Here is a 108,957-nt window from a genome sequence, read left to right as displayed (position 1 = left end):
TCCAACAGTAAGCAGGAAATAAGGCAATTAGGAGCAATAGGGGAAAATAGCATAAGAAACTACAAATTTGAAGCAAACTCAATGTGATATGATCTTGATCTTGATTTTAAAACAATAGTGGAAGTTGCCAGGTGCAGTGGCCCTTGCCTGTAATCCTGGTGACTGGAGGCTGAGGCAGGAGGATCGCAATTTCAAATCCAGCCAGCCATGTAAGGAGGCCCTAAGCAACTTAGTGAGATCCTGTCTCAAAATTAAAAAACAAACAAACAAACAAAAAAACGAACTGGGGGTGTGGATCCGTGGTTAAGCACCTTGCGTTCAATCCCACCCTGTACCAAACCAAACCAAACAAAAACCCGGAAACACAGGGAAGTCAACTGTGTCTATAGAAGTGAATGCAAATTTTGTCATCCTTGACACTGTCCAAGTTCAACTGGCAAAAGATGAAGGTGGGAATGCAGAGACGTGGAACAGAGGGCTGGGGATCAGCATCTTCAACAGGGAGAAGCCACAGGTAACAAGGTGATAGAAGAGAAAACACAGTGTCAAATGAATGATTTTAAAATACAAATAGAAGCACTGAAAATATGAACTATGGGAATAGAGGCACGGGGAGGGACGTCTAATCACCTAACTCCTCATCTGTCATAATGGGGAATAAACAGTCTTCAATTGGTTAAATTACAAAGAAATAACAGTGTACATATATTATTTGTTAAAATATCAAGTATCTGGTTATATATATATGTGTGTATGTTATATAAATATATAAGTATATATATATGTATGTGTGCATATATATATATATGTATGTATATATATAAATTTTGGAATACCGTTTGCCAAACTGACTGAGAGAGAGAACTCAGGAATATCTCCATTTTGTCATTGCAAGGATTTAGTAATGAAAAAAAAAAAAAGTTACAACCTCAAATACACTAGAATTGTGCAATGCCATGTAACAGGCATTTGGTTCTGAACCCACACTCCTGAAGCGTAACCACATCCAAAGTCTGACAAAGGACTGGGGAGGTCCCTGTGCAGTCTATTCGTGTGTGAGTTATTCTCCTCCAAAGGAAGTACTCTTTTGCTCACGTTGGGTGAATTATAAATTGAAAGATATTCCATATCCCTGAGGTACTTGGCTTTGAGGAATGTGATATTTAAAAAAAACATTTAAGATGTTTTGGGGTTTTGTTTTTGTTTTCTCTGGGGCCAGATCACAACATCATTTATTTTAAATTATGGGAAAGTTTTATTATTATTTTTTTTTTATTTTTTTTTATTTTTATTTTTTTCACATAAGGCAGTTTATTAAGCAAACAGAGTGTCTCCCTGCAGGGTAAGAGAGAAAATGAGAGGAAAAGAAAGAGAATGAGAAAGGATGTGCACTAGAAAGAGTGTGAAAGCCAGGAGGATAGAGAAAGTGAGGAGGAGAGACAGAAGGATGAGAAAAGATGGCAGGGTAGCTACAGTAAAGCAATTGAATTCCATCGGGCTAACGGGACCAATATCGGAGAAGGATACTTGCAAGCTGACTGATGAACCAATAGCTAGCTAGGATGTTCACAGACTGACAGTAGTTGGGAGGCGGGGAAAATGGCTGCAACAGAAAGGGCAGGGGAACAGCTTTATACATTATATTCCCCTGTTTCTGTTTTTATAAGAAAATCTTTTGCTCTCCAGTTCTTTCCGAAGCCTTCTCTCTCCTTCCTGCCTAAGTGACTGGGGCCAGTTTTGCAGGTGAGATGTAAAAAGTCCATTCTCCTTCCAGACTTCCAAAGGCAGATGGTTTTCATGGACTTCATTTCCTCGATTTGGCAGATCCCCTATTTCCACACTAACTGCCTGCCCCAATTCTGACTTCATTCACCCCTCTAATTTTAGGAACTCCTTCACTGCTGTAGGGAAAGGGGGTGATAACCGATCTGGCTTCTTCGAGCTGGAAGGGGGCAGCATGGGGCAAGCAGTTTGGAGTTCCCTTTTTAGAAATCGGGTCAATTGAGGGGTCCAAGGTAGAAGTCCGGTTGGGGAAGAGCAGGTTGTAAAAGCATCTGGGGATGGGTGCTTCAACCTGAAGTCCGGTGATGAATGCAGAGCAGAGTGTCCGGCAGAATGGAAGGTGGGGCTGTGTCCAGGGGGCACTGGGGCTTAGATGGGGGTCCACTGGCTTAAGAGACAGTGGAAGATCCCATCCCAAGTCACGGCACCAATGTAAGGAATCCCACAGAAACCATGCCGGACACAGGAAATCACATAAGGGAGTTTATTAAGCAAACAGAGCGTCTCCCTGCAGGGTAAGAGAGAAAATGAGAGGAAAAGAAAGGGAATGAGAAAGGGCGTGCGCGCTAGAGAGTATGAAAGCCAGGAGGATAGCCAGAAGGATGAGAAAAGATCTATTATTATTTTTTGTAATGATGATCTGGTCAGAAGCTGTGCATTCTGTTGAGTCAACACATGAAGAAAACCAGATTTTCTTTCTTTGGAAACTTGCAGGTGTCCATACAAATACTCTGGGGTCAGGAAATGCTTAAATGACTCCTTTGCAAAGTTCTTTTACACACTGTCTTCTGTACCAATAATGCTTATAAGAACAGAATGACATTGGTGTCGCCTCTAGTTTATAGGTGAGGAATCAGAGGTTTAAGGGAATCACCCAATATCCCATAACAAAGTTGGAAGGACAGCACCAAAGTCTATTCTGCTGATGCCCACCCGTCCCAAGTAATATCTCTGTCATGAAAATCGCCAGGAAATTCATTGCTCTGGGGTCTCTCCTGGTCTTACATGCCTTGGGTTTTTAGCCCTCCATGTATTTTCTGGGAAGAAGATTCTGGTGTGTGTTGACTTTTTACAAAATAGTTCCTGGTTTGAGGGAACATGGGGAAAGTAACGTATGAGTTACCAAGAAATCAGAATCCAGAAGAGGAGCCAAAGCCAGATGTTTATGCGACACCTCGTGAAGGATTTCCAAGGGATCTACTCACCCCAATAACCCTGATATATGGTTGACAAATGCTTCTCTTTGTGCACAGTCGTAAGTCCAGTTTTCTGACTTACAGACACTGCCAAAACCCCAGGAATCTTTTAATGTGAGTGACTGAGGGTCAAGGTGGCAACTTTTCCTTTTGAACTTCCAGGACAATTCTTTTTGACCAAACAACCTAGTGCTACCCAATACCATATTCTAGGTGACTGGTTGGTTCATAATTCTCCTAAGTTGTTCATAGTTGGCACAAGTCCCAGGCGGAAAGTCCTTCAGGGGAAGAATGAATTAGTCCAACGGGTTTCATGAAACTGTCCCTAGTGAAACAGCCCCACCCTCTTTCCGAGACAAGCCTCCTTGACCAACCCATTATTATCAAATATTCCATTCAGATGTACTCTGGCTTGCGACAGTTAACATTCAAGCCTTCTCTTCGTTTTTTTGTCTATGAGTTGAGAGCCCAGTCACATCCATACATTCAACTGTCGCCAGTCCAGTCTTACCTCTGAGCAGCTAGTACTTTCCTTAGTGAAAATAAAGCCATTTTCCCATTTCATGCCAAGGACTCCCCCTTATTAAACAGAGGCATAGCAGCCCTGCTCTGGTGCTGAGTTAAGACATCCCAGATTGCTCTCCGAGCAGATTGCAATGTCTAAAATGATTAGATCTTTAAGTGACAACCTAAGATGAAAACTCACAGCAGAAATAGAAGTGAAATATAAATACAGAGCTGCTTAAGGCCTTTCAGAAAGCAAAGGTTGGGGTTTGCCTCACAAGAAATAAAGTTACCAAAGCTACATCCCGAGAATGTGGCATTGGAGAGGCTGATGCTTCTGAATTAATCACTACTAATTTCTGTACATCTTAAGAAACTAAGATATGTGGCAAAACCAAGACATGGAAGTGTCCACAAAGAAAGGGGAGGCTTCTTTCTGACCTTCTATCACATTTGTACATAGTTTTAATGATTAGCTTAGAGTGCTGGTCTCCACTACTAGATGTGAACCAAACCCATAGGGATCAGAGACCTCATGGACCCCTTAATATTCCTTGCATGGTAGCATATTGCTTGGTCCTCAGGAGGTTCATAGTAAATGTTTGCTTAATAACCTACAGAACAAGAAAGAAAAAAATGAAATACTATTTCTAATAGTTCATATAAATGGCAACATGATGTTTTCTAAAATATGACTCCTGAGATTAAAAAAAAAAAAAAATTGAAGTCTTAAAGCCATTTCACAGACTAAGTTCCATTCCTCCAGAAAGGTCCGAGGCAGGTAGCATGCTAATGCAGGTTCGGGGGGAGAAGAGATGGACACAGTGTTCGCTTTTAGCATACTACAGTATATGACAGGCATCGAAAAAAGGGGACGAGACTAGATTGGAAATATCTATCCTTGAAAATCTTTATTGTGTTCCCTAGGCAGAGAGAGTAGCTGGTAATTATACAGCATCCCTCCCTCACACAAACCAGATGTTATTAAACCCCAAATTAACTTAATTTGTTTAGATGAATGCCTTAAAGGAATGAGGTACAGCTCCCACCCCTTTTTCGGTACTAGGGGAATTTTTGTCACATTTATGCGTACTTGTTTCTAATTTTGCACAAACAGGGTGAGATTAGAGCTTTGCTGGATCTCAGCAGAAAGATGAGTTTGATTTTGATACGGTGGGCAAAGCAGCCATCAATCCAGGATTCTGTTACCAGTTCAGCCCATCGGTAGGATGCCAGCAGAAATTACGACTGGTTTTTCACCACAACTGGCACTTCCTATAGCTCCTTTTAATAATCTATATAAGAAGGCCTGGTTCATGAATTTTCCAGTTTGCTTAAAATCATAGACTTCCTTCAGCCTCTTCTCCATCTTCATATTAGAGCCAGTGTGTCCTTGAGGAATCAAAAACGAACTCTAATTGAAATGCTGGTGTTTAATCCAACCCCAGGAAATGTAAATCTGCTGCTCTCTTTCCTGCATCATGTAACTGAGACAACCACCAAGCATTAGAGGGCTGTTCAGTCCCCTTCCTACTGTGGGGGGAAAATCCCTACTGTGTGTATTTACGGCAGAAGGTCGTATCCAGTTTTCTCTACTAAATTAAAGGGGCTTCATGTTTCCTCCTGGAAGTTCCCAGGCAGCCTTGGCTGTTGAGATGTATTGATCTCTGCATTCTGGCATAAGATCTACAAGGATCCTAAGACTCCTCTGAAGTTCTAATGCCACCCATTTTTGCTTTGGTTACCTATAGTTGTTAACATCTGAGCTCCAATACCTTTGCCTTGGATTTTGTATGTTGCTGCTCTCTGTCTTTTAAGTTAAAACAACAGAAAAGTAACTGTATACTTCTGATTGTGGTTCTCAAATGCAAGCTTGCAGCAGAATCACCTGAAGGACTTGTTAAAGCACAGGTGGCTGGGCTCCATCCCCTGGGTTCATTCCCCAGCTTCTTTCTTTCTTTCTTTTTTTTTTAATTTTGAGACAGGGTCCTGCTAAGTTGCTGAGGCTGGCTTTGAAATTGTGATCCTCCTGTCTCAGTCTCCCCAGTTGCTGGGATTATAGGTGTGTGCCACTGCATGAGGCCAAAATTACATTTTTAAATGAACAACAACAATTCAATAATCATCTAATTTTCATTCATGACCTTAGCTGTGTCTGAACATAAATTGTGGGGTACAGCTAGGGTCTTTAAAATACTTTGAATTCCTTTATTCATTTATTCATTTTTAGAATTGTCCCTGATTACCTGGCTACATATGTTGGAAGAAAATTGTATCTCACATAATTCCATCGCCATATAACCCAACAATGAAACACTTATTAGAATGGCTAAAATAAAAAATAGTGATAACACCAAATGCAGGCAAAGATGCCGAGAAACGTTGCTGGTAGAAAAATAAAAGGCTACAGCCACTTTGGAAAACAGGTTGGCAGTTTCTTATAAAATGAAGCATGCAATTTCCATATGACTCAGCAATTGTACTCTTGGGCACGTATCCCAGAGAAATAAAAACGTATGCTCACATAAAAACCTGTACAGAAATGTTCATAGCAGTTTACATGTAAGAGCTCCAAACGGGAGTGTCAGCCAGGTGTTCTTCAAAGGATGAATGGTTAACACACTGCCAGTGCTTCCCTACCTCGGAATGGGAGGAACCTGCTGTTGATCCATGTAACAACTCAGACGAATTTTCATGCAATTACACTGTGCGTGTATGTCGGGGCAGGGGGACCAGTTTTTAAAGAATACATCCTGTATGATTTCATTCCTATAGTATTTTTGAAATGAGAATATTTTAGAAATAAAGAGCAGAATCATGACTGGCAGGTGTTGCAGGGTGAGGTTATAAAAGGGCAACATGAGGGATTTGTGTGGTTTTGGAAGAGTTCAGTATGTTGACTGTGGTAAACACAGGAACCTACACACACACCCCGGTGCAAGTAAACTGGGGGGATTTGAATAAGATCATTAGCTTGTACCCATGTCAGTATCCTGGTTGTGATGTACTACAGTTTTGCACAATATTACCATTAATTGAAACTGAGTAAAAGGTACAAGGGATCTCTTTGTATTATTTCTTACAATTATTATTATTGCATTATTTCAATTATTATTTACAATTATTATTTGTATTATTTCTTACAATTATTATTTCTTATTGTGAATCTGCAATGATCTCAATAAAAATTTCAGTTGCAAAATAACTTGGATCACTCCTTTTATTAGGGGGAAAGGACTTACATCATGACCTTCATAATGCTTAGTTCCTATTTTGTTTTGTTTTTGAGAAGGGTCTCACTCAGTTGCGTAGGGCCTCACCAAGTTGCTGAGGCTGGCCTTGAACTAGCCATCCTCCTGCCATAGCCTCCCAAGTTGCTGGGATTACAGGTTAGTTCCTATTTTGGTCAGTTGTATATGAATACACACTCTTGTTGCTTTTGCTGTTCCAGTTAAAATAATATACATTCCATAAAGTACTTCTCCCATTAAGTTTGATTATGTATACTTTGCTTAGTTCTGTTTCAAAAACAAAATTTGTTAATGTCTATTTTATGTAAAATATGAAAATTTAAAAACAAGTAATAAACCTGATCAATAATAATATTGCAAAGCTTATATATCGGTGACATTTAGTTTAGGTTGTAACGAGAAAGAGCCCAAAGACCTCTGGGAATGAATAAATAAAAGGCTGGGAATGCAGCTCACTGGTAGAGTACTAGCCTCGCATGTCTGAAGCTCTGGGTGTTTTTTGTAGTTTGACCCAAACTACAGCACCAAAATGAATAAACAAAAAGAAAAGAATACAGGTGTTAATGAATTCCAATTTTCTACATCCAATTGTTAAAAAATTTGATGTAGGGGCGGGGGTAGGAAGGACAGTGGCATGAGACAGACATCATTACTCTCTGTACATGTATGATTATATGAATGGTGTGAATTCACATTGTGCACAACCATAGAAACCAAAAGTATCCCATTTGTGTAGAATCAATCAAAATGCAGTCTATAAAAATAAAAATAAAATTTGATGTATTAAGCAAAAGGCAAAAGAAACCTAGATCTATTTGTAGCTGTGAACTTGAAGGCTGATATGACTGTGGGCACTGAGGCTCCATCTCAGGTACAGAAACATGTTCTCAAGGGGCATTTGCTATAGCTGTTCAGTCCCACGAGGGATTCTCTGTGCCATATCAAAACAGATTTCCTCAGGGTAATAGCACTAGTAGGTTTTGGAGTCAAGTCTGCTCCACACATTTTACATGTGTTAATAAGAACTACCATCTACTGAGGGCCTGCTGTATTAGATTGCTAAATCTACATCCATGATTTAATTTAAGCCTCACCAATAGCTTTTAAGGAGAGTATTATCCCCATTTTACAGATGAGCAAAGTAAGGCTTGGAGAATTTCATTAACTTGCTTCAGCATTAGCTGTGGTGACAGAGTAGGGGGAGAGTGTGGCTCCATGTGGGTCACAACTGTTCAGTTTTTAGCACACCCGATACCTTTAGGAGGGTCTACTCCTGATTTGGCTCCTTCAACATGTACGTCTGGGATACTCCCAGTATTATTTGCTTGATCATTTCCTTTAGGATAGGAGTTCTTTGTCGAAGGTTTATGGTCCCTTACTAGATCCTCAAATTGGTTTCAGATCATAAACCCACTGAAATCAGATTAAAATCGATGTGTATTTGAACATCTGAATTTTTCTGGGGGAAAGGGTCTAGAGTTTGTATCAGATCCTCAAAGACATTTGGGATTCAAAAATGAAGGTTAAGAACGATTGCAGTCAGGTCCAAAGAGTTTTTTTTTAAACTGGAAAATGTTTCAAATGTCCAGTAACACTGACACAGGAAAAGTGATACATTTTAGGAAATAAAATCAGTTACCAAGTCCTACATAGAAGCCAGGGTCAAAACTGCTGTTTGTAAAGCCATTGCAAAGAGGACACTTGAAGAAACTCACTGAGTGCGACTTCTGTCTCAATAGAATTGTTTGACGTTTCATAATTATTTATGCCAGATAGTTCTAGGAAAGAGTATGTTTGATAGATTTGATACCCGATGAAAGTATACACCTTAAATTTAATGAGGGCCAGGCTCATAGCCTTGTAACAAAATAGCAGCTCATGATTTTTAAGTGGGCAAGTACCTTTTATTATCTTTATCCACTTTTAATGGAGTGAAGGGTGTGGACAGAAGATATAGTGAACACAACTGCACTTTCGTTGAAAACTGAGCTGGAAAATGCCTTTATTCTCATGGCTTAGGCTGTTCCTCCGGACTATAATGTCCTTTCCCCCAGCTCTTTGGCCAGCAAACTTGAACACTGCTTTTAAGTCCTCAGACCAAGGTCTTCTGTGACTCCTTTGAGACATTCCCATTTCTCAGGCAGAATTATTCTGTAATCTATGTTCTAGCCCTCTGCACACATCCCTATCATGGAATCACTGACAGCTGTTTCAGAGAATGGAGTCTTCAACATGCTGAAGCTGTGACTGATTTGTGTTCCTTGTCCCTAGACACATAGTAGGTGGTTGATGTTTGTGGAATGAATAAAACATTAGCTTTCATCTAGGAAAGTCATCCTTGATCAGGATGTTGTGAAATACACTGTTAGGTGTATATCTAGTTAAGTGACGACATGAACTACGTGTTAATGAGTAAGGCAAATGACTTTCAGTAACCTCCAGATGCAAACTTGTGACTCAAAGGTTGAGAAAACAACCAAGCAAAGAAAGGCCCAGACATCTAGGCAGGTAAGAAAATAATGAGGTGGAGCAAGAAAAAGTTTCATAGTCAGGAACAGTTGGGGACAGGAACAGGGACTGGACTCCTGTAAGGGGGAAGTGGGAAAGAGGGAGAGGGAAGATGTTTAGTTTGGCATACAAAGACTTCTTGAACATGAAATACTGACTGGATTGAGAGAATGAGAATTACCTGGAGGCATTAGAGACCCTGGTCAGATTTATGCAGTTACTAAGGGCTTATTCTTAGTGAAGACTGCCCACAAATGGAAGCAGAGCTGGATTTGGGTCTACTGCCGTTGCTCATTTTCTTCCCTGTCTCACTAGGATCACTGAAAGTCTGAACTGCAAAGGGTCACAGAAATGGTCTGGAGTCATCCTTTTATTTGATGGACTGAAGCTTTAAGATATGATCCCTTGAAACCAGCCCACCAGAGACTGCTTTCACTGGGCACAGCCTGAGACAGGCAGAAATGTCAAAGTGCTCTAGGTAGTCGACTCTAATTGACGACTGTGACCTCAGGAAAGGCTCAAGGCTTCAGAAAATGCAGCAAGAGCCCAGAACCTTGTTTCCTTGGGACACAACCAAATAAAGGCTCTCCAAGAATTTGTAAGTTAAATGAATTAGGAAGCAGATCAAGAATAAGTTTGATAAACAAACCCAGTTTTTCCTAATAACATTTTCTTTACTTCCTCTCTATAACATGTTACCATAGAGATGAATTTGTTTGCAGGAGAAAGCATTGCTTTTAGTTTTTATCTGCAACTCTGGGAGGAGGAGAAATTTAGCAAAAAGCAGGTGAACACAAGTCCTATTGCGGCTTGTTGGTTTATGTGCAGATTGCATAACAACAAACATCTACCTCTCAACTTTATTCTTTTCATCTTGTTTACCTTGTCCATATTTGGTACTTCCTGCGATTCTGGCAACTTTGTTACTGGTCAATAGAGCACACTGGTTGCACAGAGTACACCTGAGAATCTGTCTCTTTGAGAAGTCCCTCTCTTGAAACTGCAGGATCTAAAAGCTCTTTACTCAAACATGGTATCGCATGCCCGTATGCAAGGTGCTTAGTGTAGGTACAGGCCGCCGTCTCCGGCAGTCCTTCCTTTCATAGCTCTTTAGGAGCCTGGAGACCTGGAAAGCAAATCCGTTCCCTGAACCTCAGGGTCCGCATCTGCAAATCGGTTCGCTCAGAAATGTGGTCACGACTAAAGGCGACGGTGCGCGAGCAGCGCCTTCCTACCCGCGTCCGGGAGCAGGTGCGCTTTCCGCCCAGTTCCCGCTCTCCCGGCTCCCGGGTACACACACGCGCGGGAGTCGCGCAGCCCCAGGCCCCGGGTCCAAGACCCGCGCGCGCCAGGCAGAAGGGCGGGAGGGCGACGTCGCGGCGCGCCCCGCCCCTCCTCGGCGTGGCCCGCGGGCGCGCGCACGCACGCAGTCGCGGGGGCGCACGGCGCGGGGGCGCGCAGGGCCGGGCCGGCACGGCGGCGGGCACGCGCGCGGCTCCGGGAGGCGGCGGCGGCGGAAGCGGCGAGGGCGGCGGGCGTCCGGCTCTGAGGAGGTGGAAGCAGCGGCGGCGGCTCGGGACTGGGTTCGGCTGGCAGGAGCGAGGATCGGGGCGCCGGGCCGAGCGCCGATCCCCTGGCTGGACCACCCGCCCGCCGCCCAGACGCCTGGGCCGCGGAGTTTGTGTCCCGGCTCGGACCCCGGCGCCCAGCCCGGAGCCGTAACCTTGAGGCGGCGGCGGCGGCGGCGGGGCCGGGCCGGGCCGGGCCGGGGGGCGGCGGCGCTGGATCCGCGGCTGCCCGATCGTTGGCGGGAGATGTCGAACCCCGGGACGCGCAGGAACGGCTCCAGCATCAAGATCCGTCTGACAGGTACGGCTGGCGGGAGGCCCACCCGCCCCTCGGGCGCCCCCTCGACCCCCGCACGGCCCCGGAATTCCCCGCAGGGCGCCCTTGGAAGTGGCCCTCCCCCACGCCGGCCGTTGTCCCAGGACCTCGTCACCCCCCTCGGCGTGTGCCCCTCGCTTCTCCCTCCCGGCCCCGCCCCCTCGCCTCTCCCCGGCCCCGCCCCCTCGCCGGTCGCCCCCTCCGCTCCCCTCGCTCTCCCACACCTGCCCCCGGCCGCTCCGGCCCCGCCCCCTCGCGCTCCCCTTCTGCTGCCCACCGCCGTCGTCGCCCCCTCATCCTTCCCCTTGCTTCCCTTTCTCTCCCCCAGCAGCCTGCCCGCTTCCCCCTGCTCCCCCTACCTGCCCCTCTCTTCTCCCCTCTAGTCCCGACCCTCGCTTCCCACTACCTTTCCATCCTCTCCTTTGCTTCCCTACCTCTTCCCCAACCTTCCCTTCCACTTGGCCCCGCTGGTGCCCCTCACCGCTTCTCTTCCCCTTCCAGCCTGTCTTGCGCTCCCCCCCGCCCCCTCGCTTCCCCCCACCTCCTCCTCGCCCCCTCCTCTGCTCCATCCTTCGCTTCCCTTTCCCCCAGCCTCCTTCCTTCTGCCTCCCTGGCCCCGCCCCCTCACTTTCCCTAGGCCACGCCCCTCGTGCCTACCTAGCCCCGCCCCCGCTTATCTCCCAGCCCCGCCCCCTCGCCGTCTCGCGGCCTCCACCCTTTTCCTTCAGACCCGAATTCCTCGAGCCTGTGTAGTAGCGAGCGTCACCCAGTCGTTTTCTCCTCGCTTCTCCGTCGGTCCAGCTCTCTTCAGTCTAGCCCACTTCCGTCTTCCCCGGGCCGGGCCACTAGCTGCTGTCCACTATGCTTCTTCAGTTCTTGGTTTTCTGTCTCGCACTTCGCGGTCACCCCGACTCCACAACCTTGAGCCCCTGTTGGGCGCGATCCCCCTCCCACACACTGGAGGCTGTGGCAGCTGCACCGGCGCAGGCTCCTTGATTCACTCCCATTTAGTCTTCAATGAAATCCGTGTTTCCTAGGTGGCTCTGTAGTGCCACCTTCAAGGGTGAGCGCCAATCTCTGCTGTGGGCCTGCGACGTGGTGGTTTGGGTGCGTGGAGATTCCAGCTTTCTGCTACCGCAGATTCTGGACCAACCTGCAGCCTCATCTTCCCTCCTCGCTCCCCTCTGTACTAGCTGCTGCCTGGTGTCCAGTTCAACCCCCAGGACTTGCCGGTTGAAATTCATCCCTAAGGCTGTATTGTAGTGTTGCAGATAAGGTTCTGCTTTGGGACTTTCCAAACTCGAATTTTTTCAACTTGAGAAGGAAATAAGTTCATGCTAATGCCTGTCAGGGATTTTTTCCCTGGATTTTTCTGTTCAGTAGCCAGTCTGTTGAGGACTTCAAAGTCGGGGTCTGGTCAGGTACTTTCAAAGACAAGGATGTGAGGATTTTGAAATTTTATCGCACATGCAGAGCCATAAAGTCATTGGTTAAAAAAAATCTGTGAAAACCGGTATTTTTTTTCAAACTGAAATTTACTTTGAAAGTCTGTAGCTGTTGAGTGATCTGTTTTCTTTTAAGAAAAGTGTTATTTTTGTATAAAGAGATCAGATAATGATTTGAACCCAATCCCAGACCCTGGTTTTGTAAAGTGACAGGTATATCCTCCCTATCTCTGCTTCTGGAGAAACCTACACCTTTTACACCAGAGCAGACGCTTCCCACAGGTAGATACTGTGTATACATTGTTACTTTTGTGTTTACATTAAATCACATTTTTTTGACATTGTAACACTGACAACATTGGTTCTGATTTATAATGTAACCTGCAATTGACCTCGGATTGTTTTCAGTTTTCTTGTTAAAAGCGGAAGTATCTGATTTGGGGAGTTTAGTAGAAATGAGCTGAATGTTTTAGAAGGAATAGGTTTTAATTAAGGTATTTGTGTCAGGTGGATATGTATATTAACCAATCTTAGTTGACTGATCTGGGTCTTTTCCGTGTGAAAGGGAGAATTTAGTTAGTTTAAATGGTATGGATGAAGAAATGCTTTAGAGTTTGGGTAGCCTTTGATATGGAAGGATCAGGTGATAGTGTTCTTTCAGAAACACTTTTTCCCTTTCCCCCACTTGAGAGAATCTGAGTGTGATCATTCTTACAAGAGTATAGTGGTAATTGTATTCACGTGTGATGCCAGTAGTTGCTTAAATGTGTTGAAGATAAGGCAGGTTTGGCCTTATCTTTAAGGGAAATTTAAAACATTGGGTTTTAAACATCTTTCAAAAGTTGAATACTTTTGTTGTAGGTTTTTAGAATTCATTTTCAAATTTAATATTTGAAAAAATCATTTAAAGTGAGCAATATTGTAGTTAGTTAATGACTAACTAATTAATTAACTAATGTAATACAAAGAGAATAAAATCAGCCAGATGCCGGGTGCACTCCTGGAATCCCAATGGCTTGGGAGACTGAGGCAGGAGGATCGTGAGTTCAAAGCCAGCCTCAGCAAAAGTGAGACGCTAAGCAACTCAGTGAGACCCTGTCTCTAAATAAAATACAAAGTAGGGCTGGGGATGTGGCTCAGTGGTTGAGTGCTCCTGAGTTCATCCCTGATACAAAAACCAAAACCAACAAACAAAATTATGGGAGTTATTAAAGAACATTTATTTAGTGTATGCAGTTCACAATTGTGTTTGGTGAACAGAGCATTAGATTTAGATTAGGAGACTTGGACTGGTTAGATCTATCATTAACTGCATGATATGGAACAAATTATTTAACCTGTCTTCGTCTCAGTTTCCTCATTTATCAAATGAGACTTCAACTCCATTATTACATTCTTTGATCCTCTTTCTTGCAGGATGTATCAGTTTGGCTACTCACTTATTTTTAAGCTGTTGGATATGTGTGCTTTCTGTTGTCCTTAGTCCTGATATTTAGGAGTTTGTGTTGAAGCGCGACACTTTCTGTTTGATTTATGCCTCACATTAATTTTATGTATTGATTACATTTATGCTTTTTTCCCTTTCTTCCCATGGGACCCTTTTTGTTTTGAAGACTGTTGGGCAATATGGCAAACTGCCTTGGAAATCTGGTCTGAACAGTAGAAGAATGAGTTTTTATATTTAAAATAATTTAATGAATGTGGTATTTTAGTAGGAAAATAGTTTTTAAATAATTTCATTATGTTTGGGGGCATAATATGTGCAAAAGCAAGTGATCGCTGTTAAAAAGTATTACCTTGCAGACATCTTGCCAGTTCACTGGCAAATCAAACACTTTTGGAAACATTTTCATCTGAAAATGAAGCAGGATTTGCAAAAACTTTGTTCTTATGTGGTATACAAATGAATCCCAGATACATTATTTGCACCACTTTGGGTAAAAGAATGCAATTTTGAGCTCTAAGGTTCCATAGTACTTTTCAAAAAAATTAAATTTTATTCTGATGTTAACCAGTTGGTTGAAATACCAAATATCTAAACTTTTTTTTTTTTTTTTTGCACTTTTATGCCTTGAAATACTGTCAGAATTCCTTGTGTATTTATGTCTTTTGGAGTGTGACTATATATTGTGAAAAGAAAAATTCTAATTCCGAGTAGAGGGAGGGGAACAAGTATTCATTGGTAGTATATGGAAATACAAGAATATTTTAAAGTTGGAACATATGTGATACAAGGCGACTTGTGTTTGGCATTTGGATTTTGCATCTTGGAGTGAAACAGTTGTTAGTAATAGCTGTTAAACTTTGAATTGATCGATAACAGTTGGCCTAATTGATTCAAAATAGTTAAGTTTCTCTTAAGAAAGATTTAAAAAAAAAAACTTTTAAGAGTATTAATTGCACCAGCAAAGAACCTCACTTAATAAAGCACACAGAACTTTATTTCAGTAACTGTGATAAGATGGACTGAGTGGTCTGGTTAGGTTTTAGCTGAGCTCTCCACCACAGTTTACTTGACATTTCCCTGAGTCTGCCTCAAAGTTAGTAGCGTATAGGCAAGGCATTTCTTTGTGCTGAATTATCTAAACTTATAGGATAGGTTAGATCAAATGTTCCTGCAGAGTTTACTTTTATATTTTAAAAGGAATCACCTGTGCCAAATACAGGTTCTGTCATTGATTTTGTGAGTTAACAACCTTTGTGAATTTGTGGGTGGTTTTTTTGTGTGGTTGGGTGTTTTTTTTTTTTTTTTTTTTTTTTCCTTTTGGTACCAGGGATTGAACCCAGAGGCACTTAACCACTAAACTATATCCCCAGCCCTTTTTATTTTTTGAGAGAGGATTCACAAAGTTGCCCATTCTGGCCTTGAACTTGGGATTTTCCTGACTCATCCTCCTGAGTTTCTGGGATTGCAGGCATGAGCCACCAATGCTGGGGTAAAACCTTTCGTATACTTTATTTCTACCTTCATTTAAGAAGTAGGTCTGATCCATCAAATTACTCCAGGTTTGTTTGTCAAAGTCCAAAACTTGTATTTTTGCAACCATTAAAAGTTGTTTCTTGAATATTTAGATTTCTCCTTCTCTTCCATGAATTTTCATTTTCTTGGTTCAGTGGAGGAGAGGTTCTGGGGGCTGGGTTACTTATGAAGTAGTTTCTTATGGATTGGGGTGGGGGGGGATGATATCCGTATTTCAACATTAGCTCAGTGATCCAGTTAACTAGACTGGTTTGTAACACATTTGTGGGCACCACTTAAATGCTAAAAACAGCCAAATCGTGCATTTTATTAAGTAGTTGCCAAAACTCAGATGGATGAAATATTACCATATCTTCCCAGTGCTCTCATGTTCTGGTGGGGAACCTTAAGTTTGGGATTCTTACTTGGATCAAATTTTTGTAATTCAAAACCATTTTAGAGCCTAAATATTTTTAAACAAAGAATTTTTTAAAATCTGTTTTTGTTACGGAGCAACTTAAACCACTGCTTAGCTTATTGTTTGGTAAGTGAATTTTATCAAGAGAAACCCCTCAATTTAAATTTGTTTGCTGTCCACAGCACACTCTCTCTTTCCCGAGCTGACTAGTTCCTAAGGTCATTGTAGTTAAAGGAGAGCGGTGGAGCTGTGTTGTAAAAACAAAAGCACACAGCCGTGTGGATCGGCATATCTTTTAAAAATGTTAGAATGACTGTTGTGTCTACAGATGCAATTTAACCCATTTGGATATTTAAGTTAAATGGAATGTTGTTTCCACATTTCTAGATTAACGGGAAGAAAACCTTTTATTGTTTTAAAACAAGGCTTAAGTAATGTATAATCAATGCGTCTGGTGCTGCGCCCCGCTCTGCAATTCCAGCTGTGTGCACCTCCATTGCAGCTGAAAGGAATTCTAATTGGCTGAGGAATGTCGGCAACATCATGTATCACTGAGCATGAACCTATTCTGCTGGCTGCCGGCTGATGCATTTCAGATGTTTTAAGCTCCTGAATCCAAGTTGGAGGTTGCCTTCAGGAGCCCGGAGGAGCATGTTGCGAAGCTTCAGTTGTAGATGGCAGCCCACTTTCTTTGTATGTTGAGCATCCCTGATTGTTCTGAAGGCCATGGTGCTTTCTGGTGGCCAAACACAGGCTGGGGAATCAGAGCCTAACTCACAGAGTACCTCAGTGAAGAAAGGGGGTGTGTAGAATTACAATCTTTTCATGACTCAGTTTTCCTCTCTGTAATTTGAGGTATCTGCCTTTTTTTATAACACGTAAGACCCGATAAAGATGGATTTAACATTTTAATGAGCACTTATGAATTATTTATGAAATAGCACAATGTGAACACCAGTCATAGATTGGTGTTTTATATACACACACACACACATATATATATATATATATATTTTTTTTTTTTTTTCTGGTACTGGGATTAAACCCAGGGATGCTTAACTACTGAGCCACATTCCAGCCCTTTTTAACGCTTTTTACTTAGAGACAGGGTCTTGCTGAGTTACTTAGGGCCTCACTAAGTTGCTGAGGCTGACTTTGAACTCTCAGTCCTCCTGCTTCAGCCTCCCCAGCTGCTGGGATTACAGGCCTGTGCCACCACGCCTGGCAGATTGTTGTTATTTCTTATGTCTAAACAACCATGTAAATGATGGGGCTAAAGCTGTGCTTTGATACTAAAGAAAACTGATGGAACTGATTGATCGATAAGCATGGGAAGATAAGACTTGGAAATGAATTGTTAAATCTAACATTTTCAGAAACTTCTATAGAGAAATAGTTACCAGCTAAAGCTAGCATCATCTTTAATGGTGAAACCTTGAAAGCATTCCTGTTAATCTAACAATCAGAGGTAATCTAACAATCAGAATTATTATTAACTAGAGAAAGACTTCAGAAAGCAGGAAACTGAACTGTTATGATTTGCAGATGATATGGTTATATATCTTTGAAAAAACCCAAAAGATCAGCTGAAAACTGTTATAAACAATAAATAATTTTTAATCAAGTAGCTGGATAGAAAATTTCTTATGCTAAAAATAGAATGAAATATGTATGCAAAGGTAAACTAGGAAAAACAAATTGTAACCTGTATGAAAATGAAAGTCTGGTATTCTTAATATATAAAAAGCTTTTAAAAATCAATTTGAAAAAGGGCAAGTGACCTGATAAAGAATATAGACACTTCACAGAAAAGAAAAAGTGGATTTCAAACTTGCGAAAAGACATTTTCTTTTATTAAGAATTATAATTTTTAATAATGTCTCTAGTCATATTAAATGAAATATACATTTTTAAATTAAGAGTGAATCTGTTTTTCATGTAGCAGATGGGCAGACCCGAGAGTTTGAAATATTTTCTATGATAAGGGTGTGGAAAAGTAGCCTTTTTACATTGTTGGTTTAGAATGCAAACTTACCCAGTAAGTGCTATCAGATAAGAAACCGATGTATCCTTTGATCTAGTAATTCTGCCCCAAGGCTTTTTTCTTGCAAGTATATTTGTACATTTATTTAATATCATATGGTAAAATGTTTGCAGCATTGTTTGAAATTACAAAAGACTGAAATCAATCATTAATCAATAAGAACTAGTTACATCAATACAGAACTAGTTACATAAATTATCATGTATCCCCAAGGACTCATAGCTGTTCAAAAGTATAAGATAGTGCTTTAATTGTGATGTGGATTCTCTAAGATATATTACTGAGTGGAAAATAAGCAAGATTCATGAGTGGATTGTATACTTACTATATGAGATATACTTTATATATATGTACTATATATATAAAATACATCTCAAATAGTATTTTCAGTATAGTTAGTATACTCAAATAGTATATTATAGATATGTTACATATACATAAATTTATAAACGTTTGTATAGGACATCACTGGAAGGATACTGTTGAAAATATTGACCATGGTTGGGTGTGGCAGTGCACACCCGTAATCTAGCTACTCTGGTGGCTGAGGCAGGAGGATTGAGAATCAAAAGTTCTAAGGCCAGCCTGGGCAACTGTAAGACCCTATCTTGAAAAATAAAAAGGAGCCAGACACAGTGGTACATGCCTGTCATTCCAAATACTCTAGAGACTGAAGCAGGAAGATCAAGGATCACAAGTTTGAGGCCAGCCTCAATAACTTAGCCAGACTCTGTCTCAAACTTAAAAAAGGATGCAGCTCAGTGATAAAGTGCCCCTGGGTTCAATCCCTATCACCAAAAAATAAAAAGGACTGGGGATGAGATTCAGTATTTAGTCCCCAGTGCCACAAAGCAAAACAAAAACAAAACTCAAAATCATTAAAAATAAAAAAGAATCTACTCTTAAGAAGAGTTTTTTTTTTTTTTTTTTTTTGCACCCGCCCATCTTAAGAAGAGTTTTACATTTGACCCAGCTATCCCACTCCTTGGCCTATACCCAAAGGACTTAAAATCAGCATACTACAGAGATACAGCCACATCAATGTTCATAGCTGCTCAATTCACCATAGCCAGATTGTGGAACCAACCTAGATGCCCTTCAGTTGATGAATGGATAAAGAAACTGTGGCACATATATACAATGGAATATCTCTGCCATGAAGAATGATAAAATTATGGCATTTGCAGGCAAATGGATGAAATTGGAGAATATCATGCTAAGTGAGATGAGCCAATCTCAAAAAACTAAAGGACAAATGATCTGGCTGATAAGCGGATGAGGACATATAATGGGGGGTAGGAGGGGTTAGCGTTAGGGTTAGGGTTAGGGATAAGGAGGTTGGTAAGAATGGAGGGAGGAAGGACTGTATAGAGGGAAAAGAGGGGTGGGGGGGAAGGGAAAAAATAACAGAATGAATCAAACAACATTGCCCTATGTAAATTTATGATTACACAAATGGTATGCCTTGACTCCATGTACAAATAGAGAAACAACATGTATCCCATTTGTTTAAATAATAAAAAAAAAGGTTTTATAGAGCAACTAGCACATTAATTGCCAGTAGTAATCCTTGTAGAATGTGGGTGTTCTAAAAATTCAAAATAATTGTGTCAAATGTATTTTAAAGCCAAAGTATGGTACTAGTGTATTCATGTTTCCAGGTGTGACCTCATCAGGAAGGCTTTTGGGTTTTGCAGAGTAAAATACTTTGTATACTTGTCTTATAGCTCTAGAATGTTTCCATAGAATGTATTTATTCTGATACTCTGAACAACCCTGTCCCACCAAAGAAGCTGTTCTAGAGTATTGGAATAAGCCTAAATTATTCTTTCCAGATCCAGAAGTTTAGAACTCCTTAGAGCTAGTTCACATAGTGAGTTTTTTGAGAAACTGGGGTCTTCATTCTGAATACTCATGCTATTTTATGTAACTTATTTAAAATGTCATTTGGGGTTACCTCTGACTAAAGTTTTGTAAAATAACCTCATCTCTAAAGTGGACATAAAAATGCAAACTTACACAGCTGGTAGTAATAATTTAGTATTTTCCCAAGTATTTATAAACAGTATGTTTGCTCTGAACTTCTTTAAGGACTTGTTTTTAATTTTAGCAGTGCCTGAAAAGGAAATTTTGATATCTGATTCTAGAAAAGTAGAAAAAGTGGTAGTGGTAATTCCATGTAATATATTGCATAACCACCCCCCTTAGATCTGTGGGATGAAAAAATCCAAAGTGTCACCCAATTGTATTTCTGAGTGTATTACCTCCCAATTATATATTTGAGAATTATTTGGTGCTTGTTGGTACATGCCAGTGATACTAATGTCTTAGATCTGTTTCATAGTTTCCAAAGGGTTCTCACAGACAATTCCTCTTTTGAGCCGAGACATCACGCCAAGCTCAAAAAAAGCCTTTTTTTTTTTTTGTATGCATTTTATTTCTAGGTTAAAAAATAGCACACAATTTGTTTTATTCTCTAAAAACAGATTGTACAGGATAGAAAAGGATGTTCTCTTGTCCTAAATGGAAAACCATCTCTTGTGCAGGTACAAAATACTCAGAGGCACCCTTAAATTCATATGCTATGTCTACTCATGGGACATTGATTTAACTCGTCTTAGGCTGTAGTGAAGATAATTCGCACTTACAAAATTGGCAAGTTTTTTTTTTCTGTTTTGTTTTGCTTTAGGTCAGGTAGCCTTTTCTCTCCCCTGTAATTATGCAAGATTGGAAGCTTGACATTCTCCTCCCTAGTAGATGTTCTAAGCTTAACACTCTTAGTAGTCAACTTAAGCTAACATGTCCAAACAGCCTTCCTGACCTCCCCCTCCCAAGTCTTCCTCCCCTCTTTATTTAATCTACCCAGTTGCTCAAATAAAAAAATCAGGACCCTCATCATCCATTATATCTCTTTTGCCCTAAGTCGTCTTGTTCCTGTCTCCAGTGCCTATCTGGACTTTGTCTCTCTTCATGCCTGTTTTGCCATTCCAGTTCAAGCATCCTCAACTCTTGCTCAGACAACCACATCTTGCCCTGTTTTATTTAGTTATCACTTGTAACCTAAACCATCCTGCTGGGGTGTTATTTTCCATTTCAAAGATGTTAAAAGATTGGTTGTGAAAGTCCTTGAAGATGGAGGGATTTGCTGCTAACCTTGCTTTTTCTCTGGGCTGGTGGAACCCCCTTCACTTACCTCCAGCTACAGCTCTGGGGAGGTTGACCTGTCATCTCTGTCAGGTTAAAGCGGTGCTCTGATGACTTAGAGATGGCCAAAGACAGGTTGAACGGTGTCCAAGACTGCTTTGTGGAGTGGTGAGAGAGACCAGGAAACCAGGCTGAAGACTTCTGCTGGAAAGAGTTGAAAAGCACGTCTAGAACACATCGTGCTCAGACACAGCAGCACATGGTTTCCTGGGCTTGGCTCATGATTTTATCCCTCACCCGAGTCTCAAGGGTCTTTGACCCTCCTCTGCTTCATCTTAAGTGTCGCCACATGTCACTTAGACCACAAACTTTGCTGCTCTTCTTGATTCCCTTATTCCCTAGAAGTTGTCCCCTGTCCCTCTTAAACCCTGCCTGGATCTTTCTGCTTTTCCCCATCTTCATTATCACTCCTGGTCCTAGGCATTGTCCCACTCACTTGGATGCCTATAATAGTTTCCTAATGGTCTTTGTGCTTCTGTGTGTTGAAATGTCACTTATCTACACAAAAGGGCAGTGAACAGAGGTTGAAATTTTATAAACTGAACTTACCTGTGTAACTAGCATCTAGATCAGCAGTTCTTAGGTGGGGGTTTCGCATCCCCCCCAGGACATTTAGCAATGTCTGGAACACATTTTTGTTTGTCATGACTTCGTGGGTGCTTCTGTAGAGACCAGAGATGCTGCCCAAATGTTCTCCAGTGCAGACCCCCAAAGAATTATCCAGTTCAGAATGTCAGTAGTGATGAAGAAAACTGGATGTAGATCAAGAATGATTAAATGATTACTAGTACCAGGAATGTTTTCATAATACTGGTAATATCTCCTTCCCGGTTTCTGTGCCCTCAGTCCCTAAAGATAATCACTATCCTGACTTGTAACAACCTGATTTTGAACTTCATATTAATGGAATCATATTATATGCAGTCTTTTTATTCAACATTGTGAGATTCGCATGTATTGGTGGGTGTGGTTATAGATATTTATTCACTTTGATGTTCAGTTTTCTGATGTGTGAATATACCATATAGTTTATAACTTTACCTGCTGACGGGTTACTGGGTACTTTCTAGTTTTGACTTTTATGAGTACTGTTGTTAGGAATGTCTATATATATATATATTTAAAAATTCTTTTTAGTTGTCAGTGAACCTTTATTTATTTATCCATGGTGCTGAGAATTGAACCCATGGCTCACACATGCTAGGCAAGTGCTCTACCACTGAGCCACAACCCCAGCTCCCGTGTGTATATCTTTTGGATAGTATTTGTATATATTTCTGTTGGGTATATACTTAGAATTGCTGAGTAGGAATAGAGTGAGCGAGCATATGTTCAACTTTAGCAAAACTTGGCCAAACACTTTCCCAAAGTGCTGGTACCAAGTTACCAGCAGCATAGGAGAGTTCTGGTTACCCCAGGTCTGTTTCATTCTTGTGCTGTTTTTTTTTTTTTTTTGATCTTTTTCAGTTTAACCCTTTCAGTGGTTGTCACTTGGTATCACACTGTAGTTCTGCTTCCACTTTATTGCATTTTATTCTGCAATCTATACTTTAAATGGAAGCCTTAGGAATCTTTTCTTCTCCTCTGCCTCCTTTTTAAATAAACACCTTATATTTAGCTGCGGATGATGGTGCAAACTGGTAATCCCAGTGACTTGGGAGGCTGAGGCAGGAGGATCTCAAGTTCAAGACTATCCTCGGCCACTTAGGAAGACCGTCTCAAAAAATAAATAAAGCCAAAGATCTGGGGATATAACTCGGTGGTAAAGCATCCCTGGGTTCATCCTCAGTACCTTACACCGCAAAACAAACAAACAAACAAACAAACAAAAAACCCCAAAAACCCACAACATATTTTGAAGTAATTATAGCCTCACAGGAGATTTGGAATGAAATGTACAGGAAGGGTCTGTGCGTCCTCCTCTCAGCCTCTCTTAATTTATTTTTGCTCCTGTTTTGAACATCTTGTATACCTATGGTATCATATCAAAACCAGGAGATTGACAATCATTATCAGTACAGTCCACAGAGGTTCTTCAGATTCTACCAGTTGTATGTGCAGTGTGTGTAGCTTTCTGTGCTGTATTTAAAAAAAAATTGTTTTTAGATGTTGATGAACCTCTATTTTATTCACTTATTTATATGCGGTGCTGAGGATGGAACCCAGTGCTTCACACGTGCTAGGCAAGCGCTCTACCACTGAGCCACAGCCCCAGCCCTGTGCAGTTTTATCACATACGCAGATTCATGTAGCCACAACCACAATGAAGACTCAGAACTGTACCGCCACCACCACTGCAAGGGTCCTTGTCACTCTCCCTTTACAGCCACACCCCCTTTCCTGGCTGCAACCAGTAATCTATTCGCCTGCTCAGAATCTTTTCAGAGCATAAGTCAGATCATGCTATATTCCCTTTCTTAAAGCCTCCCGTGGGAGCCCCTCAGAATAGAATCAGACTCCCTGTGCGATCCTGCGGGCTGTCCCCTCTGTGCCTCTCTGCTTTACTCTCCAGGCACAGCCACCCTGCTCCTAAAGCAAGGCAAGCTTATTCCTGCTTTAGGGTTGTGCATGAATTATTCCTTTTTATCCCCTTTGGTAAAATGCTCCAATGTTCCTCCTCTTAACCTTTTTGTTTTTTTTTTAGCTTCTTGTCACTCATATGCCAACCTAAGTCCTCACCCTTCACAAAGTCATTTGTACATTCTTATGTAGCCTGTGTGCACAGCATTTATCACTTCATGGTATTTTTCTGGTTGTTCATCCATCTGGCTGTCCAGTCAGTTTTATTTTCTGTCTCTGCTCCTATTGTGTAAATTCTATGGAGCTGGGACCTCCTTGTCTTCTTTATTCCTGTGTCCCTGCTAAATACTGCTTGGTACCTGGTGGAGTTCACAAACACTAGTTGACTTAAAGAATTGACGGCCTTCTTAATGAATGGATTCCTTGGCCACCACTAACAGTTATCTGTCAGGAAGTCACTTTTTTTTGTTATTTAAAAAAACTTTTTAATGTGTTCTTTTTAGTTATACATGACAGTATAGTGTTTTTTTGCTATATCATACATACATGGAGTATAACTTCCCATTCTTGTGGATGTACATGATGGGGCATTACACTGGTTGTGTATTTATACATTAACATAGGAAGGGATGTCTGATTCATTCTACTGTCTCCCCGATTCCCATTCCCCTTCCCTTCCCTCACTCCCCTTTGTCTAACCCAGTGAACCCCCCCACCCCACTTCCCACCATTGTGAATCAGTATCCCTGCACATTGGAGAGAACATTTGGCCTTTGGTTTTTTTGGGATTGGCTTATTTCACTTAGTATGCTAGTGTCCAGGTCTATCCAATTACTGGCAGATGACATAATTTCATTCTTCTTTATGGCTGAGTAATATTCCATTGTGTATATGTCCCGCATTTTCTTTATCTATGCATGAGTTGAAGGGCAAGTAGGTCACTTCTTGATGTGCTTTAGGGGTTTAGGGGCTGGGCAATCAAAGTTGTCCTCAGCCAGGCTTGGGGTTTCTTTGGCTTTGTGATGCCTAAAATCCTAGTCTACGTTCTTGTAGGCAGCTGGGCAGTCCCAGGGCTTGAGCTGAAGCCTGATATTTTCTTAAGTTTGGCTTTGACCCGACTTCATTGCCTTTGGTTTCCTGACCTCTTCCTCAGGGCTGTGGGAACTCACATGGATGCTGGGACATCACTCATTTTCCCCCTTGCCTGATCTTTCTTCTCTTGTCTCCTTCTGGGTTCTTCTAAGTGCTGAGAAGTAGGCACATCTCCAAAGGGGCATTTCATCATCTTGAATCTCTCCTATGAAGTTCCTTAATGTGCCTTGTCATCTCCGTTCACATTAGGCACCAATCTGGTTGTCTGTTTCTCAGATTAAAAACAGAAAGTTCTTCTGCCGGGTTAGAGGAATTCATTGACTTTGAAAATGCCTCCTCTCTGCAGCTGATTGCTCATTTTTAGTTCTCCTTTCATTTACAGTGTTGGCTTTTTATTATTTTTAAAAAGCAAGATACTTTCAGATTTAAGCAGCAAACAACCTAAATTGGCTCAATAGAGAGAATTTTTTTCCAATTAATTAACTTAAAAATCATAAAGTGGATCCAGTGGCATGGTGAGGGCCTGGCTCCTCTCCATTTCCTGGTGTTGTGACCTCAGAACCATTGTTGACCATCTCTTGCCCCTGTGCTCAGGAGGTGGTGGCCAGTGGCTCCCATGACTATTTGCTTCTTACTTTAGAGCCAGCAAAAAAAGTAGGAGAGTTTCAAGATGATGAAATGCCCTGTTGGAGATATGCCTACCGCTCAGCCCAGTCTTGAGTCGAAGCCCTGGAATTGTATCCTCTTGTCTGATTGGCCTAATTCAGGTCAAGTTGTGTCTCTAAATGAACTGCTGTGGCTACCGACAGGATGTGCTGGCTGGACAGTTGGGGTCCATCTTGGGATCCCAGTAATGGGGTTAGTCCCACCCAAAATGCAGGATGGGAACACTTGGGGAGACTGGACGGTGGATGCTGGGTAGGCAAGTAACAGAAAACTAGATAACATCAATTGTTTTCTTTTGGAAGTTATTACATTAGCTTTGGGTATGCTAGTGTAAGGATGTAAAACTACCATTTATTTTGAAAAAGAAGCCCGTCATATTCTTAGTAGTACGAAGTAAAACATGTATTTTTGTAAAAATGCCAAGTACTTTTGCCAGGGGTTAGGAGTGGTACTTCTATTTGTGAACCTACCCCAGTAAATTTAACTGTTGCTTGGTGTTGTAGAATGTTCCTGGATTATTGTAGTGTTGTTTTACTTGGGACTATTTTAATACTAATTCTTCAACAAAATTCAGGTACAGATTGTAGGAATATATTCTACTTTATTTTCCTAGAGATCATAGGGCATTTAAAAAAAAAGAACAATATATATATATTTATTGTTTGTAAATTGAATTCAGAATGTATAGAAAGAGAAAAGTAATTTGGTTTTTATGCAAGAATATAATTTTTTATAAGGCAAATGATTACCAACCCTTTGCTATAATAAATGCTTAGAATTAATGTCTGTTCTTGATATTTGGAGCCCTGTATTCTCACTTTTATATTAAAAAAAAAGAAAAAGGTGCTTATAAGACTCTTGGCAGAGGTTTGAATCTTGGCCCTGGGCAGTGATCGGCTGTCTCAGACCCCAAACTCTTTCCTCTGTGGAGTCAGCGAGGTGGGTGGCCCATGGCTGGGTTGGAGCCAGCCTGAGTCTTGAGACAAGTGACTGCCTTTCTTAGTTTCCTTGGCTATAAAAAGGGGGGAAATGATTGGAACCACTTCAGAGTGTTTCTGTGGGTATAAATGAGATAATCTACACTCACTGTCTGGGACATTGTAAGTCAGCTAATATTAACATCGTCTTACTTCAGTGACTCTCAGATGACTTTGCCTGAAAGTCGCATCATTGTTTAGTGTACCACTAAAAGAGAAACACCAGTAACTACAATATGGGATTCACTCAACGATTTCAGAGATGTTAGAACATGAAAAAGATGTGTCTTAGAATCCACGAGATATGAGGTGACGGCTGCCTCTAACTTGAAAGGCCTGGAAATTGTTTGCATACTCACAAATTAATGCCATGTGTCTTTGTTTTAAACATCACACAGTGTGATCTAAAGTTTCTTCATTTTTTTTGTTTTGTCAGAAACTTACATTGGATTCGGCCATGTGTTTTGCAATTTTGGAAATTTAATCATCACTAATTCACTCTGTAGGTTTAAATGATGGATTACAAGATCCAAGATGGACTGGGCAACTTTGCTTATTTGCTTTTCTTCAGTGAGTTTGGAAAAATATGAGCAATGTTTTTGGAAGTCATTACTATGGGTTGGACAGATCTGTTTGAAAGCTAAAGGCGGGGGTTAAATGTCGGTGCCCATAACCTTTAGAATAGCAGTTATTGGCAGAGACCCTGCCCAGGAAAATACCCTAGATACACCCAGTTTAGAAAGCATTATATTGATATTTGAAAGAAATGTGGGGTAGTTGATTTTCCACTAAAATTTAAATGTGGACAGTATATTGTAGCGCTTGAGTGATAGTCACAGGCTGTTTAAGTGCCAAATTGGTGTAGTAGAGAGTTGCTATGTAATATGCTTAGCATAACTGTAGAAGTAAAACCCTGAAGATATTATATAACCAAGATAGAGCACGGCTTCTCTTAGGGACCTGTTTAGAATGTCGTAAATGGGTGGTATACACCTATCTTTTTTGTAAGGTCTGCTTTTCTGTATTAATATTGCAGTGAATTATAGAAGTCTTTTTGGGAACTTGACCTGTTTGCTTATTGCATTATTTATGGTTCGCCTCATCCATTGAATGTTGGTGGGATTCTACTTTTGTATAAGACAGCCATGCAAAAGGAACAGATGTACCGTTGGGTTACCTTGTCGTGAGCTCCAGGAGCTGCTCCCTGGCACATCTGGCTCATGAAATACTTGAATATTATTTGAGAATGTTGATTTTAATTTTGTAAAAGACTGTATTCCAGTGCATTACATGTTTTTTATATTCTGAAATAGCAGTGTTTTCTTTTTGGAAACCCAAGAGGGTCTATTTACCGTATTCTGTACAGGGTTGAGCTTAACAGTACCAAAAATACCTTTTATGTTTTAGAAAAAGAGTTTTGTTTTGGAAAACGGTACCTAAATTGAAATAAAAGAAACATTATTCTGCAATGGAGACAGTAAATCAACTGAAGTGTTTCTTGCGTCACCTGCATAGTGGTCCTGTTGATGTTTAGAGTAAACAGAGGCCAGTCTGTGACCTCGCAGCAAGACTTTACAGAAGGACGTGGTCATGCCAGTGCGACCCTGTCTGTTCAGTTTCAAGCAGGATGAGTCAAGGATTCAGTCTTTCTTCTACTAGAATAGATTGGACTTTTTTCAGAAAAGAAAAACTCATTAATTTGAAGTGCACACCTCATAGCTTAACATTTATTTTAGCTACTGTTTTAAAATAGATAATGCATGCATGTGATATAAAAGGATATCCATTAAAAGTAAGTCTCCCTTCCTCCCTGAGCCTCGTCAGCCAGCCAGCCAGCCTTCAGAGAAGCAGCTGTTCTCACATGGCTTTACTCCTTTCCTCTGTGTTCTTCCAGAGATTTTCTGTGCTCCCTCCCTCCCTAACACATTTGATAGCGCACCTGTGCACTGGTGTGTACCTTGCTTTCCCTGTAGTATAGATCAGGGATCTCTCCATTTTCCAACCACCTGGGCTGCCCCTGTGGCAGGGACATTCATGATGTCTCCACACTCTTCACCTCTTCCCAGGTGACTTGTCCCACTTCAGGCTGGGGGCATTAAGGGCCTCCACTCTGCCATGGGAACCCCCAGAAGCTGTGTGCCCTGTGATGGAACCTCCATCAGCCTGGGTCCCTGACTGGTTATATGTTGCTGAGGATGTCCTTCCTCCCTGTCCCTCTCAGACCCACCCTGTACAGGTAGTTACAGCAAGAAATAAGTCCCTTTTAATTTATTTCCATATCATCTCAGCCTTTCCTAATTGATACAGTCTGTGTTTTTTTAACTACTGTGAAATGCATAACATTTTGAATGAAGCCCAGATTATCTGATAGTTTATTAAAGAACAAAAAACTAATTAAAGAACAATAATTTTAATAAACAAATACCAGATATAATGCATTTTACCCCAAAATGTTATTACACAAATAGATATATATAGTTTTTAAAGAGATTTCTTATTGAAAAAATGCAAAGGAGAAATAAGTATTATTTTAATGAGACTGATTCTTTTAACATTGCCCATAATTTTTGTATTAAAATTTGGTAATAATTATCGAGTCAAGTTATTTATAAAGGATGATAAACACCAAAGCTGTATACACTATCTGTACTCATTACTGTGATATAGAATATAATATTTAGCATCACAGGATGCAAAGAGTTTTTTTAAAAAAAGTCTCTACCAGGAATCTCACAGGGCATAAGAAGACAGTCACTACAAACAGTTAAGTGACATTAAAAGTGCCAGATTGAAAGGTGAATTTCTTGTGGGTCTATGAAGTCTGATTACGTGGGAGGCCTAATTCAAAAGGCTCTGGAAAGATCTGGATGGGCAGAAGGATTGTGCAGTAACCTATGGCAAAGACCAAGCAGAGCAAGAGGGTGATAGAATTCTATAAAAGTGACAGCAGGTAGAGTGAACAGAGGGCACATGGCTTCTGGGATGGGCTCAGGGTTCTGGGCTGGAGTGTGGTAGCAGAGGGGAGCATGGGAGATGGGAGCAGGAGGTGAGGAAATCAGTTCTGACCTGTACAGTAAAGGGTCATTTTTTCAAGCCCAGAGGGCAGCACAGGATCCAGTGAGCGAGTAGCAAGTAGGGAGAGGGTGGGGGCTGGAGGCAAATGGCTGGAGGTTCAGTCCTGGTCTTGCCACCTTCTAACTGTAGAAAGTTCCAGGAAGGGTACAGAGGGACAGTGCTTAGAGGGTACTAGTGGTGGGGACTGCTGTGACTGCCACTGCTGCTACTTCCAAAGGACTATGGAGACAGCGCTCTAATGAGGGAATAAATTAGTTCCTCTCACGAAGTGGTGAGTGTAGTGTTACAGTGCTTGTGCAGTGGACTTTCTTTCCACGGTGTTTTACAAGGACTCCTTTATTAGGGCTAAGTTAGACTAAATGGCTTATGAAGCTTCTTAAAAACAAAAAACAAAAACAAAAACAAAAAAACCCAAAACACCATCATTTATCAAATAAAGCTGCCTGGCAAGTGGTATCCTGGCTGTAATGAAAGGCACAGAGACTGGATGAAGGAAATAGTTACAAAGATCCCTTTTGTAAATAGTTAGCATCAGATCCCTTTTGGCCCTTGAAAAACCATTCCATCTAGAGATGATGAGAAGCGTCTGCAAGCAAGTTCCATGTTAAGGACTCATGATGCTGCGTATCCAGATACAGTGCAGTGGACACTCCCGGGAAGTGCAGTTATTGGCTTATTCTAACTTGCTTTCTTAAAACATTCTGAGAAGTACTAATTGGAGCCCAGCTAGTTGATGGGAAGTTGGTATTTGTGTGGTGATTTCCCTGCATCTTTTGACACTGATCCTCTTTCCATTTACTGTGGGCAAGGGAGGTCAAAGCTGAAGTGTGCAGGAGGGAAGTGGTCAGCGAGGAGACAAGTCCTGTGGCAGCCCCAGCCTGCTTCCCTGGATCACTGAAGCTGGAGCTATGCAGCCTTCACACTCAAAGCTTGGAGTTTCTCCCCAAAGATTCCAGAATCAGATGCTGTCAAGGGCTAGCTTTAACCCTTTGGGATTGGGACATAAATCTTTTGAATGCCCCTTCTGTCCTTTGGCCCTTTCTATGGAAATGAGGTCAGGTTGGCAAACTACACCATAGCTGGCTAGAGAACTGGTTTTCCATTGCAACTAACTTCGGTTCCATTCCAGCTTTGCTGCCGGTAGCTGGGTGACTTTGGACAATTGTAATAAAGGTTTTTTGCCAATCTTAAAGCCTTTAGTATTTGCCAGGCAGGAAGTATGCTAAGCACTTTCCACGATTTGTCTTTCCTCTTCTCAGTAAACTCATGTGGTAGGCACTGTCCGCGTTCCCATTTTGGAGACGTGCAGTGCACTGGAGTTAGCAACCCAGTTGCACCAGATTCTAGTGGCATTGGGCAGATCGAAGCCTCAGACAATCGCCACCTCATTGGCCTGGATGAAGTAACTCAGCACCCAGCTGATGCCCAGGGCCGGGTAGTGGCTAGCTTGCCAAGTCTTCACGGACAGTATTTTGTAAGTAGACTTAAGTTGAACTGCTTTGTGAAGTCACTTGGCTTCCTAGCTTATAAGTTAAAATAAAAAGTGCTTCTGAATCTTTTGTCTTTTTCATCTCCAAATTAAACTCTCATCATCACAAATTTGGAGTTCCTATGACCTTCCCAGGAAGCACATCAATCCAAGGGTTGTGCATAGAGGAAATGATTTTGGCTTAATGGGGACAGAGAAGAGTAAGAATATAAAAGGAAAATAGAATATTTGTTCTCCCCAAACTTCCACCCTCTTTTCCAACCTTTGTTTTCTTATTGCCACTTATAATTTGACCTACACCCTTATTGATTTCTTATTAAAAAATCAGAATAAACTTTCCTTTATTATTACTCATTGCATCTGTTTTTGAAATGTTATTTTGTAATTATAGTTCACTAAAAAAATAAAGTTTCAGTGACTTCCCAGAGTTTGAAAATTCTTGGTTCAGCCCTGCTCTGGGTTACTGTTTGACCCGTTCCTTAGGCCTTTCCCTGTGAAAGAACTTTGCTTTATATTTGATTGAGTCTGGTGGTCATGGTTGTGACTTTGAGAAGGAGCAGTTTGTAGTTCTGCTTCATCAGCCTGTGAACCCATGAACCAAGTTTAGGAGAGAATTTGTGAGTATAGATCATTGCTGGACCTTGGAGACATTTTGAATGGTATCCAAATACAACACTAGTAGTTGTCTAGGAGACACCAGAGAAATGATGTGAAATTGTGATTATGTAAAAAAATGCTTGGCGGTATAGTTGATGTCAGTTGAATTGAGTCAGCCTTCAAGGACACTTAACCTTTCAAAAACATCTAAAATCAGATTCTTCTGGTATTTTTTCTCCTGTCCAACATCATTTGTTGCTATTGGCTTCAAGCAGCTCCTGAGGTGGTGCAGTGAAGGTAACCCACACATTGGCAGAGGATGGACTCCTGGTGTCCCCCTGCACCTCTGATTTCTGGGTGGAGTCCTTTGGGCACTTTCTGACCAATGACTTTCCACAGCATTTGAGGATCTTGTCTTGGGTGTGGTGCTATGATTTTATCTCTCAGCAATGAATGCTCTGGGAGGTTTGAGTGAAAACAAACAAACAAACAAAAAAACCCCTGCCAAACCACCTGTCAAACAGTTAGAAAAGAGACCCCTTGGGATAGGGCAGACAAAGTAGTCTAAGAGCTGAAGCATTTCCTGGACCAAGTGTCTCTTAAGGCTGAGCTTTACTTCCAAACTAAGCTTGAGCAGAATCTGGGAATGTTTCCCAGCTGACTGGGGGTGGAAAGGAAAAGAGAATGCAGATCTTCAAGAACAGAGAAAATATCACTCTCTCCTACTTTTATTTATTTCTCTACTTATTTATTTATTTTGTTGTTATAGGGGATCAAACCCAGAGTGCTTTACCACTGAGCTATACCACCAGCCCTTTTTATTTTTTATTTTGAGGCATGGTCTGAGTTGCCAAGGCTAGCCTCAAACTTGTGATCCTCTTGCCTCAGCCCCCTGGGATTACAGGTGTACACCACTGAGTCTGGCTCTCTTCTTTTTATCTTCTCTAAATTATCTGCTATCATCTGTATACAGATGTACACTGCAAAATAGAAGTTGCTTTGAAGTAGGAGAGAGCTACTAAATGTTCATTTTAAAACGATATGTAATATTTACATTTTATTTTGGAAATGGAACACTGGATGCAATTAGCTTTTAAATGGACTGACCTTACTGTTCAAGATTTAAAAAAAAAACCCATAGAATATAGCTTTATCTCCCTCTTGTCATTAATCTTAAGTCACACCCGTTTTTTGCTATGACCCTTATTCTCTGAGTTCACGGTCTGCATCGACATATCTGGGAAGAACAGGGTGTGTGGAAAGAGAGCAGGTAGGCAGCTGGTTTCCTCTCACTCCTGACTCAGTGTTAGGGAACTCCACTTCCCACCACGTGTCGCTTCCTGATTATGCCATCGCTGACATCCTGGTACACCAAGTTCATTGCTCTTTTCAAGTCTTATAAGGATGATCTGCCTTCCTCAGTTCACCGCATCGTTCCCTGAAAGCTTTTGTTGATCCTTTATACCCTTTATTGAGAATTAAGATGTTGGTGATGCCAGAAGAAAATCTCTTTGGGCCGAAGAATGCCAGCTTCACTTCCTCAGCGATGACACATTTATATGTATTTTAAAGTTGCCCCCACCCCCCCACACACTGCTGCGCAAACGGGTTCCCTAGCTACAGAGGTTGGCATGGGTGGTGAAAGACTTTAATCTAAATTTAGATTCTCTTCAGAGGTTTCGCAGAATACTTCCTCAAATTAAGTCTCAGGCTGGAAAAACTGCTGCTTAGCGGGGCTTCCAGTTTGGTTATTTATTTATTTATTTTCTGGCTCTAGACCTAAGAAGACAGGGCAGGAAGGCTGACTCTTCCCCCAAGTCTCTTGGGGAGGTCCTACCATTGACAGAATTGCTGGGAGCTTCTCGAAAGAATCTTTAAATTAGGAGAGAGGATTTGGTGGTGATCTGAGAGGAGTAGAAACAATCCAAGTCTGAGGGAGTGTGGGCGAAACTAGTCACTTTGTTTGGGTGATGTTGTGGATTGTAGGTGGGAATGGGACTGGTAGAACTTCCTTTGGTCTGACACCTGTAAGTGTACCTGGAGACTTAAACCTATGCATTTAAGTTTTAGAGACAGTACTACAGTTGGAAGATCTTCACAGTCAAGAGTTGAAAATGAGTGTTGGACCATAATCATGGGTGTCTTATACAATCTTTTCCTTGCATCGTAGAAACAGTGTTTTCAGGTTGCTTTTCAATATGGAGGACTTGCTTGCCTATCAGGGAGTGTTGGAGAGATCTGAAGTGGATGGAGGCAGAAAGGAGGTAGGGGCAGTTTTCCTGCCCCTAGAGAGACGTGGGTCCGTGGACTGCCTGCTAGGGACCCTTGTAGCTGGTCAGACCTGTTGTCACTCAAACAGCCTTTTAGTCTCTAGCTTTTACACTGTTTACATAATCTTACATTGGGGAAATGCCTAATCAGATTCTTAAAAATCATTCCAGTGTCCATCACCGTTAGTTAAACACACAGAGACTCTCAGTCCCAGTGTTTTTCCCCCAGCATGGGTCAATAACCTTCCCATGAGCAAATTTTCATTATATAACTACCCCTTTCCTTAAATATTTACTCTTTTAAAAAAGGTTAATTTGTTTTTTGGGGAAAGGTAATATATACACAGCACAGCATTGAAACTGTACAAGATGGGATGTTTGGAAAGGAAGTCTCTTCACACTGGCCCTGGCCTTCAAGCTCTCCCCAGAGGCAACCCACTACCGGCCTTCAAGCTCTCCCCAGAGGCAACCCACTACTTCCCCAACCCCTCCCCTTTTTAAGCAATTCTGTACCTTGCTTTTTTCACTCAATATATCTTGGAGATCTTCCCATATCAGTAGAAAGGAGCTGTCTCATTTTTCAAACATTGAGATAAAATTCATGCACCATAAAATTCACTATATAATTAATCCTGTGGCTTGTAGTGCATTCCCAGTGCGGTCTAGCCACCTCTACCATCTAACTCTAGTGCATTTTCATCACCCCAAAAGAAACCCAGTACACCTCAAGCAGTCATTCTCCATTCCCCCAACCCTGACCTTGGCAACGACTGACCTTTCTGTCTCTATAGATTGACCTATTCTGAACATTTCATAAAAATGGAATCTCATAGTATGTGGCATTTTGTGTCTGGCTGCTTTGACTTGGCATAATATTTTTAAGATTCATTCATGTTGTAATATGCATCAGTATTTAACTCCTTAATTTTTTTTTTTTTTTTAATTTAGTAGTTGGGGATGGTATACAGGACCTTGCCCCCCCACCCGCCCCATGAACTACACCTTAGCTCCTGTGCTTCATTGTTTTTATGAATGACTAGTTCCACGGATAGACCACATTTTGTTATCCATTCATCTACTAACATTTAGGTTGTTTCCCACTTTTTGACTAAAATATATAATGCTGCCATGAACATTCATGGGCAAGTTTTCATATGAACTTATGAAATTGCTCTTGGGGATGTACCTAGGAACAGAAATACTGGATCATATGGAATTGGATGTTTAAATTTGGGAAATTTCCAAACTTCTCCACAGGGGCTGCGTCATTTTATCATCCCCCTAGCAAGTTACAAGGGTTTCACTTTTCCCATATCCTACCCAACACTTTTCTATCATTTGGATTTTGTTTTGTTTTCTTTTCAGTTATTACTATAGCTATCCTAATGGGCATGAAGTGGTATCTTATGATTTTGATTTGCTTTCTCTGTGACTGCTGAGGATGTTTTCACATGTCTCTATTGGTCATTTGTGTATCTTCTTTAGAGAAATGACAATTGATTGAACTGTCTTTCTTTTTTTTTTTTTTGGCGGGGGTATTGGGTATTGAACTCAGGAGCCACATCCCCAGCCCTTCGTCGCATTTTCTTTAGAGACAGGGTCTCACTGAGTTGCTTAGTGCCTTGCTATTGCTCTGCTTTGAACTCAAGATCCTCCTACCTCAGACTCCCAAGCCGCTGGGATTACAGGCGTGCACCACTGCGCCCTGCTTGAACTGTCTTTTTGTTGTTTATATATCTTGATACCAAACCCTTATAAGACTTATCATTTCCAAATATCTTCTCCCATTCTGTGGGTTGTCTTTTTGCTTTGTTTTCTTTTCTTTTGGTGCCAGGGATTGAACCCAGGGGTGCTTAACTACTGAACTACATTCCCAGCCCTTTTTTATATTTTATATTTTATTTAGAGACACTGGGTTACTGAGGGCCTTGCTAAGTTGCTGAGGCTGGCTTTGAACTCACAGTGCTCCTGCCTCAGCCTTCTGAGTCATTGGGATTACAGTGACATTCCACCTGGCTAATAGTGCCCTTTGATGCATAAAAGTTTTTAATTTTGATGAAGTTCTTAATTTTAAAAAATTGTTGTTGTTCTTTTGGTACTATATTGAGAAAAAATAATTATTTACTCAAAGTAATAAATAACTTCATCTTGTCTTCTAAGAGTTATAGTTCTTAGGTTTTTAGTTCTTAACTTAGGTTTAATGTGGATTTTTCCTTTATTAATGTGATATATTACATTGATTGTGTGTGTGTGTGTGTGTGTGTGTGTGTGTGTGTGTGTTTGTGGTTCTGGGTATTGAACCCAGGGTCTTGTGCATGCGAGGCAAGTACTCTACCAGCTGAGCTAAATCCCCAGCCCTCATGATTAATTTTTGTATGTTGAACCACCCTTGCATTCCTGGGATAAATCCCTTGGTCATAGAGTATAATACTTTTAATGTAGTTCTATATTCAATTTGTTGGTATTTCACTGAGGATTATTTATTATATTCATAAAGGATATTGTTCTGCAATATCTTTTTCTGACTTTTTTGTTAAGGTGATACTGGCTTTCCAGAATGAGTTAGGAAGTTATTTCTTCCTCCTTTATTTCTGGAAGAGTTTATGAAGGATTTTTTGTTAATTTTTAAAAACATGTTAATGATAAAATGTAAAGTCATCTAGTCCTGGAACTTTTCTTTTTTGGAAGTTTTTTGGTTACTGAATTGTTGTTTTATGTGTTTTAGGTCTGTTCAGGTTTGCACATTCTTCTTGAGTCGGTTGTGGTAGTGTGTATGCTTCTCAGAATTGGCTCTTTTCATCTAGGTTACCTAATTTGTTGTGTTACGGTTTTCTTACATCTATTTTTGTAAGGTCAGTAGTAATGCCTCCATGTTTGTTCTTTATTTTATTTATTTGGGACTTCTTTTTAGTTTGCCCTTTTGGTTGATCTTTTCAGAGAATCAACTTTTGGTTTTGTTGATTCTCCCTGTTCCTGTTTTATTCTCTAATTCACTTATCTCTACCTTACACTGAATTATTTCTTCCTCACACTTGCTTCAGGACCATGTGCTAGCTTTCCACTGCCTTGGAAACAACCGACAAGTTGTCGTTGCTGATGAGAACAACTTAGAGGAGGGAAGATTTATTTTGGCTCATGGTCAGGGGTTGACTCCACTGTCAGCTGGCTCAATGGAGCTCTTTGGGCCTGAGGTGAGGCAGAACATCATGGCAGAAGGGCTTGGTGGAGGGAAACTACTCAGCTCATGGCAGTTGGGAAGGAGAGAGAGAGGGAAGAAGGGAGGGAGAGGCAGGCCAGAGAGAAGATAAACCCTTCCAGGTCATGCCTCCAGAGGCCTGCTTTCACCAGCTAGGTCCCACCTCCCAGTATCCATTCAGCCACTTGGTGGATTAACCCATCACTGAGCTCAGAGCCCTCATGAGCTATCATTACCTGAAAGCCCCACCCCTGAATCTTGATACACTGGGGACCATGCTTTTTTGGGGCAGATTCCTAAACAGTTCCTGTTCATTTCTTCCTCCTGTTAATCAGGCTTTGCAAATGGTGTGTGTGTGTGTGTGTGTGTGTGTGTGTATCTGTCTGTCTGTCTGTTGAGGCAAAACTTCAACACTCAGCCAGGTAGTTTACAACTCTACCTGAGTCTTCACTTCCTGCCTGCAAATAGCCTGAAGGTCAGCCAAGGTGAGAGCATTAGGGAGCTTCTGAGGTGTTTTTCTGAGCTGTGCCCAGCCTCAGCATGCATGCGGCCTTTCTGATCCACAGGAATATATATGTGGGAGCTTTTTCAAAGTCCATATTCCCTGAGGCATCTCATGCCTCAATGTTTCCTCTGAGGCTTTTGCATCAGTTGTTTGCCCCAAGTGGTTGTCCCTTGCCCCAGGAGATATCAACTAGTACATTGGCCTTTAAATGTTTTCATCAAATGTAGACGCCCCCATTACCCACTCCCCTGCCATGAGCCCTGGAAGAGTCTGAGTTAGGCACAATGAGGTCATTCCCTTTGGGCCACTTCTTTTGGGGGGTATCAGACATCCAACCACAGTCAAAACATCCAACCACAGTTCTTTTAGGATAAAGTCTATACTGCTCCCTCTGGTCCTGGGTACCTGTCATGTCAGGAACATCAGCTGTTGTTTTCAAGGCTGCTGTCTAGTTGGGGTGTGGGAAGGGGCCAAGGGGCCAGGATAAGTTAAAATGTCACAAAGTTCTTGTACTGAAATTCAGCTGTTTATCCTTAAGTGTTCCCTTGCTTGCAGTTAGTTTTTGATTGTTTTCAGAGTTCTGAAAAGTTGATTATGACTTTTTTTTTTTTCCGGTTTGTCATAGAGTGACAGGCTTTTGGCATTCCCTACTCTGACATTATCACCCTTCCTCCTTTTTAATAACTGCCTAGTATGCCATTGCATGGATTTGCATTCAATCAACTGGCCCTCTTTGATGAGCTTGTAGAGTGTTTCTAGTCTTAGGCTTTTATTTACAATGCTACAGTGAATATCCTTGGATATATATAATTTTACACATAGGCAAGGATATCTGTGGGTTAGCATCTATAATATGTATTTAATTTAAATTTGCTAAATAGCTTTTCATAGAGATTAAATTAATTTGTATTCCTACCAGAGTTGTATGAAAATCAACACTGGGTGCTCTCAAATTTCTTGATCTTTGAAAATTGATAGATAAGAATTGCTGTCCATTTTGGTTTACTTGACTGTTATTTTGTGATTTTTGATTTTTTTTTTTTTTTTTGTGGTACTGGCGATTGAACAGGAGCGTTCTACTCTGGGTACATCCCTAGCCCTATTAATTTTGTATTCTGAGACAGGGTCTTTCTGAGTTACCCAGGTTCTCCTCAGATTGATCCTCCTGTTTCAGTCTCTCCATTTGCTGGGATTACAGGTGTGCACACTGTGCCCAGATGGATAAACATCCTTTCTTGTGTCATTTGTATTTTTCCCCTCTGTGAACAGCTTTTTTAAAAATAAAAGGCCATTAGGTCATTGGTCTTTTAAATTTATTAATTATGTTATTTTGAGTTTTTATTACCTGTTAACTAGGTACTCTATCTGGTTCAGAAATCAAACCGATGTTAAAAGGAGTGCTTAGTAAGTCTTGGACCTGCTTTTGCTTCATTTATCCTTTCCCTTCTCTCTCCACAGGTAATTTTAGTAACTAAAATGATGAGTTTCTTGTTTTTCCTTCCAATGATCTTAAAAATGAGAATAAACAAACATAATATACTTTTTCCCACCCCCCTCATTCCGAAAAGGTGGCACCTTATGTATAACGTTCTGCGTCCTGCTTTTATCACGCAGTGTTTCCCTGGAGATCTCTCTCATCAGAGAATTCTGTGGATGCACCAGAGTTCACTCACCAGCCCAGGATGCTGGGCCACTTGGTTTTCAGCGATGTCCTTGCTGGTAACCCCAGGCATAAGTCATTTCTGTACGTGCACCAGTTTGTCTATGGACTGTGTTCCCAGAGAAGATTGCTGAGTCAACAGGCACATATGTTTTTAAAATATGATAGATATGGCTGGATTTCCCTCCGTAGGTGTTGAACCATTCTGCATTTGTTCCAGTCTGTTTCCTCACAATCTTTTCAATAGATCCTTTTATCAGACGTGGATTTTTGCCAATCTGATGGGTGAGAAATAGCATCTCGATGTAGCTTTAATCTGTGTCTCTCTTAAGTGAGGTTGAGTGTCCATTCAAATATTCGCAGGCCATTTAGCTTTATTTTCTGAGTTATCTGTTGATATCTAGTTCCCCTTTTCCAAGAAAGATCCCATTGGTATTTTAACAAGATTGCATTGTTTGTAGATTCATTTGGAATAAACCGATGTTTACAACATTGATTATTTCCACAACTCGTTATGTTTTCTCATTTGTTCAGTTCTTCATATAATTTTATTTATTTCTAGGAATTTTATCTTTTTTTGCCATTACTTTAAATGAGGTTTTCCTGATCTTATTATTGTAATTGTGTTCCCAGTTATATTACTGAATTATCCTTTATAACAGTTTTCAGTTGATTCTCCCGATAACCATAGCGTTTAAAAATAAAACATGCTGAAGGACCTTATGTTTTATTTCCAGCTCTTTCTCTTATCCTGTTGAGTCATTAGCGCCTCCCAAACACTCCTCAGCAGTACTACTAGTAGTGTTGGTGGCGCTGGGGATGTCCTTGCTTGCTCCTGACTGATGAAAATGTTTCTAGTGTTCCTCCAAAGCCTGATGCTACCTTTTGAGTTGAAGTGTGTATCTTTTATCATAGAGCATTTATATCTTGTGCTTGCATCAAGTTTTAAAAAATCATGAATGGACATCAGATTTGACCCAGTACTTTCTGGCGTCTTTGGTGATCGAGTCAACACCGGGCAGCATGAGGACAGTATGCAACTCTGTCCCAGCATGCTGGTGTCTTGAGGAGGCTGGCAGAGGCTGGTGCTAAGAGAGGAGAGAAGGTGGAGGCTGGAACCACCATCTGCTGCTGCTCGGGTGCTACTGGCAGAAAGAGGAAAACAGGAAGGCAGCCCCGATCTCTCTCTCCTCTTCCACCCTCCTGGGGACTTCCCTGAGCAGAAGGGAGCCTGCCAGCCTGGGGTCGGGGAGGCACAGCTGCAGATCTCTAACCAGCACCAGGAGTAGAGAGCGCGGCAGAGTGGCTGGGGAGGAGAGAACACGGGCAGATAACTCGGCAAGGAGTCGTGCTGTTCCTGCACATGTTATTTCTAGATGAACAGAACGATTTGCAACATGGTGAATTAACTTCTGAGTATCTCATTAGGAGAAATCAATCTTTTCTGAATTCTAGATCATGTCACAAGTTTGTTCATCCTGTACGTACTGAATCCCTGACTCTTCCTGACTGTCCCCCTGAATGTAGGTGTGCATCTTGCTTCAGGCTGGCAGCTCTGTCTCTAGTGATTGAATTGAAAAAATGGCTCTGCAGCCCTGCTTTGTCCTCACGTCTCTGATGAGCCAGAAGGCGATTTGTTCCTGCATTAGCTTATTATAGGGACCATGTATTTCTTTCTTTCTTTCTTTTTTTTTTTTCTGGTCTTGGAATTGAACTCAGGGTCACTCAACCACCAAGCCACATCCCCAGCCCTATTTTGTATTTTATTTAGAGACAGGGTCTCACTGGGTTGTTTAGTGCCTCGCTTTTGCTGAGACTGGCTTTGAACTTGTGATCCTCCAGCCTCAGCCTCCAGAGCCACTGGGATTATAGGCATGTACTACCGTGCCTGGTTGGACCATGTGTTTCAAGTCTTAGCCACATTGTACCTTCCTTTTGTTCCCAGTTCCTATGAATGCAGCTGTTATCAAACAGTATGTCTAATAGCAGGTAAATTAGTAAATTAGCGCATACTTTGGCATCTGTGGGACAGGAGACATATCTCTTGGAAGTGGGAAAATTTTATCTTGTGGGCATATTCTGGGGTGACCATATTTTCTGCTTTTGCCTGGAACATTTCTGTTTTAAATCTATTATCCTGGCATAATTAATTGCCACATCCCCTGTTTTTCCGATTGCCCTGGTTTGGTTGATGTGGGCAGTTTACATAAAGTCTCTCTGACTGATGGTCAAGCCCCCTTCTCTGTATAACTCTATTCTTAGAAATTCTAAAAGTTAACCTTTCAGATGTTTAGCTGTGTTCCCTCACAGGTCACCATGTGAGGGAGACAGAAGCTAGCTATCATCTACACTGGGGTGACACCTGGGCCTGCACTGTCAGGTCACGTGTGTCCACATGGACCTGCACATGCAGGATCTTGGGCTTAGATGCTTTCATAGGAGGTGTGCTTACGTCAAACACGAGCACATCTCTAAAGAGATTTTTTTTCCTATAAGTGTCAATTTATAATTAATAATGAAATTTATTTATCTTTAAATATATTTCATTAGCATTTAGTTATACATAACAGCAGGGTTCATTTTGCCATAATCATATGTGCATGGAATATAGTTTGCTCCACTTCAGTCCCCAGAACTTCCTCTTTCCCTCCCCCTTTGCTACCCCCACCCTACTGGCCCTGTTCCTCTTCTTCTAGTCTGTGGTCTTCCTTCTATGTGTTTATTGTTTGTTTATTGGTGCTTTGTAGATATGCATAAAGGTGAAATTCTCTGTGGCATCTAGCATTGTCATTTTTCTATAAAGGCCTGATTCTTTTCCAGATGAGGGGTCCTATTAATCTTTTAGAGTTACAAGTTTTGAATCCAAGGGCGTAACAGGGAATGCCTGGTATGGCCAGTGGCTTAGACTGCACTACAACAATGGTCCAGTGTTCCTTGGGTCATGAGCTGGGTGTGGGTTTCACCACAGTTGGTTAGGTTTGCCCCGTTTATGATTTTCACATACTTTCAAGTGATTTTCTTAAACTTTTGAATTTCGGGATGTCTGTTATGAATGAGTTTCCAGGAAGAATGGTTTCTGAAAGTGTTTCACAGGCAAATTAGATCAATAACCCCACTTTGCATCCTTTGGGGACATTTGTCCCATGTTTTTGGGGACAAGTGTGTGTACATGCAAATAGGTTTGCCATTGAGGTGAACAAAGACTATCTAAATACTTCAGTGTTACTAGGACCCCAAAGAAAAAGGGTGACATTTTATTAAGAGTTAGTTCTTTTCTCTAGGAATGCCAGACACTCAATGCAACTTCGGAGCTGGCAGTTTGGGACCAGATTCCTAATTTCCTAATTACTTGCTTCCTGTAACAGTGTGCCGTTTGGACAGAAGGATCACTTCCTTTGGGAGTTGCTGGGGCTGACACCTAACTTTCTCTGTTCAACAAGAATCATCCCCCATTGTTAGTCAGGTGGGATTCAAGGGGGTTTCCAGGAAGGCCTCATGCACCTGAGTGATGTGGGATCAACTGACCCCCATGGGAAATGCCTTCCAGTAGGTCTCTGTTTTTCACCATGAAGCCTTAGTGTCCCTAAAGAATGCTGTCTTTAGGTGCTGTGCTCGCAGGTTCCTCTGGGTGAAGGCCACTCTTGCCACCCCTTTCTGCAGATGGCCTGGGATGGCTCCTCCTTTAGGTCTGCAGGTGGTATGCATAATGAGATGTCTTTTGTTAAATCTTATTTCTTCTGGTGAAGCAGAAATGTGCCTTTACCAAAAACTCATCACAGAATCTAGAGTGCTATTTCCTTTTGGTTAATAATTATAATTCCATTTGTATTTCTTCCTGCCATCATTCTACATTTACTTAGGGGGAGTACAAGGTCATGTTCTGTCTTCATGGCAGTAGTGCTGGGGATAAACAGGGTTGAACAGGTAGCTCAAAAAGCAAAAAATGTCTTAGCTTTGATGTAACTTGTACATTGCTTGAGGAAAACCAACTGAGGGGAAAGAGGTTGCAGAAGGCCATGGAAATCTTAAAGTGAGAGTCTGGCTGTCTTGTCTGATTGGCCTGCGGTGATTACTCTCGCTGCTTACTGCAGTAGCGGCCAGAAAGCTAGGCCCTTTTCCTTGTGGTTCATGTGACCTTGTGTTCCCAGTATTTACCGAATATTTCAAATAGTTATCCAAAAAATTTCCTCTTTGATTTTGCAGTGTGCTCAGACCATAAAAGGACCTATTGAGATAAATGTTAAAAGTCCACAAATCACAGTACATCTCAATGAGAGGTTTTTAGATTTAAAAGGTGTTTGTAGTAGTTTCATGATAAGCTGAGTGTTTCTAAATCTTTTATATTTTCCAGTTTGCCTCCTTGAGATCACATCTGGTAGAGAAGTTTAAATACCCCGAGTTCCTTAACTTAAGTAGTGATTAATTGAGCACCTACTTCTTATAATACCTGTTTTCTGTATATTAGTTAATACCAAGTAAAGGAAGAGAACTTGTTAGATGTAGTCCCTACTTTCTAGAACTTTACTTTGGGAAGGGTACAGTCAGTAGAAAGAATTTCAGTTCAACTAGAGGTAGACCAAATCACAAGAATATAGGGGAGAGACAGATTGATTCTAGCTGGAGGGATTTGAAAAAGGTTTGTGGACGATTTGGCATTTGAACTTGGCCTTGCATGATTGGTTAGAACAATTCTGTGGGCTGGACTCAGCTACAGTAGAAGATTAGGTACATATTTATGGGAGTCCAACTCTGTGGCAAATATCCTCTTGCCATTTTAGGTGCCACCTGTGACACAATAAAGTTTAATATATAATTAAGGACTCAAAAATCTGTCATGATAAGACAAAAGTCAAGAAGCACAGATTTTCTAGCTGAATTACCTGGATTCAGATTCTTAGTAGCAGTGTGACCTTGTGCAGGTTTTTCAGTCTCTCTGATGCCTCAGTTTCCTCACATATAACATGGGGATAATAATGGTACTTATTAAGGGTTAATTGCAAGAATTAGATTGTTGGTATGGAAAGTGTTTGCAATAGAGCCTGATGAATAGTACAGTAGAATACAAGTGTTAGTAATTAGCATCAGTAGTAGCTGCAGTTTTAGTATTCGTATTTGGGTATAAAGGGAAGTTTGATTTCTTTTCTCTGAGAAAGATTAGTCTTTCTATAGCTTATATATTCTATAAGTATATCATCCCAGGCTTGTAAGTGCATGATCCTCACAGCAGAATTTTCCCTAGGATGCAAATGTCTGTGTGCTTAGCATTACAACTACTTCCTGGGTCACGGTGGAGTTTGAAGGTTGGCTGGTTGTGTCGCTTATCATTTATGTATGTGGGTGTGCATATACACATGCATGCACATCTGCATGTGTTAAAGGTTTTCAGTGAGTCACTTTTGAAATTTATGGGATCTTATGGAAGAGAATGGTATCTTTCAGTAGATGTTTTGGCGGCAAGCCACAGAAACTGACTTTGGCTAATTTAAGCATAAGAGAATTTACTGGAAGGCTTTTGGTAGCCCTAGAAGGGCTAGATGGCTGGACATAAACTTGAGAACACGTGAGAGCCATGGAAGCTTGCGGTTTGGGTTGCAGGTGAAGAGCCTGAGCCACTGGTAGTCTTTGTTGTTGTCATTGAAACTGTGATTCAGGATCCCCACCTTTCAACTGTTCCCACTCTCCTTGTATAGCTGCCCCGTTGTATGATAGCAAAAAATTGGGATGTATTTTATACACCTGGCAGTGGGTACCTGGATTCATTATGGAATAGCCATGTAGTGGCATATCTGATGGCAGGGAGAGGGTCAGACATTCTATTAAGTGCAAATGGCAGGTTGCAGAATGGCAGGGGATAATTACATCAAAAATTTGATGAAGCATAAGCTGCTGCTATTTCTGTTTTTACGAGGGGGCATAGCAATATTGACTTTTGCCCAAGGTTACCTGACTGGTAAGTGAAGGAGGAACATCTGAACCTGGGGTTTAGGCTCACTCTGACAAAGACGGAAGGACTCAACATAAAAAACAGTTACAGCTAGTGGTGAGATTATTGGTGCTTTTGATATTTATTTTATTCTATTTCTATTACGTTACCTCTCATGACCAAGGTAGTTTATAGGGCTGAACTGTAAAAAAAAGGAAGTTTAGAATACTTCCAGTGCAAAGTTACTTGTCCAGATATGTGCACTGGAAAATGCCTTTTTATGTATCAAGAAATCCCAATAATCATCTCCATTAACATAAGAATTTCCTCTTTGAGTTTGTGTGTTTATCATGGATAGGACAAGGAGTCGCCATCACCAAAACCAGAAAATGTCACTGGAATTTTAAATTCAATGTTGCTGCATCTTCGGGATTACATAAAAGCATCGATAAAATTGTTCATGCTTTAAATGTAAGATTTACATCTGTGAAGCTTTTTAAGATTTGTGTTTGTCACGTCTTGGCATAAGTTTCTTATTTGTGAAGTATGGTTATGAAAAGAGTCTGGTTTCCATATTTATATTTAAAATAACTCTGAGTCATGAATTCAGATTAGGAATTGACACATCTTTGTCAGATTTCTGCTCTGTCATACCTTGACATGAGGGCAGTCTATTTAGTAATTAAGAGCAAATTCTTTTAGTTGGCAAAATGGTATTCATTTAAAGGATTCTTCCCCAATGTCTTGTATGATTTCCCAGAAATTACTTTTAGTGGACCAAAAAGAAAAAAATGGTGTTCGGTTTCGAAGGAAGCCTAGGAATAGGGCCCTCAGAGGTGCATAGCCACAGGTATATGGTCTGCAGATGCAGAGTTTGGAAAACAAAAAACATCATATCACCATTTCTCCACTGTGGTTAGTAAGTCTCAACCCACATCTCAAATTGCATCAATTGCAAGATGTACAATTTTACACACCATTAAATCAGAAAATATGCTGCATTAAATGATGACCATGCTTTCCACTTACCTATAGATAACTTTTATACTACTGAAAGAACCACTTATTTAATTATAGGGTTTTATCAGGTATTGTTCTCATGCATACATAAATGAAAAGTAGAAAAATAGACTAAAATATCTTCCTACTTGGCGTCCATCTATTTTGGATCAGTTGACAAAATCAATATTTGTGTTCCCACATAGCACGCCGTCAAGTGTTGGCAACCCAACTTTTTTAGAGTGTTCTGAAAGCATTTTTTTAGAAAGCAGTCTTATTAAGAGACAGTTCACATACTCTCTTAATAAGAGAGTAATTCACCTGTTTAAAGTGTCAAAATCAATGGGTTTTGGCATATTACGATATTCATTTTAAAAAATTATGATAGAATATATGTAACAAAGTTTGCCATTTTAACTTTTTAAGTATACAGTTTAGTGGCATTGGTTACATTCAGACTGTCATGGAACCATCACCATTATTTAAAAAAAAATTTAAAAAGTATTCCCAGATACTTTGTAACTATGAAGTGATAGCTCTCCATTTATGTAAGTGTTACATCTGTAAGTTAGGCCAGGATGTGGTCTCTGCTCCATTAGTAGATTTCTCCAGGAGTTCGTTCTTCCTGTCTCTTGGTTTCCTTATGAAAACCTTATGAATTCAGGAATAATCACACACACTCCACAACCATAGAGCGTGCCTTTTTCATGAAATTGATGGGATTATCTAGTGGATAGATTCTGAAAACTCTAGAGACAGATGTATCTGGTATTATTAATATGGACAAAGAACAGAAAAATATTGAGATGATTTCATCAAAATGTTAGTGATATTTTAGGATATTTAATAACTCCAAATCACTGTTCATAGGCTCATATTTAGCTTCTCTTTTGTATAGAGTGCAGATTTAAATGGAATGAAAATTCATAATCCTAGTATGGCCTAGATGACCAATTTATGCCTTGTCCTTATTTCAGATGTGCACCATATCACATTAAAAGTCTTTGAAAGGCGGGCGCAGTAGCCCACGCCTGTAATTTAGTGGCTTGTGAGGCTGTGGTAGGAGGATTGTGAGTTCAAAGCCAGCCTCAGCAACCTGGCCAGGTTCTAAGCAACTCAGTGAGATATATGTTCTAATAAAATATAAAAAAGGGCTGGGGATGTGACTCAGTGTTTGAGAGTCCCTGGGTTCAAACCTTGGTACCCCCCAAAAAAAAAAAAAAAAAAAAAAAAGTCTTTGGACTTGCGTAGTCATGGAAGCACAAAATATGAAAAACTCAATTATTGTGTATTTTTGCATATTTTGCTCCCCCCCCCCCCCGAGTAAGATTGAAATGTCTAGACTTTCAGATGTGGATTCTTTCTTCCATTTAGAAAAAATTGATTGCACATTGTACAGTAAATTAAATTTGCTTTCTGTGTTTCAGTTTAAAATTTAATTGTGCATGTCTCTTGTAGTGTTTAAACCTGTGCTCCGAATATGAGTGAGGAATGCTGTATCTCAGGTTTTGTGTGTGCGCACACGTCTGAAGCGCTGGGGATAAAACCCAGGGCCGTGCCGGCCAGGCAAGTGCTCTACCACAGAGCTACACTCCTGGCCCTTTATCTCAGTTTTCAAACTAGTGGAAAATACATGTGACATTGAGGGAACATTCTTACACTACTCTGTACCTCCCAGATTTTTTGAGAACTTAATAAGAGCATTGCTTCATGTCAGGATTCAAATTCATAGGAAGTTTTTCAGAAAATTAGACTGAATTCTGAAATGAAAAGAAACAGCTGAAAAATGCATTGAGTAAGTTGAAGATTTCCTCTGTCTTAAAAAAGTCTCAAAATCACTTGACTTGTATAGTGTTCTTTTCCCTGCCTGGTTTATCTCTGGGCCATCCTTTCTTGTATTTGGATTTAAAATCCAGTAAGAATTATCTTGTATCTCTCTTTGACTCTGCATATTTTTGTTGCTTTATAGGATGTGTATGTATAAATTCTACCTCAATTTCTCTCCAATTATGAGTCTTTCTTTAATCTTCTATTTCAAATTTCAGTTTGATTATTAATAGATCGTTGCTATTCACTTACAAGGTGTGACCATGAGTTAATGATTGTTGTTCTAACAAAGAAAAGAAATATATTCAAATAAAACTCCTTCTTGACATTAGTTCTCTGGGAAAGCTGGATATATCATTCCATGATGTTGAACTCGGAACTTGGAACTGCATTTTTAAATTGAGGTCAAGTGCTGGCTGCCCTTTCACTTTCCTATTAGGTAAAGTACTACACCTTTTCCATTTTAAATTCATGAATTTCCTTCTATCTGGCCTCTTACTAGTTTCAGTGTATATAAATGAATGCTTGAGTATTAATTATAAGACTTAGTTCTTTTTTTTTTTTTTTTTTTTTTTTGGCGGTAGCTAGGGATCGAACCCAGGGCCTCATGCTTGCTCATGCTTGCAAGGCAAGCACTCTACTGACTGAGCTATCTCCCCAGCCCCAAGACTTAGTTCTTATGATTTAAAATTGTTTACTGTTTTAAAAAAAGAGCATCTTTTAGTTTCAAGCACAATTTGCTTCAAACCTTCTGAACACAGAAATAAATGCCTGCATTTCTATTCCAGTTGATTAAATTAAGGCCCATATATATTTATTGTGTTTTTTCCATATATATATAATTTATTTGTGTGCATGATAGTTGTATATAATGGTGGGATTTGTTACTACACATTCATACATGCATATTTATTGTGCATTTTTTAGCCCAAATGCCTGAATAGCACTGGACTTTGTAAAACAGGAACCATTGATCAAGTTGAAGAGATGAACTTGACAGTTTTTAAATAGATCTTATTCTGTGTAGGAAATCAAGAGTATGAAGTGTTGATATTACTTAAAAATCCCTCCCCACTTTTTTTTTTTTAACTATTATTTTGTTTTTTGTTTTGTTTTATTTTTTGGTACTGGGGATTGAACCCGGGGGCACTCAACCACTGAGCCACATCCCCAGCCTTTTTTATTTTATTTTTTTAATATATTTTTATTAGTTGTTGATAGGCCTTTATTTTATTTTCTTATTTATATGTGGTGCTGAGACTTGAACCCAGTACTTTACACATGCTAGGCAAGTGCTTTATCACTGAGCCCTAAACCCAGTCCTTTTTTTTTTTTTAACTTTTAACTTTTGCTAAGTTGCTTAGGGCCTTGCTAAGTTGCTGAGGCTGACTTTGAACTTGGCATTCTCCTGCCTCAGCCTCTCAAGCCGCTGGGATTACAGATGTGCCCCACCATGCCCAACTCCAATAAATTTTAAGCTGATTGTTTATAGATGGGAAAAAAAAAAAAACAAAAAAAACCCTATCATCACAGGTACCATATTTTTAAACATATACATGAAAGTTTTATTGAAATATATTTTACATACGTTAGTGTGCAGCTTTTCAGAGTACACAATTCAGTGGCTTTTACTTTTTTTTTTTTTTTGCAGTACTGGGGATGGAACTCAGGGCCTTGTGCTTGGGAGGCAAGCACTCTACCAGCTGAGCTATCTCCCCAGCCCTCAGTGGCTTTTAGTATATTCACTGGTTGTACTACCATCACCTCTGTCTTATTTTGACATTTTCATCCCTCTGAAAAGAGATCTCTACACATTAGCAATCACTCTCCATGTTCCCTCCCCCAACCCTTGGCAATCACTGATTTACTTTCTCTGGAATTGCCTACTCTGTATACTTCATATCAATGGAGTCATACAATGTGGTCTTTTCTTTCACTTAGCATAATGTTTTCAAGGTTCATCTAAGCTGTAGCATGTGTTAAGACTCCATTCCTTTTAATTGTTGAATAATAGAATAATATCACATTGTGTAGATATGCTTTATTTGTTTACTTATCAGTTGATGGACATTTGAGTCTTTTCCACTTTGAGAGTTATAAATAATGCTGCTAATGAGCATTCGTGAATAAGTGTTTAATGTAAGTATGTTTTCAGTTGTCTTGGTATATTATCTAGGAGTAGAATTACTGGGTCATATGGCATCATATGGAAATGCCAAACCATTTTCCATGATGGCCGGGCCATTTTACAGTTCCACCAACAAGGTTTAAGTGTATTAATTTCTTTATGTCTTTTCTCTTCTTTTTTTTTTTTTTTTTTTTTTTGGTGGTACTGGGGATTGAACCCAGGGCTTTGTGCTTACGAGGCAAGCACTATACCTGCTGAGCTATATCCCCAGCCCTTTCTTTATGTCTTTACCAGTACTTGTTACTGTCATTTTTAAAAAAATTTTAGCCATGATTTGAAATAGGATCTGCATTTGATTTGCATTTTCTGATGACTAATGATTTGAACATCTTTTCATGTGTTTATTACATTGTATACATTCTTTTGAGAAATGTCTCTTCAGCTCTGGTGTCTGCTTTCGAACTGGATTGTCTTTTTATTGTTGATTTGTAAACATCATCAAATATCTACTATTGCTTGTATTTGATTTCAGGAACAAGGTCTCCATCAGGGAATCTATGGATACGCATAGAATTCTTGTATCTCTGGATAAATCAGTGAGTGCAAAGCTAAAACAAAAACAATGGACTGACATAATCTACATATTGAACCCTTTGTTTAGTTGTTTAGTTTACATTATTAAAAAATATGCGTGTGGGTCTGGGGTTGTGGCTCAGTGGTAGAGTGTTTGCCTAGTATGTGTGAGGCACTGGGTTCAATTCTCAGCACCACATATAATTGAAGGTCCATTGACAACTATAAACATTTTAAAAATATATTTATGTGGCTGGACATGGTTGTGCACACCTTTAATCCCAGTAATTTAGGAGGTCCAGTCAGAAAAATCACAAGTTCAAGGCCAGTCTCTGCATCTTGGTGAGATCCTCAGCAGCTCAGCAAGCTCATGTCTCAAAATAAAAAGGGCTGAGGATGTAGTTCAGTGGTAAAGCACCATGTAAACTCCCTTGCCTTTCCTGCCTTGTGGGGGCGGGGAGCCAGGCATCCTGTGTTCAGGGCATTTGCCTTGTTAATTTTTGTTTTGTTTTCTTTTACTTTACCCACTAAGATTTTAAAGATCAGTGGAAATGTGATGATACAAGGAAGATCTGTGACAACCAGCGTTCTCCAGGGGCTTGTTTGTATATTTGAGTGGTGTGAAAGGTCATAGACATGCTTTGGCCAATTTGTTCCCTTCCCTGTTCTGGGAAAGAAATCACACACACGCTTTAGAAAGCAGGTAAACTGCTCTGTAAGAAATTTAGGTATTTTCCTCCTGGTATCAATTCAGTTTAGCATTATCGTTCTCTTTTATGGGTAAGGCCCTGGGTTAGGTGCTCCAAAGAGGTCAGCCTTCCTGCCTCCTGCCCCTCCCCATTTCTTCTCCTTTTCTACTCCACAGCCAGAATTTGCACCTTTCTTTAAAAAAGAAGAACCTAGTTTTGTTGACTCTTCATTGTTTACAGGGAAAGTCCAAGTTCATTAACATTGTGTATAAGACCTTCTCTAGTCTGTCTCTAGTCTCTAACTTGCAAACCAAACCTCCCAGGGAGTACATACAGTACTTCTGGAACATGCCTTTAGGGCTCAGTGCTGGCCTCGTTTTGCCAGGCTCTGGGTTAGAACCCCAGCACTGCAAAAGCAAGAACAAAAAAACCCCAAACACACCTTTACATGTATGTGTTCCTAGACCAGTCACGCCTGGTCTCCCCACCATTGTGTCTTCATAACCCTATTCCTGTTACTTATTTCCTTGTCTTTGCTGCTGCTGAAGACTAGAGGCTGGATCTCAATCATCTCTATTTCTCCATGGCCTAGGGTCTGGCACAGAGCAATTATTAAATGTAATTTTGTTTTGGTGCTAGGAATTGAACCAGGGCTTTGCACATGCTGAGCATGCGCTCTACCACCGCAGCCCCTAAATGTTCTTTTAAATGAGTGAGGCTGAGTACCTCCTTAAAGAATCTTAAAATCTCATGGGGAGAGGAGATGATCAAAGAGCTGAAAATCACGGATATGTGGCTGAACAGAAAATAGTGTATATTGCTCAGCTAAATCCTGCAGTTTCTCTTGCGCAGATATGGGACAAATATAAATCTGTCCGGTTCCATCTGCTCTCAGAGCTCAGTGTTCTGGGCCTTTCTCAGCCACCGCGTCCTGCTTTCCTATGTTGCTGTCCTTTGAGTAGAGTTCCAGTCAGAGTGCCTGTAATGGGGGGCTGGTGTGCAGAGAGGCAGGGTAGAAAGGGGAGTCGGTTCATGGTGAAGACAGGACAGTGAGCTGTTTTGCATTATAGACACAATCTTGTCAGATTAGAAAATTCTGTTCTTTCCTTCCAGCCGGTTGGCATGTCCACAGACAGAGGTCCTTCCAAGCCAGTTGCCATGGCTAATAGCCAGGTGAAGACGTTCATTTTGGGGTTAAAATTCTAGTCTTCCCCTACCTCCAACACAATTTCTTTACCTTACCTGAAAAAATAGGTTGTTATATTTTAAAATCCCAGAATCAGATTTAACTCCTGAAGATATGTAGAATGTAGATTACTTTGTTTATTCTGATATTAAGTTTAGATTTATACTATTTCTTTATAAAATCCCACTGGGAATTTTTTCTTTTGTGTGTGTGTGTGTGTGTGTGTGTTTTAATGTATGTTTTAAATAAAAGCACTTGAGGGTAACAAAACTTAGCTGGTGGCTAACTCAGGATTCATTTGTCAGAAAAGATCTTTATTTCATCTTGACTCTTGAAAGCTATTTTGGCTAAGCAGCAAATTCCAGGTTACTAGTTATTTTCTTGAAGATGTCCCCCTGTCTGTGGAGAGGTTGGTCAGCAAGATTTGGAAAGTAATTTTTCCCTTTTTTTCTGTAGCAGCTTTTAAGATCTTTCTGTTTTTCATTTTCTACAGTTTCACTGTGATGGAGCTAAGTTTGTATTTATTTTTGTTTATTCTGTGTGGGCTTTTTGAATTTCTGAATTGATGTTTTTCATCACTTCTTGAAAATCCCCCACCATGACCTCTTTCTTTGTTGCCATGTTCCCAATCTCTCTCTTCTCTCTATCTGGGACTCCCCGTAAACTGTTTCTCACCATCAGACATGAATTTACTTTCCTTAGTTAATATCTGCAAGTATAAGTTTAGACTTTTGATTTGTGACTTTCCTTCTTTTCTGATAAAAAAAAAATAAATCTTAAAAAATTTCTTTTGAAGTATTGCTTTAATTGAGTCTCATAAATTTTGATTTTTTTTCATTTTTTTTCTTTTCAGAATATTCTCTATATTCCCTTGAAGTTTCCCTCCACTCATGGATTATTTAGAAGTGTGATATTTAATATCAAAAAATTTGAAGATTTTCTTTTTGTGTGGTGTTCTAGTTTAATTGCATTATGATTGGCGATCATACATTATGTGATTTCAGTTCTTTTCAAAAGTTGGCTTTGTTTTATTCATGTTCCATGTGAAAAGAATGTGTTCGCTTCTGTGATTGCATGATCTATAAATGTCAATTCAATCCAATTAGTTGATGATGTTCAGTTCTTCTATATCCTTCCTGACTGCTGGTTCTGTTGATTACTGATTGCAGTTTTGAAGTCTCCAGCTATAATTTTGGATTTGTCTATTTCTCTTAATCACATCAGTTTATGCTTTATGTATTTTTATGCCCTCTTCTTAGGTGTGTACACACACAGGATTGGTGTCTTCTTGGTGAATTGACCCTTTTATCATTATGTAAGTTCCTGCCTATCCCCATCATTATTATTTTTTTTTTGCTCTGAAGTCTACTTTGTCTAATATTAATATAGCCATGCCAGGCTTTTTTATGATTAGATTTTGTATGGTATAACTTTCTCCCCACCTGAGTTGTGATTGCCCTGGTTCTTCATATGCTGAGTAATTTTGGATTATATCTTAGACATTTTGAAAATTATGTTAGGAGATTCTGTGTCCTGTTTAAATACCATGGAGAATATTGATGTGTTTGTTTTAGCAGGCATTGACCTAGATGGGTTCAGGGCATGTGTTCTAACCAGCTTTCTGTGGGTTGCTGTTTTAGTGTCAGTTCTGTTTTCAAAATGGTCCTATTTGTACTGATTTCATTTATGTGCTGCCTAGTGGCCACCGGGTACCTGGTCAGTGGTTTACCCATGGTTCAGTCATGGCTGATCATTTATATTTGGAAGTTCCTCAGAGTAGTGCAGAACTGAGACTTGGAATTTCCTTGGCCACTCGGGTGATATAAAACAGGGCTCCCCTCTGCTGCCTGACCCCCAGCTGCTAGCCTTTGGAGGGCCAGCCCAGTCAGAGAGAGAATTCACCAGGGCCCCCATCCTTAGCAGTCAAAGGACGCCAGCTCTCGTCCTGCAAACCCTAAAAGGACACCCTTCCGTAAATGACTGCAGCTCAAAAGCAGCTGGACTTCTGGGTCCTTGCTAAGCTTAGGTGCTGTCTTGGATCTGGGCTCAGTATGTCCTCACTACTTCGTTGGCTCTTTGGTGCTTTTAGGAAGATGCTTTTCATATTTCTTTCATCTTTTCCTGTCTTCATCAGACTGACTTGTTTCATCTGCCATTACCAGGAACTGGGAATAACGATTTAAAAAATATTTTCCAGTTTGTGCAGTAGACATGGTTATGGGTTGAACTTGTGTCCCTTCAAAATTAATATGTTGAAGTCCTAACTAACCCATGGCATTTCAGAATGTGATCTCATTTGGCAGAAGGGTCATTGCAAATGTAATTACTCAAGATGAGATCATCTAGGAGTAGTGTGGACCTCTTAATTTAACTGCTGTCCTTATCCAAGGGGAAAATGTGGAAGCAGATACACAGAAGAGTGCATGTGAAGGTACAGATCAAGGTGGTGCTTGTAGTAAGCCAAGGTCACCAACCATGGCAGCAAATCACAAGAAGCTGGCAGGGAGGCCTGGAACAGATTCACTCCCACTCCTCAAGCAGAAACCAACCCTACCAGCACCTTCATCTCAGATTCCTAGCTCCAGAACCAGGAGACAGTAAATTTCGGTTCAAGCCACTCAGCAGATTTTACTCTGTTCTGGCAGCCCTGGCAAAGGAATGAGATATTCATTTCTCTACTTTTCCCCTCTGTGGCTAAGTTGAGGAGATATTCTTTTAGGTTCTTAAGTTTTAACTTAATCACCTAGCCTATTGCTGGTACATAGTAGGTAGGCACTCAATAAATATTTATAGGTGATTCTGATAGAATGAAATATCTGTTTCTGAAATAACTTGTATTCCTCACAATCAAGCACTAAACGTAGTAAGTGTCTTAAGAGAAAAATTGTGGCAGATCTCTCAAAATTAATGCAATTTGGTAACTCCTAATCCATACTTTGTGGGGGTACCCTAGGCCACCAGGGGAGCATCTTGGTGTGGCTGGATGTTGTAAAAATAGATATTAAAAATATACTAAGCCAGCAAAGTGGAGATTTTGGTGGTGTTCAAATTGGTATATGGGTGTTGGGACATGGCAAATTGAAGTAAAGCTCAGAGCCAGTGGGGCTGTTAACAATGGCTACCAATAGGGGCTGGTGGGGACAAGTGGGCCCTCTGCCTGGCAGCAGGTGCCCATCTGGGGAACGAGGCCCAGCTGTGGTCTCTTTTACAGCCTCCTTAACACACAGCTTCCTCTTGAGGCCTGGCTTGTTCCTTTCTTGCTTAAGATTTCACATCATTCCTTTTGCTACTTTGCATTGGAAAATCACAAATGAATCGGTGTGACTTCCACACTGTGAGGACGTCCTTCCCACTTACCAGTCAAACCTGAGCTACAGAGACATCTGACAGAACAGGTGGAGTTGGAATTGAGTTCTCTTATTGTATTTCTCAAATTCACCTGAGTCTTCTGTGCAGCTGCTTATGTTAAATTCACATGTCTTCAAATTCATTGAGTTAGCCAGAGCTGGATTTTTAAAATAGACTGTAAAGTTATTTAAAAATTAACTTGATATATATTGCCCTAAGCTTATTCAGTTTTAGCACCGTTTCCAATTAATAGGAGACATTCTCTGCATAACAGAGAGCTATTCGTTTTTCTGTTGATTTTCTTTCTCACAAAGGGGTTATTTATGAATTTTTAGTTTGGTCATAATTGTATTTCTTCTATTTTTAGTTTGCTTCCCTAAAATATTTAAGGCTACTTTTATGCAACACTTATTGGATTTTAATTTCAAGATTAACTCACATAACTTATATCTTTTAATTGTTCTTAGTTTTGTTAATCTTGTACATAAATTTCAACTGAGTTATTCATAGACACTTGTAAATTGACTTTCATTATCTCCTTTTTTCAAAATTCAAATATTATATTGCAAATAAAATTTGTCAGATCTTTACTATTTAGATTGTAAAATTTTTTATTTTAGCAAATTTATTTATAACCAGTTCATAATTGAAGGATTGGCTCTTAATTCAACCTGGGATATATAATTTTTTTTTCTCTTGAAATATATAGGAAAGTGCACATCTAGAGAGGAATAGACTTTGGAGCAGGTTAATTTTTCTAAATAAAAATTTCTTAAAGAGAGCTACTCCATCTGAGGAGAAAAGTCATACTTACACTATATAGGAACTTTTGCATGAAAATTTTAGGCATGAAACTACAAAAACTAAGGATTTAAATACCATTTCCATAAGGATCTGGCAGTTTGACAGTAATTTAATGTCATTGTTGTTTTGAATGTTGGGCAGTGTACTCCAGAGAACATTTCCCAAGACAAACCTCTGTATGCTAATATGGTGATAATACTTTTCATATTCTCACATGACTTCTGTAGCCACAGCTGGAAAAAGAGTGGAAGAGTGGCTTTGAAATGGGAGGACCAGCTGGGCTTGGTGGCACATGCCTGTAATCCCAGCAGCTCAAAGGCTGAGACTGGAGGATCACAAGTTGAGGGCCAGCCAGCCTCAGCACTTTAGCAAGAATCTGTCTCAAAATAAAAAAGGGTAGAGCACCCCTGGGTTTGATCCCCAGTAAGACCAAAAAGGAGGATGGGAAAATCAACATTTATCAAGAATGCCAGTGGAAGGCAGCTTTTAATTTGATTGGCTAATTTCTAATTTGTTTGGGGTGAACGTTTCCTAAACAACAATTTCAGAGAACACCAAAGCTTACGATTCTGGAGTGGGAAGGAGGAGAGAGTAACTGTTTTTAGTGTGTAGTTTGCATTCTCTCTTGCCATCCTTTTGAGCAGTATGATTATTGGACTGCCGCAGTTACCACCTTCCTTCCTTTGACTCGAGTTGGTTCCTATGTCCATACTCCATCGCTGTGTCTCATGGATCGTGTGATATAAGCCATGGGGTGGGGAGAACCTTCTAGCGGGAGGCTGTGTATAGTACCTGCAGTGTGGTTAAGCCAGCCCTGTTATTCATAGTCGTTATGTTTCGTCAAGTCACCACAAACACTGAATTAGTGAATACTGAATCATCGCCCTTCAGGGAATGCCAGATTGGGCTCCTATGAGCCTCTTAGCATTTTCACTAGCTGATTAGTACCTAACCCGTTTTATATGTGCTTTTGTTTAAAGACACCTGATTTACTGTCTGTTGATGATTTGTTAACATGGAGTTCATCAACAGCACAGGAATTCATGTCTGACTAAAGTGTAGCAACCACCTGTGTCTTCCGGTAAGGTTCTGCACAACCTTCTGATTCTAGGAACACTAGACGGCACTTCAGCACCACTGTGGGGAGAGGGGGAGTGGGAAAATCACCTCCATGAAGCACAAACGTGAAAAATAGGACACTAATAGACTGAGAAGGCCACTGAACGGGAAAGTAGATAGAGTGTTCCCTTGTTGATCTCAGCTGGGAACATGCCCTTGGGATGACTCAACTTTTGTGGCTTTGCACACATCTGTGAATGCCCAGGAAAGTATATGGGTATTGGTTTGGGGGTTACAAAGAAATTTTACCAAGAAGGTGAATTCACAAGTGCAGAATCCACCAGTCATGAAGGTCAGCTGTACTTGAAAGATTGGGCTGGGAGTCCTGCCTCTACCACTTCAGTGAGTTCCTTAACCTCTCAGTTTCCATATGTACAGAATGGGGACAGATACTATGCACATCAGACGTTTATGAATAGTATTAAGATTCAGTGAGAAAAGGTCCACTGGCAGGTATTTGTTGGTCCTTAGTAAGTGGTAGTGGTGGTGGTCGTAGTAATTATTAAGACAAGTTACAAATAACAATAGCAGTTATCTTCCTTGAGTACCTATCCTGATGCTCACAATAATCCTGAAAAATAGGAAGTAGTATTATCTGTATGGCACAGATGAGAAAATGAAGGCCCAGAGAAGTCGAGTAATTTGCCCCTTGGCAGATAAATAGTCAAAGTGGAATTTGAACCCAGGGTTTTGTGATTTCAAAATCTACTCATATTTTGGCCTGGTTTAGTGAAGAAAGATTATGTATGGCTCAGGTCCTGGATAATCATGATCTGGGTGAGAGAGAGGGAGAGCAGGGAAGGGGCTGGGGGGCTCATGCTTGCCAGGCCAGAGGTAGAGTCCAGAGTGATTGCGGGGCCCAGTGAAGACGTGGGATGTGAAGACATAGAAAAGTCCTAACTATGGGGTTGAAAGAGACCAGGGGGACCAGAAAGAGAATAGAGGCTTCAGGGACCACCTAGAAAGAGGGCCTGGGCAAGGGTATTTTGTATTTGAGGAAGGTGACGAATTTGAGGCTCGTCATTGTGGTTAGTTTTATTGGTCATCTTCCTAGGCGCCCCAAACAAATGAGGAAGGGCGGGACTTACAACTGCGTTCTTGTTTCTGACCTTTGCAAGTCTTCACATCTGTGGGAAAGTTAGCAGTTTGTGAAAGCTGTTTCTCAAGGGCTCCAAGTGGCTGACTTGAGAACGTTATTTTCGTCCAAGTCTTATGGGTCCTTTCTTGGGGTGGCCTTGGGGAGGGGCTTGGAGTAAATTGGGAACCATTCCATTTCTCATGTGGTCCTAACCCTCTGGGACATAAAGGCACTTGCCCTCTCCCCTCTCAACGGTTGCGTGGAGACTCTTTTGAGCCACAGCTGCGCAGATGCGAATGCCCAAACTCTCTGAGACACATGGAAGTTTTCTATTATTTTCTACTTGTTATTCTGCAAATATTTTTCAGTGGACCACAGCATAGCAATTTGAGAGGAATGTTTCATGAGGTTCTTGTGGAATGACTACTACTTACATCTGGTTCAAGTTTGGTGGATATGCATTGCGTGAATTTTGCCAAATTGTGTTTGTGTTTGAAATCCATGTACATAAATGAATAAGTAGTCAACAGCCAGGGTAGTATTTTGGGAATGTGTTTTTCTTTCTTTCTTGGGTTGACAAGCAAACTCCTGAAATGCCCAGATAGTAAATATTTTACGCTTCATGGCCATATGGTCTCTGCTGCAGAGTACTCAACTCTGATGTTGTAGCCATAGATACTGAGTAAACTGAGGAGCATGGCCGTGTTCCAATAAAACTTTATTTACAAAAACAAGTAGTACTTTGCCAACCCCTTGATATAGAGCAGTGCTGCATATTTCTTTGTAGGGTTGCAAAGTTCTGTGTGTGCAGCATTTTAAAGTTTGCATTACAATCTTGCAGGTCAGGCAGTGAAAGTAATGTGCTACAGAAAGTTATCTCTATGAATTTTACATTAAGAAATATTTTAATACCAAAGTATTAAATTCATTGAACATTTTTTATTGGTGGCTAGAAAGAAAAATGGAAATTAAAAATAGAGTTTCCAGCAACTTACTTACATCCTACTGGTTTTTTCTTCCCTATTGCACATTGAGCATTTAGTAATAAATCTGGGGTACAGTAGTCCCCTCTGATCCATGTGGCATATGTTCTAAGATCCACAGGGGATGCCCACAACCAAGGGGTACTACCAATCCTACATATACTGTATTTTCCCCATACCTATGGTAAATGTTAATATAAATTAGGCACAGTGAGAGATTAACAGGTAATCACAAAGTTTAGCAATTATAATGATCTTCTATACAAAAAGTTTTGTGAAAGTGGTCTCTCTCTCAAAATGCGGAATTTTCCATTTAATATTTTTGGACTGTGGTTGACCTCAGGAAAGCTTAGAAAACAAAACCTTGGGTAAGTGCGGATTGCTGTATTTAATATTTCAGAACAGAAGACAGAGATTGTTAATTTTATTTTCCTCCCCAAATATAAAGTGTTCTCCTGCCTCTGACCTTGCCCTGGTCTTTCCCCTCTGGAATTGACTGAGGGGGATGGATTCATGGGGGAGGAAAAGATGGGGGTCTCCATGGCCTTTGCCCTGCTCTGCTCTGTGGGGAGGGGCAAGTTTATAGCTCTCAAGCCGTAATCAGCTTGTTTGGCCTCCATGATTGTTTGATCTTCATCAATTAGTGGAGGATCCCTTTCTAAAGAGCGTTGCTTTCACACTTCTGTCTCCAGACATCTTTGATTGCACCCAGCACCTTCTGCTTTAAGCCACAGAGGGCAAATGCTGTTCCAGCATTTTTGCATGGTTTCCACTGGAATAAACTAGTGCACGTGACAAGCATCAACAATTTTCCACCTGTTTCCATCTCTTTCCAAACTGATTTTCACTACTTCATTTCTATGAAAATGTTTGTCTGTAGTTATAAGAATTTCATAAATTCATGGTCCCCCTGCCTCAGGGAGTAAGTCCTTTTCTTTTAAATGCTGTCTTATGAAGGCAGTATGTGCTTTTAGGCCTTTGTGATACTGATATTAATATGAAGAATGAACCCCTCTCTACCAGATACATGTTATCTATTTGGAGGTTCAATTTAAGTGAGCAGAAAATAGTCATATGATAAAAGGTCTACGTAGGAGGGTTTACAGAAAAGTTAACCCAATATCCTATTACAGGTGAGTAAGAGATGGAAAGCTTAGGTCTTTGACTGCCAGCGCAAACCTCCAGCTGAGTGGATCATCATGCATTTCAAACTGATTTTGATGGATAGTATAACATTTTGAAAGACTTCTGAAGACAAAATGAGTTGGTTTTATTTTAAAGATTCAGTTCATCTGTGTCTCCATCTATCCTAAAGCATGCAAGTGATTGACACTTGAGTCCTGGGATGTGCTGTGCTGTCCCATCTGCTCCTGGAAACCCAGCCTGTCTCAGCTCCACCAGAATAGATAAATAATAAATAGAAAACAAAATCAAACTTCCTGATCATTCCCATGATAATATTATTTCTCTGAATTCTCATGATCTGCCCGTACCGTTCATTTTGAAAGTTGGTTGCGTGTCTGCCCATTGTCTTGGATCCACCCCTGTCATTAGAATCTTTTTGGAGAGTTGTCAAGGTAACTAATTAAAAATGCAAACTTTACAGGGCAGTCAAGGACAGGTGACAGATGATCAGAGAAGGGAGACTTGACACAGACCCGAGGAGCAGGATTCCGATAGGCAGAAAGGAGGCAGAGGGTGGAGAGACACCCTAAGCAAAGGAGCACATAGAAAATGCACGTGGTGGCTCTGGGGACATGCACATGACCATCTGCCACAGGGGACAGGCTTTCGAGGATGATGGGTGATGAGATCAGAAAGAGGGTGGGATGGGGGTGCAAATTTTAAGTGCCAAAATGCCAGAAGTTTCTATTCTCTTTTAAGACATTGCTTACTTTAGGAATTTATGTTTTGTTTTGTAAGTGGTGCTGTGCTCAGAGCCTTATGTATATAGGGGAGTTATCTAATGAAGAGTATTTTGTTCATTTATCCAACAAATAATTATTTCATGGGAAAATGAATTAGAGCAAAGAGATGCCAGTGCCTATTGTAATAATTCAGACACGAGATAAGAGTACCCTGGAACTGAGCAACAGCAGTGGGACTGGAAAGAATAGACTTAAAAGATGTTACAGAAGATGAATTGATAGGGCTTAATGAGTAATAAGTGTGGTTAGCAAAAGCGATCGGCTGTGCACTATTGTTTGGTGTTCTTGGTGATGATTTTTGGTCTGTCGAGCTCAACTGCCAACTCTCATGGGGCAGACACTGTGTCGTCTACTCCTTTAGTAATAGGTGACAATTGTCTTTTATTCCTGTTTAAAGAATTTAACACCTGTTACTCCATACCGCATAGCAGTTTGAACACTAGCATATAGCTCCCTATTAAGGTCAGCTAAGATCAAGGGGTTTGTTGTATGAGAAACAAATACTTATACTAGTCTTCAGCTCATTGTTACATTTGATTTTTTGTTGATATATAATTATTATACCATAAACTTCACCCTTTATTATTATTATTTATTTTTGGTACCAGGGATTGAACTCAGGGGTACTTGACCACCGAACCACATTCTCAGCCCTTTTTTATATGTTATTTAGAGACAGGGTCTCCCTGAGTTGTTAACTGCCTCGCTAAATTGCTAAGGCTGGCTTTGAACTTGTGATCCTTCTACCTCAGCCGCTGGAGCTGCTGGGATTACAGGTGTGCACCACAATGCCCGGTTGAATTTCACCCTTTAAATTCAGGGTTCTATTCACAGAATCCTCCCTCCTCGCCTCATTCCCCTCTCCTGGCAGCCATCAACCTACTCTTATATATAGAGCTACCTGTTCTGGCCATTTCCTCTACATGGAATGATGTAAGATGTGGTCTTTTGTATCCAACTTCTTTCCTTGAGCATAATATGTTCAAGGTACATCCATGTTGTATCAGTATTTCCTTTCTTTTATGGCTCAATAAAATTCCATTATATGATTTGCCACATTTTGTTTATCCTTTCATCAGAGGATAGGCATTTGGGTTGTTTCTACATTTTTGCTATGATGAAAAATGCCACTGAACATTCATATACAAGATTTTAGGTCCCACATGTTTTCAGTTCTTGTGTGTCGTGTTCTACGTAGGTAGGGATAGAATTGCTGGGTCATATGGTATCTGCAGTCAACGTTTTGAAGATCTGCTAAACTGTTTTACAAAATGTCTGCACTATTACATTCCCACTCTCGAGTCAGTGTATAGAGTGTTCCAGTTTCTCCACAGCCTTGCTGTGGCTTTGTCCATTTTTTTAATTTTAGCCATCTTGATATTGCATATAGTTTTGGTTAGCATCTTCCTGATGACTGATGAGGTCAGACATCTTTTATGAACTTCCTGTCCATTTATATATCCTCTTTGGAGAAATGTCTGTTCAGATCCTTTGCTTGTATTTTAATTCAATTATTTGTCTTTTTTACTTTTGATTTGTAAGAATTCTGAGTGAACAAAGGCGATCTGAAAAAACTGTATACTCTATATGTCCAAGTATGGGTCATTCTGGAAAAGATGGAACTATGGAGATAGTTTTTTTAAAGAAAGGTTGCCAAAGTTTTCAGGGAAGGATGATGACTGGGTCATGCAAAGAGGATTTTTGAGACAGTGTAACTATTCTTAACGAAACTACAACATGGCATACATGTCATTATACACTTGTTACAACCCTCCGGATGTACACCAAGAGTGAACCTTAACATTTACTAGGTGCTTGGCATGATCATGATGCGTTGATCGTGACAAACGTACCAGCTGGCGTGGGCTGTGCCTGTGGGGGCAGGGAGTGTGTGGGAACTCCCTGTACCGTCTTCTCAGTTGTTGTGAACCTAAACTGCCCTAAAAAAGGAAGTCTACTTAAAAATATTCAAGGTAGTGTAGATTCATGTGTCAAAGACAGGAAGTACTTTAGCATTTTGGAGAGAGAAGCCATTGTTGGCCCTAGAGATCAGGGAGGAGATTGGTAGGGTTGGAGCTGTAACCTGAATGAACGGGATTTCAGTCATCAAAGGGTGTTGATTCTGTTCGGGCAGGTGACTCTCAGACCTTTGGTTTCTTTAGTGGGTTTGTGGAGGGGGTGTGGGAGGTAAGCGGGTGAAGTGCTTAGCAGAGTCCCGCGTAGGTCAGCAAGGAGCACTCTGCCACAGACGGTAATTAGTCCCTGTCATGCGCCGTGTGCACGCATGGCTTAGATGTCATAGAAAGGGGACAACATGCAACACAAAGGTCTAGAGGGCAAATTGCTGTGTTGTGGTCTGTGAACTGTTAAGTAAACCACATTTGGATGATGAAGTTGATAAAGAAGATCAAGAGAAATTGGATTTTGTGCTTTAAATGCCAAAGAAAGCAGTTTGTAGACAGTGAGGTCCTTGAAAAAGGAAAGATTTTGATAACGTTGGAAGAAGAATTCAACACAGGAAGTAGGGATTTTTATTTGGGAGACCCTTCCCATAATTTTGAAATCATTGCTCAAGACTTTAGTTGGTTTGCTTAATGGGCAGGTTATTTGCCAATCTAAAATGTCCTGGATCAACATTCCATTTAATAATAAACAGGAGTGAATGGCAGGACCCCTCCCCCACTGCTTCTTGCCCTAGTTTAATATTACAGCAGTCACATCAAACTTGGGTTCAGACTAATTTAATGGGAATTAATGTTTCTAAGTAAATTACCAGTATCTTCTCAGTGCCTTTTTGACACTGGCCTTACGAAGTGGAGTCTTTTTTCTATTGAGGTAAATGAAACAGTACACAATGCTAAGAGCTGTTTCATCTACTCAATGTAACTCTAACATTTTTATTTATTTATATATATACATATATGTTGAGATATATACATATATACACACGTATATATAGTGTATACCACAAAATGTTTCCCTTTCAAGTACCATGAAGTCCTTTTTTTTCATTATTTAGAGAATAGTTTATTAGTTTCTGTAATCAAACCCACAAAGATAAGATCTTACATATTTAATACAGTGCATTACCCCTATATAAATGGGGAAAAAAATTAACGTTTCTAGACCAACATGACTGTTAATTTCTGTACAATGCCAACTCAACACATAAGCTGGGATACTTTTTCCAAAGTTGACAGCACAGCTTAAGTTTTCAAAAATTCAACTTTTATATACATATGTGTGTGTGTGTGTGTGTGTTTATATATAAAGACCAATAATAGCCGTGTGTTATGCATCAATAGCCGCCACGACATGCAGTCCTTTTTAGTATATTCTAAAATTACCACCATAGGCACAGAACATTTTCATTACCCCAGGGAAACTTTGTATGTAGTGACTGTCACTTTAAGACCCCTCATGCCCCCAGCTCCAGCCTCCCTGTACAATCTCTTGAAAAATGAGATTCTTTGCAGTTAATCTACTGAGATTGAAAAAACCCCATCTTATTTAAAATAGTATACAAAGAATAAAATGGAATTTAAAAGTGAATAATTTCAACAAAACTACAGATGCATACACTAAAATCTACAAAACATTGTTGAAAAAAATACATGTACTTGTTTCTAGTTATAGACAGGACTTAGCAGAGTTCCTATTTTATTTTTTTAAGTCATATTTGTTTACTTTCTTAAAAATATGTTTCTTTGCAGCCTTCTGGCTTCCTTATGTTGAATGTCATTTTGTCACCATAATGACACCTTTTCAAAAAGCACTGTGCAGTGTGGTATAGAGTACAGGCTCCAGCAGCAGACAGTTCCAGGGTTTTCTTCTTGAAAGTTGTGTGGTCTTGGACAAGTAATTTAATCTCACCTAACCTTGATTTCCTTATCTGTTGTGCAGATTAGACAAAATATAGTCCTTCAAGTGCTATTGATAATTCTCGGCACCCTGTGTGGTGGTGCACGCCTGTAATCCCAGAGACTTGGGAGGCTGAGGCAGGAGGACCTCAAGTTTGAAACCAGTCTCAGGAACTTAGTGAGATCATATCTCAAAAAATAAAAAGGACTGGGAATGTTGCTCAGTGGGAAAGAGCCCCAAGGTTCAATTCCCAGAGCCAGAAAGAGAAAAAGAAAAAAAAAAAAAAAAAAAAAAAAAATGCTCTTGGCCCATAAAAAGCTCTCAATAAATATTAGCAATTACTATCATTAGTTGTGTGGTTAATAATTATTAAATCTATCTCTAGATACATCTGTCCCTACTGGAGACATTGCTTCCTACCAAAAACTTCTTTGAAAAATTTGCAACTCTTTTGAAAAATAAATCAATCATGTTTATTTTCACCGTAGTTTAAAATGAAGATAAACAGGGGAAAATGCAACAGTAAACAGTTTAGTCTTCCACCTAGTAAAGAGGTCATCATAAGAGCTCTTCCCTCCCGTGAGGTGCTGCAAATACTGTAAGATTCTTCTCCAGATATTTAATTTTAAGTGAAGTTTTCCCTCCTTCCTTCCCCCTTAACCTTCTTTCCTCTCCTCTGCCCTTTCTTTTCATTTTTTCTTGGACTCACAAAATTTATTTTTAATTAAGAAAGCACATGTAAATGCATTCTCCTTGTGGAGAGACAACAGTGTTAGGCTCAAGGCCGCCTTTGTCTAGCTGTCTAAGCCTGGCGTTCCCGTGCACTGTCCCTCTCTACCCCAGTCCTGCCAGCACCCCCAAGAAACCATCATTTATTTTTTGCTCATTATTGTGAGTCTGTAGTGACTTTTTCCATCAACTCAGATGGTTACTTCAGGCTTCCAGAGTCAAGAAGATCTTTACCTGCCATTGTATACTGTGACCCAGGACTACACATGGCTTTTAATATAGGCACTAGTCATATGGCCCCGACTAACTGCAAAGGGAGCTGGGAAATGTAGTCTTCCATTAGCCTGGAGGGAGAGTAGCCATAGTTGTTGGGAGCAGTGGAAGCATGTGTAACTTTACTGTCTTTTGTCATAGTTTGCCGCTTTCAGTGTCAGCCTCATAACTTCACTTTGGGTGGCTTCTTTATGGGTGGGAACAATATATATATTTTTTAAGATGGAAACTGTCCATTCCTTGAAATCTTGATAGAATTTTCTTTTTCCTCTAGGGTTGGGGATGTAGCAGTGGTAGAGCACTTACTTGCCTAGTGCTCAAGGGTCCTTGTCCCCTGGTTCAAATCCCAGCACATAAAAAAAAAAGAAAAAAAAAAGGATTTTTTTTAATAAAACTGTCTCCATCTGGCTTGTTTCCTTGTTTCTGTGGGTACAGTTTCAGCTACCATTTCCACTTCCATGGTTATTGGGCAGGGTTTTACTACTTCTTGGGCCAATTCTGGGCAATTTATATGTTCCTAGAAAAGTTTTCCTTCTAGCTGTTTGTTTAAAGCTGTACCCCTGATGTGGTATGTTCTTCATCATTGGTAAGTATCTTCTTGTGTGTTTATTTCTTCTTTGTCTTCAGTGGGTCATTTGTACCTTCTTTGTTTCTTTCTCCCTAGCTTACATGAGAGGTTTGTTCTTTTCTTTTAAACTTATCTTTTAAAAGAACTGGTTTCTGGTTTTATGGACAACTCTTCTGTATTATTTTTCATTAATATGTACCAGTTATTAATTCCTTTTAAACTTTTTATTTGGATTTATTGTATTTATCCTCAAACTGAAAGCTTAGTTCGTCTGTTTTCCATCTTTCTGGTTTTTTAACGAATGAATTTTAAGTCCGTACATTTTAACATAGAATTTTTCATTGAATTCTAAAGTTGCTCATGACTATTTTGACTTTCTTTTTATTCCAAGAGCTATTTTAAACTGTTTAAAATTTCCCTGTTGTGTGGATTTATTTCGAATGTGTATTTGGTGTGGATTTTTTAAATAATTATATTTAGTGAATGAATGCAGACTTTCTCAATTTGGGAGAACTGTTAAAGCTTCCCTTGTAGTTTAATATATAATCAACTTTTCTCAATTTCATGAATGTTTAAAGAGAATATGAATTCTCTGTTTTAGGAGAAAAACACTTTTATTGAGTTTATTTTTCACTTTCATGATGTGACTTCCTGTAGACATTGGTGATTCTTAGTTTAAGTTCATTCTTATTGCTGGAATTTCCTTCTTCTTGGTCAAGGTGTAAAGGATGCTGGAGGTAGAAGTGTCCTGTGGTAGGACTGTTACTCCGTGCACTGGGCACTCTCTGTCCTTCTGTCACACTACTGCTTAGAACTACCATACTGTGTCCCAGAGCCAAAGTTCTAGGGTCAGTCCTGCAACTGGATTTAAAACCTGGCCCCAGATTGCTGGCCTCCACTGGGGGCGGGGGGGTGCCCAAGCAACTAGGATCCTGGCACACCTGATGCCAGGATCACTTCAGTAGCTTCCCGTGGGTCTAGTGTCCTCTCCTGAGCCTCAGCTTCCCTGCTCCCACCTGGGAACACCAGGAGAGTTGGTGCGGAGCAGAGCTGTGTGTGTTTACCTCTCATTCCTCTTGGATTGCGAGGAAGAGGTGGACTGCTGCGTGTGTTCAGTTTCTCAGTCTCAGGCTCCTCATCTGTCCATTTCATTCAGGTTGGAAGTCGGAAATTAGGCTGTCAGTGTGATGCTGGCTTTGTTTTTTTTTTTTTTAAAGGAAAGACAAGATTTCAGGTAGCAGTGCAATTAGCAGAGTAATTGAACAAACACTTTCAGGGCTCTGTGAAAACTATGTTGTGGGTTGATATTTGAGGAATTTTATGTTCGGGACTATATTTGAGGCTTTGTATTTTATGCTGTGGCTGACTTTAGCGTTGTTGCTTTTTCATTTGTTCCTTTCTCTACTGGCATACTTAGGTACCTACCCGGAAAAATGCCATGTCTGGCGCTGTTGAGTTCAGCTGATGGTGAAAATCCCAAGTGGCATGTTGATATCAGAACAAGGAATGGAAGGTGAAAACCAGCCTAGAATTGGGAAGTGTGTTGAGTCTCCACTGCTGGTTTCACAGTCTCTTCCATACAGTAACTAGTATTGCAATGTACACAATACGATTTTATTTTTCCTAAGTGTTTTTCCTATTGTCATTCTTTGAAGAAAATTTAAAGATTATAGCTAAGTGAAAGAAGAAAATAAGTTTTACCACAGTATTTATATTGCCCCAGGCAATACAATTAATTTAGGCTCACAGGCATAATTTCACCAAAAGGGAGTCACACTGTACATACTGTTTTTTTTTTTTAACCTTTTTTCGTTTTAATTTCTTATCAACAGATGACCTTTTAAAAACACTTTTAGATTTACAAATTATTGCAAAAATAACATAGGGAGTTTCCATAGCACCCTTATACATGTGCGCGCACGTGTGTGTGCGCACACACACACACACACACACACACAGAGTTTCCCCAGTTGTTAACATCTAACATCAATGTCGTATGTTTGTTATAATTAATGAACCAATATCAAAATATTGTTATTACCTGAAGTCCATACTTTATTCCGGTGTTCTTAGTTTTTACCTGATAGCTTCCTGCTCTACCATTCCATCCTGGATATGGCATTACACTTACTTGTTGTGTCTTTAGGCTACTCTTGGCAGCAACAGTTTCTCAGACTTATCTTGGTTCTGATGAACTTGGCAGTTTTGAGAAGTCCTGCTCAGGTATTTTGTAGAATGTTGCTCATCTGGAATCTGATGTTTTTCTCATGATTAGAAAGGGGTGGTGCATTGGGAAGGAAGGTCACAGAGGGGAAGTGCCCCTCTGATCACAGCATACCGTGATATATACTACGGTGTGACCCAACATGGTTGGTAACTGTGATCACCTGGTAGAGGCAGTGCTTGTTATATCTCTCCATTACAAAGTCACTCTTTTTTGCCCTCTTTCCACTCTGAACTCTCTGGAAGGTAGTAGCTGGAACAGCTCATGGCAGAGGGTTGAGCATCAGCATAATTGATTTGGAGTTCTCTGCACCTTGGCCTTGTCTCTTCTCCCCCATTATTAATTTACTCTTATCATTTGTTAATATCAGCATGTACTCATGAACATTGATTTTTATGTTCAAGTTATAGCTCAGTGTCACTTTGTTGTATTGATCAGAATTTTTCAGCATTGGTGGTTGGTAGCTCTATCAGCCGGCTCCGGTGCCCTTTGTTCTCAGGCTTTGGCAGTGTGGACTATGCTGCCATGACCCTTTCACTACAAGGTGAACACATGTGTGTACCTTCGTGGGGTGGAATTACTGGGTCATGATTGAGTTTTTAAAGTTGTAAATAATCTTATGAATTCATTGTTGGTCACACCGATTTGGAAATTTCAAGGTTGTCACACATTGTCTTACTCTTGATGCTTAGTGGTCTTGATACTGTAGCATAGTTCACTGAACTATTTTTTTCATTCTTGAGATTGATCAGTTCTTATTTCCATCACTGGCTTTGCTGGGTCACCTTGAGCTGCTGCTATCTATCTCTGAGTGCTATTTTTCTCCACTAAATTGAGCCTTATTTTACCCTGACTTTATACACTATATGAACGATGATAAATAAGTACCAAATATTTTATGATGAAAGCATGCAAAATAACACCATTAAATACTTCAGTGTTATGGAACCTAGTACTATAAAGAAATAAATAGGAAAGAAATAAGGGACTTTGTTCTAGAAGATTGTGTATTTTCTGGGTTTTTCATACATGTGTGGAATTTTGCAGTGTGTTACCTAATGAACTTTGTCTTCACTTTAGATTGTCTGTTGACCTTCCCATAATTTATAATTTATAATTTAATAAAAATTATTTTGGCGGGACAGAATCAAAAGAGAGAAAATGCTGATAGGACTTCTTTACTTCTTTTTTGGGGGGTGGTGGAGGATACTGGGGATTGAACTTGGGGCATTCGACCACTGAGCCACATCCCCAGCCCTATTTTGTATTTTATTTAGAGACAGGGTCTCACCCAGTTGCTTAGCTCCTCCCTTTTGCTGAGGCTGGCTTTGAACTCGTGATCCTCCTGCCTCAGCCTCCCGAGTACCTGGGATTACGGGCATGTGCCAGGGCTTTACTTCTTCTTCCCCTCCTCTCCTCTCCTCCTCCGTGGTCCCCTTCCTTCACTCTACTAGTCTTCCTTCTATTTATTTATTGGTTTTTTAAAAATTGGTGCTTTATAGATACGTGTAAAGGTGGAATTCACTGTGGTATATTCATAGACAAACAGAGCATGATTTCGTCAAGTTCAATTCTTGGTTTCCTTCTTTCTCATCCCCCCTCCCTCCCCCTTGCCTGCTTCTTTTGTCTGGTCTGATTATCAGATTGTAGACTTGTTTTCTAATTCTAGCCTTTCCCTTCTAAATCCCTGAGCTTTCCCTTTATTCTCACTAATGCACCTTATTTAAAGTGGCTGCATCTTAAGAATGGAGCTTTATTTATGTATGGATAGGTCTTCAAAAGTGAGCACGTTTGGATTTCTGTGGGGTTCGTCTCCCCGTTCACCCTGCATTATTTCCTGTTGATAGATTTAATTCAGTTCCCTTCTAGAGTGATGATCAAATTTAGTTTACCTAGTGACAGGCTTTTGGGAATTACAATTCATTTCTCCTGGAAAGGTTTAGTTTTATATTGTACAACCTTCGGAGGATACCCTGAGCTTGAGAAGTCAATTTCAAGCAGTTAGGAAAAGTCAAAAAGTGAATGATATTTGTTCACTTTGCTTAAGAGCCAAATCCTCCTGCAGGGACAGTAGCTCCAGGACAGGTACCACTTGCTTTGGGTCCCATACTCCTCAACTTGGAACAGAGCTCCGGTGTGGTTGGTGATCAGTGATCTGTACCTGTTGGTTAAATTCTCAAATAAAGCTCGGTGTGATGGCACTAGCCTGTAATCCCAGGGCCTTGGGAGGCTGAGGCAGGAGGATCGTGAGTTCAAAGCCAGCCTCAGCAATTTAGCAAGGCCCTAAGCAACTCAGTGAGACCCTGTCTCTAAATAAAATGTATGAAAAAGGGCTGGGGATGTGGCTCAGTGGTTAAGCGTCCCTGGGTTCAATCTCCGTTACAAAAAAAAAAAAAAAAATGTACAAATAGAGTCACTACCCAGAAGCAGCAGCTTTTTTTCTGACTGTGACTGTAGTTGGTCATGTTTTCTTATAAATAAAATGAATATAATAACTATCTCATGGAATTGTGATGTTGAGTAAATATGGTCATGTATATGTAATGTCTGCTTACACCATAAGCGTTTGATGAATTTTAGCTACTATTACACTAAAGGGTAGATTGCATTTTAAAATTTTCACAAAACAAAATTTCCAAACTTCCTGATAAGTTTGGTTGAGGATTTTTTTTTTTTTTGGGGGGGGGTGGGTACTGGGGATTGAACTCGGGGACATTTGGCCACTGAGCCACATGCCCAGCCCTATTTCCTATTTTATTTAGAGACAGGGTCTCACTGAGTTGCTTAGTGCCTCATTTTTGCTGAGGCTGGCTTTGAACTGGCGATCCTCCTGCCTCAGCCTCCCAAGCCCGCTGGGATTACAGGCGTGTGGCACTGTGCCCATTTATTGAGTGTTTCTGGCCGCTGCCTGTGCCAGTGGTTTCTGGGAGATTCTACTCTCCAGGGTAGTAGTGTTGGATGCAAACTGCTGTGATCTTTTCAGGAGACAGGAGATGCTAGACATTGGGGAACAAATTGTTGGAATTAAGAAACATTGTCATATGTGTGCTGTTTAAATAAGGGACATTACAAAGGGAAGATAAACATGTAGAGAGACAGCATTAAAGAACTAACTGACCTAGGAACTGGTTGCTTTTGGATTGTAAGTATTTAGGCAAAACTTTGTCAATGTGGATCTGAAGTTTCCTCTGCTTCAAGGCAAAGAAATGTTTCCATCTGTAACATGGCCCTGACCCTTGATGGCCTTGTTCTACTTAAATGCGGTTGATAAACATTCCATCAGGTGTATGTAAGAGAGAAACGTAAAGGACTCAAAAAGCTCAACAACAACAAAATCCCAAATAACCCAATCAACGAATCAGCAAAAGAACTAAACAGACATTTCTCAAAAGAAGAAACACAAATGGGCAACAAATACATGAAAAAAATATTCAACATCTCTAGCAATCAGGGAAATGCAAATCAAAACTACACTGAGATTTCATCTCACACCCATCAGAATGGCAGTTATCAAAATATAAATGCTGGTGAGGATGTGGGAAAAGGTACACTCGTATTTTTGGTGGGACTGCAAATTAGTACAACCACCCTGGAAAGCCGTATGGAGATTCCTTAAAAAACTAGGAATGGAACCACCATATGACCTAGCTATCCCACTCCTTGGTATTTATCCAGAAGAACTAAAATCAGCATACTATAGTGGTACAGCCACATCAATGTTTATAGCAGCACAGTTCAGAATAGCCAAATCATGGAACCAGCCCAGCTGCCCATCAACAGATGAATGGATTAAGAAAATCTGGTATATATACACAGGAGTGTTTTACCCAGACATGAGAAGAATGAAATTACGGCATTTTCGGGTAAATGAATGGAAATGGAGAACATCATGCTAAGTAAAATAAGCCAGACTCAGAAAATCAAGGGTTGAGTGTTTTCTCACACATGTGGAAGCTAGAGAAAAATAGGGGAAAAAAGGAGGGAGGATTTGATATCACAGAGATATCGAGAAGGTCAATGGAGTAGGAGGAGGAAGTCATGAGGGAGGGGGGATGGGAAAGGGGAGGCAATGCAGAATGAACTTAACAAAAAAATCGTGCTATGTGCATATATAAATATTTCACCTTTATGTATATGTAAAAAGCACCAATCAAAAATAAATAAGTGATGGGCTGGGATGTAGCTCAGTGGCAAAGCATCTGCAAAGCCCTGGGTTCGACCCCCCAGTTCCAAAAAAAAAAAAAAAAAAAAAAAAAGGAATAAAAAAATAAATGAAGGAAGATCAGTAGAATAGAAGAAGAACAGGGGAGAAAAGAGAGGGAGGGAAAGTGGGGGGAGGTAGGGACTGAAATGTAGTGAATCAAATTCCATGGGTATATGACTGTCAAAACTATTACTACTAACCTGGCTACTGTGTATAACCATAATGCTTTAATTAAAAACAACAACAAGTATTCTACAGAGACAGGCTCTAAATGAGACATTTTTCTTATCTTCCAAAGTTAAGGTGTTGGTTGTTGGTGATACTTGGGAAGAAATCAAACAAAGAATAGCAACTTTGGAAATTGTTTCCTGTGGGGCCTGACTTCCGTCTTCACCAGGAGGATTCACCTGCTGTGGGTGGGCGCTGTGGATTCTGTGGGGCAGGTGGTGGGTGGGGAAGCAACATTTTAAAAGTAGAATTTCGGGGCCAGGAGCATGGAGCTCACTTACCTAGCATGCGTGGGGGCCCACATTCCATCCCCAGCACTGCAGGGCAAAGCAAAAAAGTAAGAGTTAAAGATTAAGTATGAACCTCAGTTATTGATTTCCCTGGAATATACTCGCCTCACAAATCCTTGGAGATTATCTCTTAGGATGTAAAAATGATTTTGTCCATTAATGAGGGTTTGTTAAAATAGAGTTCCAAATGTCTGTAGGACTTTATGACTTCTTTTTGACACATAGCTCATTTCCCCCTCACTTTAACGGGACCTCTGGTTTGAAACTGCAGAGCATTCTTTTCTAGTGCCAAATGTCACTGAGGGTACCTTGCGCAATAGCGTCAAGTTGCTCTGAAGAGTGAACTCTGCCAGGCAGCAGCGTCTTCGAGGATCCAGATCACAGCCAAGGCACTGGCAGAACGATTGCATCCACTCAGTCAGTCAGTCAAGCAATTATTCATTTATTTCAACACACATTCATCGAGCACTAATTCACAGCAGGGCCCTGCTCCATGGCAGGAATGTAATGGCTCAGCAGACAGCCTGCCTTCCTGCAGCTTTTAGTCCAGTGGGTAAACAGGTAGTTTTAAAGAAGCCATCACCTAATTTAGCAAATCTTTTTAAAGTCACCTTTGTGTACCATGCCCTGAGGATACACTAGCGAATAAGAAAGACAGGGTACTTGTTCCAGTGCAGCTGGATGTTAAGTGGGTTACAAGTTTAATTTCAAACTCTTGAGCAAGGGTACTGCCACCAGAGTGTTCAGTGACTGGAGGTGGAAGGGAGGTACATGGTCAATTTCTGAGTCCTTTCGATTTCTTGATTTCTTTCTTTCTTCTTCCTCTTCCTTCCCTCCACCCTCCCTCTTTCCCCCCTCTTTATTTCTTCCTTCCTCTCTCCCTCCCTCCTCCCTCCTTCCCTCTCTCCCCACCCTCTTTCCTTCCTTCCTTCCTTCCTTCCCTGCCTCCCTCTCTCCTTCCTTCCTTCCTTCCTTCCTTCCTTCCTTCCTTCCTTCCTATGCTGGGAACTGAACCCAGAGTCTACTGATGCTAAGCAATGCTCTGCCTCTGAGCTCCACCCAACCCCCTCTTTCTGAACCATAATACTTTCACCCATAAAGTGGGGGGAAAGGACACCTGCTCTGTGCATCCTCTTGCCCCATCCTGGGAGTAACTGGAGGGTAATGAAGATGAAAGTGCTCTTTAGCCTATTCAGAATCAGAAATAGTATAGTGTTTGCTGCCAGGGGTGGCATGGGGACAAGTGGAGGGACTGGCACCTCAGCTCCCTGTCCTTGGAGCTGGCTTGGCGTCCCATGGGGGTGGGCAGCATCACTGCTGTGGTCTACCTCACCCCACAGGGCCTAGGTTTTAATTTGAACTCTGACATACCTCTGGTTTCAAACAGTTCACATGGATTTGTTGTTTATTTGGAATTTAATGCATTTATAGAAGATGAAGCTATGGCTTCCATATTTTAAGCGAGGATGTATTTTGGAAACCCATCTCAGGGTCTTTACCAGAGACTTTGCCAGAGACTTACCCCAACCTCTGATGTCAATAGGGTAAGCTGGGATTGCTAGAATGTTTTGTTAATGTAGACAAGTTTCCCCTCAAAAGAAGAAATTATCTTAGCATGTAATGGTACCTGGAGAGTGGGGATGTGTGTTGAGAAGGACTGGAAAAAAGTGTTTCCGTAAGCAGGTGATAGAATGGAGTTAGTTCTGGTACATGGGTTGAAATTCTTTAGCATTTTGAGTCTGTTGATATAACTGCAATATGTTCTCCTTTTTTTCCCCTTCTACTATAAACCTGAAGATTTCCTAACTGCATCTGAATGGACTAATCAATGGCTCTGGTACAATGGTTTTGAATGTGGCATGGCAGTAAAACTCATCAGGCAGAAAACCCCCTTCACTGTCTTTAGCAGGGATTCTCTTCTTACCCCCATTTGTATCTTAAAGGATTTTTTTCCTCAGAGAAAAATGTAAAAAGTGAGTTTCAGACCTAAATGTTAGATAAAGTAGATAACTAACATGTGTTGGCAGATCTCCTAGGTGGTAAGTTATATTTTCTAATAAATCAAAATTTTACTTGGATGTTTAAAGCTATTGAGACAATAGCTTAGTTTTCTGTTCCTATCATTGTTTTTCTTTGGCTTATATTTGTTTTTAGTTCATCATAAAATCCCGGAGGTCAGTGCCACATTTACACATGCCTGAAGGCTGAAGATTTTGTCTCCTCCCAACAGAGACTTCAGCTGGGTGACTAGCCACCTGCATGGAAGGTTGTTGAGTGCTAAACCCTTTGGTTCTTAAAGTAAATTGCACTAAAAAGAGGACATACATCGTCCATGGTTGGGGAAGTAATTTCCAGATAAGTCCAAACATTATGTAGATGTGTGTATCAATATATTGTGAACTTTTTATTTGGCAAAGTCACTGTTAAAATTATCAGCATGTTTTGTTACCTCATTTCATTAAAGAGAGGATATTTTCACATTAAAAAAGTAGGAAAGATATAACCTCAGGAAAAAGGCCAGCTGTTTACAAGTCATTAGTTGGTCTTGTAAAAATTCCCCTATGGTGTCATTGTTTTGTTTAGGCCCTAGTGGAAAGGTGACCACAGAGTGTTGTTTGGGAAACACTGACCTGAATGAGGCTTCACTGGGGAAGTGCCTGGTCTGGAAGACAGTGCAGACTGCAGACAGGGATTGTCCTGTGGGTTAAGGAGCAAGGCCTAACCCCTGGGGTGGGCAGGAGGGGGAATGAACCAACTAGACCATGAGGAAGAGTGGGAAATAAACGTGATAGTATTGGATGGGAAACCTTAAAACCCAGGCAGAAATTTAGATTTCAGTTTCAGAGATTACAGTCATTAGATCTTTTTTGAGCCTAAGAACATGAAAATGGCATTTCAAAGGATTGATCCAACTGGGTATGGTGGTACTGGCCTGTACTTCCAGCTACTCAGAAGGCGGAGGCAGGAAGATCTATTAAGTCCAGGAATTTGAGACCAACCTAGGTAACAAAGTGAGACCCTGTCTCAAAACAAGCCGGGAGAGAAAAACAGAGATGGATCTGACACCTTGTGCACTTGTGAAGCTTAAGGCAAGGAAGGCACTGTTTTGAGTGGATCTCAAGAATAAGAAAGGACAGTTCAAGAGACAATTAGAGGAGGAAGAAGAAAAACTAATAGGACACATAAATAGGAAGAGGGAAGAGTAAAAAAAATTACAATGAAAATTTCTAGCTTGGTTGGATAGAAAAATAGTGAAGAATTGACACAAATGAGGACATTTCGTAAGATAGAATAAAGCCCTAAATTTCTGTCGTGGCTCATTCTGGGAGCGCGCGACACCGCAGATAGCATTCCCATGACCCCATCTTTTGTGAGCAAGACACTTCCCTTCCATGATTTCAGATGTTCAGTGAATGTTGTGTAATTTCCCCAGTGGTAGGAGAGCTATGGTGTGTGATTAGGAAATCATGGGATGCAAGAGATGGGATGTGGTCAAGGTCAAGGGGCACTTTAGAGCCGGGGTTGTGGCAGCCATGCAGTGGTCGACACTGGAAAATAAGTTTCATTTTCTACAAGAATAAATATCTCTTTTATTCATTGTTGGGTCCCCAGAACCTCATGCATAACTGGTACATAAACTGACTTGTTTAGAAAGGAGTGCTAGATTTAGATAGAGTAGAATTTTATACCATCTAATGAATTATCTTCTATCATTATAACCTCCTAGAGTAGAGATAATTATATCTCAAGATCACAAAATTATTTTAGATCACAAAATTATTTTAGTAGGAAATCATATACCTTTAAACTAGATTCAGAATGACCCTAAATGACCTTTATACAAATTGAGGCAAAATTTTCTTTGTGCTAACATTACTAAGACCTTCTCCATTTTATGATGTAACCAAATTCCACTGGAATGAGCATTAAATTACAACACGACTAGCCTTGTAAATATGAACACAGAATAATGTTTTTGAAATGTGGGACCAGAGTCATTGGCATTCAGAAGCCGCCTGACACCAGCTCCTTTGGGGGCCCAGAACTGGTGGGTATAGAGATGCAAAATTTCTTGACAAAATACTGGCAAAGTGACTACAGCAGAGTATTAAAAGGATTATGTACCACTACTAAGTGAAATTTCTTTTAGAATGTAAGGTTGGTTCAACATATGAAAATCAATTAATATAATAATCCTATACTGTATCAGTAGTTAAAGGCAAGCACTATAAAAGTCTTTGTAGATGCAGGAAAAGCGTTTGTTAAAATGTAACACCATTATATGGTTAAAACATTTAATACTTAAACTAGAAATAGAAGAAAATTTCCTCAGCCTAATAAAGGGCATCTATTGAAAAACCAACAGCTCACACATTCTCCATTGATTGAATTTTGAAGTTTAAGATCAAGAACAGAGAAGGATTTCCACCAGTGGTGTTCAATATTGTACTGAAAGTACTGTGCAATTAGGCCAGAAAAGAAAGGCATCCAGATTGGAAAAAAGGAAATATGTTTTCAGATGACATGATTTCATATGTAGAGAATGCAAAGGAATCCACGAAAGAGTATTAGAGCTAATTAATTCATTGAGCACGGTTGTTAAGTATAAGATAAATATACAAAAATCAATTGTTTTTCTATACATGGTCCATGAACAGTCAGAAAATGAAATTCAGAAAACAATTCCATATGCCATAGCATCAAAAAGAATAAAATAGAAATAAATTTAATAGAGGTGCAAAACAGATCTCTGAAAATTACAAAAAAAAAAAAAAAAAAAAAAGTTGAAAGTATTGAAAGAAGACCTAAACAAAAGGGAGAAATCTCACATGAATTCAGATATTTCATATTATTTAGATGGCAGTGCTGGGCTGGGGTTGTGGCTTAGTGGTAGAGAGCTTGCCTAGCATGTGTGAAGCACTGGGTTTGATCCTCAGCACTGCATATAAGTAAATAAAGTTCTATCAACCACTAAAAAAAAATATGTTAAAAAAAAAAATGTCAGTGCTTCCAAAATTCACCTACAGATTCAGTCTAGTCCTTATTGAATCCCAGCTGGCATTTGCTGCAGAAATTAACAAGCTGAATTTAAAATTCATATGGAAACTCAACAGATTCAGAATAGCAAATCCAGTCTTGAAAAAGAAGAGCAAGGATGGAAGATCCATCTTTCCTGATTTCGAAACTTACTACAAAGCTATAGTAATTAAGAGAGTGTGTCGTGGCTTGAGGAGAGACTTACGGATCCAAGGATGTCAAGAACAATCAGTGGGAAAGAATAGACTTTTCAACAAATAGTTTTGGTATAACTGGATATTCCCTGGCTAGAGAATGGAGTTGGACCACTTCACACCCTTAAAAAACAAAACAAAAACCTCAAAATGGATCTAGATCTAAATGAATAATTAAGAGCTAACTAATAAGCATCTGGATTATTTCTACTTCTTAGCTATTGTAAATAATCCCACAGAAGTTATTATATAGACACGACTTATTTCTCTTCATTATAAATGTATGAATGAAGTTGCTGGAGGGCAATAAGGTAACTCCACATTTAATGTTTTGAGGGACTTCCAGACTGGTTTCCACGGCACCTGTACTGTAAACTGTTAGAAGAAAAGAAAGGAATGAATCTTCAAGACCTTGGGTTAGGCAGTTGCCTTAGATATGATATCAAAAGCACAAACAACTGAAGAAAATAGATCAGTTGACTTAATTAAAAATTAAAAACTTGGATGCTTCCAAGGACACCATAAAGAAAGAGAGAACCTTTCTTGGGAGAAAATAGTCTTACAGTTGATAAGGATTTTTAGAATATAGTATAAGGAATTCTTAATAATAAAAAGACAACCCAATTTCGAAGTGGAGAAGAGAATGGACAAGAAATTTCTCTGAAGGACAGGTTCAAAGGCATTAGTGATCAGAGAAATGCAAATCAAAACCACAGACATGGGAAATCACAGAGGCAGACAGTAACAAATATGAATGAGGATGAGGAGTTAGTGGCGCCCTCATACAGAGCTGGGGGCTATGCAGCGTGGTGCAGCACCAGGGGATGGCATGGCAGTTCCTCAAAATGTTAAACATGCCCTCCCTCCCCAGCAACTTCACTCACAGGTTTATAATGATGAGTACACACGTCTATAAAATAGCAGGTACGGGATTGTGTATAATGAGCCAAGAAGTTGAAACAACCCAATGTCCACCTGCTGATGAGTGGAAAAGAAAATGTGGTATATCCATACGGCGGATAACTCAGTCACACAGAAGGCTGACTGTTAACTCATGTCACAGACCTTGAAAACACCCTGTGGAGTCAAAGAAGCCAGTCATAAAAGGCCACATATCATGTGATCACATTCATGTGAAATGTTCAAAATAGGCAAATTCTCAGACACAAAGTAGGTTAGTGGTTGCCTAGGGCTGGAGAGCTTGAGGTTAAATGAGGAGCAGCTGCTCCTGGCTGTAGTATGTCTTTTGGGGAGGATGAAAATGTTTTAAAATTAATTGTGATAGTTGTTTGATCCCATGAGGATGCTAGAAACCATTGAATTATGGGTGAATTGTATGGTATATGAATTATATATTAAATAAAGTCATTATATAAAAAGCAAAAAGTTTGTACAATAATAAAAATATTTTTGTAAAATAATATTTACAAATTCTTAAAACTTTATATTCTCTTTTTGTTTTTTTCCCCTAGTACTAGGAGTTAAACCCAAGGCCTCACGGATGCTAGGCAGGCATGCTACTGCTGAACCACATTCCTAGAACATATTCTTAAAAATTAGCAAGATTGTCAACTCCATCCCCCCAAATTAGCAAAATTTGTGAAGCATTCAAAAGAGGAAAGTACATTGCATATTCTCTCTTGACAAAGTAACTTTTATGGTGTGACATGGGTGTGGTGACAATTTCTTAATGGCAACTGATAGTATCTCATTAATAAGAGAATAGCACTACTTTTTATATACTTTTTGTTGTAGATGGACACAATACCTTTATTTTATTTCTTTATTTTATGCAGTGCTAAGGATTGAACCCAGTGCCTCATACATGCTAGGCAAGTGCTCTACCACTGAGCTATAGCCTCAGTCCCAAGAAAATCACTATTAATTGCATTCTTTCTATATACCGACACTATGCTATAGTCTTAGCATACATTCTGTCTTTTGTTCTTCACAACACTCTGATTTTATATATATATATATATATATGATTTTTTTTTTTACCATATTCTCCAATATACCAAAGTTTACATTTATAAAATTGCATCATTGACTAGGGATACAGCTCAGTGATAAAACACATACTTAGCTTGTGTAAGACCTTGGATTCAAATTACCTCACACACACGCACACACATACACAAAAGTACTGAGTTCAATCCCTAGTAGCCCCACCTACCCAAAAAAAAGCATAGCTCCTTTTGTTGTTATTAACAATAACTAGCTATAAAGGTAAATGTTTCAGGTCTTTATTTCCTTATTTGAATTGGTTTTTATGTGATCCTACGTAGTTTAAGAACATATCGATGATAAATCTACCTCTGTTTAAATACAATTTTAAATTTAAAGCATTTCAGATTTGTTATAGCTGGTCTCCAATTTGAGGAGAAAGTGCTTTGCTTTTTAGGTCATTGCTGGGTTTTTGTTTAATGTGGTACTAAATTTGATAGACAAATTATTGGCGAAGATAATCTTTAAAATCTTTGCTTTCTGTTGCAAATATAGACTTGTGATGGTAGAAATCTTGTCCCTAAATGTTAATCCTAGTATTTTTTGTTTTTGTTTTTAGTATTATGTGCCAAGAACCTTGCAAAGAAAGACTTCTTCAGTAAGTAAATACCCCTTTTGCTCTTCTAATATCAATATCGTTCGTGTATTTCTGAAATTTTAACCTTTATAAAAAACATGGGGCATATTCTTCTAAAAACCTTGGAATAGAAATACATGGTTGACAAACTTTGTTTTCCAGTCAACTGCCACACAGGGGCTCCCTCGCTCAAAGGCATAGAATTTTTAAATCGTACCAGAAAAAACTGTCACTCTTCATTCTAGCCACACCCGGGCTCTCTGCCTCCCTATTGAGAAGATATTGTGTTCTGTGGAATGAAGTGTTTTCTGTCCAAATACAGATGAGACGTTTTCCTATAAAATAGTTGACTTGAGTAGAATTATTAATCCTAATAATAAATTTTATAAATTAAATCACATTTTTCAAGTCCTGTAATTAAAAGAATTGTAAAAAGTAGAGAATCCTAAAGGAAGAAATCACTCCTCAACGTAAGAAATTCACCTACTTTCAAGTAGATGCCTGCAGCATTAAATTCTTCACACTTTCTGATCCTCCCAAGATAGCGGCTCAGCTCTTAAGTGGTATTATTCACACTTTAAAGATGAATCTCAGGCTCAAAGGCTTTATCCAAGTAGCTAGGAAGCTCCAAAGCAGTGGCTCACTTCCAGGTCTGTTTCCAAAACCCTCACACCTCACCACCTGTCTGATCCCACAAACCTGCCTGATTCATACGCTGACATTTAGGGACTTAACAAATTAAGGTGGGTAAGACATTCCATAGGTAAGACGACTAAGATTTTTGGCTACTATTATTTTTAGAGAGCATACAGATACATTTTCCTCCATTTAATTAGCTCCACTTAGTGGTCATCAGAGATGGAAATTTCTTTGAATTTAAGTCGATATTTTATATTTTTCTGTCCTCTAAAAATCTGAGAGTGAAGGCGCATAGGGTGTCTCTCTTAGAAAGCTAAATATAATAATTTACTTTTCTAGTTGAAACTAACCTTGGATCACAGAATAATGTCCTGGGACCATCTTCTGCCCTGCTAACTGACCTTGTGGCTCCCTCTAGCCTGAAAGATGTCTGTGCCACTGAGTCTCATCCAGGTGTGGCTATCCTCTCTCCTCTAGGACTCCCTGACCCCTTTGCTAAGATTGTTGTGGACGGCTCTGGGCAGTGCCACTCAACCGACACTGTGAAAAACACATTGGACCCAAAATGGAACCAGCACTATGATCTGTGAGTTGAACGCCTGCGAGCCACTTGGGGAAAGCCAGAAGTAGGTGTCTCCTTGGAAGAGGAGCATTTAGGAAAGAAAAGACAGGCAGGGGGCATTGGGGTGGGGGTGGGGTGGGGGGGAAGGCTTGCTAACTTTTTATTGATTATATGTGAATGGCAAAATGATCACGTATCACCAAATTTTACAGTTTATGTCCTTGGAAGGTCTTTCCTTTGGTATTTGCAGAGATTTTAATGATTTCTTTAGTGGTGATCCTTGGACTTTTCAATCTCCTGGCCATTTTAGCAGGAAAGAGTAGGTTGTAGTTCATGTCCTCAAGGTTCCTCTGTTTTTCAGTGAAACACTAAATCTAGTTGTAGTTTTTACCCAAAAAATGCATTATTAGGATCGAATAGTTCTGTTGATTTTAAAGAACATTTTGCTTTTTAATGCAGATAAATTTTCTGTAGAAGAAAATTTAGTTCTGCATGACCAAACATACATAAGCCCACAGACCAGCAGACGATTTTGTATATTCATCCATGAATTGAATTGCACTTGAAGATCACTGTTTTGTAAGCACCTGTGTTTTCATCTTCATCAAAGTAGCCTGGCACCATGACGCACGCCTGTCATCCCAGCAGCTCTGGAGGCTGAGGCAGGAGGATCAAGCGTTCAGAGCGAGCCTCAGCAATTTAGCAAGACCCTAAGCAACTCAGCAAGACCCTGTCTCTAAATAAAATATGAAAAAGGATTACGGATGTGGCTCAGTGGTTAAGCACCCCTGGGTTCAATCCCTGGTACCCAAAAAAATTTTCGTCAAAGTAATACTGATTTTTTTTTTTAATTAACAAATTGTACTATGTACATTTGGGTCAGATTTTTTGTAGTAGTTATATTCTAAGATTTAGTTTCAATTACCTGAAGGGTCCAGAAATGACTTGGAAAGTGGTTGTCACCTCTTGTCCTGAAAGTTGGTTTCTGTGGTTGACATACACTGAGAATGAGGGGGACTTTAATGTCTTACTATACTTTTGTATACTTTGGATGCATCTATGGGTTTATAAGGAGTCCCTTGTTACAAACTAGTATTTTTTGTTAAGTCCACTTGGTGGGTACTTATGAACATGTCACTGTCCTACAGAAGTATTAGAACACAGTAAACCTCTGTTATAGCATTATATTAACATGAGGTGATCTGTATCTGCTCCTTGCATAATGGTTATAGTCTCTCCCCCCAGCTTCTTAAAGTTAGTATGGGGTATATTTATTGAATATCTGTCACATGCAAGATATAGAATCAGTTTTATTATATAAGAATCCTTGACTCAATCAGATAAAATTCCAACAAGATTATCATAATTCAGAAATACAATTAAAATGTTTGCATTTTCTTTTCAGATATGTTGGGAAAACTGATTCTATAACCATCAGTGTATGGAACCACAAGAAAATACACAAGAAACAGGGAGCTGGCTTCCTGGGCTGTGTGCGGCTGCTCTCCAATGCCATCAGCAGATTAAAAGATACCGGCTGTAAGAACCAAATGCTCTTCTGCCTCTTATTGCAACTGAAGAAAGCTTAGGAGGCATCTGTTTTTATTTTGAATGCTGAATACAGAATTCCTGCCTCCCCCCTAGTTAACTTTCCTTGGGTTAAGTTTTGAATTGTTTGTTTGCAGACCAGCGTTTGGATCTATGCAAACTAAATCCCTCAGATACTGATGCAGTTCGTGGCCAAATAGTGGGTAAGAACTTTCTCATCTGTATAAAGGATTCTCTTACAGAACATAACACTCAGCTGGTCCTCACTGAGGAGCACACATAGGCACTGACATACTTCCAAGGACAGACCACCTATGGGCCATCTCTAAAACGTTGCGTCGTGTGTGGTGTTTATTATTTTATTGAATTCCCTTCATCTTATCATTTACATTTGTACAGAAAGATTTGGGGTTATAATTTAAAAAGTCATTCTGATCATCACATTAATGGACAATTAATTATTATTAATTCTGATCATATTAATGGACAATTAAGTGTTATTCAAAGGTTAAGAATGGTGGCCACATATGCAAGGACTGGGGCCATAGTTTCTTTGGGAAGCCCCACCTTATATGTATAAAGCAAAGATGATTTGTGATGGATTTCATAAAATGTAAATTTTAAAGTCAAGGATTAGATTGTGCAGAGAGAAGAGTTTAAATGTGCCAATGTTACTGTACTGACTTGAGGCATTCTGTAGGAAGTGATCTATCTGTTAAGTAGCTCATTCCATTATGCACCCCATTTTATCAGTATTTTAGGTAAGGCTGATGTTGACTGTTTGCATTGCAAGGAACAAAAGAAATGGTATCACAGCAGCGGAGTGACTTTCTGACTCCTATCTTGTAGGTTTTGTCTTAGGTAGACTTGAGCCAAGACTATGAACAGTGCGTATACATTCCGAACATGATCATAATGAAAAAGTTCTCACTTACTGCTTTTCCATTTGTGATTTCTTCCTTTATTTGGGGAGGGATGTTCCAGGGGGAAAACAACTGAAAACGACTTCATAAGTGTTTTTTTATTGTCCACAGTAAAGCAAGAGTGTAAATATTGAGATCTAGACTTCACAGATAATGAAAGTGCTCGTCCTTATTAAACATAAATCACAGTCTCCTTAAGGGATAAAGTAATTTAAGGAGCCGAATTTTGCATTGTTACTTTACGGGGAGCTTAAGAACCCCATTGCCTTTTCTGCTGCACGTTTTCAGGGACTGTCCAGGTGGTATGTGGTGTATGCAGCTACTAGAGTAAAATCTGGCATATTGAAAGCACAGGGATGTATGTGTGTGCGTGTGCGCGCGCGCGCGTGTGTGTGCGTGTGTGCGCGTGTGCGCATACATACAGGTGCCTCGTTTTTTATGCTGCTGTGGTAAATAAATTATTAAGTTGCAATGGCTCATTGTACTACCCTTGTATAAAACACCACTGGTTTTAATGCAGGCTGTTCTTTTCTGTTTTAGTCAGTTTACAGACGCGAGACAGAATAGGCACTGGAGGGTCGGTGGTGGACTGCAGGGGACTGTTAGAAAATGAAGGGTACGTATGACCGTGGTGACACCAGCCAAGCACTCTACTTCCATGGGCTCTCAGCCTGTAGGAAGGTAACCCTCCTCTCATGTCGCTGTCCTGGACACTTGGGATGCATTAATGGTTTTTTGGGATAAAACTACGATCCAACTGACTTGTTTATAAAGGTGGCTGTAATTACTGGGGTTATGCCCAGAAAACTCAGGATCCAGCTTGGGAGCCTCCCTCTGGCCAAAGATGGGACAGTTTGAGCATCAATAAGAATTATAACTACAATGAATTGAAACATCAAATCTATTAAAGACTCATGAGTTCATACTTGACATTAAGGGGAGGAATCTAAAACACACACACACAAAAACCCCCAAATATTTAAAAACTCGTTGGTCACTCTCACAATCTTGCTGTTCCCCATCAATTAACAGACCTAGGAAACAATATCACATTAACATACACACAGGGCACAGGGAATGTGTCACTTTGACCTGAAGGAATACAATAAGCAAGATCCAGAGTGGACATTCTGTAGGGATGCACTGAATAGGTGGCCCTGATGGCACTTCAGCTATCCCATAAGAAAAGTTAAAAAATAAAAAGGAGGGAAGGAGGACCTGTAAATTAATGATATAAGATAGGTACTAAATGCAGTGTGTGGACTTTGGATCCTCATTTATGAGACAACTGAAGAAATCTGAATGCTGATATTTGAGTTTTTTCAAAATTAATGTGTAGTTCAGATAATAGAAAAAGTCCTTAACTTTGTGAGTTGTGTGCTGAAATGTCTAAGGATGAAATAAGACGTTGGCAGGGAGGAATTGGAGAGCACCCAGGTGATGGCTTTGTCGCTGGTTGATGGGCACAGGGTGGAGGTTCCGGGGGCCACTCATAGTTCTAATCTCTCAGTTTGTGTATCTATTTGAAAACTTTCAATATGAGTGTTTCTTTTTCATGTACTTAGAAGGGAAAAATAGTCTCTTAAGGTAAATTATCTTCAAAATTGCCCAGGGGGTGAAAATTTATATTTAAAAAGCACTTAGAGTCATTGTGGTATTTTACGTAACCAGGAATTCCATTAGAGAGTAAAATAATAAGTAAAATGGAGTATTTGGATTTGATTTTAACTCCAGAAAAATGAAATCTCATTTTACAGCCTCCTTATAGTGCAAAATTGTCTTTTTCCCATCATTCAGCTTTACCCTAAGGTGCACTGTATGGGCGGCCTTGATGGCTCTTTCGATGTGGCTCCTTCTCGCTGCCTGTTCCTTTGAAAGAGCCCGCCCTTTCAAATTAGGCCCCGATGGAGTTCGTAATCCTCAGCACGCGGGGCACGCTCAGTTGTTAAAGGAAAGGAGTATCCGGTGGAATTTGAAGGCCCAGGTCTCATGACACTTCCACAGGTTCCCATACCAGTTGGGCCTTCTTCCTTCCAGAACAGTGTATGAAGACTCAGGACCCGGGAGGCCGCTCAGCTGCTTCATGGAGGAGCCGGCCCCCTACTCAGATGGTACTGGTGCTGCCGCAGGCGGAGGAAACTGCAGGTTTGCAGAGTCTCCAAGTCAAGATCAAAGGCTTCAAGCTCAACGGCTTAGAAATCCGGAGGTCCGAGGTTCACTACAGACACCCCAGAACCGACCACATGGCCACCAGTCACCAGAACTGCCGGAAGGCTATGGTGAGAGGACACTGTGGCGTCCCTGACTGGCATCACGTTCTTGCACAGATCACTGCTTTTGCAAGTGTTTTTAGTAAGCTCGGCCCACCTTCCTTTGCCATTTGGCGGCTGTGGCAAAGAGGTGATGAGTTTGGCTGACAGTGAATCCTCAGCAGTTGCTCTGGTCTCTCAGTTTAGAAATAGTGGGAAATTTTAGGCACGCTAATGCCAAAGAGAACACAGGTACTGTGTAAATAGATGAGGGAATCTGCTGTGATCTGTGCCTAGAGCATAGGAATGACAGCAGGGGACAAGGGTGAGAAGAAGGGATCCCTTGACCCTCCCCCCAAAAGAGGACAGACGCGAAGGGGCCTGTAGTTTAGGCTTGGCAGATAATCCAGAAGCAAGAGCACGCAGAGAAAATGGATGTAAAAGTCAGGTCAGTCTCAGGGTGGCAGAGAGGTGACAGATGTGCATAAAGGTGGCTCCTCCCACTGGTGGCTCAGTGAGGGGAGGAAGACCCACCCAGATGTTGAGACAGGGTTGTGCCCTTTCCGGTCCTTTCCCAGTGAAGTTAAAGAGCGGTGAAAGGAAGTGTACAATCAGTGTGAACAGAATAGAGGAAGGGTCGACCACTCTGTGGAATTGGACTTCTCTAATTCTCTCCCGATTTCTTGTGCAGAACAGAGAACGACAGTACAAGGGCAAGTTTACTTTTTGCACACACAGACTGGAGTTAGCACGTGGCATGACCCCCGGATACCCAGGTAGGTTTGCTGAAATGCATACCATCCAAGCTGGTCTTCCAGCGGTTGCTATTCAGAGCCAGTCCCCTTCCAGATGTGTTGCTCTTAGTTTAAAAGTATGGATGAGTGAAATGAGGGTTCCTTCAATAAGTTGGGTGAGGTGTGAATGGGATGTATTTGAAACAAGGTTGTCTGTGAGTTGATGATTGCCAGAGTAGGCTCATGGGCAATTTCATTATCGTCTCTCTCAACTTTCTTATATGCTTAGAATGTTCTACAAAGTAAAAAGGAAATATAAGGGTGCTCTTACCCTTTCTCTCTTCTACCTGATTATCCCTCTTGCTCATTCCCTGTGGGCCCATTCTGGGGAGATGAAGCTTTTCTGTGCAAATCTCTTCTACAAGACCATACAGCTAAGCCTAGGTCAGAGAGCCCCCCAACATGCCCATAACAGAGTTGAGTTTCTTTTTTAAAATAGCATTACTACCTAATAAGGCTTTTGGTAATATTTATTTCCTTTTTATGCATACTTTGTTTCACCTGAGAATAAGCTTCCTGTCTTTGATTCTCCAAGTCCATGTTGAATTTACATTTCAGTATCTATAATTACAATGGAAATATTACCTGCAAATGAATGAGGTGTCTCTCCAGTACTCCCTGGAAGGAATGACAGGCTTTTGTGTTAATTACAAAAGCATCTCCATCAGAAATGCCGTGCCCCCTCCCCCACCGCCCCTGTCTTCTGTGGCGTGTACTGAAGTAATTAATCAAGAGCCTGATAGTGAGACTGCTTGCTTAACAAAAAGCAGCCTGAAAGCAAGAATGCCCGGGCTGATGCAGCTGCTCAGAATCAAATTTTCCAGCGCACGTCGTACATCCCCCTTGACCTTGAAAAATCCTGAGCCCTCTGGGAGCTTTTCCTTGAAGAAACCTTTCTGACTTGGAGCATTTGATTGGACTTGTGAATGCAGGTAGCCTTCTGACAGCTTTGAGATGCCTCCCGCTGTGCTGGTCTCTCTAAGAAGTGATGTTCCTGGGGTAGACCTAGTCTTGCTTCTCTGTACTCAGTTGGATAAACCTCCCTGTTTCTTCCATTTTGGTAGAGACCTTAACAGTGTGAATTGTGATGAACTCGGACCACTGCCACCAGGTTGGGAAGTCAGAAGTACAGTTTCTGGGAGAATATATTTTGTAGATCATAATAACCGAACAACCCAGTTTACAGATCCAAGGTTACACCACATCATGAAGTAAGACTTTCTAAAAAATCTTTGTTGACCTCTTCCATTGACAACTGAATGTTTTCTTCTATTCACACTTTTCTTGATTTGTCTACTGCATTGTTTGTTGGACAATAACTATGAGCAAAATTGGGTAAATATTTAGTGGACAACTGCATATTTTAAATTCTTAAATTAACATGGATATTACTGAGGCCATATTTTATTGCTGCTCTTCCTACATGCAGCCTAAGTAAAAGTCACCAAGAGGACAGTATTAAGCAGCTTCGTTGATGAAGCTTCAGCACACGGTGCTCTAATGGCAGACCTGGCTCAGAGAATGCGAGGTATAGGAATGAGTTTGGGAATGACCTTGTGTTCCACATTCAGTGCTATGGATCTGTGATGTCCTCACGACAAAACATCTCACTTAGCTTTCCTACGTGGCAGCAGAACCTGAGCAGGGCAGATGCCACTTTGTCATTCCATGGATCCTACTCCTTTATTTTACTGATACTTTGCCCTTAATGAGCAGATTTAGGAATCCCTAGGCAGTTGAAAGGAGGGATGCTTAGCATTGGAGTTCACTCAAGTTGTTTGCTCTTGTGTGTGTGGCCTCCCTCCGTGATTATCTCCTTAAAAAAAAATTCCCATCAACCCAGTTTCATTCTGACTGGCAGCGTGCAGCTAGCTGTGTGCTGGTCAGTCTCTTTGGTGTGTAGTAGATGCAGGAGAAATGAGAGCAATTTCTGTTTCTGTTTGTAGCAAAAATGTACAAGATAAACAGTCGCTTGGAATTGGGGAATCTCCTTTATTGTACCCTAGGCCAATATGGAGGTGGATGGTGGCCACCAGTTGTTGTTGCACATCTGGGTACCTCCTTATGTCCTCAGAGAAAAGAACTCAACCTGAAGTTGTGTAACAAGTTCTTCTGGGTCCCTGCCACGTGCGGGGCCTTGTTTGCCGCTCTTGGCCTTTGCTCCTGGTGTGACTTGACTGATTTTCTTCTTCTCCAGTCACCAGTGCCAACTAAAGGAGCCCAGCCAGCCGCTGCCGCTGCCCAGTGAAGGCTCCGTGGAGGATGAGGAGCTTCCTGCCCAGAGATATGAAAGAGATTTAGTCCAGAAACTCAAAGTCCTCAGACACGAGCTGTCACTTCAGCAACCCCAAGCTGGTCATTGCCGAATTGAAGTTTCCAGAGAAGAAATATTTGAGGTACAGAATTCATCAGGCGTAGAAAGTCAGCCCTGTGGATCAGCCGAGGGTGATGTGGGCTCCTTTGTTTTAAATGAACTGACCTGTGGGCGGGTTCCCATTGCAGCAAGCCCTGCTTTCTGGTTAGTATTTCAGGTGTCCATTCTGCTGCTCAGTGAAATGCAGGGCTAATCAGGACCCATGTAGAGAGAGGGACTATATTTCCTCAGGTGCTAACAGTTTGAAAACTAAGTAGATGGCTTCTGAGGTGAGAGCCGAGAGAGATGTGCAGAAGCTAGCCCTCAGCCGCCTTGGGGCCCTGTCTGTGTGGTGCAGATTACAGTTCTCAGTCTGTTTTCCTCAGACCCAGTTGCTCCGGGCCCTGCTGCCTTCCACGGGGGCTCCACCTCAGAGCACTTTCTTCTCAGAGAAGCTTGGTGGCCAGGCAGTCTCCCTGTCATCTCCAGGCACAGGAAGAGCAGATGGTTCCTGGGAAGGACACCATCAGAGTCCCTAAGCAGACAGGGCCCTTTTCTTAGGAAAGAGGATCATGAGGCAAAAGCTCCCCTGTGTTTGAGCCATCTCTCAAACAGTGGGGACAGTGGCCAAAAATGACCAAATGAGACCATTCAGGAAGTGCACAGAGCTCCTCTCTGAGCTATGGCAGCTGAGAGAGGCCTGGGGTGCGAGACCCCCACTGCAGGGGGCATGCACCTTCCCCCTGTGGGGAGAGCGCCCAAGAGGAAGGCCCAGGTGTGGGTGGGACACTGGCACAGCAGTGCTGGGAGAGTGAGGGGCTGCAGCCACCACTCCTGCCCACTAGGCAGCCCTCAGTGGTTGCCTGGAATGGAAAAGAGCTGAATTACTGCTTCCAGAACATGCTCACTGGCGTCCCCTTTCCCTCCTGGAATGGTAGAGTTTGAACTGCGCTAAACTTAAAGCTTGAAAAGATTCTGAAGTGCCCTTCACTGAGAACAGCTAAGTCAGCGGCCACTTGCATTCTGAGTGCCGAGTCTGAGGGAGGACATGCCAACCTCGCAGCTCTGTGCTGCTTGTGTCTTACTTAAACCCTTGCTACCTTTTTCACTCTGGGAAATCACATGTGACTTTCCACTTAAAACAGGCACAAAATTCTTGGAACATCCAGACTCAAAGACATCTTCATTTTGGTTAAAATACATAAATTTTTATAGGGCACATTAAAATTAATTTATGTAGAGAAAAGTCAACTCTTAAATGAGGACATTTGTCCTTAAACCTTAGTGAGTGTGCTGAACCCAGACTTACGTGTTTCCTTCAGGATCAGTATTCCCTGGGCTGTTTGTTTCGCTGTTCTCTTGAGGGAGAAGCTGTGGGAGAAGAGATGGAACATTCTAGAGCTAGTGGCAGTGCACTGGGGTAGGAACCAGAGGAGACTCGAGTGTGAATGGATGCTCCATTATCAATGGAATCCTTTAAGAATACAAAACATTCAACAAAGAGCAAAAGAATAGAGGCGTTCTTTCTCAACCTGTCTTGATCCCTAGGAGTCCTATCGTCAGATCATGAAGATGCGCCCGAAGGACCTGAAAAAGCGACTCATGGTGAAGTTCCGCGGGGAGGAGGGCTTGGACTACGGTGGAGTGGCACGGTGAGTGGATGTCGGCGTGACTACAGCCCAAGCTTCAGAGCGGGTGGCGTGCTGCTACCCAGTGCCTGGGCAGTGCCAGTGTAGCCAGGGCTTCCCTGCTGCCTAGCTAGCTGTCTGCGAGAGGGATCAGAGCGCAGGCGATGGTCTCCATTCCGTTACTTCAGTACAGATAGAATTACACTTGCTGTCTTCAGCTTGGGCATCTGAACCTGGGCGGGAGGGCGTGCCAGTTGCATTATTATCATGGGACTTTCGTAAGATACAATCTGGGTGAAAATAATTCAAGCAAATAATTAAAAAACCAGAAGAGCAAAAATCCACTTCTTGTGCAACCTCTCATTTCACCTTTGAGACAACCACTCAACCTTGGCTCTTTTAGCTGATTCTTCTAACAGCATCTTTGCATCATTCAGTTGATCAAGTTCAGACGATTATGCCCTGATTTAATGATTTATGGTCATAGGCACAGACCCATGGTGACAAGGACTTAATTGCATGTGCTCACCTCTCAGTTAGTAACATCTATCTTTCTAGTCTGCCATTGTCTGTCCTTGTCACTGTATGTCATGTACTTGCACCTGTGTTTTTGGTTCATCAGTTAGAAACATTATCTCTTTGTCTCTCATTTTCAAGAGGAAAAGATACTAATCTCCTCACTTCCCTTCAGCCTTCCTTCTCCCTTACATTCCGTCATCTGTGTATTACATTTCTATTGTCCATGTTGAAGTTTACATTCTATTACCAAAAATTAAGTTGGTCTCCTGTACTTGTATTTTTAACCCTCCTGTAAGGGTTAAAAATAATATACTAGCCAGGTGCAGTGGCACATGCCTGGAATCCCAGCAGCTAGGGAGGCTGAGTGAGGCAAGCAGATCACGAGTTCAAAGCCAGCCTCAGCAAGCGAGGTGCTAAGCAACTCAGTGAGACCCTGTCTCTAAATCAAATACAAAATAGGGCTGGGGATGTGGCTCAGTGGTTGAGAGCCCCTGAGTTCAATCCCCAGTACCAAAAAAAATCAATATACTGTTTATATTATGATAAAGTAAATAATTGTTCACAAAGGGGTTAAACAGTATTCTATAATTTATATTTTTGGACAAATTTTAATTTTTCAAAGAAGTTCTTTTTTAACCAGGCTTTGTCTTTATTGCCCTTTTAAAATTAAAAATCCTTCAAATGGGCACAGTGGCACATGCCTGTATTCCCAGCTACTCAGAAGGTTGAGGCAAGAGGATCATAAACTCAAGGCCAGAGTAGGCATTTTAGCAAGACCCTGCCTCAAAATAAAAAATGAAAAGGGTTGGGGCTGTGGCTCAGTCCCAGGACAGTGTCACACATTGTGTCCTTTGACATCCTCCTCCCTCTCCTTCCTGCCCCTAAGGATACCTGCCCTGTTTCCTTCTTAGAGGTCTCATGTGGCCTCTCAGTGATGCCCCCGGCCTCCTCCTGCCCACTGTTGGCATGGCTCCTCTGCTCTGCATGGTTTGAGGTCTTCTTCCTTAGCTCCCGCCCTGTGTCACTGCCACCACCTGAAGGTGCTTGTGTGGTGTCTCTTGCCTGTGGCTCCCAGCAGACATGAGGTGCCCTCAGTGAGGGTGTCTTCTGGAGCTCAGGCCTGCACCCCAGTTGCTAGAGCAGCTCCTGAAGCTAAAAAGCTCACCTTTCCATTACCATCTGCCGCAGGAATAGCTGCACTTTCCTTAAGTGTCTCTCCTCCAGTTCCTTTCTTCAGTCTTTCTGAATTGCCCCTTCACCGGATATTGGGTCCTGGACTGATCCTCTGTGTGTCTCATCTTTCTCCTTTCCTATGCCTTTTTCCCACCTGTCCACTACCCCGCTTTTTCTGGGAGATTTCTTCAACTTGTCTTCCAGGGCTTCAAAAAATTTTGTCTTGAGTCTTAAAATCACCATAGCATATTCATCTATTGAACTCCATGGTGTTAAAATATAAAACAAAAGAATGAAACTAGGTCTGTCACAGGGTTGAGTCTTCTGTATGCCACCATAGGAATTATAGGAGCTCCTGTCCCCTGTGCTGGGTACTGGAGAGATGGCAGAGCCAGATGACCCTCCTCTGCCCTGCCACTCCTCCTTCATGCATAGGAGCTCAATTGGATGAGGTGCAGGCGTTAGTCAAAGAATTATGCAAGTGAATATAAACCACAACCCTGGCAGGTCCTACGAAGGAGGCTGTGCAGTGCCGCGTGGCGGGAAGCTGACATGGGAGAGCTTTGTGTCTCTGTCATGTTTTGGTCTGACCCTTTTTGTATCGTTCCCCAATTTTTTTGCACAGGTGATTTTTATTTGTGCTTACCCTTCCTGTTCTGTCTCATTTCTGTCTTTTCTGTTTGGAAGAGTAAGAAATGACAGAATAAAATTGGGGGCTGGTGTGACAACAGGCTGATCTGAGAGTTTTGAGGAAAAGGACACGTGGCCGTGGAGGCTGTGACTGGCCGCACACCTGCACAGGTGTTCGTGTATCCCCATTCCTGGGTAGAGAGCCACCCAGCCACAGCGATTGGATCACACGGTTTCTATCTAAAGTGCTTTGTTTGTTTGTTTGACTTGTTTTGATTTTGGAGTTTTTAAACAATAAAGTAATCCAAACATTAAAGGAATTCAGGAAAGAATCTAACTCATATATCCCATCCAGATTTAAAGCTCTTAAAATTTTAAATATTTAAGCTAGTTTTTTAAGGTACCAAACTAATAGATGTTTGTGGTAAAAAAGAAAAAGAATTGAACAGAAAATTGGAAAGGGAAAAGTCATTCTTTTCCCTTTTTTTGGTAGCAGGGATTGAACCCAGAGGTGGTTAACCATTGAGCCACATCCCCAGCCCCTTTTTAATATTTTATTTAGGACAGGGACTCACTGAGTTGCAGAGGCTTGGTTTGAACTTTCGATCCTCCTGCCTCAGCCTCCCAAACCTCTGCACCCTGCAAAAGTTACATAACTCCTCTCCTGCTTCCCTAGACTTTGAAATGTTTTCACCTTCGGTAAAACATTTTACGGTAGAACATTTAAAACCAGAAATAAGCAAAAGAAAACATGAAAATGACCCGGAATCTTAATACTCAATTTAATACTTAATTTAACTATGGATAAAGTGGGGTCATACTATTTTATTGCCTTTTTATCAGCTAATATCACATCATTAATGTCATTACCTGAGATTTTGATCATTGCACAGTTTTAGAGAAAACTTTAGAGGCAGGAAAGATGACGAGTACACTGCCAAGAATGCAGTCCTCTTACAGGGACGCTAATTCTAACCAACCACAGATGCAGATGTGTCGTTGGAGTTTTGGTCACTTCGTGATGATGGGTTGCTTCTGGGTGCTCTTCTGGGTACTGTGAACGTTACTGGGCTCCTTGCTTAGTCTGTACTCCTCGGAGCAAGTGCCCTTTCCAATTTCTCACTTCATGTGACACTCTTGTCCTCCTGGGGCGTAGTGAATGAATCCTTTTGGTAAGATCTGAAACCAGAAATGCTAGCACCTTTGAGATGTGTTGTTGTTGTTCCTAGGGAGTGGCTTTATTTGTTGTGCCATGAAATGTTGAATCCATATTATGGACTCTTCCAGTATTCAACAGACAATATTTACATGTTACAAATCAACCCAGATTCTTCAATCAACCCTGTAAGTATCTGTGAGTAAAGGTTGGGCGTTTAGTTGGAGGAATTTTAAGAAGGATTTTCAGTTTCAGTCTGGGTTCATGGTTTACTCATGGTAGACCTAAAGACCAGGGTAAATAAAGCACTGGAGGTCTGGGGAGATAGCTCAGTCGGTAGAGTGCTTGCCTTGCATGCACAAGGCCCTGGGTTCGATCCCCAGCACCGCAAAAAATAAATGAGTAAATAGATAAAGCACTGGAAGTTGAAATCAGTACTGAATTACAGAGGGTGATTCCCATCCTGGGCTTTTAGTGCTGGGGTCACCAGCATGTTGTTTTTGAGGAGAATACAGTGAAATCCAGCTGTTCACGCAGCAGAACACTTTATTGCCATTTGAGGGAACTCTGATTTAATGGCCCTGTGCGTTGAAGGTGACATTCTGAGAAGTGGATTAAGACACTCTTAGACTTGCGGAGGTCCAAGCCTGGACCATGGGATTCCCCTAGAGCCATCTGTCTTCAGTACTGTCTCAAGGCCCCCGAGGGGAAGCCAGGGCCCAGCTCTGTTTGAGTATTCAAATGTGAAAGAAACTTTAACCAGTGTGGAAGTGTTGACTAATTTTCTGAGATGATTTTAATTCAAGCCTGAAAGTAAAAAGTGAGGTTCCCTAGTTAAAAACCAGCACAGCTCTGGTTTTGGAAAGGTTCCCTTTTTTCTTGGCTATTCATACTTATTTTCCTCTGTGTCCCCTGCCACCCTCTTAGGATTCTTTTCTTTCCTTCTTGTGTGGGGAGAGGTGGTGGAGGAGGGAGGAAAGTCGCCCTGGGCTCTTCCTTTCTTTTGAGTGAGACAGAAGGGAAGGGGAGGCAGGGTGGTTTCCTGGGCCTGTACAGTGCACAGGGCCACAGTGCTTGGCTCGCTTCTCTGCTGTCACTATGGCGACACTCTGAATTTTGGAAGAAGGGTCTCTGCGTGTTCATCTTGCGCTGGGTCCCTGCAGTTAATCAGCAGTTCTGAGGACGAGGTGTCCGACTGGAACATACAGTGTTGTCCTGCTAATCTGCACAAAAGGCATGCTCTGAATTTCAGCTACCCAAGTAGCCTTATTCCATTTGGGGGAATGGAGTCAGTGCTCAGCTGCCTGTGGGACAGGCCCAAGAAGTTTGGAGAAGGCGGGAGATGCCCAAGGTGGCTGATGGTTCTCCTCAAGAATTCATGTTCTCTGGTGCCCCCTACAGGACCATCTGTCCTATTTCCACTTTGTGGGTCGGATCATGGGTCTGGCTGTGTTCCATGGACACTACATAAATGGGGGTTTCACAGTTCCCTTCTACAAGCAGCTTCTGGGGAAACCCATCCAACTCTCTGATCTGGAATCAGTGGACCCAGAACTGCACAAGAGCTTGGTGTGGATCCTGTAAGTATCCACTCACTGTTGAGCTAACTGAAAATTCATGCGTAGCCCCATCTCGCATGCTGCTGTGTCTGTGGGCGTGCGCGTGCGCATGTGTTTGGGGAATGGGTATGAGACCAAAGAAGAGACGTAGAGAAACCACTGTACACAACCAGAAATGAGAGCAGGTTTGACAAAATGATGCTTGCTCAGTGTCTCTTCATGGGCTAGTGTCTTTTATTGTTTCCTTGAATGATAGATGTCAGTAGCTGTTCCTTGCCTGGTGTGTGCGTATGTGTGAGAGAGTGTGTGTGTGAGTGAGAGACAGACAGAGACATGGAGACCCCCAGTGTCTCCAGTTAATTTGTAGAGGTCCTGAGAAAGTATCAAGAGAAAATTAACACTTAGTCCCCTTTGCTTTAGAATCATCCTAAACACTTTTCAGAGTGGCAGGCACAGGAAAGAAGGACCAGTAGGCGTGGCAGGGCCCTGGAAAGACCAAGGGCCTGGCGTGGTGGGAGAGTTGCTGAGTGGAATCGGGTTTCACTGCCTCCTATGCTTCACGGGCGCCACCTTGCGAGGGGCTTAAGACCATCCTGTGGGGACCTCTCACTCTGCCTGTGTCAAGAAGTAGGCCAGCTTAGAGAGCCAGTGTGTACTTTCAAGTGCTTTTTTGCTGGAACAGATGCCTGCGTGACTTCTCTGGGTGACCTCCCTTTGACTCGGCTACCTCTTCACCATCTCTCCCTTGTCCTCCCAGACTTATTACAAAGCACTTAGGACACGTGTCTCGTAAGAGCACAGAATGGTACAGCAAGCCACACACCCTCCTTCCAGTCAGCAGGCTAGGAGACAGGCTTGGCCCTGGAGCTGTGGCTTCTAGCTCTTTCTAACACCAGTACTCCACACGGCTCCACCCAGCTCTGTGTCCACTTAGCTCTCCCTTAGTCTACTGGATCGTTCCCTTCAGTGTTCCCCTAATGCCACATGGTGGCAAAGGTCTCACTGACATTGGCCTTGTATCCTCTTTTGACAGAGAGAATGACATCACCCCCGTGCTGGATCATACCTTCTGCGTAGAGCATAATGCTTTTGGGCGGATTCTTCAGCATGAACTGAAACCCAATGGCAGAAATGTGCCTGTCACAGAGGAGAACAAGAAGGAATATGTCCGGTAATGTCCAGGGCAGGCCTTGGTGGTGGCCTGGGGGTGGGGGGCAGGTGCCTGGAGCTGTCCTGGGCACAGCTGGGTTCATGTTGGGGTCGATGTAGCTTCTTGCTGCTTGAGGCTCACTTGTGCTTGACAGCACTCATGACCAGTGTCACATGAACAGAGGTGACTTTTAAGAGTTGTCAGCATGGGGTTTCTGCTAGGAGGGACCCTGATGTGGTTGGAGCTGGCCTGTTAAGGGGACAGAGCCCGCCAACTTTGGGTACAAAGGTGGTCAGCCCAGGAGAAGGCAGCAGGCCTGGAGGCTCCATGTTGCCAGTCTCAAGGGAGAAGTCCACTCCAGCCCCCGCACCTGCCTCTTGCTCAAGGCAAATCCATGTAAGGAAGCGGTCACTTGCGTTGGAAATTCAGAAACAGGTGGCTGCCCATTTCTCACACTGATCCTTATTTTACTGCCAAATGCACTTTTAAATGATGTCAGTTATAAACAACTGCCGCAGGTCAGGATATATCCTGCTGGTTTTAGTCAACAAAGCGTGAGCCGATTCATCCTCACTCGATGGCAAGCGAGGCACCGCCAGCCAGGGGGGTCTGCCTGTCTGAGTGGCGAGGCCAGGCTGCCTATACTGCTGCAGCCTGCTGCACTGGCCCCCCAAGCCCACTGCTGGGCCACAGGCCTTCTCCTGGCCTGCCTGGCCTTGCTTCTGACACGTGGGCTTTTCTCCCAGGTTATACGTCAACTGGAGGTTCATGAGAGGAATCGAAGCTCAGTTCTTGGCGCTCCAAAAGGGCTTTAATGAACTCATCCCTCAGCACTTACTGAAGCCCTTCGACCAGAAGGAACTAGAGGTAGGTGCTCGCCTTGCTGGCAGCCCAGTGCACAAGCTCCAGCTGGTGGCAGCAGTCGTCTGTCAAGAGCCCGGCTGTGAGCGAGGCTTCTGTGACGTTGATGGCAAGGTGTCCCTTTGGCAACAGGAGTCTGAACAATTCTGGGGGAATCGTTCAAGGTGCTTGTGATTTTCAGGATCTCTGGCACCAAGACTCCATGGCCCTCACTGGTGTGGTACCTTCAGACCAGGTGTTTTCTCTTCTGTGTGCCCATCCTCCCACAAGAGCAGCTTCTTCTTTTTACTCTGGCTGTCCACAGACTAAGAGTGCAGTGCTACTGTCTTAACTGATGCACTTTGTGAACTTGACAGAGATTCATTCATCCCTTATCCATCTCTGCCTGGTGCCAAGTGGCCCAAGCCTTCCAGATTGTTCTGTCTTTCTGCCACCAGTGAGAAGCTGAGAGCATGTGAGGCAAGAGCACCTTTGGGTGGGACAGTCGTACCACTGCAAGCCTTCACCCCATGCCACCTGCCAAGTTCTCTTCAGCCTGCGCCCTGGTGTATCCACGCATGTCCTTGAGAGACACTGTGGTGGGGCCTTATTTTAAGTTAGCCTGGGACATGCTGCCCCGTGGTTCTGAGCTGTTCACGCCTCACCACCCAGAGCAACACCAGCCTGGTCGTAATAACATCACACTGGTAGCCGTGCACCTTTGTCCTCAGGCTGGGAGCCAGTTGGGCGGTAGCACCGTGCATCTGGCCTGTGTGCAGCTTTCTTCTCTCTAAACATCTGTCTGGTTCATTTGGTCATAGCTGCTTCTTGGCATTGGAAATCAAGTTTTTAACCCCCTTCACATATCAAGCCAAGGAGGCATGTCAGGGAGGGGGCCTATATGCTTCGGAAATGACACCCTGAAATGCCTTCCCAGTTGATAATAGGAGGCCTGGATAAGATCGACCTGAACGACTGGAAGTCCAACACGCGGCTAAAGCACTGTGTGGCTGACAGCAACATTGTCAGGTGGTTCTGGCAGGCGGTGGAGACCTTCGACGAGGACCGCAGGGCCAGGCTGCTGCAGTTTGTGACCGGCTCCACGAGAGTCCCACTCCAGGGCTTCAAGGCTCTGCAAGGTGACTGACGGGGGGGCGGGGCTGGTGCCACAAGGTGTCTTTTGAAATGTCACCTGCTAGGAAACCCTGTGGGGAACGTTTGGAACCGTGGAGGTACGTGTACGTACAGCTGGCACGTGAGGTCCCCATGGCCCGTGGCAAGGCACAGTTCCCACAGCCTCACCGTGGTCCAAAGCCAAGAGGGCCGGCTAGGCAGGGCCATGGCGAGGTCCAGTGAGCCAGCATTTCCCCCTGTGCGGGAGGCTGGGAAGAGCGTTGCTGGGAGCGACCCACAGTCCCCGGCCCCACAACATGAGACTGCAGGTGACCCCTGGGTAGCCACAAAGCACATTGAGAGAAAAGGGTGTCCTGCTCACTCTGAGCCACTGAGGTCACTGTGCAGGCAACTGAGTTCCACAAGAAGGTTCCCCGGCTGCTCTGGGCAGGTGGCCTAGTGTGTCATCTAGGAAGGTCATGTGGCAGAGCTGGAAAGAGCAGGTGGGGGATGTGAACATCCTAAGATTTAGCTAATTGGACATAATATGGACAGGCATTCACATTCACTGCAGGTAGAGACTCTCCTCTCTGACTTGAGAACCTCTGAGTGAGAGGAGGGTCATCCAGAGGCACTCAGCTTAGGTCATAAGGCACTTGTCCACAGTGATGTCTGCCTCTGGGATGGCTGCAGGGGGTCCTGCAGGAGTGGAAGGGGCTCAAGACTGAGCACCCTGGAACACGGGCACGCTCACCTGTGCAGTCCCCCTGCTCTGTGCTTGGTGATCTACAAATTCCCCTTTCAGTCCTCCCAAGACCCTGGAGGGCCAGGCCAAGCAGGGCTTTTCCCCGTTACACAGATGAACACCGGGGTCTTGGGAGTTATTCCCCCTGCTAAGGGAAAATAGATGGTAAGTGTTGAGCCAGGCCCGGATCCAGGTTTTGTGAGCCAAGACAGGTTCTCATTTCATTGCTGACTTCTCCCCTGCAGGCCTGTTGCCACACATTCCTGTCCCCCAAAACTCCCTGTTGTCATTAGGGTCTTACCCATATCCTCCATAATCAGAATTGGGCCACTTGTCCCTGTGGACTCTGCAGCTGGGGTGGCCCAGGTGAGGGCTCGGGTGTGACCTGGGAAGGGCTCCTGTACAGGACTGGAGTGGCTGGTGCTATGGGGTGGAGTGTGCATGCTGCCTCTGCAGGGCAGGCAGGGGTCCCGCCATGGGGACACACCAGGCTCCAGGCAAGGCACTCCCCCCAGCAGCACCCTGTCTTCTGGAGCACCACTCCCCAGGGGAGGGGACCCAGAGGGCGCAGCCTGAAGAGGGAGGAGCGACCGAGGGCCTAAGGCTGAGGGAGCCATGTGGGCCTCCCAGTGAAAGGCAGTGGTCTCCAGGTTGCCATCTCTGCTTTGGGCCCCAGTACTGCTGCTCAAGGTGGCCAGCCTTTCCAGTTGAGGAAGCCTGCAGACACAGAGGCGGTCGCCCAACAGGCCCACAGCCTCTGCAGCTCCCTGTCCAAGTGCCCTGGGTTCCTCAGGAGGCCACAGGAGGGGTCCCTGAGTTTGCAGCAGCAGCTGTGGTCTGTGCTGGCCTGCCTGATGTCACTTGGGGCTGAGTCTGGAAAGATCCAAGCAAGGAAGAGCCCAGTGGTTGGTAAAGGTGGGTGCAGACAGATTTCACCCAACACCCTTGCAGCTGCTCACGCAGGGGATTCTCAGCCTCTGGGTTCTGTCCCTGGGTTGTTTTGAAATTTCTTATTTCTGTCATTCAATGGCCACTGCAGGTGTCTCCTAAAACTGGCCAGGGGCTTATGTTGCTAGGTAGCCATCACAACAGGACAGCTTGTCCGGGTGCTGGGGCTGAGGTGTGTGGGAGCCGCCGGCGGCAGCTCCGGGCCTTTGCCTGCGAAGTGCATTAACTAGAGTGTCGTTCTGTAAGGTTCTACAGGCGCGGCAGGGCCCCGGCTGTTCACCATCCACCTGATCGACGCAAACACGGACAACCTGCCCAAGGCCCACACTTGGTAAGAACCTGCCGTGCTGTGGAGTTGGGTGTCCCCGTAGCCAGCTCCAGAGGTGCGCCTTTTACCCTGCGCTCAGCCATTTTCTCATCCGCAGGGCTCTGCATTTCATTTCTGCAGAGTTGAGGTGGTGCTGGCGGCAGCACTTGTGCCCAGTGGGACAGCACTTTACAGGCTACCAGAAGACTGTTCTGACACGGAATAGTGGACCTGGTATTTTGCTCTGTTGGTGGCTCCCACTTCTCAGGCTCGAGTGGCCCTCTTTGCTGGACCTTGTTTTTGGTACCAGGGATTGAACCCAGGGGTGCTTATCCACTGAGCCACATCCCCAGCCCTTTTTTGTATTTTATCTAGAGACAGAGTCTCATTGATTGCTTAGGGCCTCGCTAAGTTGCTGAGGCTGATTCTGAACTCCACATCCTCCTGCCTCAGCCTCCTGGCCACTGGGATTACAGGCATGTGCCACTTCGCCTGGCTTCGCTGAGTCTTGCTGTATGTGTATACATACGTGTGTTTGCCCATCTGAAGGGAAGCTGTTTTTACTTTGGATTTATTGCTCATCACTTCGTCTGACATTTCTGGGTTTCCACTTTCCTTCTTGTATCTTTGCCTGTGACCAGTGTCCCTTGTCTACTGAAAAATGTTTTCTCCCTAAATCTTAAGCTTAAAAGTTAATACTCATAGTGGATTCTTCCATTGTGGTTTAAATGTCCAGTTCATACATACAGTTTGTCCCAGGACCACTTACCTCTCCTTCAGGTTCCAAACATTCCTGGGGTGTTAAGTGATCTGATAGAATGTTCCCGATTGGGAACCCAGAGGTATGGATTCAAGTGCTGGCCATGATTCCCTCCAAAAATGGGACATGGGTCAAACCACTTCATATCCTCACCTGGTTTTCCACATCTGTAGATGGGCTAATACAGCTGTTCCCAGGACTGTTGTGGGACAGGAAGGCCTGCCTGAGCGTGGCTGTGGCATCGGACAGGAAGGCGCCATGTTGGCCACGGTGCCACTCGGCTGCTCAGGAGGCCTCTGTTCTCTTAACACTTTAGCACTGGTGTAAAACAGTCATAAAAATGTCCCGATGTGAATGCTCTAGAATCAAGGAGGGCCACTGATTCTAGACAGAGACAGAGCTGCTCTAGGCCTTGACAGAGCTGCTTCAGCTGCCTGATCCCAGTGACCCACAGGCCACTGGGTCCCCTGGGTGGCAGTTCTGTTCTGTTCTGAGACAATAGCTTCCTAAAGGATGTCTTTTCTTTACATAAATTCTGGAAATTAACTTCCCATGGAACTATTGAGTCAGAAGTTTAATATTCATTTCATCTTTCAGGGATTTCACATTTTCCTAGCTTTGAAATATAGTTTGTTTTACAGGGAATTTTCCAGACTGCCTCATTTTGGTCTGAGATCAAATCCCAGAGGAACAGACAGACATGCAGTAAATTGGTGACGACTTGATTGACAACCAGTCTAGGTTACAGGGGTCAGCAAAGGGATGATTCCTGGTGTGGAGAAATAATTTCTTCCCAAAGACAAAAAACCGATTATGAGATTTGTCCTAATTATAATAAGTAGTAACTTGGTTATGTTTTGGTTTTGAAGGTCCTCAGATTTATTTTGCTGTGAGTTGATTGGAAAATCTTGTTAGAGCAGAAAAGCATCAGGGGAGGCGTTGATCTCGCTCGTGCCCCCATCCGTCACCACCCTCCCATGTACCTGTGACTTGTCTCCTGCCTGCCCTTGACCTCGCAGTTGGTCCTAGGGTTGCGTTGCCCCAGCAGTGACTGTGCCTCCTTTGTCCTTTTCCAGCTTTAACCGAATCGACATCCCACCCTATGAGTCCTATGAAAAACTCTACGAGAAACTGCTGACGGCGGTGGAGGAGACCTGCGGGTTTGCCGTGGAGTGAAGAGCGTTCTGCGCAAGGCTGCAGAGTCTCACTCATGACCACCAGACCAAAAGCATATAGCTTCCGTGTGCCTCCTGCAAAGCTGGCTGAGGCCTGGAGTCCTGGACAACCTGAGGGAAAAGGCTTGTCCCCCTCCTTCTTGTTGGCAGAGGGAGGGGGCAGGGGACTTTCGTAGGTGGCTCCCACCATATATCCCTCCTTTATTATCATCCTCCCCGCCCCCCATCACCCATCCAATAAAACAGCCAGGTTTTGCCCGTGCCTCGGTGACACATGGTGAAAAGGCTTATGGCCCTGTGCTCTTCATAGGAGCGCTGACCCAAGTCGGGCTGAGCTGGGTCTATGGAGGGTTGGCCTGGTAGCTCTACCAGCTTTTCCCTCTCAACACAGCCTCCAGGCCCCTGTTCAAGTTCAGCAGTTGCCGGATACCCAGCCAGAGCTCAGATTTCCAATTTCACATCCCAGCAGCCTGTTCCAGGCAGCAGATTATTTTCTACCTGAAAAATAACTGTACAGTGTATGCTTATAGGAATTCTGTCATGGCAGGAAACTTGAATCAAAATGTGTTTTCCTTTTGAGAGTAAAGGAATCCGAGCAGTTTTCACTGAGGCCCAGGGTTTTATTCAGGGTATCCTGGCTGAAAAGTTTGTTTTGCACAGAGAAAAACTATCTTTCCTTTCAAGGGTCCCTTTTGCTGCATTCTCTATCCCGTTTGAAATTCATTCTGGTGAAAACACCACATAACAGAGCTTAGTAAAGAACAGACCAAAATCAGCCTCAGATCCAGCCACTGGGTCCGGAGCTGACTCCTTCCTGTGCCTGGTTGTGCGTGGAGAGGCGTCCACTGTGTCTCCTGAAATGTTAACAAACTTTCATGTGGTATCGCTAAGAGCTAAACTAACAAAACAATCCTGTGACCAGAGCTGCTGGCCTGGTGCAAACCAGCTGAAAATGGAGAGAGGGACAGTGGCCTTGCTGGGAAGAGGGCGTGGGTGTGACCTGTTACCGTGGGGTGGGGATAACTCCTCGCGAACTGGTTGGCCCTTTTCCTCAGTGGCAATGGTGACACTAGCAATTGCACTTGATTCTCCTGCCCACGTGTCTCAACGTGATGAACAAGGCCCAAGCCAGCCCAGACTCAAGGCTTCTAACACCATTTCCTGTTTGCACGAAAGTTCCAACAGTGTTTTATTTCAGCAGAGTGGCCTGGTTCCAGATGGCTAAGCTTCTGTGGAAGACGACAGCAACGCATTTCCTCTCTGGCTTTGTGGTGGTTGCTCTGGTTTGGGGGTGGGGGCGAGTACAGGGTATTTCATTAGTAAGACATTTCACTGCTGTTGAAGTTTGAGTTCAGCATCGGGCTCCAGCTGTGGTCTGGGGTGGAGCAGGATGGCCCTGGTGGACACTTGTTGTTGTTACTGTTACCCTTGGACTGGTGGGTGTGGAGGAAGGTGTAGCCTCCCACATCCTGCCCTGATTCCCCTGCTCACCCTGGAAGCAGTCCGGTTTGATGTGGGGAACACGTGGACTTCTTAGGTCACAGACCCTCCCATCCCAAGGTGTTCCCAGTTCCACAGCTGCATTTTAGACACCTGAGGTTCTGGGACAGAAAGGATGCTGGGTGGGATTCTCTGCAGAAGGGAAGTTGAATCCGTGCAAATGTCCAGGCCAGCTTGTGGCCTTAGTCTCTTTCAATTTCTGCCTTGCCCCTGTAGGGCTCACCCTGTGTCTCATTCACCCCAATGCTTTTGAGGGCGTTTTAGAAACTGGTTCCAAGATGACTCCACCGGTCTTCCCATCTGATCTCCTTCTTGAACAGGGAAGTAAAAATGGCAGGCCCCCCCCAGAAAGACCTGCTCTGTGACCTGAGCCCAGACTCTGGGAGGTGGAGAAGACATAGAGTTGAAGCAACACCTCCAGATTTTCTGGCTGTGGATCCTGAACCTGTGGTGGTTGGGAAGGAAACAGGGTCTGTGGTTTAAGAACGTGCAGCAGGAACTTGACCTTTAAACTACCTGCTATTGGGAAGAGTGGGGGAGGATCCTTAGATACTGTGGTCCGCATCTGTCTCTGTGACCGAGATCCGGAGCTCCCTGGGCTGGCCCGCCACACCTCGAGTTCTGTTGCGGGGTTTCTGTTCGGCTTTGCCACTTGCACTTGTGCGTGGTCTGCCTCTCCCCTCGGCGCTACCATCAGCTGTGTCAGACCTCCCCAGGGTGCCTCTGCTCTGTCCACAGCCTGTTGGTGGCATTGCACTTGCAGAGTCTGAACAAAACACCCCAAAGGACAGTGTGAGAAGCCCCTGGGAAAAGCTCCTGGTTGCCCACTTTGGGTGTGTGTGAAGCCCTTGTATGTGTGACTCGTTTGTCATCCCTCCCGGTGGTCCCAGGCGACCCACCTGCCCCACCTCGCCTCTCGCCTCCTTGCCCAGACGCTTCAGGGGCCCAACTTTCCAGGCTCGCCCTCACCAGCGGCCGTCAGCGACACTCAGGGATGTGGCGAACACCACTCTGCAGCGCTTGGGTAGGAAAACTGAGGCAGCCGCGGGGCAGCCTATGGCAACAGCAGATAGCACTGTCTTGATTTCTGAAAGGAGAATCTGCCACTAGATGGAATTTTGACCCCTAAGCTGACTCAGCCGCATGGGCCAAATTCAGGTGAGGTGGCCTCAACTCTGAGATGTCAGGAATGGCCTTCTGCAGAGCGCATGCCCTGCCCCCACCTGCAGCAGGTGTGTGCACACGGCAGCCTTCCCGAAACATAGTGTGGATTTTTAGAATTTGTTTATTTTTGTTTCTCAACCACTTTATAATGTATTTTTTAATTTATTTTGTAATGTCTTGTTTTTAAGTATTGCTGCTATCCTTGTTATTCTTCCCACTGTTTTTATTGCTGATTTATTTTGTGAAAGTTGTACACTAATGTTCTGTTTTATGTCAAAATCAAAAGTATTTAAAAGAAATACTAGTTCTATTTAATGTGGTTATGGAACCAGCTGGAAACACAAGCAGCGATCACACAGCAGGCTGGCCCCGGGAGGTTCATTTTGTTACATATGCAATAAACTCACGACTTTACAGTTTTGGTGTCTGCTATTTTGATGTGGAAATGAGATTTCAGTTTCTTTACAGCTTCATGAGGAAGGAGGTCAGTGGTTGGAAACGGTGGTCAAGGCCTTGGGAGGAAAACGAGCCAAAGTAAGGACACACTTAGGAGCAGCTAATGAGAATGTGCTGGTGGCCTGAAGCGGCTCTGCAAGCACCCTCATGGGCTTGCGGGCATCTAGAAGCTGCTGGCTGCCCACGCTGGTCGTATAAGTTGGTTTTTTTCTTTCCCACATTTCTTTTTTGTGGTGAGATGGCTATGATGCTGTGCCATTTTAACACAGGGTGGAATCCCCCGTTTTCCTGGAGGATGCCAATATACACTTTGGTCCTGCTTTGGCCACTTTGAATAGGCTTTTACGAGCACATCCCTGTTGGAAGCCCTGCTGTCGGTTCTTCTGCGTGCACACCCTGGAGTAGCACTGCCGTGTGACATCTTTTTGAGGAACAGCCAGACCACATTCCACAGCAGCTGGGCCATCTTGCAGCCAGTGCCCCCTGACCGGGTGCTTGAGGCTGAACTTTACCCACGGCCTCACCAGTACTAACTTCTTTAGTGTTTCTTTTGCCAATGGCTAGCCCAGCAGGTGTGAGGTGCTAGCTCATCGTAGTTCGTTTTGCATTTCCTTAGTGATGTGGAACGTGTTTTCATGTGCTTAATGACAATTTGTGTATCTTTGGAGAAAAGTCTGCTCCAGTTTTGGCCCCTTGTTGAATCAGGTCATTTTGGTTGTTGGGTTTTAGGACTTCTTTACATATTCTGGATATTAATCCCTGATTATGTTTTGCAAATATTTTCTCCCATTCCAGAGGTTGCCTTTTCATTCTTTCCATATTGTCCTTTGATGCACAAAAGTTCTTAATTTTGGTTTACCCATTTGTTTATTTGAATGTGATTTTGGTGTCAGACCTAAGAAATCACTGCCAAAATCCAGTGTGGCATGGGCATGTGATGCAGCAAAATTCCCCTACAAGGTATGCATGCAAAAGAATTGACAGCAAGAATTCTGACAGATGTATGTTCATAAAAAGCTTTATTCAAAACAGCCAAATGGTAGGACC

General features: G+C 41.9%; 1 protein-coding gene across 5 annotated transcripts; it reads left to right on the top strand.

Annotated features, from left to right (window-relative positions):
* Nucleotides 1–10,722: 10,722 nt before the first annotated feature.
* Nucleotides 10,723–107,873, top strand: SMURF1 (SMAD specific E3 ubiquitin protein ligase 1). 5 transcript variants are annotated; one of them, XM_079121245.1, is made up of 19 exons: nt 10,723–11,110; nt 82,002–82,040; nt 83,136–83,244; nt 84,626–84,759; nt 84,906–84,971; nt 86,232–86,307; nt 87,729–87,970; nt 88,632–88,716; nt 89,044–89,118; nt 89,799–89,945; nt 90,932–91,130; nt 92,636–92,739; nt 96,267–96,381; nt 97,595–97,773; nt 98,786–98,923; nt 99,649–99,769; nt 100,680–100,881; nt 102,795–102,879; nt 104,692–107,873. In XM_079121245.1, the coding sequence occupies exons 1-19, from the start codon at nt 11,056–11,058 to the stop codon at nt 104,789–104,791; spliced, it is 2,271 nt and encodes a 756-aa protein (XP_078977371.1). In that variant the 5' UTR covers nt 10,723–11,055; the 3' UTR covers nt 104,792–107,873. The 5 variants fall into 5 exon arrangements, with proteins under 5 accessions (XP_078977371.1, XP_078977368.1, XP_078977367.1 ...); XM_079121242.1 differs by lacking the exon at nt 89,044–89,118 and having other exon boundaries at nt 102,804–102,879; XM_079121241.1 differs by lacking the exon at nt 89,044–89,118.
* Nucleotides 107,874–108,957: the final 1,084 nt, after the last annotated feature.

The sequence above is a fragment of the Sciurus vulgaris genome (genome assembly GCF_902686455.1).
Source record: "Sciurus vulgaris genome assembly, chromosome: 18".
NCBI lineage: Eukaryota > Metazoa > Chordata > Mammalia > Rodentia > Sciuridae > Sciurus > Sciurus vulgaris.
Note: the sequence above shows the minus strand (reverse complement) of the source record. Positions and strands in the feature narration are given on the sequence as shown.

Coding starts and splice junctions, on each gene's coding strand:
- SMURF1 (XM_079121245.1), top strand. CDS start 11,056: ATGTCGAACCCCGGGACGCGCAGGAACGGCTCCAGCATCAAGATCCGT. Junction 89,946..90,931: donor AGGTTACACCACATCATGAA/GTAAGACTTTCT, acceptor CTTCTTCTCCAG/TCACCAGTGCCAACTAAAGG. Junction 96,382..97,594: donor CAGATTCTTCAATCAACCCT/GTAAGTATCTGT, acceptor TGCCCCCTACAG/GACCATCTGTCCTATTTCCA.